Source organism: Nymphaea colorata, chromosome 2 (assembly GCF_008831285.2).
Source record: "Nymphaea colorata isolate Beijing-Zhang1983 chromosome 2, ASM883128v2, whole genome shotgun sequence".
Taxonomy (NCBI): domain Eukaryota; kingdom Viridiplantae; phylum Streptophyta; class Magnoliopsida; order Nymphaeales; family Nymphaeaceae; genus Nymphaea; species Nymphaea colorata.
The window spans coordinates 602181-741373 of NC_045139.1; the positions used below are offsets into that span (position 1 = coordinate 602181).

The following is a 139193-nucleotide window of genomic DNA, read 5'->3' on the forward strand; positions in this document are numbered from 1 at the left end:
TGCTTCAGTATCCAGCCTCTGCTGCACCTCCCTTTGAGTGTCTTGAAGAACACCCACGAGCTATCCCTGCATCTTTTCATGCCAAAATCTCAATTTTAAGAAGATTTTGTGCTTCAGTAACTTCTGCCCACATCCCTTGTGTGGTTCTTCTGCCTTTTGAGACCTTCAGGTACAAATCTGGGTTTCTCTGAAGGTGGTGACAAAACCTTGGGTTCTTGCAGGAGTTTCTTTGTGGGTGTTCTCCCAAATTTTTGCAAGAAGAGGTGCTGAGCGCCCGTAGAGGGATCTCTCTCTTCAAGCCCTTCCCTTTCCTTCCCCACTCTCACGGATCACCATACCCTGGTTCTTAATGGTTCTACTTCATGATACAGTTATTATCTGAACTCCTTCTTTCCGGGTTTATGATCAATTCAACCTTGAGGCGCAGGACCCATCTTGTTCAGTCATTTTCAGTTGTGTTCCTTTACTGGTTCTACGTTTTTTCATGAACTAATCGTCATCTCTGAACAATCGGGGTTCTGCTGCCCTCAAGTTTACTTTTTTTTTCTAGCAGTAGTAGGAAGAATAAATCGAGTCCTAAACTGTATATATACGTACCTATATATCCATAAAATCCTGCTGAATTTTCCTTCTTCATCTGAGAAAAACAAAATCCATAAAGAAAAAAAGGGAGGAGAAAGAGATATTCAGAGATTCATGGCTTCCAACAGCACCAGTCCTACGATCTCGACGACGTCTTCAAGCGGCAATTCTGAGGAAGATCTGCAGCAGAAGATGGACGAGAGGAGACAGAAGAGGATGCTTTCTAACCGCGAATCCGCAAGGAGGTCGCGTATGCGGAAGCAGAAGCATTTGGATGATCTCATGGCCCAAGTGACCCTCCTTAGGAATGAGAACAACCAGATTCTCTCCAGGATGCACGTCACCACCCAGCACTATCTGAGCCTAGAGGCAGAGAACGCCACCCTCAGAGCCCAGATCATGGAGCTCACTGCCAGGTTGCAGAGCCTCACAGAAATGCTGGGTTACATGCAGGACCTCAGTGGGTTCTGCATGGACCCAGTAGAGCAGTACCCTGATCCCCTGCTCAGACCTTGGGATGTGCCCCTCATGAACCAACCAATCACTGCATCAGCAGATATTTTTCAATACTGATACGTATGTATCATCTGATTGATGTGCATCTTGAGAATTTGGGTGTAATTTTCACCAAAACCAGGAGCAGATGGGCGTGATCATCTTCTTTTTCACTTTCTTTTTCCTTCTTTTCTCTTTTTGTTAAGAGTTCATGTTATTGTTGCTCTTTTTCTTTGTTGTCTGTGGTGTTTTCTGGCAGGTGGGTCTTTTTTTTTTTTTTTTTTTTGGCTGTGGTTAGTCTGGTCCTTGGAGCCAAATGATGAAGTTGGTGGGTGTTTTCTCTGAAGAGCTGCTCTAGTTTCTTCTTCTTCTTCTTCTTCTTCTACCATTTTGGTTGATCTCTCATGAAGAGAAGATGGAAGGGTTTGTCTTGTTTATGACATATATATGTACCTCCATGGGGTCTACCATATGCCTGTAGTTGATGTAATGGCGTTGCTTTTATAATGTAATGCAGTCTTTATTACTGTCTCTCGTGTTGAAGTTGGTGTCTTCTTTTGGTTGATTCCTTGCTCTATTATTGAATCAAAGCTGTCTACTTCGTTTTACAATTAAAAAAATGAAAAAGAAAATGGCCAGGAAAACGAGGCTGGCGCTTTCTGAAAGTGAACTTGCAGAAGACAAGAAAACAAATTGGTAAAAGTTGGTAAAATGGCGAAGAAGTTTATAAATCAAATCTTATCAACAGCAATATTTTTCTGTTTAAATCGGCCAATATTCTATCAACAACATAGCAATGCACTTCAAATTTTGATATTGACAACACCAATTTAAATAACTCCATTGTCTTCCAATATTTTTCAAAGAAAATGGAGATCAAAAGCTTACGCCATGATCACCTAATGATGGATCAGACTCATTCATTTTTTTTTCTGTATTCTTTTTTCCCTGAAAGTCGCCATGCATATCTAGAATCTGAAATGACATAAATGATTCTGCTGTCTCTGAAAATATCCAGAAAAGATAATTAGGTATCGTAGGTCCTTGATCTATCAAGAAGTGGTAAAGCTTATCCTCAAAGAGAAAAAAAAAAAACACAAAAATAATAATACCCAGCAGATATGCATGAGATAACAGTGTTCGAGAACTGTCCTCAAAATATTTTTAGGAAATTGAGAAAATGGTATTTTTATAAAAACATGCAACTGTACTGTCTTCGTGTTCATGTAAAGCTCTCTTTGGCTCTGAAATACACTAGAGAGTGTTTGGTAACAGGAACATAGTGTTCCAAAGAACCTAGCATTCTTGTTACCAAACGGAGATTAAAAAAACAAAGCTAGTGAATCAATCTATGTACCAGTAAGTAATACATTTCCCAATTTTTCACGGACCAAAGTTTTTATTTTCTTGCACCAAAAAACAATTATGAAGAAAATGATGCTTCTAGAAAAAAAAAAAAAGCCTTGCATACTAGGATAAATTCTCTTCACACGCAAAAGTTCGAAATCTCTCTCTCTCTTTCTCTCTCTCTCTCTCTATATATATATATATAAAAGAAAGAAAGTGTAGTGGACAAAGTTGATCGGTACGCTTTTGTCCCCTAGTGCCAGGTTAATGCGGATCATTAACAGGAGAGGATCAAAATGTGAGGCACAATAATTGCCAAATGTCACTATCCGGAAAACCTATTTGGCACAAATTTTTTTTCGAGAAAAAGTACATGGAAAACGAATAACAAGTGTGAAACCGAAGCAAAACTAAAATATTTTAAATATCAAGAAAAATATGAACCTCACAAAGTCAAATCACAGCGTCACGTGAAGATCGTAGCGATATTTTTAAAATTTGATTAATAAGTTCCGTTCTCGAAATCGCGATATTTCAAGAAAAAGTAGAGATATCTGTGGATCTTCTTTTCCCTGGAATTTGCACACAGCCTTGAAGGTCGAGAACATGGTACGGGGCACCAACTATTATAACAAAGAGTTTGGAAATATAAAGTGGAGTTTGTCCGAGAAATTCCCGGATTTCAAGAACGGGAAATCCAATCATTTTCGGATTTCTATGAAGCCGGCACATCAACTGGAAATATAATTCACATGATCAGATTTCTGAGATTACAAGTTGGCATTCTTTATGTACAACTATACACACACATGCTTGTCTGCAAAAGCACACACATGCACGTGCACGTGCGCGCTCTCGCACACATGCACCTGCACAGATGTACCCAGACAAAACGAAGACACAATTATAACGTTGAAGTTACGAGTTCGACTAAGAGTCTACAATCTCTCAAAAATTCAAAATCAGCGGGCCAGTAAGGTTAGAAATTAATATATAGAATCCAAACAATAATGTTCATAATTACTAATTAGAGGAAAAGTGGTTGAATTCAAGTTGCTTTCATGAAGAACATTGATTCTTTTACCACCAAATGCTTCGTACTATAAGAGTTGTTCTAAACTTAAAAAATTTAATCGCAAAAGTACATATTTCTTTAATTTCAATCAGATTCATTAATCTGTTATAAGATACACACACACACACACACACACACACACACACACACACACAAGATATTATAAAATGATGTAAAAGTCACAACTTGATTATACAACAAATTACGTATATTGTTTGAAAAGAAGAATAATAAGCTTGCACATGAAAATTTGTGAACAATATCAAGTTGATCTAATAGTTCATAATCAGTTTATGTAGTCTTTATATTTGTTCAATCCACTTACTGAATATACACTGTAATATAATATAATATGAGAGAGAGAGCCTACTGAATTTCTGAGTTGTTCAAAATAAACTTCATAAGATTTTTATTTAACAAAAATGGAGAAATATTTAAGTCGGATATTTCTTCTTCTTTTTTTCTTTTATGGGGTTTAGTGCAACAAAAAGGATCTTCTGTTCATCTGCTTTCAATCAGTTGCACAATGGATTCAACTCGACAAGAAAAAAGAAATTAAGTTTGCACTAAAAGATCCCCACAGAACTCAGTTGTTGAAAATGAAAAGCGGGAATTTAATGGCCCAAAGGTCAGCATCTGCACCGCATGACAGCAACTGAACCAAGTCACTTAAATCAGAAGAAGAAGAAAAATGAAATAAAATTTACAACTGTGTGAATTCTTACAGAAAGAGAAATGTTCTTGTTGGTCCAACCCCATGATCAAAGAAAAAGCAGAAAAAAGAAAGCGAAGGAAACCCATAATTTCACATACAGCAACACAATACAGAAACTTTTTGGGGAGACAATGCTTGTGACCTAACCCGTTGAAAGATATGTTCCCAATTAATTACTCAAGCCGTCTTCTGATATATGGTTGAATGATTCTTATTAGTTTACGTTAACTGCTTAACTTTTGGCGAAATAATAAGAAAGTGCTCAATCTTCAAAATTGTCCGACTACCCACTTGAAATAAACAAATACATGAGAATAGATATTCGACAAAAAAAATTTCGAAACTTGAGTCCTCTGTTCACAAAAAAGAAAAAAAAAAAAAGGTCTAATTCTGTGAAATATCCTTTTATCTCTTCATCTTCAGAGGAGAACCAAAATGCCCCACTTGGATTTCAATAATCATCACAATGTAGTTTCAATAATGATAACAATGGTAAGCAATTCTCATGCTGATGCAAGATCATTAAATGATTGTTCCTGCTTTTGAGTTGTTTAATTAATTATTCTTTTCTTCTTTGTTTCATTTCAACTACATAATTGACCCCATGTGTGTGTGTCTATATATATATATATATATATATATATATATATATATATATATATATATATATATAGGATGAGAAATCCTCAGACCATCTGAATCTCAATTCAATCACTACTGCCTGATGCAATGTATTGGGTGGCATACTATGAGAAACCAAACTTGGGCAGAGAGATCAATATATATATATATATATATATATATATATAAACTAAAGAAGAAAGAGACATGGACATGATGTTCCATTGGAATCCACACGAAACTTTGGGCAAACTGGTAGGCAAAGGTTGACCTTTTTTTTTTTCTTTATAAAGGTATCTGACATCGGCGGTTGTGACCATGTAGCAGCTTCAAAATATGTGTGCTTCAAAGACTCTTGCTTCTAGGGGCAAAATTAGCTCACGGCAAGTCTCCATACCCAATTATTCTAGTTCGCGCCGCTGAAATGTCGTAAGTAATGCTCCAATATTCTCCTCTGTGTGTCACAAATATTGTTCTCAAGAAAATACTCGTGAGATTTTTTTTTTTTTTAGCATTTTTTTGTGAAGTTCTTTTTCTTGAAAAAAACTTGGAAAATCTCAACTATTTTTTTAAAAAATAAAAAACCTAGAAAAAATCTAAAAATTAAAAAAAAAAATACTAAAATCTTGAAAAAAATCACAATACAATTGCTAGATCTTGAAAATACCACGATTTTTTTCTTATTTTTTCATTTTGTTTGATTTCCTTGTTCGCAAGATTTTCAAAAATTTTGTGACATCTATGACACTGTGGTGTATGTGTTGTTAAAATTATCTTTGTCCAATACCCAACGACTTCATGTGCTTAACCACAAAGTCTTTTATCACGCTCAATCAATAGAAATCATGATATCAGAATCCTGCTTGGACCACTTGATACTGAGAAAGCAATATGCCAAGATTCATTAAATTTCTATGATTTTTGTGTGGTCGGAGCACTAGAAAGGAGCATATCTTTAAGCAGAGCCGGTAAATATGATTGGCCCCAGCCTCATAATTAACATAGATCTACCTTCTCTCTAGACTATTTAAACCGCTGGTGGTCCAATCTTAGCAGTTAGCGGTCCAATCTTGTTCTGAGGGGGCCATGTGAACAAAGGAACTATCCCTTATCAACCTGCCTCACTTTTACCTATCTCTCTTTCTCTCTCTAGAGAGTTTGTTTTCTTCATTATTCAAATGCTCAAAAAGGTCCAAGTACATTTTTATGTGATATTATCATTCTTTCGGTGATGGTTTACAGACAGAAGCTCTTAACTCTTTCTTAAGTTATCAAAGAAAAGATAACTGCTTGCATGGCATCTTCGGACAGTGGTGATAAGATGACAGATTCAAAAGCAATTGCCGTATTAATGCCGAATTCTTTTACACAGGATTAATTAAATACCATTAAACAGTTTATGCTTTCTTTTACTTCTTGGTTCTCTTACATCGCCAGTTCAGTTTACAATACCATTAAACAGAGGCAGTAAATTTTTTTCTGTCGAAAAGGAATGTGGCATTAGTAAGGGGATTGTTTTCGAGAGAATCAACATATTGTATGCATTTTCAAGTAGCCTTCCCTATGGTCTTGAGCTCTTTTTGATAACTTCATTTTCATTGTCAGATGTTAGAAAGAATGATGAAACGGGAAAATGGTTAAAACCTATTGTCTAGATCAGACTTTATGAGTTGAAAAAATCAAGACTGTTCATTTTGAAACTCTCAAAGTTGATCTGACATTTGATCTTTCGTGATTAATTATTTTGCTAGGTCAATAGATGTAGACATTTTTTTTGCATCAATCATTAGTGTTAGATTTGTATATACATATATGTTGATGTTATCACCTAAACATAATATATGTTGATGTTATCACCTAAACATAAGGAGATCCTCTAACATGCCTAATTGAAATTTGTAACTCATTTTATCCATTAGGCAATGGGAGGTATAACAAACTGCCGCATGAATCTGTCCTAAAGATCAAAGCAAATTAATAAAGTACTATAACATATTGTTTGATGAATCAGTTTCAATTTTTAAAATAAATTCATGAAACAGTTTGTTACTATTTTCATTGCCAAACAGCCCGTTATGATATATTTTACCGTCTGGATATCTGAACCTAGCTGAGATATCGCACAATAAAAAAAACTAAACGTCTTTGATTTGCTAATACATAGAGTGCGAGGTTTTTCTGGAAATTCAGTCACTGAAAATCCCGGATTTATGAAAGAACAAACTTTTAAGACAATCAAACATGCCCTACTTAGAGAAGAGTGCAGGTTAAGGACTATGGTGATAAAAGGTAATCACGTGAAAAAGAATATGGAATCTGATACGCCAATGTACTACCCAAGAAAGAGAAATTAAAGTCCAAAACAAAAAAAAAAAAAAAAAAAAAAAAAGAAAAGAAAAAGTGACAAATATATAAACTGATAGGTTTGGTTGTTCTAGTGAGTCCTTATTAGACCAGCACCTAGGGACAGTGGTGCGGAAGCTTTCTCAATTTCCCTCATTTCAAGAGATGTTCTGATTGTCTGAATCCAACTACAAGTTCAAATATTGTAATCAGAGCATATGCCTTCCATTCTCTGAAAGGCCAATAAAATAAACTATTAAATGAGCATGCCTCTTGCCATTGCTGCTGCCCAGTGGAAAGAAGGTGACATCAAAGAGCCATTTTTTTAGTAAGAAAAGGTGCAGTACCAAACTCAGTGACGCATTAGATGGCAGAACTATGCATGCTATTTTAATGGCGGAGAAAAGCTAAGTTAGGTGCCCGTGCATGTTTGTCTACTTCTTTGGCCATAGGCACGCGCAGGGCAGGGAAGAGAGCCGAGCAGCTTGAGCCACAAGAAGAAGTAGTAGATTTCCGAAGAAGGTTATATCTTTAGACCTGTATGCTTTTGGACATTGGTGCATGAAGGGGTCGTTTGACAACAGTAAAAATATATTACTGTTTCATGTATCTATCCTTAATATTGGGGCAGGTTCATGAAACACTGTGTTACAGTATCTTATGAATTTGTCTTAATATTTAACAGTTACATATCTCGAAATGACCAAAAAGTCTCAATATTTAACAGTTACATAGTTGCCAATCAATCCCGAAATAACCAAAGTCTCGTGATCTATAGAAACATAACCTCTTTGTAGGGACAAAAAGAAAATGGGAAAAAATAATTTTCTAAAATGACTGAAATATCCATTTTTTCTTCATAAATAACCAAAATAACCCAAATTACCTGTTTACATTTTTAGGCCGAACATATGCATGCGTGTTCGGGTCTTTTCTTTCCAAAGGAAAGTACACTTTTAAATGTTGTTTTGAATATCCTTGATTATGTGCATGAAATGCAATAATATAACATCATCTGCATAGATCATCATATATATCAATGTATTATTGTAACACATGTAAGAAAACTACAAGAACAAGCCGAGCACATTGGTTTTTTAAGACATGATGGGTTGACAGCGGTTGTTGGGCCATATGTTTCACAGCACTGTTCTGCTATAGGAGAGGAAGATACTCGAACTACTTAGCTCAATCTGACTTCATTCCTGTTGGTACAGAAGCCCATCCACACACACTTATGGAGACAGAAAAGATTTTGACTAAGCAAACTTTGACGTGCTCCTAATCAACAACTCTGTCAGTCTTTCTCTTCATTAGATGCTAAAGTAAGCGCAGCCAACAGAGAGAGAAAAGAGTAACCATACTGTTATCTATTCTGTGTGAATTATATCTTCTAGTTTGTGTTTCTATCACACCTACCTCTTCCCTTAACATTAAGATGGTAATTGCTACAAAAAGTTCAGAAAGGTAGAAAAAGCACGATAGAAGAAGGCACAATTTACTCTCTCTCTCCCTCTCTCTCTCTCTCTCTCTCTCTCTCTCTATATATATATATATATATATATGTGTGTGTGTGTGTGTGTGTGTGTGTGTGTGTATAATATGTTGGGATTGAGTCATTTGATTTTGGGGCTTCAACAAAAGTGTAAGAGATATCAAGTGTACCCAACAGAAAAGATGTACACTCACATATCCCCTAAAGAATAATAAGCAGATTGTATCTTAAATATGCATTACAGAGACATTAAACGAATATTTGGCCTCATGATTGGGCCATTTGAGCCTTCAAAAGGCAGCAATTGTTCGAATTTGAACTCTTAACCACATTGTGTGTGTGCACGCATGTGTGTCTCTGTTATGTGTGCTTGAGTGGGGGAGAAAGAAAGATCTATCCGCCTCTTATCAGTAGCACAAGGGGACTTAAATGGTTAGCAAAGCATGAATATACTTGTGGAGAAACGCATTCCCTTTATGGGAAAGACATATTGCACTCAGCTTAAAGTGAAGATTGTTTACTAGGGATTCCAAGATGAGTACCCAACAAAGTTTCATCAATAATAAATTCTTAGTTTTATACTTTTTTATGTGGAAGCCAACAAATGTGACTATAATTGTTTAGCACCATCTGTTAGTTGTCTCCTCCAACATTATCAGTCTCTGCCTTGCCTATGATATCAACATAAACAATGAATTTGGCCTTTTTACTTTATTACTTGGAACAAGTTGCAGCTTAAGCTTTCCTCTGCTATCGGCTAGTTAAGCTTGTATTATTAAAGGAAACAAAATAAGAAAAAGGAAGCAGAGTATGTGCTCGTTTTGGCTGGCTAGCTGGATTCAGAGCCATGGCTAATTTGGAATGCGGTGGTGAAGGTTTAGTGGGTGGTCACTATCGCTAGCGTCTGCTGAAACGATCCCTTCTGTAAAAAAAAGCCACTTCTTAGGTCATGACGCCTGCAAATTGATTGCTGCTTTGTCATTCTCTGGTTGTATGATTTCATTTGAAGCCTTTCTTCTTTTTTAATGTCTATGACATAATAGCCTTATTAAATAACAAAGTTATTGTATTATAAAAGTACAAGAAAAACTGGACTAGCTATCGAGGGGAAGAGATAACCTTTTCCTTCTGTTTTCAGACTGGTAGTGGATCAATAAAAGAAGACGAGAGAAAGATGATGCCATATAAATGAGCTACCATCCCACTTTTTCTGATTTTTTTCAGTACATGAAGCTAGCCAGGTGTCTGATCATTTCCCTGGGTGGATTTATATAGCTTCTTAAAACATCCAACTACTTGGCCATTAACTAGTCAGATGTTAGGTTTGTGGTTCAATTCAAACGATCAAAGAAATATTATTACTGAACTGAACCTTCCTAATTACCTTGCATTTAGAACTCAGAATCTATTGGGATCGGACATCAGGCATTTTAAGATGCAAATCCCGAATACAAACTTGAATCTAAATATCAAACCCACTTCCCCAATATTTCTGAACTTCTTTTTCCTATAAAAAGAACTCTTTTTGCCAAGCAAAGATCCGCCCAACTGGCTAGGGAGTTAGATTTGAGTTCTTCAAGTTGAAGAAAAAGGTCAGGAGTTCAACTGACGGTAGATCTTTATTGGCATGGTGCAGAAGTGACATGCTTAATTAGGAGCATCCTGTATGTTGTGTCATGTGTGCTCATACATACTGCTAGATCAGTGCATGAACAATCAGGTACCACAGTGATCACGTGAAGGACCGAACTCCAAACATGGCACCCATGACCCACCTACTGTCGATGTATGTCATCAGAACTTCATAAATCAACAAAAGATTTTATAAATCTTCTCACAGAAAAAGGAGAACTTTGCTCTGAAATCTTTTTCTGTAATGGCAACTTGTACGAGGTGAAATTTTTCATTCAAAACAGTGACCTGAAATTTTTCACCCATCAATCAAACACTACATAAAGTAGACGTCCACCTCCAAAGAAAGGAGTGAGGAAGTGTTCTCTTTATCGGGAGAATTAGCTACTCATAAGCTTCTTTTATTTTGTAGCTTATTTCTGGCCACTGCCTTACCGCTCTGATCAACATTTTCTGTGTGTTAAGTGAAGAACAGTCCTTTTGCTTCGCGGCTCTGTGTCATGTCAGTCATAAAAGTACAGTGCCACACTCTGCTTTTCCTATTTACATGAAGATATCACGACGTGTCTCACGTCTGACCTCAAATGCCATCTTAATCATGTAGCTGTGTTCTATGGCTTCCTGTTCATCTCTCTCTCTCAATCATTCATCTGGCTAGCTTCCTTTGCTATTCTCTCTCTCGTTCTGGTTCTTTGGCTGCAGTACTCTCTTTCTCTCTCCTTCATTGTCATGTAACTGTGTGTCATTGCTTAATTCCTGTTTATCCCTCTGTCTCACCCTCACCCTCCTCCTTTGGTTGCAGTACTCTCTTTCTCTCTCCTTCATAGTCATGCAACTGTGTTCCATTGCTCAACTTCTCTCTCTCTCCCCCCTCCCCAGTGTAACTGAACATGTGAATATGGTGCTGAATGATTTACGGAAGACATTGACCAAATATAAATGCAATAATAAATGAAAACATCAGGAATTAACGAACAAATGGTGCAACCAGAGTATATACAAATAATCACACTCACCTGTACACAATGAAGAAACTGAGTAAATCAAGCAACCCAACGACAAGAAGAACAAACCCTTGGAGTGTACCTCTAAGATCCTAAAAAGTTCAGGACTCAAAATTTTGACTGCCCACCTACTAGTCGCATTACTGCCCCAGCCGCTTTGGATCTAAACAAATATCTGTTACTGAGTGCACCTCCTTGTTCTAAGCGGGCAGAAGAAGAAAAGAATTATATTTCCTTATATTGGTAATTGGCTCAAGATTATGCCATCAAAATTTCCATTCTTGAAATTAGCATTTGCGCCCTTCCTTTGAGAAGGTGTTAGCTTAACCATGGTTAACCGATCCCATAGTTAAGTTACCATCAAATTCTATTTTACGTTATTCAAAAAATTGCACACAACAATTTATCTCCCTCCTGTATGTCTTCCAAACTTAATCTCTAACATGGCAAAATCTAATCCAAAATCATTCACCATATTTTAAGTATAATTTGTCTTCCCGTCATCTGTTTTCCCATATCCCTCCGGCCTCCAGCATTATATTTCATCAAAAAGTTCATTCCCAGGTTAAAAAGGATTCAGGTAAGCTCAATGAAGAAGTTGAACTCAATTGTTCAAGAAAGTCAAGAATTCAATAGTGCAGGTGTGTCTCTTCACAGGAGTTGCCTTGAATTTTCTGACATGGGTGTTCTCATGGCAAACTCACTCATAATTCTCAAGCTAAAACCTGTCCTCATTTTAGAAAAGATACCTGCAATTCAAGTATAACTGAGATTTTGGCCTGGTTCGGATAGAATGGTGAGATAAAGGCAGGTTCAAGAAACCCACGGACCATATCAGCAGAAATAAAAAAACTTGAGGCCCTTTTTGTCATTTATAAACAAAAGTTAGGGCCTCAAATGAAAGTTATCCTTGCTTATCCCCATCACGACGGTCTGTCCTTCTCCAACCAGAGAAGGCGGGAGCTCGACCCTCGTCACCCCGCCATGGCCGCGGTCCCGCCGCCACCGGCGAACCCCACCACGGTTTCCGCGAAAACAGACCGAGCCGACCTCCTGGAAGCTGTCGAGCTCCTCCGCCGGTGCACCAGTCCGGAGGAAACGCGGCAGCTGCACGCGCGGCTCGTGAAGGCGGGGCTCTCCGACAACCGGTTCGCCCAGAACCGTCTCACCGCCTCCTGCGCTCTATCCGACGCTCGGTACGCCCTCGAGGTCTTCGCCCGCTCTGCCTCCCCCAGCCGCTTCATGCGCAACACTGTCGTTCGGGCCCTCGCCGAGTCCGAGTCTCCCGGCGACGCCGTTCGGTTCTACGGCGGTACGCACGCCCTCGGCCTCCCGGCGAACCGTTACACTTTTCCGGCGCTTCTCAAGGCATGCGCCCGCCTCCTTGGATTGGAGGAAGGCCGCCAGGCCCACTGCCACGTCGTCAAGTGGGGCCTGCAGCCTGACGTCCACGTGAGCAACACCCTCATCCACCTTTATGCTAGCTGTGGCCGGTTGACGCAAGCCCGCAAAGTGTTCGACGAAATGCCTCTGAGAACTGTGGTCTCTTGGAATGCCCTGATCTCCGGCTATGTCCAGAATGGGATGTCCTCGGAGGCGCTCTCGATGTTCCGAGAAATGCAGATTGAGGGCACTGAGCCGAATGAGGTGACCATGATCGGCGTCTTGACTGCTTGCTCGCATGCAGGTGCACTTGAGCTGGGCAAGTGGGCACATGCTTACATTCGAAGGCGTGGGCTTGGAGTGAGAATTGGTGTGGTAACTGCTCTGATAGATATGTACTCCAAATGTGGGTGCATTGAGAGGGCTGTCGAGGTTTTTGAGGGGATACCAGATAAGAATATAGTATGCTACACAGCCATGATCAATGGCCTTGCTGTCAATGGCCACGGCGAAAGCGCAGCGGCGCTGTTTGATAGGATGGTGATGGTCGGCATTAAGCCGGACGAGATCTCATTGATTAGTGTTCTTTGTGCTTGTAGCCACAGTGGTCTGGTGGAAGCTGGGCGACGGTACTTCCGCGATCTTCAGAGGAGATACAATGTGGCACCTCAGGTGGAGCACTATGGTTGTATGGTTGATCTCTTGGGAAGGTCCGGCCACCTCGAAGAGGCATATGAATTGGTAAAGAACATGCCCTTTGAGCCGAATGCGATTATATGGCGGACATTGCTTGGTGCATGCAAAGTGCACAACAATGTTAAACTGGGGGAGCTCGTGGTGAAGGAGATCATGATGTTGGAGCCTCACCACCATGGAGACTATGTTCTTCTTTCCAATATATATGCAGCAGCAGGAAGATGGGAGGACGTGTCTAAGATCAGGAGGGTGATGAAGGACAGGGGAATTGTTAAGACGCCGGGATGCAGTATGATCGAAGTTGGCAACAAAATATATTCTTTCATTGTGAAAGACAAATCGCATAGACACTCGGAGGAGATGTACAAGATGCTAGATCAAATGGCACAACGGTTAAGATCAGCAGGTCATGTACCCAATACGTCACTGGTATTGATTGATATGGATGAGGAAGAAAAGGAGAATTCGTTGAACTATCATAGTGAGAAAGTGGCGCTTGCGTTTGGGCTCATAAAGACCAGAGCTGGAACTCCGATTCGGATAGTGAAGAACCTGCGAGTTTGTGATGACTGTCACTCTGCAATGAAGCTTCTATCTGTTATTTATGAACGAGAAATTACAGTTCGGGACCGAAATAGGTTCCACCATTTCAGAGGAGGAGTTTGTTCTTGTGGAGACTATTGGTGAGGTAGTCTATGGAGGTTTTGTCTTATCTCCTTGAGAAATGGCGCAAGATTTTTCAGTGAATTTCTTCATTGATTCGCCAAACCTCTTACGTTGCCAATGCTTATTACTATCGCAGCCATTTGGAAAAGATCACTTGCTGCACGGTCAAGTTTAAAAGCTTATCCGTTATTTGATCATCTGATCTTAATGGTACTACCATCACGTGCCACTCAGAACATTGCGAACTACGTGAACCTCACTATTTCTGAAATTGCTAATATGGTTCATGAACTTGCTTGCACGTCACTCTTAGCAAATCCAAAAGTATTTGTTGACACCCAGCCAATTCTCCGTCGATAACCAGTCAGAAACATCAAATGTTAAAATTCTTGACATGCTTGGATGAAGCAAGATTTTATTAATGCTCAGACAGTTGCTCAGAATGATTCAACGTGCAACCTTGAATCAAAGGCCTTAGCATGGTTTTGGTTCCTCTGCTGGTAGGAGCCTATGAGCATAGTCTAGGAAAGGTGAAAATCACCAGCACGAACATTGTTCCACAACGTGTAAACCAAAAACAAATTGTTAAACGTCTTTACATGGTGCAAATAGAGGAATAGGTGAAATTGCTGCTGTCCATCTCCTCCCGTCTATCAGCTCCCTGCATAATTTCTTGATTCTGCTTCCTCTTTGTCACCTAGATCAATACCAAACCAGTAGGCACAATTCCAAATCATCGGTCAACTTTCTTCACATAATCAAAGGAAACTCGTATACAAGATTTTGGACGTTTTAATGCTACGAGCAGGAAAAAATTAGGACTCCCCTTTGAGGAATGGTTGTCGTCCCTCCAACTATTTCTGGTAGTAGGAACAATTTTATGCCCATTATTGACCAATAAGAGAATTATCTGAAGAGCATCAACTATTTGTATTACTGCAACATCCAAGTAAAAACAAAAAAAAAACTACAAAAGAGCAGTCTAATATAACTTTTCTTGGCCATGCACTATAACAAACGTTCTAGGAAATTACAGTAAAACATCATTGACGATGACTAACAAGGGGTACATGATGTCATAATTCTGATTTTCAACAGGGAAAAGAATTCTCTACATTCTTCATTCATCTTTCCAGGAATGATACTGACAGTCCCTGTAAGGAGGAACACGAGGCCGGTAGTCTTGCCTGAGCTAATTTCAAGGATTTAGACAACCCATCAATTTCCTTGGTTAACATGTAAATTTCTTCTGCTTGCTTCTTAGTTGCCACTTGCTCTATGATCCTGCACTAGCCATGTATAATAGTCACAACCATGTGGCGACAGATTAGCATCATAATGGTCTTAGTACATTGTCCGGTTGTGTTTCGAGCCATTGGGTGATAAAGCAGGCAACTAGAGAAAACAATGAGGATATCTTTTGTGTCATGGCAAGTAATGTAAAAGTAATCAATAGCTTCAGTGTAGGTGTTCAGGTGCTGCACGCAGCTCCACTCTTTTCAGAAGATGAAAGCAGATGTACAACAAATGTATGAATAAGGACATCAACGACTAAGCAAACACAATCACTTAACAAGCCTTTCTCTCCAGGCAAGGAGTGACCGTTTTCTGAAGCACCATGATATATGTGTGGTAGCTCTGACTAGGTCGAAAGGTGAAATCTTATGGAATTAGGCAAAGATCATGACTATGATTGCCATATCAGTTATATGGTTTGGACGAACACGTACATAGGAAGAACATGTCCAGTTTTGAAACTCTTTGGTCTCAATGATCTAATTTTGAAGGCAAAAGGCAAAACATGAACAGGATGAGCAAACTTCAGGGTACCAACCCAGGGAAATCCTTCAAGCATACATAAACATATTGATAAATAGAATTTTGAAATGCTAGAAAACTCAAGGAGAAGCTGCAAACGTCCAAGATCAACTTTGTGAGGAAATTCTTGCAAGTGAAGGAAACCCCTGAATCAAGAGTTTCTGAAAAGACATGGGAAGTAAAAAGATAGAAACGGTTGAAACAAGATATTTCCATGAGAATCCTTATTCTTAAGAAATCTGATAGACCATTCGTTAACAACCTTAGAAAAACTCAGAGGTTGATGGTGACACATAAAAGAGAATATGTCCTATACCTTAAGAATAAATATTAGCAATAACGAATGCTGTTTACTATTTGATATTTAACTTCTGATGTCTTATCTGGTGGCCTGCCTTTCTCTAAACTACAAGGTGGAATCATACCAAAATAAGGCCTGGTGAATGACTCACCTTGAATCGGATTCTCCTGAGTTAGTATAATCATAAAATAACACCTTTATCATAGGTTGCAAAACTGGCATAGATCCAGGACCTTGGGATTCATTGTCTGCATCCCACAAAGATCCTGTACAACACCAGGCTTCTGAATTTAAAAGGATAAGGTGCAGCCTTCGAGCTTTTGTGTTGACATCCCTGACCACAGTATGAAATGACAGTTCATCGGCAGCACTTTCTAGCAACTGACTTGAAAACATCCTTTGACATGTGTGTTGCCTGTTCAGAAAGAAACAACTAAGCATCAATAGATTAAGTTCCCATGCTCTATCCATTACCAGCCAAATGCCTAAAAGCAGATGTTGTAATTGGTATCCTTTTGTGCTAAGTTACAATGGAAACTCAAACGAGGTATCAATAGGTTATGGTTTGAATGGTTGTTGAATGACCTCAAAGTCCGAATCTAAGGGGCCCAAAAAAGCTCTTTATCAGTTTATCTATAATGGATCAACCAGAGAAATAATTCCCCAACCATCCAATATATGCTACAGTAATTTGCATGAAGATTCATGACAAAGAATGAGGAAACAGGTGAAAGAATAGAATCCTAGACCATGTGAAGTATGTATTAGTTATTTGACAAAAAAAAAATTACCGGAATAGATCTTCTAGCCCACCACAAATATTGCTGGTCGAAATGTGACATTTGAACAAGCGAATACCATTGTCCAATGGCACATTCTGATCCCTGTCAGTAGGATATGTTCCAACCAGAGACGAACACTGAAAACAGAGAAACTCAACCCACTCAACAGAATTTGCATCACTGGAACTTTTAACTATGAATCCACTACCAAGCGAGCCACTGTAGAATCTTCCCTTCTCATTCTGGAGCTTAATGTTGGCCCCACAACAGTACTCTGTTGTGTGTGTACTCAAACTTCTGCTGCTTAATTTGTCACATGATTTGTTCGCACAACAAGACTCTTTCGGAAAGCCACCATAGTCTGTTGATTTGCAAATCTGTTCTTCCAGATTATGGCCTGACCTGTCTCCCGAGATACCAACATAAGCATTAGTGCCTGTATGCTCAAGGAAATGAGCAACCACACTATTCTGCTCAAGACATACAATTGAATCTTGTGCCGTATGGTCCTCCAGCTGTGTGTTAGAAGAGTCATCTATTTTAGAAGGACAGACCAACCAGTCGCTAGAACCCAATCTTCTTGTTTCTGCTTCCAGATTTTTGAATTTCGCTTCATCAACAGTCAAAAGGTTGCTTACTCTAGCATCGAGCCTTTTGGGTTTAGCTTCTGAATCTTCATGGAAGTTCCCTTCGTTGATATTCAAGCACTTACACATTTTAGCAGTGTCATCAATGTCCTCTGATGATATATCACTGCATGATTTCCGCATACTAGCATCCACTCTCTTCACTACTGATTTTTCATTGTCATATGGATTGTCTTTTGTTTTACATGGCACAATCTGCTGTTTGCAATTGTCAATCTCAAAGCCTGCAGTATCTTCCATATAAATAATCACGGACGAGTTATCAACAGCACAAACATCCACTTGACATGTAGAAGCACGTTCATATGCAGTTGCCAGTTTCTCGCTTGCACCACCAAACGAGCAACAACAAGCTCCGAACCAGTTGTCAGCAGCCTCCCGCCAATTCACAGAAGGAACCTCCGTAAATGCCCTGCAAGAGCAACCACATAAATCCAGGCCAGCATGGTTGGGCACATGCATGGAAGCACGCAGCAGCAGTTAAGGAGAATTCTAAGCTACCACTTAGAGAAATATGTGATCAAAAAGAAGTTCAGCACCTGAAAGATCTCTTTGTTAGCTTCGCGGAGCAGCTCTTGCAGTAAAAGTCTACTTCTTTCATAGACGAAAGATCTTTTACATCTACATCCAGCCATTGAAGAAAGTGATAAAAATTAGTAAAATCTATTTGGAGATTTACCAAACAAAGTTCTGAGACGTCGAACTAACATACCACGCGTAAGAACGACTGTGATAATAGTGCTGAACTGAAAATACAAAAAATAACAATGTATACATCTTGAAGCTTAATCACATTTCGTTAATGACTCTTTTACATGTCAAATTCACAAGAAGTCATACCGTAAGTACTGAAGCAGGCGACAGGCAAGTTAAGATCCGCCAAACTAGACTTAGTCGGGTAACCATCAAAATATCTAAGAAATGATATCTAAGGAATATGCATGATAAACAGGACCTGGAAAGATACTAAAGAGCACATGTTCATGATGCTAACGGAAACGGTTTTGTTAAGCCCTTGAATAAAACCACCATGGGAGGCTCTATCCATTCTCAACCAAGAACAGTACATCCGCCCTAAATCCTTTTATCTGAAACCCTAAGCCCTATAGAAAGAGACGATGCTCACCATTTTCCAAACGGAAAGGCGTCGGGAAATCGCCATTCTCGCCGCCAACCTCCCCAGAGTCGGAAACCGACGCGAGGTCCGCAACCAGGGGGTGGTCGACCGGGAGGAGCAGGGTCGTCTTGACCTGGATATGGTCGTCCATGGCCACGCAATGCAGTGGTGCGTCGTGGTCGACGACAACCGGAGGGAGGGGTACCCTCACTGAGAAAGGGACGGCGCCGCCGCCGTTCTGCTGGGTCTGGGACTCCACCCATCTGAGATGGACAGTCCAGCGGCCGTGGCGCGACCAATCAAGGGCTGCGGTGAGCTGTTGACACTGGCTGGAGGGGGAGAGGAGCGAGCAAGAGAGGAAGAGCCGCAGGGCTCCGATGTGGGAGAGGGCCTCCCACGTGTAGTCCCACCGGCGAGGGCATTTCGGGGAACACATAGTTGGGAAAGAGCCCCTCCAGGAAACGGCTTCTCAAAAATCTTGCGCGCCTGATATTCTTCTAGTGAGTGTTTTTCCTCCTAAGAGCTCGTGAAGTTACGATTTTATACATACTTCATTCACCATTTTCCCCAACTAAAAGCGGGTGTTAAAACTGGGCGGAGGGAACGTCAAAGGCTGTTCGGTTTCAAATTTAAAGACAATCTGTCTCATGAATCAAACAATATGAAATTCCTCCCTTCAAAATATATCTTCTATTTCAATTTATGTTAAATGCGTGCCCCAACTTTTTGACAAGATAATTTAACTGAGACGGGCCATCCAGTGGAACTTGTCTCGAATAACTTCACCAGGGTGCAAACATACCCACAAAGGGAAAGGCTTAGACCAGCGGGATTCATCTTGGGTCCGAGGAAAAATCTTATGTCTTCTGCTCCTGAAAGTAATGCAGTTTCTCGTAAAAAGAAAAAGACTTTTTCTAAATTCAGCTCAAAGGAACTCTTATTATAGTGGATATAGCTGTTTGATTAGCAACTGCTTGTCCTTCTAGGCCTGAATTCAGATTTTGATTCTGCATCTGATTTAGAACCATATCCTTCTAATAGCGAAGAAAAGCTGATGGTTATCTGCAGCCCATTTACATCATCAAGAAAAAAAGGGCATTTCCAAATCCAATATATATTTAACTGCCATGTGTTGGACCTGAGCGTTTACATGTAATCCATGTTGAAGAAGGATGTTATAATAATTAAGTTGGTATATGCATCCATATAGGTGTGTATTTTGTGTGTTACAAAGTATTGATACAAAATCCTTTCCCTGAAACCACATCCTTCAAAAATGTTCAACAAACCTCAATCCAAGCAATACTTGAAATGCACATGACATCTCATATACAAAAATTCTCTTCTCCAACACTCTAAATGAATATCAAACCCTTTTGCTCAAAATCTCTAGATATCAGTAACATGTCATTATTTAGTCCTTGCTATTCTAATTGTTTCTTTTGAATGTCATTACATAGACAAACCTACAAATAATGAACTGTACTGAGACGTTCTTATAGATGTTTCTGTGTGTATTCCGTGGCATCTCTCTCTCTCTCTTGCTTTGTGTGTGCCTGTGCGAGCTGGGGCCTGGTAGATCGTTGCCAGATCATGCCAGGTGATGCATTTGAAGTGTTCCTTTTTCACTTGAAGAACTTGAAAGAATCTGAATTTGGTAGGGACTAGGAGCAGGTGCAGCCAAGAACACAAAACACCAAAACCATAATAGAACCATCTACCTGCAACCCCTACTTTTATGTAATCTTGTCTCTCTGTGTGTGGCTTAATTGCTTCAATGAATCATAAGTTTCAATTTTGCAATCAAGCTTCATTGATGTCAGGATGCTTTGAAAATGGTCAGAATGACACATCGGATTCAACTTGTATATTAATAAAGAAAATGTGGATCTTGTGACACATGATCAAATTAGTATAATGGTTGCTTATGTTTATGTAAATAAATAAAAGAGCATTACAAGTAATAGATTGTGTTTAGTAAAATGAAGTTCACGTTTATCATCTCTCAAAGGGGCTTAGTTGCCACATGGTTAACTATGAGTTGATTTTCATGTACGCCACAAATTGTCAAGCTGAGGCTCTAAGTATGAGACCAGAGAGCGCAGCTGCGCAGGTGGTAAAAGGAGGAGTGAAGATCCTTAAGCTCCAACATTACCACTTTGCATCCTTTGTTTTCTGTGTTACTTTGGCATACAACAGTAGGTGAGGCCCTTTATGAAATTTTTGCTTGAAAGAAAAAATCCATTTAGTGGTTCTGTTTTGAGAAGATTTTCTAGTTATCAGGGAAAGAACACATGAAATTTTAGCAGTACATCTAAAGAGCTTTGTCAGTCGTCAACTCAGACTCAGTATGATGAGAATTATGTTACAGAGTAGTCTAATAGAGAACAATGAACGGAGGGTCCAGCCAACTGCGAATTCATCAACGTCTCTGATGTGGGTTCTATGGACAATTTGCTGATGTGGGTTGTATGGGGAGAGCAAAAATTATCTTGTAAAAAAATGGACAAAAGAGATGCTAAAGCAAAAATCTGCCTCTTTCGACAGGAATAGGAAAACAATTTGGCAAAAAGATTTGTTCTTAGCTATCAACGGGGGCCCAAAGGTCTGGCGAAGCGCTCACCAAAGTGCACAGAGTCCAGCGGCAACCCGGGGCCTCTTCTTGGCCCACGTCCGTGTATCGCCAACTGGTGCTACTCTTCTTTCTTCCACAACGACGCTGACCACATTTATGCCTGCCATGTATTGGCAAATTAAAGAACACCGAAGTTGAAGACCAAAAACTCCATCTAATCGCTAATCTACATAGACCTTGCCGTTCATTCATACAGCGGCACTTCCCATCTTCTTCCTACCCATCAGAAAAAAAGTTGGTTGTTAGCTCTCTCTCTCTCTCTCTCTCTCTCTCTCTCTCTCTATATATATATATATATATATATATATATTTATATATATGTGGCATCAGATAGCTTGATCTCTCTTCCCCTCCCCCTACACACACGCGCGCACAGAGGGAAAAAATGCCCATTTTGGTTTCAGAGTGAGAAGAAGGAAAATTCAGACTTTTGCACTTGTTAGTATCTGATTATTTTTGTGCGATCAGGCCTCTAGATTTGTGATCTGGTGGACAATCGGGCGCCATGGTGAAGGAGACGGAGTACTATGACATATTGGGCGTGTCTCAGGATGCGTCCCCCGCTGACATCAAGAAAGCTTACTACATTAAGGTTTTCAATGCCCACATAGCCAAGCTCCCTTTTTCTTCTTCTTCCGCTATAGAAAGTCGCGTTCTAAACGCTGAGATATTGTGTGATTTTGGAGAATTTTCGATCTCCTAAGGTGATTACAACCATTTTTTCCGTTCAGGAATGGGAACTTATTGAACCTCTTTCTTTATTTTGTTCTAAGAACCTAAGCTACTCTTTATATGTCTTTAGTAGTAATATAGATGCTAATTGAGTCCACTGCAACTTCCTTCTTGTGCTTCATTGCTTTACTACTGGAAGTTTATCTTGTTTTCTGCTTTGTTTTCCTATTTTTCTTATCTAGTTTTTTCTTTAATTTATCTCCGATGGGTGTTTTTGTGTTAAGTTTCCAAGACACTGCCTTCTTTGATGTTACTGGCTTGATAAAACACAGAGCAGGCGTATAGAACCTTTGCCCTATAGGAAACATTAGATGGCTCGGCAAACTCAGCTGGCTTCTTTGGTAGAAGATGGTGGCTTGTTGCTTAGAATTGAGGTTTAAAAGTATTTTGTTTATCTCAAAGCTTCTCTGAAGGGTGTATCTTGAAGCTCAGACGGTTTCATAAGTTGTATTTAGAGGAATATGCAACTTATATGTCATATGCAGAACTGTTCAACTCCAAGGTTGTAACTGTGCTACTTGGTCATTCCTATTTGGATGCAGTGGTGTTTGACGTTGGATGACATTGGTACTCGAACACTTTGTATTTTCTAATTGTGAACTTCAGCATTTCGACCATCATACTTGTCTACAGGTTTCTCATTAAGACCACGTTACTATTGCTCCTTATTGGATTTCAGATTTTTACGAGACATTTGAGTCATACAGCAATATACTTCTGTGTTTATCTGCTTTTAATTGAGGGCATGTTTGAAAGGGGGGCATAATGCTCCTTTGATAGCATTCTTCCCTGTTTCCGTCATAGGTGTGATCGAAATAATGGGGTCACTGTAACAATGACGCCCTCCACCACGATCGAATGGGTGAGTAGGATAGATATATACAATCTCTCTCAGAGTATTTCTGCACCATTGAAAGGCCCTGAAGCTTCTCGAAGCCTTCAACTTGACCCTCAGGAAGCCTGTTTTGGGACCATGATGTAGCTCTTTTTTTTTTTTTCCTCAGCTCATAGAACTTCATGAGAAACTCGCTCTGAAAATGAGAAGTTTACTTCTTCTAGTTTAGCTTCCTTGATAAGATAAATTCCTTTCTCCTGTAAAACAAACTGCAATTTTGTTTTTCTGTAGCATCCTAATAAAAAAAAAATTAGCTACATAAATTCTTCATTCACATTAGTGTCCTAAACACTTTTCCATCACATTAATCCTACTAATAATCTTTTGTTCACTGAATGAGCCATTTGTGTGACCTACCGACCTTTCTTCCATTTTTATGTATTCTTGTTATGAATATTCTGTTCATTTTATATTTGATTATGCTCCAAGATTTATAACGCTTGGTACATAGTGCTGTTCTTTATGGTTTGTTATTCAGACAGATCCTGTTTCCTCTCCTTTTGGTCCATCTGTGCATCCTTCCAAAACACTAGCCACTTTCTGAGTATGAAGGCAAAGAGTATGATTCGTTATGGATCTTTCGTTCATCAAAATGAATAATTTATGATTTATCTTTTAGAGTCTTCTATGGTCCTTCTAAGCTGTTGCATTCATGTGATTCCAATGTTATTTGATATAGATGGAAGGTTTGGGTCAGCGACATACTTTATTTATCACAAATTGAAGTCCAGGAACTAAGATTTGTCCATTGACTGTGCAGGCAAGGTTGGTGCACCCTGACAAAAACCCTGGTGATCCTGAAGCAGCTCATAATTTTCAGGTAATTCAGTTATCTCAATTTAAATTTCATTTGAGAAATTTCTTTTTACATAAATGACAAAAATTCTCATGAATTATTGTTCAAAATGTGATCAATTATTAAGATAAAATGGGAAATTTGTTGTTGCAACTTTGAAGCTAGAAATAAGTTAATGAAAAAAGGTGTCTGAAAAATCAAGGCAACCTAGCAACCTAATGTAGGCTAAAGGAATCTCTGCGATGAGCATGAAGCATTAAGTAGTAAGGGGATAGTCATAGTAGTGTTCTAAGAGAACCAGACATACCCAAGCCTACTCATTTTTATGTCAAGCTCATGCTTCTTCATTATTATTTCAAAATGACTAAGCCATAAGTTCTAGTTATGCTATGGAAACTTGTGTCATTGTTCGGATGGTGTCTTATCTTAAGGCTTTCACCTACGAAGCGCATCTAATTATTGTTTGATCATGAAAAGGTACTTGGGGAAGCATATCAAGTCCTAAGTGATCCAGAAAAACGTGAATATTATGACAAGCATGGAAAGGCAGGTGTATCACAGTTAAGTATGCATTCTGAATGACCTTTTAGTGTGCCTATTATTTGTGCCTGGCGTACAATGCAATGCACTGTACAGATTTTTTTTTCACTAATTATTAGTCAATCTTCTAACTTCTAAGGCATCATGATCTCATCTGAGCAATTCACTCTGCAATATTGTGGGTTCCAGAGAATCCTTTGTAGATCCTGCTGCAGTATTTGGCATGCTTTTTGGAAGTGACTATTTTGAAGACTATGTTGGTCAATTGGCTTTAGCTTCAATTGCTTCGATGGAAGTTGAAAATGAACCACAAGCACTTGCACAGAAGAAGCAAATGGTCACTGACAAGCTGAAGGTAATAATCCCTTTCAATCTAACCCTTTCACTTTAAGAGAATGGCGTTGTTTGGTTTGATTAGTTCCAAAAGTAGTGAAACAGATTCATGATGATGCACAAATTAATAATTCCACATTTTATTAATTTTCCCTAGTTGGTCTATTTTAAAATATAGACCTAGCAAAGTTTTACCTATTCTCGGAAACAGTAATTGCTGCTATGGAAATATTTCACCAGTTAATGAAGCTTCTTTTTTCTTTTGGAGAAAAAGAGAATTTGATCTAGATTTTTTTTTTCTCCATGTAGGAAATCCAAAAGAAAAGAGAAGAAAAACTTACTCAGTTATTGAAGGATCGGCTTCAGCCATATGTCGACAATAGGAAGGAAGAGTTTGTGGAACAAGCAAAGGCAGAAGCTCGTCGTCTCTCAGAGGCTGGTAAGTTGAATGAAAGAATTCAGTTTTGCTCGTATATGTTAATGTAGTGAAAAATGTTTCATCTATCAAATAGCAAGTGATTGTACTTCTACACTTCGTTTGATTAATGAATGAAATGTGCATTGATTGGATGGTCAGTCTTTGTTGGCTGTTTCCATCTGTGATCGGTCAAGGCTCCTCACAAAGGTTGAGTCTGCTACCACGTCTCATTGTTGTGGTATTGTTAGTCTTTTTACCATCGACATTGCCAAACATTTATCAAATTTGTTTACCATGTGCAGAGTAAATGTTGCAGTGTCAGTTTCCCTTATATTAGTTCACCTTCAGTCAAGACTTGTGGAAATGATTTAGCCAACCATAAAAATGTTAGTCTATCTTCCCTTCTATTAGTTCATCTTCAGTCAAAACTTCTGGAAATGGATTCAGCCAACCATAAAAATGGCAGTCTATCTTGTTTAGGGAAACTTCATTGAGACGTTAACTGACAAACATCATAGAGCATATAATAATGGTCAGTAGTCATATGACAAGAAGCACTAGAACTTGAAAGTGACCAAAACATGCCCACTTGGGGTCAATAAACCAGAAGGGCCGCAACCAAAAGGTCCACTTTAGGAGATGTGGATATTGTCAGTTGACTGAATAATGTCTTCACAAACCTACTCTAGAAAATAAAATACTGTCTTAGAGGATAGGTGATTTAGTGAACTAGTGGATACGTAAAATATGTTTACATAAATTTTTGTCAAGCACAATTTTGTTTTTCACTAATAAGTTACAAGCTGATGGTTCTGGATAAGTCACGCTTGTTCCGAAAAAAAACTAGAAGAAGATGATCAAAGGCAGAAAACCAAGTCACAGCATGCTGACATCAGGAATTGAACGAATCTTGCTTCTGTAGATGAATAATGCACAGAGTGTATAGTATGCCAGTTGTAGGCAAAGCCATAGTAAACAGGATAACTGGGACATTTTCAATTAAAGATACATTGAATGATGAGAATTCAGATGGATGGTTACATTTATTAACTTCATCTTTCAGCAAGTTGACACTACCTTATGGTATTATATTTGAAGGAAATTGCCATTATTTACTTTTCTTGCATTGACTCGCAAGAAGAGTCATTGGTTTAACATCCTTAGCACTGCTTCATCAGCATATAAAGCACAAACATTTATAACCTCACTAGGGCCTTTTGATGAATATCCGCTACTAATTTCAAAAAAAGAAAAGAGGACTTTGGAATTCTTCTTCTCCATTAATGCTCTATCATCAATTTGATTTGCATACCTTTGTTTCAACTTTCAAGCTATCCATTGTTGTTCATTTTTTGGCTTCTTTCGTCCTTAGCTTTTGGGGAGGCTATGCTGCACACAATTGGCTATATATACACGAGGCAATCTGCAAGGCATCTGGGGAAGAACATTCTGTTTATGGGCGTCCCTTATTTGGCAGAATGGGTGAGAGACAAAGGTCATCTTGTGAAGTCTCAAGTTATTGCTGCATCAGGTGATCTCTTGTTCTCCTTCTTTGGCATAGATTTTTGTGGTAAAAGAAAATGATAACTAGTATATTCACATTTATATTTTGCATTGTCCATGTTCTCCAAAATTGTGTAGGTGCCGTGTCATTGATTCAGATACAGGAGGAGATGAAGAAGTTAGAGCAAGGTGAAAACCCAGAGGAGAATATATTGAAACAGATTGAGGAAAAGAAAGGCGCAATGCTCAGTTCTCTTTGGAAAATCAATGTTGTTGACATCGAGAGAACTCTTGCACATGTCTGTTATGCAGTAAGTAAAAAGAGATTTTCTTTTAGAAAATGATCCACCCAAGGAGGTACCTGCTATTGTCTTCATCTTAGAATCCATATACTGACATATATTGAAAATTCTTGTGGTTAAACAACTTGATGTAGATTTGTAACCCATTCATAAGGAAACTAAGTTTTCTTTGTTAAGAAGTCACTATCCCTAGGAAAAATCTGATAAAATTGGAAGGATACAGCCTAAGAGAATTGCCAAGAAATAACTTAGGGGGTCACTACGTGACTATGGTTTAGAATTCAGTAACAAATACAAAGTCAGCCTAACGAAGTTGTCCACTTAACATTGATGAGGCCATGAGGATCATGTGTAACAAACTCTGTACTTGTGGTCATATGGCAAATTTTTGCTTCGTATGGTAAAAAACGGGCCTAGGCAGGTGAGTCGCAATCTAGGCTCCTTGACTGTGGTACTCGTGCCCCAAAAGAAAATTTACAATTCTATTCCATTCTAACCTTTTTTCTTTTTGGCTTTCAAGTGAATGTGCTTTCATTTTCTTTACACTTTACTGTTGATTGCCCCTGGCAGGTTCTTCATGATACTACCGTTTCAAAAGACATTTTGAACTTGCGAGCTAAAGCATTAAAGAAGCTGGGAACAATCTTCCAGGTACCTTTCTGTTTCCTTTTTATTCCATGCTGGGCACCTTACGAAGGGCATTGTACGTGAACATGCACCTGTTGCCCAAAAGTTGGGGGTGGAGGAGGGGGAACAGATGTTCCTTCATACTGTAACTAGTAATTGTACTATGTAGCCTGCCCATTACAGCTTCCTTCGGCACATGGTGGCCATCTGGAATCTTAGGTCCACGGATAAATATTCAGATGGTATTCACTACTTGTGTCACAGTATCTTTCAAATTGACTATGTTTCTGAGAAAGCGACGTATTAACTGTGCGGATGAAAAGGAGAGGAAATTTTTTGTGTCTACTCAAATTCTTTCATTTATGAAATTTTTTATTATGACATCATCTCTGGTTAATCTGAGACTTATCTTGGAATACCTCCCTCTTTCTCTCACATGTGCCCACTGCACTTGTGCTAGATGAATAACTGTTCACATGTAATGTTTTCTATAGGGTGCAAAGGACCTCTATAGGAGGGACAATAGCCTGCGACATGAAAATGACACACAGGGCTCCGAGGGAACATCATCAAGCAAGTGATGACATCGACAAGCAAGGATCCCTGTAACTCATACGGCAGCATCCTACTCCTGTAACTACATACGGCAGCATTCCTAAAATGTACCTTTCTAGATGGAGGAGACTGCAGGAAATTTTATGGATTGAACGCTTCTGCGTGTAACTTGGTGATCCCCAGGGTGCTTGATAAATTTTCTATACTGGTTTTTGCCCAAGCTCTTGACTTCACGGAGTCATTGGTGGTCAGGTTGTGTGACTATTTTTACAGGAGATTGGCTTTTTCGAAATAAAACAACGATTTCCTTGCTTGATGAGAAAATCCCAATAAGTTATCCAATGTTAAGGTCTCAGCGACTTAAATTGCATATTACCCTCAAAGCAGGTGCACTCATACACCTGCTTGTCCAACGACATAATTGTACCACCAGCCAACAGAATCCCAATTCCAAATCACAACTGAAGACCGGAGGGCCATGTTTCTTGTTACAAAATTTGCAGCTATTGAATCAGCGGGCACCCTTGTTTACGTGAATGCACGAATAGCTTGTTTTGCGGGATAAAGCTCTTTAGCGGGATCAACTTTGAATTTTCTATTGGCTTCCGCTCAATTAACTGGAATATTTAGCAGGACTGGAAATCTCACGATGGCAGTCGCAGAGATTATAGACTTCAACAGGGGTGGTCCTCCCACTGCTTCCAGCCTAAGAAATACATCACATACCGTTAATGAAGGTGGCAAGGTCTATACATGCCAATCTTTCATAGAGAGAGAAAGACAGAGAGAGCAGCAAGGTCTATACATGCCAATCTTTCATAGAGAGAGAAAGACAGAGAGAGCAGCTTATTTAATAAAATATCTTCAAAATTGATGTGAAAAGGATTTGCTGCAATTAAAAATAGCGCCTCAATTGACATACAGCAGTAAACCTGGGAACACTTTTCAAGCAAGATTTGCAACCTTTTTCATGCATCTATACCTTTTCCTAACAAGTTACACTCTACAAAATTTTATAGATTCCTTCATGCCATATTACAAAAATAAATGAATAAATAAACCAAGACAAAAAAAAAATGTTCACTTTGCTTTGCTAATACTTGTATTTGAAGACGTGTCCCATACCTGAAATTACAAACAAAATCATTTCATTAACATGATATAATGAAGATAGTTATTTCAATTATATAGGAAAAGGTAATTGCAGCCCAGCAGTCATTCGATTAAGAGGTGCTTTCCAGTATCGTTCCCCAGTTTAAGGAACTATGTATCCTGACCGCACCCTACGAAGCTAAGCTGCATTTATTGTTAAGAGTTGTTCTTGCAAATAAGGCCCTTCCTACTCACCTTCAGTTTCCCCTTGGAACCTCCTATGGCCAGCAGAGAAGGGCTATCTTCTGAGAATGCAAGTGTGAAAACAGCCCCCTGAAAATTTCAACCAGAAAGTTGATAGCCATGTCAGATATCACATTACAACACAATAATGCGCCTAGAATCATGAAAATGGGAAGAAAAGAAAAGACCCAAATCGTAATTTTGCAACAAAAAGGCCACAAAATATATCCCAATGCAATGTCTTCTTTTGATTATCAAGCATTATATTTTAAGAGTACAAATTCCTTGCTTTTTTTTCCCTTATTTGATGGAGTATTTCAGCAAATGAATGATGTCCTTGATATTTCCTGTTAGCTCCAGTAGCTGCTACTATCTCCAATTTGCAAGAAACTACATGTCATGATTGAAGATCACGTTCAGACTTTGGCACTTACAACTTCAGATTTCCAGGATCCAACACATGATGGTTGATTGTTTGATATATTCCACAACTTCACCTAAATTCATCAACAAGAACTATTAGTAAATGGGAAAACATGTTTAGATCCTAAATTTCACAAAGCAGAAATGAGAAACACACACCGTCTTATCTGTTGATCCAGTTGCTAGTAGCTGAAACAAAAGGGAACCATGAGATACTTGTCACAGACAAAAAATTAGGAGATAAAAGATTCAAGGAGATCAAGAGGATAACATACATTAGCTATAGATGGATTATACGAGACTGCACAGACAGCTTTATCATGTGCATGTAAGGTGAAACTTGGTTTGAGACAAGAATCTGAATTAGTTGCAGCAGCTCGAATGTCGAAAGACTGAACTGTACCATCTTCTATACTAACCTGAATACAACAAAAGTGCCATTATGAAATGCTGTGGACTTTCTTTTTCCTTTTTAACTTGAACCAAAATATTACCAATGTACTTCAAATAGAACTGGACATAACGATAAACCAAGTAGTCATATGTTCAATAAGAACTGCATACAGGATGACACAAAGCAGGAGCAAGTAAATGTTCACGTATGCATAATCAACTTAGAAGAACGTTTTCATGAAACAAATGGGCTTTTTTTTCTTTTAACAGGTTCAAAATTGTTACCACAAATGAGTGAGCTGTGTGAGGATCCCAGGCAATGCTTTCAACATCAGCTGGCACAGACCATCGGACACCAGCATGTGATGGGGCCCTCATGTCCATCTGCATATAATATAAAATAACTGTGAAGATGCGCAAAAAATATAATATATTCTAAGGCAGTTACACTGATTATACTGAAATTGGACCTTTCATAGCAAGAAGACTGGCTAGAGTACATGATGGTGTTTGCATGATCTCTCTTCCTCTCTCTCTCTCTCTCTCTCTCTCCCCCTCTCTCTCTCTCATGTATTAATAACAAAACAACCAGTAATTTCTAGAAAGAGTATGTCAACAAATGAGAGTAATGAAAAACTTTGAACACAAAAGGGTAAGTTTCATCATGTGTTCTGTTGCCTCACCATGACTACAGTGCGATCAAATGAACCACTTAAAAGAACAGTTGATTGGTGACAATTCCACGCAACAGATTGCACCTATAATTTTAGCCAACCAGATAATAAAAGAATTAGCACTTCATAGTTCTGATTTAAGCAATCTCATGATACAGTTTAAATACATCACTTCACCCGAACCAATAACAGAAATTAGCACATGGAGAACTCTTGCTTAAGTTCAAGTACAAAATTCACAGTCTTTCACTCAGAATCTGTGAACCTGAAAAGTAGTTAATTTTCCACATAAGATGAGAAAAGTCGTTCATGTGGGAAAAAACCAGTAAGGATTAAGGAACATATGGGAGCACCTGTAGTCACAGATGTAGCACTGCAGGTGCATTGCGCATCGAGCATGTAAACCACACAAGCAAACATTGAAGCACATGTAGTGCCTCACCACATGGACGTACTACAGGAACAGATGCAATATGAAGGTTTATATAAAAATGCAAATTTCAAAACGCAAAAAAAATGGATGCATCTGAATATGAATTTCCAAATTGCTATGTACACATAATAAGCATAACATTATTAGAATTAAAAGCTCCAAAATCAAGTTAAATCTCAAGAATATGAGTTGTTAAACAATAAGGATCAACAAATATTAACCAAATCATGAGTCAAAACACCAAATGGACACGCTCTCATGCATATCCTGCATGTTTATTTGCCTTCTACAGTCTCACAGTAACAATGGTAGAATGCTTTATCATATGACATAGAAGTAGACATCAGAAGAAGGAAATATATGATTTGATATTTTAATAATGCAGTGAATGAAACTAAGGTGTTAAAGCCTGCCTTATCTGAGTGATGTTGTAATGTATTTGCACATTTTCCCGAGACAATGTCCCAAATCTTGATGGACTTATCAGCACTTGTACTGGCTAGAAGATTCCTAACAGTAGAAACAGACATCAATACTTGAACCGTTCCTGTGAAATTTAAAGGAGCTCATCTTGGTATCAGAAACCACCTGAATTCTTTGTTCCATGCCAAACTCAAGACTGAATCTGTATGACTATCTTCTTTGTATGTAATGGAAGCCTGAAAGAATCCATCAACAGGAATGAAACAAGATGCAAAACTAGATTCAGCAGGTCAGTAAAGGTATGATGGAATACAATACACATGCATCTAATCAACTAAGTGTGCTTCTCCAAAAGAGGAAGCTGTAAAGGAAAAAATTAAGCCAAACAAACTCCTTAAATTTAAAACTTTTTCATTGCATATGACTCACAGAAACTGTTCTTAGAAAGCAGGTGCATAGGCACATAGCCACAAAAAACACACACACAAATGTGTGTGTACACATAGCATATATATATATATATATATATATATATATATATATATATATATATATATATACCATGCAATGCAATAACTTGCAAACTTTCCAATTCAGGAAAAAACACCAATCAAAAAGTGGATAAGGATTCTAGGAGATGGTCCTAAGACTCCTAACCAATGTTGTAAAAAGCGTATCGTAAGGCGTATCGGTCGGGCTTTAAGATACGCCGTATCGTAACGTATCGTAAATTTTAAAAAAATAATAATAATAAATCAGAAAAAAATTAAAAAAAAATCAAAAAATTCATAAAAAATCAGAAAAAATTAAAAATAATAAATTCTTCATAGAAAACATGGTTTAGTCTTTTAGATAATGATAGACTTATTATTTTGCTAAATGCTATAAACTTACACGTTCACGGTTCATCATTCATACTTCATAGACATCAAAATTCATAACAATAGCATTCTTTTTCATCTTTATCTTCATGGTTTAAAAAAAACCATTTCCTCTCAATGGGAATCATCCACCCATGCACAAATCCATGGTTTAATAGATGATTTCACGGTGACAATCGATGATTTCACAATGGAAATCGATGATTTCACAATGGAAATCAATGATTTCCCTCTAAAACGGTACAATCTATAGATTAGAAATGAGGAAGGGGTGGGTTTTTATAAAAAAAACTCGAAAAAATGGGGTTCAAGTCTCCTTTTTAGAAATCAGCCCGTATCGTACGATACGGGCCGTATCGCACCGTATTGTACGATACGGGGGCCCGTATCGCACGTATCGTACGATACAGGTACGATACACCCCCATTTGCGATACAAGGGGTGTATCGTATCGTATGTTGCAAACGATACGATACGTATCGTACAATACGGCCCCGTATCGTACGATACGGCCCCGTATCGTACGATACGTACAACACTGCTCCTAACACATCAATTAAATCATTAACCTCAAAGAAGATATCTGACAGGATCGCAGGAATATTTGATGTATATAAAGAGAAGAGTTTAGTAGGAAACAAAAAACATATACAACGTAAGAGGAAATATCATAAAAGAGAGATCAATCCCAATAACAACTGTGATCAATTCCCAAACTCTTTAGCGTCTATGACTCCATGGAGACATAAACTAGCCTTTAACCATTTTTAAGAAGCTAACATACAAATTTTTCAAGTAATTGAAGCTAGATTTATAAAGGTAAAAGGTGAACAACAAATCCACAGGAAAAAAACTAAGATCCAATTATGGTGGCAAGAACCTTAGTTGTACCTCTTTTTTCTTTTTCTTTTTCTTCTTGTCCTTGCTAGACTTGTCAGACTTTGGTTGCTTTAATGTCCCTCCTAGTGTCATAAATGGCTGAACTTCATCAACCTAGAACATCACATAGAGGAAACCACATGCACATTGTTTCGGTACAGCCTATGTGTGGAAGAATATTACAGAAATAAACATTCAAACCAGTTATATATGGAAAGAGAGTTTATCATTTGAACAAAAAAAAAAAAATAAGAAGAGACATTGGTCTACTTGCCAGGTCAAGATCCCAAATTTCAATTCCTGGTTCCATTGATCCAATGGCAATAAAATTTCCTGAAATAAAAAAAGTAACATCAAAATAATCAGTCTGTTTTGACATGTAAAGACCAGAGACTATTAACCAGAAACTAACAAATATGTATGACAGGAGACAGAAGTGAAGTGCATGGAGAAGGTAACAAATAATCATGGAACAAGTTCACCAGTAACCACATACAGCAAAGTTTCTTTAATGATTTTACAATTAGTCAGACAGACTCAGCAGATGGTTGGACAGATTAATTGGATACAAAAGAAATGCCAATACTGCCTACTGCTCTTGTTGTTGCTATGATCAATATATAATGTTAGATATTACGATGAAAAAATTGTTGACCACGAAAGAAACCAAAATAAAAAATAAATTCTGTAACAGAAAAAATATATATGAATTTTACTGAAGGATCTGATGGACATGCACCAACATGATTATGAACTTTTCCTTATAAACAAACTCACAAATCCATCTGGATTATTAGTAACACTAACACACCAATGACCAGTGGACATGCCAACAATGTACAAAAGCTTGAAGAAACCCATGGCAAGCTGAAACCGACCCCTGAGTACATAAATTTCTTGTCTACACACTGAAGCAATCACTGGAACCACAATAAAACTCCAGCCAAAATACTAACCTTTGTCTCCACCTTTGAGGTTGCAATCAAGCCAGGCTGTGCAAAGGGGAAAGGATGGCAGAAATATTTCATGATGCACAAACAAATTTGGTTTGCCATCTTCTGTATCTTCCTCAAGGATATATATCTGTATACCCATAATTTCAAGCAGAGGAGACCTTAGCTCAAAGCCAATGGCATAGAGACAGCCAAAAAAATAGCCTAAGGTTGCTTTTCAGGATCTGATCACATCATATCTTGCATTTTACAAAAGAAAAAACAATACTCCCATAAAAGATGAGGTTAATCCATAAAAACAAACGTGATACATACCTTCAGAAGATTGACATCATCCTCATTACAAGCACAAACTATAACACAATCTGAAGGCAGTATTCTCCTGTCCTCTTCTTCTTCTTCATCCTCATCCTAAATATGCAATAACATATCTTACTGCAATGTGTTTAAAGATAAGAGGATATGAGTATCAACTAAAAAAGTTCACCAGAGAAATGCTTACATTTTTGTCTTGCAGATACGGATCCATGACATTGCTTGGATAATAGAGATTCCCAGACAGTGTTCCACTACTAAACAAGTCTACACCTGAAGATACATTGAATGTTCTCTAATCATAGATTTACAGATGAAACCATCACAACAGGATGGATGCAACTAGATTCATTATAGGCAGGTATTTATAGAAACATGTTTTGCTAAAGGGTACCTTCATCCTCATCGTCATAGTTATCCATGTCAAGCTCTCTTAGGCCATCAGTTATGTCTTCAAAATTTCCAGTAGAACCTTTGTAGCCAGAAGACTTTCCAAGGGCATCAGCTGCTGCTAATGCATTTGAAACCTCATCAGTGGACTTTGTTGCATCAATGTTCATCTCTTCATCTTCTCCATCTTCACTTTCCTCACTGACTTATACACAAGACCGAAACTGAACAAATTGTTAGAGTCTTGGACATTAACAAAAAGAATGAAATATAAAGAGACAGCTCATCTGCATTTTCATAGAATTGAATCCAATTTAGACATAAAAGAGAAATGATGAAGTACCAAAAGAAAAGTCCGTCAACCATTCATTTCACTTCTCATGTTCATAATTCTTGTCAAATGTAAGATAGTGTAAGTGTGTAACTAAAGCTAAACACCTTGAACCTTGGATTGATAAACTGTCAAAAGTATTAACAGCAATAAGCTAAATGAAGACATGCAAAAATAAGACAATGTACCAGCAGTATAGTTAATTTGAACTCATATCCGTAAAGAAATTTCCAGATCAATTCAAAGAGGTAATAGAACTTCTTAGCATAGGTGCAACAAAGCGAGGAATTTATTTTTCTACACTTCAATTCCAAAAGCAATTACTTTCTTGAGGGTTGCTTGAAACTTGCTTACATATGCAGAGAACTGAGAAGTGGCTAACTTGCATTATAAAAGTATAACAGATTTCCTCGACTCGCCTCTGTCTCAAATAAATGGGAGCATACAATTTTCCTCCAAGAAAGGTAACGGAGTCCAGATATGTCAGAAAATCACAGAAAAGCCAATGAAAATGAGGTATGAATAGAAACCTGATTTTGAAGTAAAATATTTGGATTGGCACTTTGATAATGACAACATGTCACGATCTCATGTAATTTTTCCAAGTCCAAAAGAACAACCTTCAGTATGCTGTGCCAATGTGTCAACTGAACCGTGTAAACCAACACTCAGCTGAGTAAGCTCTGGTGATTCCCATAGCCAACCTGAGCATGCACCGATTTCTAGAGGAGCCAATTGAATAATTTTTTCAACCAAAAAAAGCACGAATTATTTGAGTCTTGAAGCTTATATAAGTATTATGAGCTTATTAAACAGTACAAAGTTAGCTCATGTAGTGAGATGATTTAACAGCCCGTTTCTAGAAAATCAATCATGAGTATAGTCTGTAATGTTCGATTTCAATGCAGAAAGAGATTCAACTGCTATCCACTCACATCTCAATTCCACAAACCATCAAAGGCCGCAGTAACTTGCTCTGGGTTTCACATGAACATATTCAAGACAAAGAAAGCCAAACGATCAAAAGCAATAGCATTTAAGAATCAACCGATAGTGAAGCAATGTGTTCACCTGGCCGCTAAAGCACCGGACTTCAAAAGCTCTTCAATTTCTTCTTTCGTTGGCGGCTCCGCAGCGTCAGCAATCGCCTTGGCGACCCCTTTCGGCACCCAAGACAACGCTGAGATCATTTTCACGAAGCACTAGCGCTCTACAAAGAACGAAACAAACAACGACCAATCAATCGACAACCCACGAAAAAAACAAAAAATCAACTTTTACAATGAAACGCCCATAAATAAAGATATCTCCGCAGGACGCGAGCAAAACAGAGTCGACGTGAATAATGCATCAACCCGACCCAATGCATTGCCCAGACTACATTCCGACGACGAACTTTAGAAAGAACAAAGAAAACAGAAACAGAAACGCGAAATACGACAAACTAAAGGTAGGATTCGAGGCTTTACCAGGAAAACCGTTGCTTCGACCACTTAAATCAACTGGGTAAGCTGCGGCTTCCCACGTCGTGTTCCGATCATGCCACGAGTGCGACCGGTGGAAGCTGCTGTTAGGTTGAAACGCAAGAAAGAAGAGGATGCTCTGTAGAGAGGACTCGCAGAGGAAACAGAGAGAGAAGAGGAGAGGGAGGGAGAGAGAGAGAGAGAGAACTAAAACCCTAAAATCAGGAACTTTCAAGTTCACAATCTGACATCTAAAGACAGACAAAAAACCTGAAGCCGTAAAATCCTCCTCGTATAAATCAAGTCTACAGAGTCGAAGCGGATCAGGCAAAACCGATTCATTTGGTAGAAACAGTACTACGTATCAGTTTTAATTACTTTTTAACTATTTAATATTTTTATTATTTTTAACCAAATTTTCGATTTATTTATCTTGAATATTATTTTTTTAAGCAACCGATTCGGTTGAGTAGGTAAATCAATCGGTTCACCGAGTCGGTACCAATTCCGTCCCAGAACCGATTTAATTTCGCAATAGTGCACTAACATTTGTTGATTTCTGGTGGGTTTCCCAACATATGACCTCCTCTGCTAAATAAATTCCATCTTAACAACACTTGAATTTGAATTGAATTAGCATAAAACCTCACATTGTAAAAGTTGTTTATCCAAAATAATTACATGTTCTTTTGTCATGTGTTGTCAAATATAGAAATTTTTTGTTTTTTGAATTGTGAAATATCACAAACTTTTACTAAGTATACACAAATATTTATATTATATATTATTCAGTTTAGTTGATGAAAAACCAAATTTGAAGTCCCAACATGTTTACATTATTCATCTATTTATAGAAAAAATGCACTATAAGAATTTATGACCTAATATCATGAATTGAACCGGCTAGGTATTTCGGTCAGTTTAGTAATTCAGTGAATTAGTTGTAAACTGTCAAATGATATTTAATAAATATAATACGCGGCTAAATGAAAAAATGTAAAATAAATAAAAATATAATAATAAAAATGATATTTGATATGCCTGCCACTCAATAGAATCAGTTTATCACATATTTAATTTGTAGGTAACACTAATTGCAGGTAAATCTGAGGCTTGTTTAAAAAAAGAACGAATATAATAGTCATTTTAAATAGGAACATGAGCCGATTAGATTTGAATCAAATGTACATTTAATATCTGATTTGTCGAATGTTCAAATATCCAGGTTTGAATACAATAAAGACAAGTTTATACTATATACAAGTCCGATTTTCAGATATAGAATATGAATCCAATCCGATCCAATTTTTATGTTCAGATCCCATTCAAATTCAACTTTTAAATACACAACTGATCTGAACTACAATATAATACACTCAGAACCAACTTTCATGACATATGAATGTTGGATATAGAATTTTTATTTAAAACAACTCTGAACCCAATTGGGTTTTTTTTTTTAAATCAAATCTAAATCCGATCGAATGTCATGTTTTAAATTTTGCTCTGAATTATATGTTAATTTTTTTCCACATCCTGTTTTTTGGTAGCAGTTTGTTGGGTAGATATCTGATCTAAATTCAAACCTTATATATATGTGTGTGGAGTGTGTGTGTGTGCATGCGCACCTGTGGATGTGTGTGTGTTGGGGGGTTCATGCTGGCTGGCAGACAGCAACTAAAACCATATATTATCAAAAAATGTGCAACCATTAAGTTTATTCACTCACTCAATCGAGCTACGCACATCAGCAGAACAAATTATTTAACAAAGGGAATTAGTTAGCAACCATACTTTTGTGGGTATCTCATGGATTGTTGAATCGATCAACCCTCAATATATATTCAAGTTGAATAGTTTCAAGGCAGCACCAAGAAGGTTGATCATTACTCAATGATCATGGCGTCACAGAAACAATCTCAGAAGCAAAGTCTTTCACCGAAAGCATCAAAGAAGTTAATGGATTCTCATCGGGAGCTTTGCTGGCATATACAGCGCATGCTCTGCGCAGCATCATACTCTCAGCCTGGTTGTAGTCATCATGAAATTTCTTTCTTTTGGCCCATTGAGCTTTCATGTCAAACCTTAGAGAGAGAGATGCCACCAACTTGTTTCTTTACTGGGTTACAGAATTATTCTGCGCACGTTTGCTTACTGAATTGGGCAGCACCGAGACTGGCACGCCTTTGACTGACAACATCTCACACTCATGAGAGACAGAGGAAGAAGAGAGTCACAGCGTTACTCATGAAGAAGGTACAACAGAAAGAAGGGATCCAATGATCATTGGACCAACAGACAAACCTGCAGAATCAAAGGGAACACAAGTGCTGTCCAACCAAGGCTACTCCTTTCCCTGCCTTTAAAGATATGGTAGTTAGAGAGAGAGAGAGGATGGATATACTGAGAATTTGTTCCTTAAAGGATGGTAGTCAAAGAGAGAAAGAGAGAGCATATCTGACAATTTCTTGACAGAAAAGTGCAGAAGAAGAAGAAGAAGCTTCACATTAAAGAATTCCCAATCTCCCCATTTCACTTTCTGCGGTTACCATTTGTATAGAAAGACAAGCTATGATATGTGGATTCAACAAGGGTGTAAATGTAATCATCAAAAACATGCAGCTTCTGAATGTTCAAAAAAATTCAATTACAGAAGAGATGAACTAGAGATGAGCCAGTGAATCAAAGAGGAAATACCCTTTCTTCCATGAGCATCAGATCGAGTCATATTGCATATTTGAGACAAGTTTTGTTTCTTGGCCAATCTACTTCTAGGATCTACCCCTTTGTTTTCTTCTCTCTAGAACGTTGAACATGACCATGCTGATATTCCATTTCACCTACCAAAGGGGACATTCATGAAACATATGGAATTCAATTTTCTTTTGAAAAGAAACAGGGATGTGATGATGCGTGAAACAGAGCAGGGATGTGAATTCAATTTCTTCTGAAAAAAAAAATGGAGCGAGTTTCCTGGTAGTTCTGCTCAGGATTCTACATAATTGGCACCATGGATCACTCACCTACCCCATAAGAAACAGAGAGAAAGATTAACTAAATTAATCGCTAAAAGGAAAAGAGCCTTGACTAAACGCACACGCGCGCACGCACACATATATATAAAGGCTGGGAGAGATACTTGATCCTAACAGCTATAAGAACTAGTTAATGTTGGACATTTAATAAAGATAGAGAGAGCGATTATGATCAATTTTTTCAGTTGTCCCAACATTAGGTTGACTCCATAGTGCTTGGTCTTTATCATGCTTACTACTCATGTTTCTTATATGACATATTATATAAGTTATACCAACTAATTTGCTAAATGATTTTTAAGGTTTTTTTCTCAAGATGAATGCAAAATCTCCAAAGATGGGGCGTTAAAAATTCAAGAAAATTTAACGATTAAATCAATTTTTACGAGCTGAAAAAATAAATTGTATAATTTCTCATTAAATCTTTTAATCAGACAATTTTGCATAATATTTTACATTCATTCGGTTGTCATATCATTGCGTTTGACGAAAACAAATTAAAAACAATGGAAAAGGGTGGAAAGCCATTAACCAGGCCGATAGAGTGAACGGCTAAGTCTAAGTTGCTTACGTATTCAATCTATGAACCAGTACCTGTGAAATCAGGAAAAAAAAAATCATAAATGGTGCATTTACATTTTATTCAAACTTTTAGGTGGTTTAATGGAATTGTCAGCGAACGTTAAAAAGGAGTATATTTTTTTTTTTCAAAAAGAAAAACAAACGACTTTTTAGATTTTTTTTTTTTTTAAATTCGCGGGCCTGTGCACCTCGGCCTCCATTTGGGTCCACCTTTGCTGTGAAAGAAAGGAAAAAGATGTGCATATGTTTACATAAAAACTGGGAAGAAAAAAATAAAGTAAAAAGGGTTCTGTTCTTCCTGTCGAACAATAAAAGTTGTATGGACTGCCCTAACAGTAACATTCTGTCTCTCTTTTCCAAAAGAAGTGGTCACCCCAAGATTCGGACTTTCATCCCCATCTCTGTCTCTCTCTAACTTATTGTTTATGTTGTATAATGTAAAAGCTCTCCTCCCTTGCCTGGTGGGTTCGGTGCGCCTGGTTGAGTCGGTGGCTGGTGGGTTCGGTGCACCTGGTTGAGTCGGTAGTAGGTAGGCGGCCAGTCACTGTTTCAAATTTTGATAACGTTAGCCCTTGTATATATATTTAGAGTTTACGGCAAGCGACAAAGCCTCTCAAGTTTGTTCCCCCAATTAATGAAATTGAAAGAAGAAAGCTCTCTCTTTCTCTCTACCACTTACTATTCATGTTATTTAATGTAAAGGCCTGATTCAGTCAGTTCCAAATTGCAAGTGCTCTTTGCTAAATCAAGTTGCAGCTGGATTGAATTTAGGGGCATCCACATGAGTTCTGCTTGTTCTTCACTAATCAACTAAAAGTCAGGTGAAAGGAAGACATCCAACTTCCAAGCCATGTGCATTGACAGTCTGCAATAATGACTGCAAAAGAAGCAAAGCCTCTTTCTTATATGAAACCAAAGGGAGGAACATCAATGAAGTCAAACCCATTTTTTGGGACAAGAAATTAAATACAATTCAAAGGCGAGCATGCTTCTTCAGCAAATAAAACAAGTGTCATCTCAAGTGGGGAGCAGGTGGCAAGAGGACATTTGTGAATGATTTCGACTCCATGATGTTGGATTGAGTTTGAAAATCTCAATTTCCACAGTGGAGCTTTCTCATGGTGTTGTCATCAAAAAGCATGGTGGTCAAAGTTTACCTCCTGTTGATGTCTCTGGGCGTGGACACAATAAGCAAATGTTCCTTATTCTCACCGGTGGAGTCAGAAACTTTTACGAAAGGGCACCAACCAAGTGCCCGGTCTCTGGTAAGGGTGAATACGAGCCCGAGTTTAGTCAGCTCGAACTCGGCTCGACTAATGAAACCTCGAGCTCGAGAATAGCTTGATGAAAGTAGCTCAAGCTCGACTCGGCAGTTATGTGTTGAGCTCCAGCTCAACTCGATTAAGGCTCGAAAAACTCGTTTGAATAGAATTGATATTCATCGTTACGTATTGAGCTCGAGCTCGACTTGATTAAGGCTTGATAAACTCGTTTGAATAGAATTGTTATTCATCGTTACGTGTTGAGCTCGAGCTCGACTTGATTACGGTTCGACAAACTCGTAAACTCGTTTGAATATATCGACTTGAGTAAGGGTTGACAAACTTGATGAGGGCTCAAACTCGACTCGGCAGTTAGCTGTTGAGCTCGAACTCAACTCGATTATTTGATGAGCCGACTCATGAACTCAGACTCGACTCGTTAAGCAAAAGATTTGGCTCAAACTGGTTCACGAGTCGGGCTCGAGTGGCTCGGCTCGTTGTTCACCCCTAATCTCTGGCTTAGGCCACCGCATGTGACTGAACCTAGGTCGAGTTGTGTCACAATCAAGGATGCATGGGGCTCCTATACCAATGAATTAACTGCAACTAAAAGAAAAATATAAATTAAGTGTGCTTCCATCAGCCAATTGGTCATAAATATTTATTTTCTTGATCGTGCATGAATGCCAAGAGTTTGATGATTATTCTACCGATCATAAGTGGAAGAACAAAAGAGAATCAAATTAAGCCAAGAGATTTATTTCTGGCACAAAGTCTCATTCAATGCCCCATGTAGATACCTAGCAAGTTGATTAAATGTATGCACAACCAATCCAAAAAATAGTTTTGAAGCTAAACATAAATTTAACATGCAGAGTAATAGTAATCAATTAATGCAACAAAATTGGTAAAACTCTTGAGTAGGGGTGAACACGAGCCCGGGTTCAGTAAGCTCGAGCTTGGCTCGACTAATGAAACCTCGAGCTCGACTCAATTAAGACTCGAGAAACTCATTTGAATAGAATTGATATTCATAGTTACGTGTTGAGCTCGAGCTCGACTCAATTAAGACTCGAGAAACTCGTTTGAATAGAATTGATACTCATCATTATGTGTTGAGCTCGAGTTCGACTCGATTAAGGCTTGACAAACTCGTTTAAATAGAATTGATATTCATCGTTACCTGTTGAGCTCAAACTCAACTCAATTAGGGATCGACAAACTCGTAAACTCGTTTGAATATATCGACTTGATTAAGGGTCGAGATCAACTCAGTAGTTACGTGTTGAGCTCGAACTGAACTCAATTATTTGAACGAGTCGACTCATAAACTCGAGCTTGACTCATTAAGCAAATGACTCGGCTTGAAAGTTGAGCTTGAGTAGCTTAACTTGTTGTTCACCCCTATTCTTGAGATCATCTCCTCTGCCAATAACACCGCAACGAGAAGTTATCTTTAGATTTTGAATTCGCGACATCTGGTCAAGCGTAACAGTATCTGGATGGATTAACTTTCAATATCTTACTTGATATAGGTTGATGAATGTCCACTAAGACACATACAACTTTAACCACAGGATAACCCAGAATATATATAGTTGTCAAGTTGCTATTAAACAATGGCATAATGGGCAAGGGCAGATTGCGCAATGTTGGGCACTAGCTGTTCTTGATGGTGATAGTGCTTAGTTCTGTAGGTCAAAAACAGTAACAACTTCCCAATAATCAAAGTTCTATAACTAGAGCCTCGGCTAGAGATCAGCAATCCTCCTTGTGCAAGATCATAAGATCTTAGCTCATTCATCACCCTAACATCAAATACGGGCCGTCAATCTTGTAGATCGACGGCCAACAATGGTGGGTTTACCAACATCTGTTCTCAAGGCACCATTCACCATTTGATGCAATTGTTAAATAGAAAGCACCCACTTTGAGAAAGTCGCCATGTTTAAAAAACCAAAGTGGTACCTCTTTATTCCCCACTATTGTCTTATAATGGGCAGCTGGTGCCATGTCCTTGTCCTCAACATTAATTCCAAGCATTAGTCATCCATAAAAGTCATTTTGCATCAGATAAACAATGGGAACAAGTGTCCCAATGTGCTCTCATCAACCTTATATTCCTTGGTTCACTATTATGTGCACTAGCATTGCATAATATTTTAGGGAACAACAGTGCTCTTTTCATCAAAAGACTACTTATGTGCTCTTTCCCTTTGGCAACTTGTGTTGAAAGGGACACTGCAACCTGTAGAAAGGACCCAAAGGGCTAAATAATATGTGGCCTATGCCATAGACTTAATAATAATGCAAGAGTACACGACACCAACATGATTTTTAGGGAAGAGGATGACATAATGCTCTGTTTAGGATGATGAAGAAGATGCACACATTAGGTTCATTTATTCAAATTGAATTCAAAGTTTTGAGAAGGCAAGATACGAAATGATACGTGAGATATTTTGACTGAATTTGGCATTCAATTACTTAAATAGACCGTCTTCGGGCTTCTAGCTGTATATTAAATGAGTCAAATTAATGCGTGAGATATGTGAATTCCTATGTATAAAACGAGTTTGGAGTACACTTTTCTTGACAAAATCTTTAGAGATTTTCCATAGTAATTTCAAATTATTTGTAAAATTTTAAGATTGTTATTAAATATTTTAAATATTTAGTATGAATTTTTAAATAAATATTTAACAAATCGCCCAATAGTGGCTATATGAGTCCATAATGCTGGAAATGTCATTCACATTGATACTGACTACACTGATTTGCCGTGCAATTCATAAAGTTTTGGATGGTAAATGTCTATGTCAATTGATCCCAACGTGCGGAGACCGGATGGCATGTTCAGGATAATTCAACAATATTTACTTATAACTGGGAAAATAAATGAAACGGAAAAACAGTTAATTAAACAAATCACGACAAATTAATATATCTCTTAGGATCAAATATTGCTGAAAATACAACCATGGCTACAGGATCTCCAGTCACTTTAAACTTGAGATGAATTTCTCCAAAATCTAAAATCGATGGACTTTGATATCAGTAAACAGTAATCCTGCGGTTTAACTTAGTACCAATTAAATTTTTACCTTTTATCATCGAATTCGACCGTTTTTCATTGTATTTAGATTATTTAAACTCGAATTGCTCATCCCCGCTTCCAATGTCTACCATGATATTGGACAATGAATGTTCATCGTTGTTGCCAATGGTGTTTTTCCAATATAAATATATATATTTATTTATTTATTTCCGGGAGAAAAGAGAATGTTCTTCACAGTTGAATTTAGGTTCATCAACAGCCAATCCCAGACTTAAAAAATAAATAAAATAAGAAGAATGGCGTAATGCCATCCTCAGAGTTATTCCTGTTTCGTGGTCAAATGACAAGATTTATAGCTACCGTCATCATTTTTATTATTGTTATTTTTCTATGGGTAGTACCGCTAGTAATAATAATTTAGATGACGTTCATATTTAGTATATCAATATTTCTCAACGGATTTATTGGCACATAGATGAATCCCATAACTCCAGTTCTCGGCTTGAGGGTTGACAATCTCCAGGAAGTGGAGTGCAAGGAAGCTCTTGTTTGATGGTTTGGTAGATTCAGAGGGAGTGAAGCAAAAGAAAAGAAAAGAAAAAAAACTCCATCATGAATCACACACATATATATTGTTTCAACGCAAAACAAAAAAATATTTTATATTAAAGTGTGCTTCTCGAAAAGAAAAAAAATTCTGGAAAAAGTTTAATTTTGATTTATTTATCAAGAAAGAGAAGGAATCTGTTTTTCGGGATATTAATTTGTTGACATATTTGAAAAACTGATAACGTGCGAGTCTAGTCATCAAAAGCAAAGCACGCTCGGCCTTGCCTTTTAATAGAAAACGAACGCAGAGGGAAAATGGAAGCCCATCTTCGCGTTTTCAACTTCAATGAAGTCGTTATCACAAATTATTTTTAAAGGGAAGAAGGTGGTGAGCCTAACATGTAGGGAGATTTCGATCGGGGATGAGATCGGATCGAAAATTGAAGCATTTATATGAGAAAGCAACCGCGGTTTCTGTCTCTGATTTTTTAAAGGCGAGTGTTATTCTGTTGCCGCTTCGAAGTGATCGAGTAACAACCGATGACGGGATCCATGGCTCTCAGGGGAGTGATCACCTTGATTTTCTTCGTTCTCGTCTCCTCATCGTTCCTTCTTCCTTATGCAGGTGAGTTTCTGAAGCTTGTTTATTGCATTCACATATTCATTTCCAGAAAGATTCTCAACGCTAGAATACAACACAGATGACAGAATCAAGTTGGCATCATGTAAGATGCGACCAAGTTCCTGAAATTCAAAGATTTTTTGATAAGTCCTGCAGAATTTTTGAACTTTTCTGTTGGAAGCTTGATCGAAGTTTTTGAAAATTTTGTGTTTCTACGTGATGCCGGTTCCATATCTAGTTAATACCAAACGATGGCCATCCTCGTTTGCGTGCTACGAACAAAAATTCGTGGGGCTTCCGATTAATTTTACAGGAATGTGCTATTTCTGCAGATAAATTTCGTATTCGGCAATTGAGTTTAAGATGGGTCTCCATGCTTTCTGCTAATCGTAGTTCTTGATTCTGTTGCTGCATGTTTAAGTTCTTGATTTCCAACTCAAACTGTTACTGCACGTTCCTCCTGAATTTCTGCGTAGCTGTTTCCTGCCTATGTATGCTGTTACTGTTCCACCATGAGCTCCACAGAAAATATTGAAATATTTACGTTTCATCTTATATACATGAGATCTTCTGTAGCCTGAAGCTTGTTACGGTATAAAAATATAAAGATTAAAGAGTGACAATTTCCATTGTTCTCTTGCAGGTGGACGTCCAATATTCATAACTGAGCTGGCCGCAGAGATTACAGAAGTGGAGGAGGTATCTATCTCTTGAGAATATTCATAGGCACATATTCTCATCTACGTTAAAGATAGATAGATGAGGATTGTCTGCTTTCTCTTCAAAAATTAAACTGCCCGAATTGTTTCACTGCAACTTCGATCTAGAGGGAGAGAGACAGAGAGATTGAAGAAATATTTGCTGTTTGGTTGATGATTTTTCTACATATGAAATTGAATTATAACTACACAAAACTGATGAATCTCTTCGGTTTTCGCTTCAATTTTTCAAATTTACTTTGCCTTCCCATGCCAATGCTCCTGCTGAACTAACAAGAAGTACTTAAACTTGTGTCAGGAAGCATTATCTGCGGGATCCCAACATGATGGAAGCGACGGGATCCACCAAAGAATGCTGAGAGTAAAAACAAACGACTATGGCAGTTATGATCCTTCACCAACGTTTGTGAGGCCTCCCTTCAAGCTCATACCAAACTGATAATGGAGGTCGTAGCTAGACTCCGGCCATGATCATCAAAGTTGGTAGAAATATTATGCAGGTGCTTGAGCACATATATACATATATAAAGATATATATAAGCATACATATATATATCAGCTTATGTGGATAGTCGAGGGCTTATGTGGACATAGTTTGCTATTGAATAAATGTATCTTCCACCCTATGAATGTTACATAAATCCAGCGAAAGAAGCATGTACAAGGACATACATCCTGCATATACATGCATATGTTATGTTAGAGAAAGAAATAGAGAGAGAGAAAGCTGGGCAGCCGCATGCGAAGCAAGCACAAGCTCTGTTTGAAGTAGCCTGGACCTGCTTTAACGGGCATATAAAAGCAAAAGGTAGGCATGCGAAGAATCTATGTAATTTCCCACCTGTTAAAGAGCATCTTCATCCGCTTTCTGGACATCACATTCTCTCTCTCTCTCTCTCTCCACACACACACACATATATATATATATTCAAGCAGAGAAGAAAAGAGGTAACTATCTTCTAGACTTCATGAGGATTATATGGGCTGCCAAGCAGCCAATGTTAAGGTGATCAGATGGTGGAAATGAAGTTGTAAATATAAAAGTAAAACAATTTTTTTAGGAGTATGAAATACCCAAAAAATGAGGAAAGATAGACAAAGAAATAGAAAAAAAATGACTTTCCTTCAATGAAATCTCATATCTCATTAGAGAAGAATCATAAGACTCTTGAAATTAATAGTTTGACTTCTCTCTTTTTGCACTTTAATCTCTGCCATCTAATTTCTTTAAAATCAACAACCCAGATAATAATCCCTATCAATATCTGATATATATATATATATATATATAGATAGAGAGAGAGAGAGAGAGAAGAAGAAGAAGAAATTGGTTGGTACCTGACTCTTAGGTGCAAAACTTATAAAATATAATCTTGGTTGTTGATCTTTAAAAGATGAAAAGTTAAGAGAAAATTAAAGAGAGAAAAAAACGATAAGATATTTTAGTCATCTAGCATTTATTAACAAATTTTTCTCTATGATTTCCTCTTAGTCTTTTATCTTGAAAAAATCAATGGCCAAAGTCATTCTTTACGGTCATGCACCTCAAGGTCAAGTACCTACCAATTTATATGTATGTATATATATATATGAGAGAGAGAGAAGGAGGGGGAAAGGTGTGACTAATTATGATCTTTAATTAGATGATGCTTAAACCAAATTCTTGACTTGGTATTGGTGGCAAAACCTATTTTTCAAACCAAAACTGGGTTTTGTGTTTTTCTTGAATGACCTAAAGACCAGTTCTAGAAAAGTGGAAGAAGGCGAGACTTTACATCTCCCATGAGCTTCTCTCTAACAACCTAACTACGTTTTCAAATTAAATTCCAGAAAATAAGTAACAAACTTAGGTGTTCCTTACCAAGAGTATTAGGCAGTGTCTTGTGTCAGTCAAATTAATATTGGACCCCAAGATATGTCATCATCTTTTTCGAAGTACTTTAATTCCCTTCGCAAATGCACTCCATCTATTGGCCTTTTCCCCTTTCTTAGGGGGTTTAGACTGTGCCATCTCAACTACACCACTCGACTCAATGGCTTGGAGAACTGTCATTCATATGTCATACATAGAGTCATTGACATATAACTTTGCATGTTAACAAGGGAAAATAAAGTTACCCAGCTAGTGCATCATCATACGTAAGAGTTGTGAGGATTTGATTTTGCGTATACATGAATACAAATATGCAAAACATATACATAGAGAGACAAAATATTAAGTATCTGACCCTTAGGAGCAAGACTTGTAGAATCAGGTTGGCTGTCCATCTTTTAAAGATGAAAGGCTGATAGAAAATCAAGGAAAATTTTGTTAATTAACATTAGATGACTAAAATATTATTTATCCTTTTTTTTTTCCTTGATTTTATCTCAGTCTTCCATCTTAAAAAGATTGCCAACATGACTCTTTATAGGGCTTGCAGTTATATATATATCTATGTGCGTGTGTGTATGTATATATATTATTTTCACTTATATTCCTCTTTGCCTGCCTAACAGTTTTATATCTTGATCCTTGCTTCCCCTACCTCGTTTTGTTTTCTATGTTGCTTCTTGTATTTATCTTCTTCCCTTCTAATTATTTATTAAGGCTTTGACATCCCCTTAATTTTGATTAGAAAAATGAAATCCCCCTAATATTGGGAAAAGGGTTAAAGTTAATTTTATGCATTTTGATATGAAATGATTTCACATGGTGACTGAAACAAACAACATCGAGGCAATTGTTGCTTTAAATGAGGACAAGACTTCAATACCCGGGCCAAGTTTGAAGTTTTTTTTCTCTCAATTACTCCAATATTAAAGAAGGGGAAGGAATTTTTTTTTATATAATAATTAAAACAAGGTTTTGATATCGAAGTTCACAACATGTAAGATCAAAGCCAAACAAAGAGAATGTTACATGCTGCATACTGTGATTCAGAAATTTTGTCTCATCCCCAGAATTAATAAGATTGTTTATTCCTCCTTTTCATAAGGTTAGTCAATTAACGAATACAAACATGACATGATGGGGTAATATGTTCAAAGCCAACTGAAGGGTAGGTGAAGGAATAAAAGACAGTGACATGTTTGATTAAAATAGATATCATACCTAAGCTAGAAAGATAGTTAATGAGCAATTGCCAACCGGAATCAAATTCTTTTTTATAATCTACATAGATTGTATTCTGCTGCATGTCAACGGATCAGATTTGGATCAAGCGATTATGACCAAAGTACTTCAAAAAAGTCGAACCGGATTTGGATTTATGAAATCACCACATCCGATTAGATTCAGATTCAGTTTTAAATAAAATATCCAACCAGATTTGGGTTTCAATGTGAGTTCGATGTCAAATAAATAGCTTATATCCAATATCCATACTTCTAAAAGTTGAATCTTAACATATCATGGTGCAATTCAGATTTGGGTATGTACCCAAAAGTTGGATTCAAGATTCAGATGTGAAAGTAAGAGTTAGAAAAGTTTTAAAATCGGATTTAGATATAGTATAAACCTTTTTTTTTTTTTTGAATTTGTATTGGTGTCCTTTTTCTGAATCTAAATATGGTATGATAAAGTGTATATCCAATTTGAATCCAATCTTCTGATGTCTCTAGCCTAACTTATCCTATGGATTCTGGATATTTTGTTTACGATATTTTGGAGAATTGATCTCATCCTACATAGAATCCTTCTCATCCCAGATGTAAAATCCAACCTTATGCAAACATTTCTAATGCAAAGTGTTACAAGGAACAAATTTAACATTAAATCTGATTCTTTAATTTGGAAACAATAGTTCTTTGAGATTCAGGAGAAAGAAAAAGACTTCCGTTTTCACTGGAATGGTGAGAACTCTTCCTGCTCCCCTGATAATGTAGATATAGGCCTGCCTAATTCTAACTTGCGACCGGATAGTGTACATAGTGAATCTATATATTTCCAAATTTAAGCCTGCACGAACTGGAGGTTAAGTATATAAAACAAAGGTTTAAATGATATAATTCACTTACACATATATTAGAATATGAGCATATTTAAATGTGAGCACTTGTATATAATAATCTCAACTATCTTACTGATATACAATAATCTATATATTACTTTTATGAGTTATTGTGAGTTGGTAATTCCTTTTGACTAAGCATTATTCGTAACTATAGATTTTACATGATCTAAAAGTTTAACTAACACTTAAAAATTTGGCGTGTATATATATATATATATATATAGATATGTCAGATTTGGCTTTCCAAATGATACAATCAGATCTGCAACCAGTTTTCATTTCGGATTTGGGCTCCGAACTGCACAGATTAAGATCCTATTTTCTTGCCAGGAGCCAATCGAATGGGTTTGAACTTGATCCAGTAATGGGATAAATTTGATCCGGTTATTAACTTCATATGAATGTGCCATATGAAATTTGCCTTTGATTTCCTAGATATAGAAAACATTGTATGTGGAAGAATACCACGTTTGGAGATTTTATTCTACCTTCTCGTGTTTGTTATAATTGGCAGAGCATGTTTCTCTTTTCCAATGTCCAGGATTTCTTCTCATTTTCCAACTCCTAGATATTCCCCGAATCCCAATTTCAGGATATAAATTATCTAGTTCCAGTTATATAAGCTGGATCCAGATCAGAAAGGGTTGGATCTTGGACCCGTTTGTATGTCCCGGAACCGCCTTAAGCACGAAAAGAAGGCCACCGTGTTCCAGAACCCTCACTGCCTCTGTGTTTGAGAGAGAGAGAGATGAAGACGACGAGGGGAGAAGAAGTAGTGGATGGTGATCTTCCAGAAACCAAAAAGCGGAAGTTGGTTCATGAGAATGACGAAAATGGTGAAGATGTTAATGCTGTAAGCAACTCTCTTCTCCCACTTGCTTCTTACCTCGACGACGACGACGATGAAGACGACGAACAAGAAGACCGGGGAGGAAGAAGAGAGGAGGACGGAGAGGAAGAAGAGGATGAGGAAGATTTATACGAGGATGGCTCCAATCGCGGCTATCGGCTTCGGCAGATTGAGGTCCGCCGAGATTGCCCTTACCTCGATACCGTCAATCGCCAGGTTACTCGAGTCTTCACTTTCTTTCCAGTCCCTCGTTTTTTGCTTCTTCGGCTTATCCATGCATTTAGTCTACTGGAAATTTGGTAGAAAGAATACCAATTGGTTCTTTATGGTGATGGTGATTTCTTTCTTTGAAATTTAATCGATCTTCGTGCAATCTTTTGGTATGATTTACACTCAGGAGCAGTTTTATTGATCAATTTGTGGCTATGTCGGCACTACTCTACTTTGTTTACATCCCTGGTGACCACCCATAAGGTGGGGAGTTGCTGGTTTAGTGATTTGGACAGAATGATATTCATGGAATACTTGTAAATTGGAGATACACTGTATAAAAATGCTCATTTTGGGTGTTAATTCATTTGAAGTCGAATAAGAAAACGTTGTCTAATTCCCGCTCTAATTTTTTGTTTTTCAGGTGTTAGATTTTGATTTTGAGAAGTTTTGCTCAGTTTCTTTGTCGAACTTGAACGTTTACGCGTGTTTGGTTTGTGGGAAGTATTACCAAGGAAGAGGGCGGAATTCGCATGCTTATACTCATAGCCTTGAAGCAGGTCACCATGTTTATATAAATTTGAGAACAGAGAGAGTGTATTGTCTTCCAGACGGCTATGAAGTCAATGATCCGTCATTGGATGACATTCGCCATGTCCTTAACCCAAGGTAAAGCATCACTTTGACTCAAATTTGTCTTCTGTTTATATCAGTCTCCGTCTTCTTTCTTCCTACGGTCCTACCTGAGATGACGTTAGATGAATCGTCCACTTATCAATAGTTTTGCCATTCAGTCTTCTCATGATTGTAGCTTTCAAATGATTTATTAGTGAAGTAATGTAAATGGATGTGGTCACTTTGCGTTGGTTGGTGGAACGTACTATAACCCATGGATTAATAGAGATTCGGGTCATTGGGCATAATTTTGATTCTCTACAGCCTTCTTCAGAGAACATTTCTGATCTCTTTAGCACATGGAGGGTGCTGCCAGACGAGAGAGCTCGTCTCACTTTCCTCCATATTCATGCCTGCAGGATTTGTTCCAAGTCACTTTTATGAGTTCCTCCCAAACTTATATCGATGGCAAGTGCGCAAGGTTGATATGCACATGTGCACATAATGTCGATGACTTCAGCATTAACATCATAATGAGCAGAGTGCATATGTATATTTGCAAATCAGACACATGATTTGTTCATGTTTGGCAATGATCCATCAGGTGTTGTATGCATATCTGAATCATGTCAAAACTGTCCATATTTTAGGGCATTGTTGGGAGCAGGATTGAGATGGAGATAGGAATGAAATGAAAGATGGAGATAGTTGTGGTTATGTCAACAATATCATATTAAGGAAGTAGTTGAACATGGTTCCTTTGCTTTCATCTCCACTCTCATCTATGTTCACTCCCAAACTATGAACTCAAAACTCAAACGCCTGGAAAATGAATGTGGTGGATGAAAAGCTCTCTAAATTTCCTTCAAATTCTTGTCTCACCTTTCATTTCTAGCTCATATGCAAAATGTGAATTTTTTTCTGGCCTGTCTGATGGATAGAGGTTAAGCGATCACCCAATTGCATATATGCCATGGTTCCAGAATATTATCTTTAGAGCCATTTCTTTATGAAATTGAGCAATTGATTTATTGGATAAGCACATGACAATGTCCACATGTTCTCACTTAAGCTTGGAATTCCAGTTTTTTTTTTCCCCTCTGATAGACAGTGTTGAGGAGCACACCACTGGACAAGCATAACTATTGCCAAGCATTAGATTATGGATGAGTTGGATTTATATCAGTCACATCTTTCAAATATATGTACACCATGCAATCAACAAACATGATGTAGATTGTAGAATGAGCAGCCAAAGGATAAGTTCAAAATAAATAATATTGGATTATGTGATGTTGCTTTGGTCTAATTATTCGTGTTGGCACTTATTCCATTATTGAAGTTGGTCCATATTATGTAATTAAAAACATAGTCAGTTGTTAAATTGCCATCCTGATCTATTTGGCGTGATAAGTTTTCTTTTCAACATAACAAATACCACATGTTCCTACACAGCATATTGAAAAAAGGAGCTGCTCAAGAGGAAGGTGCGCTGTTTGACATCTGGAACTAATTTCTGCAACTATTTAGCCTGTAAGGATAGCTTAAAAGAAAGAGAATGTTTCCTAGGGTTGCTTTCACCGGTTGGACGTTGTTATGAATTTTGGCATTTCTTTAGGAGTTTGGAGAAAAAATGTCTTAAGTCCACTGAATTTTCCTTGCAAGTTGGATCAAGGCTGGTTTCTTATTTTGAATGTTTTTTTTAGGTTGATATATGACTTCTATGAAGCAACTCCTATTTTTTCACTTTAAGGATCTCTTTAAGTCAATTTCCAATCAGAATAAGCATATGGATCCAATTGTTAGGATTATTTTCTAATACCCCAATACTTATAATAACAAATTAGTAGTGAAAGAAATTATTCCTTTTTTTTTTATGTGGATGAGAAGACCAACTACCATCGTTTTGTCATCTGACTGGGCAAATAACTGATTGAAATCCATAGCATCTTTCACCAGGTGATTAAAACTCCATGCACTCCCTTTCAGTGGAGGGTATATCAAGGGTTTTAGTAACAGGAGGTCTGCCAAAATTATCACATTGGTATGCCTGGACACATGGACATACCCATTGTGATAAGTGTTCAGTATAATTTCCACATAAGGGGAATACAAAATCGAGTAATCGCCTGCCAATTTCAGGCTGATTGTTGGAATGCTTTCCTGGATGTGCATACTGCATTGACACAAACAAAATGAGGATAAAGTTGAAGTGTTACTGTTACTTAGCTGATGTTATTTGCCAGTACAGGTTTGCCCCTGAACAGGTTGAACAAATAGACAAAAATAAGCTGTGGTCACGAGCGCTTGATGGTTCTGATTATCTTCCTGGAATGGTGAGTTCTGTTTCCATCCGCCTTTTGCTTTAAAAATGTAAAATTTTGCAGGTTGTAGCTTTTGTCTTAAGCTTCTTATGGGGTGCTATTGTTTTCCTTACTCCAGGTGGGTCTCAACAACATAAAGGAAACTGATTTCGTTAATGTCACTATTCAGTCTCTGATGCGTGTTACACCTTTAAGGAACTTCTTTCTAATTCGTGAGAATTATGAACGTTGCAAATCACCACTTGTTCACCGTTTTGGTGAACTAACACGCAAAATCTGGCATCCCAAAAATTTTAAGGGACAGGTCTGTGGGTCATCATTCCATAGAGTACTAGCTTTTCTATATAAAACCTGAGTTTGCCTTTACTTAAATTTTGAATGTCTCCGCAGGTTAGCCCTCACGAGTTCTTGCAGGCAGTTATGAAAGCTAGTAAAAAACGATTTCGAATAGGTGTCCAGTCTGATCCAGTGGAGTTCATGTCTTGGCTACTTAATACACTGCATAAAGATCTGGGCGGCTCAAAAAAACCTAACAGTAGCATTATATATAAGTGTTTTCAGGTAAGCTGCCAGCATTTCTCAGAAATTCTTTTTCATTGAAGTACTTGTATTTATTTTTATGCTTCTTTTTTGTTCTTTCATCTGAGCCAGTCATTTGCAACAGGGGGAGCTGGAAGTTGTGAAAGAAATTCACAAAAAACTATCTTCTGAGAAAAGGGAAAACTCAGAGCAGCAAAATGATGACGCCACCATGGAGGATGAATTAGAAAATGGCCATGTTGTTGTGGAAAAGAGCAAAATGCCCTTCTTGATGCTTGGACTTGATTTGCCTCCCCCTCCTTTATTTAAGGACGTGATGGAAAAGAATATAATCCCACAGGTTTGGAAGCATATGCGTTTGATGTATTTCAATTACATAGCCTTGGAGGAAGGGAGGATCTCGTACTTGCATGCATGCATGTTTGGGAGACCGTCAAGAATTATATGGTTTGGATTTTTTATATTTAACAAGCATGTGCATTTGGGTTTTGGCAAACCTCCAAGGAATATCTGCTTGAATCATTTCATACTTTACATGATTTTGCATTTAGAAAACCCTCAAGTGGTGTCTTGTAGTTTCCTCCTGTCTGGTTAGCATGATTTGTTCTTCCAACTTTGTGGCAGGGGGAGAGTGGGAGTACGTCTGTGTGTCTCATTCTTAACATGCATGTTCATTTGGAAAACCTTTAAAAGGCACCTGGTGGATCCCTTTTCTTACTAGGATGATTAGTTCCTGAATATTCTAACTTCTTGGCCAAGAAGTTTGTTTAAGTTACACTTTGCATACACTGGATGACTTATATCACATTGCACCATAGCACTCAGCTAGTGCTTAATCTTCAGCAATATTTGAATTTTTGTTCCTCGCATACAGGAGACATTAATTAAGATCATGTGTTTTTCAGGTTCCTCTGTTTAGCATACTGAAGAAATTTGATGGAGAATCTGTTACTGAAGTAGTGCGGCCATGCATAGCAAGAATGCGGTACCGTGTCATAAAGCTGCCTCAATATCTAATTTTGCATATGCGCCGCTTCACAAACAATAATTTCTTCATTGAAAAGAATCCAACCCTTGGTTAGTGTTCCCTTCATGCATTTAATGGATGCATCACGTGTTCAACTTGGTTACAGTTGTTTTTCTCTGCTTGAAAGTTTTACGAAATTACAAAGTTGTGTTGTTGCATGACAGTTAACTTCCCTGTGAAGAACCTTGAATTGAAAGACTACATTCCCCTACCCTCTCCTAAAGACAACAAGAAGTTGCGATCAAAATATGATCTCATTGCGAACATCGTTCACGATGGCAAGCCAGGGGCAGGATTCTATAGAGTATTTGTTCAAAGAAAATCCGAAGAACTATGGTGTGAATCATTTTCTTTGGATTTGGAAAACTTTTTATTTTTTAAGCAAAAAGACAACTGTTGATTCAAATATTTTATTGTTTTCAGGTATGAAATGCAAGATCTTCATGTAGCTGAAACTCTTCCACAGATGGTGGCACTATCTGAGGCATACATGCAGATCTACGAGCAACAGCAGCCACTGGAGCAGCAGAATGGACCGCAGCATCAGTATTGAAGCTGGGATTGCAGATTTTTGTGGTGTGCTCTGACATCGATGGGCTGTTGCTCCAGAGCAATTGAATGGTCCTGAGAGAAAATCGACGGTGATGTGATTGCAAGGAAGGGATTTGTATCGGCTTATGTTGTTGCATCCTCTTTCACTACTGCTTGTCATGACGTCGGAGTCAAAATTTCTTGTGCTACTCGAGATAGGTCCTGGCTCTTGTATTTGGGGTTTCTAAATTGGAGGTGCCAGTGTAATTCAAATTTTGAACCCATTCAATGGAAATTAATGGATTATATGCTGAGCCTTTGATGTGACAGTGACCAAGTTTCTTTATAGTCAATCACGGAATTAATTCATCCACATATCTTCTAATAGAGCTGATACTTATCAGTATCGCATATCTCGGATTCTTCGCAGAATATGCGTTTACGTGTCACTATTATTGCTATTGTTTTCAGGACATTCGGCAGTACTCTCTGTTGAAAAAGAAATAAAATGGTACAGAAAGCAACATCTACCGCACATGAGGGAAACTCTCAACGAATCAGTCTCAAGACTAATCGTTACAAAGAATCAGTTTCGGGAGTAATCGGTACACAAGTAAGCATGGTAACTCAGGGGAAGTATGTGGTTTTTCAGAGTAAGCTGTCTGGGATATGGTGCCGACTTGGAATAGAGATCAGAATGTACTGGTGAACATGATGGATAAAAGTTATCTGCATTCTCATGCATGTTATTGAAATAAGTAGATACAACCCTATCTTAATTTTCTTCTCCAAACCCAAGCTTCCCTACATGTCAACTGAATATGACCTTGGACTTACTAAATTCCCGTCTCTCTTCATTTCCCTATTTCAGATTTGGCTCCTAAGTTGGTATGGATCCTAAATGCTATTTATATACATTATTCATGTTCTGTACTTTTATCATCTACATGTGCATTATAGACCTTATATGATGTTTATAGACACTATATGCTTTCTGAATTTTGAAAATCACTTCGAAGACAAGCTTTTCTCTTTGCAGACGAGCAAGCCAGATCATAAGAAGCTCATTACTGGTTTGGCTTGCAACAGTTTCACCAGTGGGTGGTCTTTTGACCTCAATGAATGAGCCTGAACATGGTCTATTTGGTTCCTTTAACAATTGCAACCACCAAGAAGGTAGGTCAAAGGTAGCTATCAGTTTTGGATGGTTCTAAAGAGGAAGATGCTTGACATTTCAGGATTTTGCACAAGGGAGAGCATGTTGGAGCCTGTTTATGATGATCTTTGGTTTACCAAATTCTTTGGAGAGTAGGGACAACACCTCCAACCCATGTAGCCCACCTTCCAACAATCTCTTACAGATGGAAATGAAAGAGGATGAGACTTATACCATTCTGATATTGAAGCAGATGTAACAACCCCACCTTCCTAAGCTCTTTAACTTTAATAATTGATTAACCACTCCTTGCAACATCATGGGGCAAAAAATGAATGGAATATAGAGGTCTAAGTTCACAGTGTCATCTAAGACAGAGACAGGGAAAAGGTAAGTTGAGTTAGGTCAAATGGACCCATGATTTGGTCTGCTTTATTTCTTTTGTCTTTAGCTTTTTCTTTCTTTCTTTGCACCTCTGCCCATTGCGGATTAGACCGGGCTTTGCCTTTTGAACCGGTGACATCCAGTTAACTTGGTTCGATCCTCTAGTCATGTAAAAGTTGATCAAAATGAAAAAAGACCAGCACCAAAATTTCAAACTTAACTCAGATGAAAGTGAAGATTGATGACATGTTCATCCAAGCAAAACTGAACCCCTTCTGAAGCTCTTGCAAGTTTCACTTCTTAAACCAATAAGAGATACGGCAAAGGAACCCCGTCCAGCCTAAGCTAAGTCACAGTGGTACGTGGGGCCGTACCGGCGTGTACCCGGTACGTTTGGATTGGTTCCGAGTCAGAACCAATCAAAACCACAAAAAAAAAACATTGTTTTGTTTTGTTTATGTTTTTTTTATGAGATTATATGTAGGAACTATGAAAGGAACATTGTTTTAATGATGTGATGATATCAATTTTGTTTTTTTTTTTAAAAATTTAAAATATATAACTATCGTCATACTCTGCTATACCAAGATTAGCGAAAAATGTTGTACCCGTACCCATTTTCCCATACGAACACTCGTACCTGTACCCATGCGACAGAACCTGAGTAACTGAAACCATTGAACCCAATAAACAAGCACCAGAGATGTAAAACTCCTAAAGCCATTCATGTTCGTTGCTGTCTTGTCATGGGAGTTTATAACTTTGTTGAGTGCCTACAAAGGGGGGCCAGGTTGCTTTAATTTTCTAATAGAAAATTTTCTAGATAGGGCGATTTGTTCCAATTGGACATGAAAGACAGAGTAATAATTTGCATCTTTTCGATAAACAGTTCACTGATAATAACATGCTGATAAGATCAGTACCAACTTTAAGAACAAAGGAAATCAATAAACCTTTTCTCTTTTCTTGTTAGTGGCATCCAAGCATTACCCACACAAGGACCACAAACTAGATTGCCCCTTTATGGCCCTTTTATCTTACTCAAGAAAAGGATCTGACTCATGCATCACAACCTTGGGAGCTAAGGCAAACTGTAAGGGAGCCACTTTTCTTCTTTCTTCCTTTTGAAATCAAAAGTGATAAACTACAAGAACTCGCTATGGCCCCAAGAGGTGTGGGGCACCGGCTCAGAGGAATCGCTAGTAGGTGGCTGGTTCTTGTTTTGAATGGCATGGGCACCACCCTTTACTCTTGCCAATGCATGCTATAACCATGTGGAGGAGGCCAGTAGCCTCTGGATTTATGTTTTCATGCGAGCAACAAGGTCTCTCGACTTGGGTACAGTATATGTATATATATATACACACTAAAAAGGTTCAATTGGCCTTCATGGGTCATAGAGCACGGAAGGCAGTGGTGGCCGCCGGGGCCGGGGCTGCAGTGACCTGGTTCAGTCGGGAGGCCATTGTACAAGACCTATATGTGTTAGAGTGTGAAATTTTTTGTAAGGGCATTTATACGATTTTGTCTTTGATGTTTGTAAACCATAGTCACAAAAAAACTTGTTTTTTTGAAACAAACATGATACATTAAATGGCCGCTTAAAACTTAAAAAAACCTTAAAATGAAAAAAATCAATGATAAAAACGTGTTTTTTTCAGTTTTTTTCTCACCTATTTTATTCTTCCCTCATTTTTAGTTTTGTAAAATTTTTAAAAATTTCCAATATTTTTCTCATTTTTTTCAAGTGCACCGTATTATACCGAGCAAAACATTGCCGTTTAAAACTTTGAAATATCATTTGTGGCTATGATATTTAAAGGGGGAGGGGTGCGGTTTCTTGTATTTTTTGATTGTTCTGTAATAGTAAAAAAATTTGTGCAGAAGAAAGGGAGCTCGAAGGTTGACCACGCTCTCGGCTAGGTTTGAGGTGAGCTTGAAATCTTGGTTGGCTCATAACATAGTGAGCACAGTCGGCAGGGAGTAAGAGATTATGTACATGACCTCATCTTGCTGTCCTTCCGATCTCATGGTTCTACTTTGTTTTAATTAATTTGGCATTGCATGTTTGATTGAAGAACAATTCAGATCCAACTGGCAATATTATATAACTTTTTGGCATATTTAAATTCAACTATTAATTAGATTCGGCTCAACGTACTCTAAACCAAATCTGAAAGCAGCTATCTCCACTCCATTTAGATCATGTGTGGGAGAATTTCTCATCTTTCACATCACAATTTCTTATAATTGGACTCTTGGTGTTGAGTGTATGCTGCTGCTTGTTCACATTTATAGGAAACTTTAGCTCACTTCTATACGCAAGGACAGAAATCTCTCCTTTAGATAAGGAAGAAGTATATATATATATATATATATATATATATATATATATATATTATATATATATGAGAAAGCCAAACCAGTCGTACCCATTTTCCTTAAAACCTAATGTTCAATCCATTATAACTACACATAAAAATGTCGTTTTCTCAATGTGAAGTAATTTTTTTAAGTTGACATGGACCATGGTATCAATTTTTTTTTTTTATTATAAAACTTACCTTACATGATTAAAAAATATATAATTTTGATCTCGAAAGGGGTTGGCCAACAATAGAATGGGGACCAAGGTTGCCAGTCTTTATTTTGAAATCTTAACTTTGTATTTCAAAAAAGTATATGCAAATTGAAACATAACACGAAAATCATTTGGTTGCATTGAAGACAAACCTGGTACCTCAAAGGCACGAGGGAAAGAGTAAAGGTTCAGCTCTCAATCGAATGATAGAATTAAATACTCTCACTTGAACATATATATCTATATATAATTTTGTAATGTTTTTGACATGAAGATCACACTTATATAATTTTGAAACAAACATATCTTTAAGGCGCGCAAGCAAAAAAGGTTTTGACAATTTTTTAATGTCATATAATATGTTATCTTCAAGTTAAGAAAGCATCATTTTTATGTGTACTTGTAACGTTTTGATTAATGATCACAATCTTGTAATATATTTCATGAAAAGTAAACAGTATATATATATATGCTTTGACCATTTTACAAACTCTTTTGCTGGGAATAATAAGAAAACTGAGGGGTATATAATATGGTAAAATTAAATTATAGAAAAAGAGAGAGAAAGAGACATGCAAGGCCACATGCTTTGACTTATTGGTACGATCGACTCACGCTTGACTCGATATCAAATCCAAATAAAGTAGATTTGGGCATGGATCTGTCACAAATTTGACATTTATTTGAATGAATTAAGCTTAGTTTAGTTCCAAACGACAGTTCTATGAAGAAATTAAAACGAAAGCGCTTCGAACACATTGCATATAATAAAGCAAAAAAGAAAGAAGTCAACAAAAGAATGTATCAGGACACGATTTTCCTATGTACTAAGTCAAAATAATTCGGCCCAATTATGACATGGTTCCGTGAATTCCACCATGTTTAATATCCTCTTTTCTCCCCAACTTCTCTCATTTTTTATATTTCTCACAAAATGAAACTTGGTATCAATATATTCAACTTGAAGATATATATATATATATATAATCAATGGGGGCCTCTTGGGCTTTGCCCCATTCAAAAAAATATTTAAAAAAATTTACATATAAATTTTAAAAAACTTGTCTTATATAAAAAATTTGAAAAATCATACGTCAATCAAAATTTAAAAACTTTAATTCTTCAAGAAAATTTTATAGATCTGCTGCCGTATGTATAGTCAAGTAGATCGGATTTTATAACGGGTCATACTGAACACAATATGGATCTGGATATATTTATGTAATTACTTTATGTACAATCTAGTCGAGTATAACAACAAAATTTTGATCCGGTTCGATTCAAACCCAAAAAATCTCTCTTTCTTGGATTCAGTTAAAAAAAAAACAAACCCACTCCAATTATTAATTGGAGCGGATACGGCATATGTTTTTTTTAGATATCGAATTTTTTATGAACAATCGAATCCGATTCCATGTAGAAGAATTAAGATCGGTCTCATATCTCTAATATTCTTATCCGTGTATAATTCCAAATCGAGTCACACAATATCTCAATAGCCGTACAATTAAATAGGGTTAGAAAGATGCATTTATTGCGCCCGCGCGACCAAATCGCCTTGGAGTTCTTATCCTTTATAGCAAATAAAGACAATATACATTCGACTCTTCATGTAAACTTCAGACATGTAATTAATATAGATAAATTCAATTTTCTTAATTACTGGAAGGCAAACTTAATATTAAATTTATGTGGAAAAAAAATTATCCTGTTCAAACAAAAGAAAAAGAAAAGAAAAATCTCATGCTACCAAACCGTGGATTTGAGATCCACGGTCGTAATCAAACACGACCTAAAAAAAGGCGAAAAAGAGACAGGAAAATGAAAAAAAGACAAGGAAAATGGTGTGAACATGTCACGTGATATGTCAAGGCAACCTTACCTCTAATAGTGATTATGCCAAAAATTTCAATTCCTTACTTTGGAATTTTGAATTTATATTCTTCTAAATATTATTTAATTTTCAAAGTTCTTTTTGGGCAACTTGGTCAAAGACTGAACTTTACACAAGTCAAAGCAAAATATATATATATACATATATATATATATATATTAACAAGCACTGTTTCCAATGTGCGCAGATCATCAGATTTTGAAAACTTTTACATAACTAGCAGGAAAATAAATTAAAGGAAATGTTAAAGGCATCGTTGTCAAAATCGGTCGGTGAATTGAATGAGCAAGGCTACCAGTTTACTAAATCAACTAATTGACTCATTCATGCGAGACGGTACTGAATTTGACAAGAAATAATTTTAAACATAAGTGATTACTATAATTAATTAATTATAAAATTCATTAAAATATTAACTAAATAGGAAAACAGTGAGGGATAACACTTTTAGTGGCGGTTTTAATTCTTCCTCTTATTTATTCTTGACAAAGACTGCATGTGAAGTACATTATGACACCAACAACACCTTCTAACATATATTCATCATATTATTAAATGAATTATTATTTCTCGTTTAATTTTTTTGCGTTAACAAAAAAAAAAATAAATTTTCTACACAAAAGCAAATGATCTGCTGTTTAATTCACTTAAAAAGAATAAATAAAAATTCCAAAAAATGAAGAAAAAGCTTTATTTTCCGACGTGGCAGGATGCCAGGGACTCCGAGACCGTGACACGGACGACCCGATCCACCCCGTCAACACGGACGGCGGATGTACGGCCGTGAGAATCGAGCGGACCAGAACGGCCCTATAAATACCTTCCAACCCTCCTCTTCCCTCTCCCGCTTCCAATCTCTCTCTCTCCTTGTCTTCAATTCTCGCTTATTTTATTTTTTATTTTAAAAAGGAGGAAAATAATAGAGAAGGAAGGAGAGGTGTTTTCTCTTTGGCAACTCGTCGGCCGTCGCTTGTTCCTTTCTCCCCCACCCCCTCACTTCCTCAAACCCTAAGAGAGAGAAATAAGAGAGAGGTAAGAGTCAATATTCCTTCACGATCTGTAGTTTTTATTTTTATTTTTCTTCTCTTGGGTCTTCATCGTTACATTTGTTATTTTATTGAGCGGATTTTTCGCTGCAGTCGTTGCGCGGTGAGACGCGGTCTCTCGCTGAGGGTTGGGAGCGATGTTTATAGGTAACCTTTTCGTCGTTGAGAACTGGATGGTTTTTTTTTTGTTTTCCTTTTTTCTGTTTGGGTGTTTTTTTTTTTTTGTTTGTTGGATTGAAATCTGAGATGGAAAGGGTGGGGTTCGGCTTCGGCGGGTCGATCAGGTTGGGTCTTTTTGTTCTCCAGTAGAATTATTGATCTTCTCCTGGAGCCACGATCTCTCCAGATAGGCCGAGGCAGTTTTTGGGCGATTTTTTTTTGACGATCTTCTCGGAAAATGTTAGGGCTTCAATAATCGACGGGGAGTTTCGCATGGAACGTGGTAGGTGTTATTTCCGTGGCCTTTTTGGATTTAGGACCAGAAATTTGGGGTTTTGATCTAAACAAAAAATAGACGCAGGTTTCAGCAGGAAAAGAAATTTCCGGTTTATTGGCGTGCGCGGAGGCCTTATATCTTGCCCTTTGTCGTTGACAATGCCTTCTGGGTGGCCCGTCTCCATGATGCCATGGGGGCTGGCACTGCCGGTCCTAAGTTTGGGGTCTTAGATCATAAGTGGGTAAGCGTCCACTGGAGATGTCCTCCTTTCGTGGTTTTTTGGTCACGATGATCGATTTTCTGTTTGTTAAGTGTCATAAACTGTGACCTTGGTTTTAAAAAACACTATTCTGTACAGGAAGGAAAAGAATTTGGGGCTTGGTAGACTTGTCTCTTTCCTTCTAAGATTATAAATGCCTTTCGATCTGTTAAAATTGTGCTTTTTCTCTGCAGGAGGTCGGTGGTGTTTGTATGAGCACTAAAATTGGGGATTTTCATGTTTGGTATTGAGGATAACACTTGTTGAGGTGCATCTTCGAACTTGGAATTTTCTATTTGTGTAAAGTATGTACGCAAGTGGCCGCTGGGTTACCTTCAATTTCCTCCCTTGTATGTTTTTTCTTTTATTCCTTTCTCCTTTTGTTATATTTTATGTTTTGTATCCACTATTCTTTCTTTCCATTAAGTTTATTATTTTCTTCCTTTCTCCTTTTGTTCGATTTCCGATTATAACATGTTACTGATTTGTGAATTTTTTAGAGTAAAAGAGCAAGTGAAATTAGCCTTTAGGAAGGTCTGGACGTGGTCCCTGTGTTATAATGGTGCTGATTTGTAGATCAGCATAATAGAATTTAAGTTTTCGCTGTTGGTGTTTTGTATTTGATGTTACCGTGTGCTGGTCCCCTAAATTGAAAGGCAACCTGCAATTGTTTCTAAGTTGGTCATAACGTGTAGAGTTCACCACCAGCAAAATCATATTTGTTTTTTGGGAGGTGGTTGAGATTTTTGTATGCTTTTATTTTGTTTCTATATCATGGCCCAGTTTCCTGCGCTGCTTCTGAATTGTTTTTTGGCCTTATTTTCAGTGGAGATGCTTGTGGAAGAGTTCCATTCATGACCGCATACTAAGTAGCTGTCAATTTTACGAAAGTTGGCTAGTGCTGGACGAGGCTGCATTAGTTGTTGGAGATGGTGGTTCTGTAGAGGGAATGGCCTTCTGGTACTACTCGTCCTGAGGATTTTCCTTGTTAGGGAAGTCTTGGTTTTCCTATGATCAGAGCACACTATTTTGTAATTAGCAAACATGGGTTCAGTTTGTTGCATTGCTGCAAGAGATAAAACCAGTCCACATGGTAGAAATACTGGATCCTCTGTTTGCCATGGATACTCACATAGGAATGCCATATATTCACCCTCTTGGAGCTTCCGATGGGATGGTAGATCACATGTGGAGAATAGCCTGGATAGTTCTGTACATCACCATCGAGATTTCTCCTTAAGCAATAGCAGGAATACTGGTGGTGAAAGTAAGGGTGGCTTTGCTGGAGACACGCTGTCCAATGGTGGAAGCCCAATGGAAAGTTTTCAAACACCTACCTGGCCTAAATCTCCAGTTTTTTCTGATGCTGTAGAGGAATTTGTTCCATGTGGTTTAGGTAAGGATCAGAATGTTTACTTGTGTTATTTCACCCTTGTGGCATTTATGGAATAATCTCATGACACCTTTGATACTATTGTTCACCTTTAGTGTTCTGGTCTCACTGTTGAGCTATGCTGCTTTGTGCAAGTGGATGCGGTTTTTTTAGAGTTTAGACTGTCGGCTTGCCAATTTCATGCAGTGCTCTTTACATGTTCTACTTAATTTTTACTTTTCTGCACCTCTTTCTATGTTTGTCTTTGTGCCATTCATTTTGTGTTCAGGTACTTTAAATTTGAAAATCTCGTAAATTACTCCTATAACGATTCAGCTGTTTGTTTTGCTTGATGTACTGTCAATCTACAATTCTATCATTGTATTGTGGAAATTTTGTGAAACTACTTGTTTATTGGGCATAACATCCATGGTGCCCTCTCGTGGTGCAACGACTTCCTTTGGTAGCACATTCCATAGCATGATGCCCTTCCTCTAAGGAGGAGGAGCAATGTTTCCATCAACTTTTAAAAATCGTCTCTAGTTTTATGGCTGCTTGAACATCTTGGAATGTTATATCTCGATCTGCTGTGTAACTGCCTGTTAAAATGATGGCAATTTTAAACTTGCAATAGTTCATGAAAAATTAAGAACGAGTGAGGATTCAACTTTGAAGTGGATGTCATGTTATGCCTTCTCACTAGTGACTAGATTTGTCCCTCAAATTTTCCTGGTCGTGGCTGCTACTTCAGCTGTTTGATTTGGTAGCCTGTCTGTTCAACCCTATTTCCTGGATGCGGTAGTCTGGTGTGCTTGCCGTCTGTTTGGTGTCCTTGGATGATGAGTTTCCTATCTCGTCTGGTGTTATCTCTATAAGTTATGGTGCCGTCCTTTGAATATTTTGCTCCGAAGTTGCTGCGAAGCCTGGATTCTGTGGTTGTGCACTGAACATTTTGTCTGATACTGTGTTGTGTTTAACAGATTTGCGTTCAAGTCCATCTACATCAAATAAGACCACCAATGAGGTGAGCTCAAAACTGTCGGAGGATGAATTTGCTTATTCTTCTATCTAGTTGGTTTGTTGGTTTAAGCTTTCTGAAAGGAATTCCAAACGTATGTCATTGTACATTACAGGTGAAGGAATGTGCAAAGTCATCAACAGTTGATGACACGTTAGAGTTGAATGTTGTACCTTCATTAACAGCTAAGAACGACCCCTCGTCATCTCATGGCCCAGCTTTTGCTTTGACGCCTTCAAGAAAAACACGGCGGTCACCTGGCCACCCACTCTCTAGGCAAATATCAGACAGTCGGATTATGGCTTTCAAGTCATTTGAGAGCTCTGCTTCAGAAGGAAGACAATCATTCGTTTTGTCTGTTTGTAGCAACGAGCCGACATTGGGATCACAGGGAGGCTCTTCCGATGGATGGTCGATGCGCACATTCTCTGAGCTTGTTGCTTCTTCTCAAAAAGAAAGGTGGTCTTTTGATAGCGAGAACTTGAGTTCTAATCATGGAAAGATAACAAGATCCAACAGCATGCAGTTCTCTTCTGCTTCCGTGGAAACACAAACATGCGGACTCTGCTTGAAGAACTTGGTTGATAGAGCTCCTTGGGTACTAAATGGGTATGAGATCTCCACAGTCGCTGTTCTGGTCTGTGGACATGTATACCATGCCGAGTGTCTGGAAAGCACAACACAAGAGCCTGATAGGTATGACCCTCGGTGTCCTATCTGCACATCAAGCGAGAAGTCGCACTTTAAGATGTCACCAGGAATAGCATTGAGGGTTGGATTAGATTTAAGGGGAAGAAACAAGCTCTCAAGAATTGCCGTTGCAGATAGTGATATTGAACGGGGCGCCTTCTCTGGGCCTATCAAAGTCTCGAGGCGCGATGGTAAGGGCCCAAAGATGGCTGCAAGCTCCAGCACAAAGGGTTCGTTTGCAAAGCCATTTTTGAAAAGGCATTTTTCTATCGGCTCTAGACCATCTCGGTCCCTATCGGTGAATGATTCTGCACGGAGGAAGGGTTTCTGGGCAAGGTATTTCAAGGAATAATCTTCTCCCATCAACAACAGATTGCTGAAAAAGCTCTCTTTTACACATTGCTGTAGTTCATATATAAATATGTTGGAAAAATATCTTTCTGCGTTGATAATAAATGCAGTGATATACACCTCCAATGTCTGTCAACTCTAGAAATCTAATAGTTGAAAGCTCATTTGTTCTGAAAAAGTTGGGCTCTTGGCACCCTTGCTTGGATATTCAAGCTTATGGGAATCTGCCTTCCTGTATATTCATTCCTTAACTAGACTGTACGCCTTCTTCTACGAGATTGCATACCTCGAGTCCATGTTTGGCAATGTTTTGTAACCAACAATCATATGGTAATGCAATTCTTTTGGCAATGGTTTGTGACCGACAATCATACAGTAATATATGGTAATGCAATTTTTATGCAACAGTTGTCTGCTATTGAAATGAGATCGGCAAACTTCAGCAATTATTGGCTGTGGATTTCGCGGGTATCTGGTGCCCTCGTTTACTGTAGACTGCAGTGTCTGTAGATGTCCTTTCGGGGTTTGGCGCACTAGCAGCCTTGTTTTTACAGGAAAATCTTCTAAGAAAAACGGCTTCTCGAGTGTAAAAGAACTAAAAGGCATCTGCACAACGGTTTGCAGATATGGAAACTCTTGGAAAATGTTTTCCTGCGGCAATATGTAGGCCTCGTAGAAAGATTGGATTGTTCAGATGATAAAAAAAAAGGCGGGAAATGGAAAAGCATCTTTCGACCATTTATTAACTCTACTTTTTACCGGAAAATACATAAAAGTTTGCACTTAGCTCTACAGGCTAACTGGCTGTTGGTCTTCTCCCAGCCCCATGCCGGTCTTGTGTGGCCGCTGGTCCCTGTGAAAAGATCCGCAATCAGGCTGGTGTTGGCTTGTCGCTTGCGAGCGTGAATTGAACGGGAAGGGCCAGCAAACAACAGTTTTTGGTGAAACTATGTTTACTATACCCGAAAGGGCCCTCTTTTTACTGCTAAAACCGGGTTTATTACTGACCTTCTCTTGTCCCATAGTTTTTGTGTCATCTTTATGGGGAATTATAAATGGTTGGCGTCTAATAAGAGCTCCATGTACCTAGCTAAAAGTTTAATTGAAGTTTAAAATGCAGTGGACTCCTTAGTTTAGTATCGGTTTGTGTAAGGTCTCAGAAAAGATTGTACATTTTCTATCCTTGGTAATGTTATGTCCTGGCTTTGATCACTCTCAATTTCAATTTCTTGTTCCTAAGAACCATTTACTCCTTTTATTGGGTTAGAATCATTCCGAGTGGGTGGAAGGTTAACAATTCATCGTTTGGAAAAGAGGCCCGAAAGTCCCTCAATTTCTGTTGCCTTCGGAGCCTTGGGTTGCATTGGGATTTAGGTGAACAGTCGGCCTTCAAGTCGATGAAGCACACTCTTACTTCGCAACTTAACCAAGTAACACCCACGAGAATCAAATCAACATGTACTTGTCCCGACCAATGGTATGCCCTTTGTATAAGCGGAATTGGGCTCCTAGCTAAGATTTATTTAGGTAGTTCCCAACTTTAGGCCGAAAGTTGAGCAACAAATGGCTAGTGCTTCGAGTAAATAAAGTAAGAAGGCATTCGACCTGACAAAACTAAAGGTTCCAACTTCTGACCTCTTTGGCCTTCAGATATAAGGAGAACTTCACTTGTTCATTGGGGGATGTTTTGATTGCTTGGATAACTTTTTGGATTCAGTCAGGTTCCACTGAAGACAAAGAAAAGCTGTACTCAGGTTTTTCTTTTGATCTACTCAGTAGAAGCATGCCTTGATACTTGTGGTTTAACAAAACAATGTCCTTATTTCAAATATGACGTCCACAAGTGAAGTCGCGTGCAACTACTTTTTTATTTTATCAGAAGTCTGATTTTAACCTACTGATCTCAGACAAAAATTATACAAAAATATGCCCAACTTTTGATCGTATAACAATAACTAGACAGGAAAGTAAGTGGTTAATAAACAAAAAGAAACAACTTAATACCACCAACGATTGAGCTCGTGTTATAAGAAGAAAGAAAAAAGACATTGACATCAGACCCGAAGCGCCGTTTCAATGGGTTATCGAGATACTGAAGATCTGTTCAGACTTCAGATCAGATCCAATGACACCCACCGCGCTAGAAAGAATCCAGGCGAATGACCCACCCTCTGAAAGCCACCTATTTCATGCGACGTCATCGTCTTCGTCCACCTAAAGACAGACGTGGCAGCTACCCAAAAGAGGGATGCCCATTACGTGTTTGTCCATGTCCATGCACCTGTCCTCCTCCTGACACGTCCGGAACGGTCTACGCCGTCCGGCCCTCCTCCGGCCTCTATTTAACCGGCGACCGAGCTCGAGATTTTCCTCACGCTTCCTGCTCGATTTCAAGTGGTTATCGTGGTCTGTTTCGTGTTTTTGGTCGTCCGATTTCTTCGCCGAACTTCTTCGTGTTCGCGTGTCTTGGAGCGATGGAGCCTGGCCGTGATGAATATGGCCACCCTCTGAAGGGCACCACGCAAGAAGGGTACACTGGTACCGCCGGATACCCAGCTACCACGCCTGGTACTGCTGGGTACGGTACGACCCCTGGAGCTTACGGCGTTGGTGCCGGCTCCGGCACCGGGGCGGCTGCCGGTCAAGGGCAGGTGCTGCACCAGGGTGAGAGGCAAGGTGGTGGCCATGGCGTGCTGCACCGCTCAGGCAGCTCGAGTTCCAGCTCTGTATGTTCATCTGCCTTTCTCTACACATTCTTTACCTGCTCTTTGCCTTTTGAGAGGGAGACAGCAGGTTACATTCTAGCACCATCTTTTGTTCGATGCGTCTGAATTATGTGATTTTTCTTTTTCCATGTGGATTCGGAGAAAAGTCTTCCGAGGACGACGGGCAAGGAGGGAGGAGGAAGAAGGGGCTGAAGGAGAAGATCAAGGAGAAGCTGCCTGGTACTCACAAGGAAGGACACACCGAATATGATGCCAGTGGGCAGCCGATCCACGCAGGGGAGAAGAAGGGCGTCATGGAGAAGATCAAGGAGAAGCTGCCTGGACAACACCACTAAATTTCCCTCCCACCGAAGGGCAGGGCCTCTGTTATGATCAATATAAATATCATAAGGTTAGGAGCATTGTAGACATAAATAACAATGGAAGCAAGTGTTATCTCTGTGAATGTTGGATGGTGTTGTAAGTTGACTCGCGTGTTTGTGATTAATAACATGGCAATTCTCGTGCTGTCCCATAAGTTTGGCCTTGTACTGAATCTGATTGAACCTGATATCTGGGGGCTTCAGAGAGAGAGAGAGAGAGAGAGAGAGATGGCAAATAACAAAATATATTTACAAAAGTGCAAAAAAACCAACGAGACAAAAATACACTAAGGGGGAGCTGGCAGACCCCTTTTTTTTTCTTTTTTCTTTTTCTTGCCTACCATTTACATAAATAAACAAACATGAAGTAGATAACGGCTCCATAGCACAACCGACCCTACAATATAACAAGGTTAACGCAAATGAAATGGACGAAAAACCAAATAGATAGACCACTATTTTACAGACCATTCTACAACATATACAAATCAGCTAGACACGTAATACACCCTCAAAATGTCCCTCTCCCTTTGTCGGCACTGAGTTCTCGTTGGTATAGGCAAGTGCAATACCCAGTCATGAAGCCCTTCCTACCGGTATCGAGTATGGAATCTATGGAATATAACAACAGAAGGTAACCAGCATCTCTTCTTCCTAAAACCCTTAAGTCATATCAGTTGCAGAAGCTCCATGGCACCCGCATGGTAAGAACACGGTAATCCGTCTGGAAGAGAAAACCGACCTACTAGTCCCTAGCAAACTGGAAAATGGAGCCCTCCTATCTTTTCATAGCCAACTGAATGGCCACCCCAGTGTCGAGTTAATCAAGCAACGACGTTAGGTTCAACTAAAGCTCGAGCCTCGAAACTTTAGCTGCTATAGATTGAGACTTGAAGTCCCTTTGATGGAACGGCATATGTTGCGAAGAAGCAACAGCACTAGCGGCAGAGAAGTGCCGACGACGCAGAAGGCGGGCAGCAGCCAGCTCAGACCAGTCGAGACGTATCGCCGCAGATGGAACATAAAGCTGCAGGCTCCGCCACGGGCTTGATCGCAATCTACGGCGGCAGTGTCGGCAGCATGTTCTCTGTTGCGTGACAGCGAAGGCGATAACCACGTCCGGATGGAACCAGAGAAAAACCATGATCCAGCAGTTTTTGAGCTTTCTGGTGTGGCAGATAGGGGTTTGGCAGTGGTTGAGACAGACCCTGGATTGGCCTCTGAGTGGGGTATCCTCCCGCCATCTTTCATCATATGCGAGTGTGGGGTGGTGACTGCCTTTTTCGGTCTCAATTTGCATCCACTCACTGGTAATTTAGATGGTACGCGAAGTTCTTCAGTTTGAATAGGTGATTTCTTACTGAGAAGAAGTTGCTCCCCAAGTTTGTAATTTGAATCATCATGCTCACTGAGGACAGCGGCCGTTCGATCTTCATAAGTGCAGGTTTTCACTGCTCCAGTTGCAGCTGATTCCATCTTGTGGACCTGCAGTCTGATCCTTGGGCCTGGAGATATGAATTCCTCCGGAAGCTCGCGATGGCGTCGCCGGATTTGAACCCCAGTTTCATTGTTCGCCGGCTCTTCAGGGACGCCCAAGTCGGATAGTGAAACACCATCGAATACCGATTGGTAACGATCCAGAAGCGTTCCTGTGGCAGCCAAGTACAGTTCTGCGATCATCTCTTCCTCATCGGTAACAGTTTCTGGAAATTCGGCAGCGACCTGATCTGGCCTTCCAAGTTCGCTATAGATGCTAGATTCTGCTTCTTGGTATTCAGATCTGACAGGAAACTCCTGGTCGGCCGCAGCAACGAAGTCCTTTGGATTTGGAGTCTGAGAATTGTCCTGCCAAAGAGCAATTTGTTATTAGAAGGGCTTGGACACACTTCGAATCCAGTAGAAGCCTAATTTGTAGAGGAAAATAATCTAGTGCAACGGTCACAAGAAGAGCATACCCCGAATTCAGTTTCACTAGATTGAAATTCCAACATCGGAGGTTCGATGGGGTCCAACTGCTCGTCAATCATTTGGCTTACAGGATCAGGATAATCGACGAGAAAATCCAACCACCCCTCATCAATTGCAGGCATCCCATCTCCCTCTGTTCTAGCAGGCCCTTCTTTCAGTTCGGCTGCGTCCAAAGACCAAGATGGGCATACCCAGTGTTGGGTTTCATGAGTTTGTACTACGCTCGTAGCCGGTACAGTGAAAGGACCACTTTTCAAGCACTCCTCGAGCATTCCTTCTCCATGAGAAGCCACAGGCGTAATCTCTCCTATCGTTCCAGCAGACTCTTCCTCCAATTTGGGTTTGAACAGAGAACTACTTTCTGTTCCCTTTGGGGATGGACCAGTAAGTTCAGTCTCTGCTGCAGCATCGTCTTGCAAATCAAAGCCATTTTTCTTACAGATGCGGCACAAAACATAAGATTCCTGCTTCATAGAAGAGTCCAATCATAAGTATAAAAGGTTTACAAACGACAGCGCCAGGAAAAAAAGTTCCTAACTCAGCGGAAAGAAAAGCACCCACATGCACTCCAGCGGCTAGAGCGTTACATTCCTTTTCGTCAAGATGGTACTCGTGCATGACCCAGTCAGTACGTTTCCCAGTCGGAGCGCGTCCTTCGTGGAATACAAGAGTCTTCTTGGTCCCTACAACACGCTTAGCAGAGCGGATGTTCCTGTCCTTGCCAGTAGCCTTCCAGTAACCCTTTTCAGTTGCCCTGTTCTTCCGAGCACCATTTGGATACTTTCTGTCCCTGGGGCTGAAGAAATGCCACTTGCTGTCTCTCGTTGGAACAGGGGTTTTTCCTGAAAGTGACACCTCTTGTTAACGAATTGATGCTCATGATACAGAGCAACTCGGAATTCTCTTTCTTCTAAAGGGAGAACAAAAACAGACGCCACAAAATCATACTGATGAATGCGCATTCATCAGTATGAAAACTTTGAACATAAAAGAATAAGAGGAGCAAAATGCCTAAACAGATTATGTACCTGGCAAATCCCAAGGTTCCCATTTGTATAGGTCTATCACTGGTATGACTTCGAATAGTTCCTGATTCTTGCCGTGAATTTTTCCCTTCAGATAATGAAGAACCAGTTCTTCATCAGTTGGATGAAAGCCAAAACCAGGGGGCAGCAAATGAATGTCTATCATGGCCATGGCTGCAGGCCCTTTAAAGATCAGATCTGAAATGATATGCAAGCAGCTCTTCTGTCAATTAAGATTTCTGGAAACTGGAAAACTGCCAAATTAGTGAAGTATGATAATATAATGTTTTTGTTCAGGGATGTACACTCAAAGTGTGCATGATATAGATGAGATATAAGTACAAATATAAACTAAGAACATTGAGCGAAATCTACAATTCTGAAAAGGCCAGGATGTTAATGAACATCAAGAGAAAAATATATCAGTCACACACAATACCTTCAGAAAAACAACCACGGAAGCTATGAAGTTACAAACGAATACGGCAGCTGTAAAACATCAAACAAAGCTCTGGTGCCAAGTTTCTCCTTACATACGATACCTGCAGCCAAAATGGAAATAACACGTAAATAAGGTAGGCACGAAGCATCAAGCAAAGCTTACTAAAAATGACAAAACAAGTTTGGTTATTCATATTCCAATGATATACTTTACTTTTGATGGATGATAATTCTAGTCCAACTGACTTCAAGAAAACATCAAACTTAAGATAAAATAAAGCACAGAAACTTGGATCACAAACAATAAAGCGTATAATACTACCAAAACAGCAGAACAAATCCATTGCAACTAACAAATTATCGAGGAACCATGCGAATACGTTCCTTGCTTAAGACGCAATACGTAAGGTACAATAACAACAAGACCAAAAAGATCGGTAATGAGCAGCCTAAGCAATTTTAGACTATAGGTGCAGCTTTTACGAGAAATGCATTCAATGTTTCCCCAGAAGAGAAAAATCCTAGCAATACCACTCCACGACTCACCAAAGCAACAGCAATTCCCACAACGTTTCCAACACAAACCACCACAAAAATTAGCCCTCGAATTTCCAAAACACAGGGCTCCAGAAAGCCCCAGAACTCAGCAGACCCCCAAAAATAATACCATCGAGCAAAAATTCTAGCTCCTCACCAGATCCAAAAAAGGCCATCCATTTGTGAAGTCAACTATCCTCCAATATCCCGATCAAGCCAAGGGCCGAAAATGCCAAAACCCCAACAAATTCCTCGAAACACTAATCTGGAACCGAAAGATCCACCATTTTTTCAAGAAATTAAACTTCAGCAGCTTCCATAAAGTTCAGCAGAACCCCTAAAATAAAAAGTCAATCCCAACACAAACTTCAATCCGCGTCCAGATCACAAAGAAAACTAACCAAGCACAAAAATCAACCATTTCCCCTGGCGCTGATCAAATCCAAAAGCCAAAACCCCCGGCAAAATCTCAAATCCAACAACATGAACAACCAAACTCACTCTCCAAGCCTCCTGATCGAGATGAAAAAGCAATACAGAAACCAAAGAGGGCATGAAACTAACCAGAGACCGAGGCGATCCTCTTCTGAATCCTAAACCTTTGCGAGCATCGGAGGAAGACGAGAGAAGGAACGCAAGATGGAGGAGTAGATAAAAGAGGGTCGGATCAAATATCCGCGTGAGATGGAACGGACGAAAGAGCGCCCTCTCTTTCTTCTTCCGGGAAGCTTCAAAGAAGGCGCACGGCTCCCTCCAATGGCGCGATGACTTAAGGAGCGAGGTAAGCTCCAAATTACCTTAATGCCCCACAAAAAATCTTTCAAACCGCCGATCCTACTTTTAATAAATTGTTATTTGCATCCACATTTTCTCATAATTTCAAACGAAAGCGTTCTTTTAATGAAAACCACATTCTTCACAAAACCTGTTAAACATTAATTTTATGTGTGAATTTTTGTTGACTTGAAAAATATAACGTATTAGCTGCAAACTCGTTTCAATATTACTATATATCACTTAATATCCTTTCTTAGATTACTTTCCTCGTTCTTGAAGCAACAGAAATTCACTTCAACGTCTTATCTGACGGTTTTTCTGAATAGTGTGGCTTTTATAAATAACTTATTAAAATGGCGTTCTTTTGAATTATAAACAAACGTTAGGCTCGTAAAAAGGCAAATTGATTTTAACGTTTCAATTGAAAAACTTTCGACACAGCAGAAAAGGTCCACCTAAATTTTTTTTTTTTTCATGATTAAGGAGAAAGTGTTAATATTTACATCAGCCCATCACGGTTTCACTTAAAAAGTGAAGAGGCTCAAGGACACATGACAAGCTTTGCTTGAATTAGGAATGTGATTGATTTGGATTCGGGCCAGGTTTGGATTTTATTGGACTCAAGTCGTTTGACTATCAAATTGTATATAACCAAATCCAAATTCGAACTCGGATGCAGACTATTTCTTCTAAAACCAAACTCGAATCCGACCAACATAAGGTTCGACATTTATATTTAATCGGATCCGATTTGAATCAAACATCGGCCTCGCCCAAGCAGCTTAAATTCATTTATTCAACAAGAAGCAGATTTAAATTCACGTTACTTCTTAACTGCCGGAGATTTGGTATTCGCCGGAATATCCCATGTCCTAAAGTTGCATTTGATAGCTAGCTGCCTTAAAGGGAAGATTTGAGTAACTTAAATTTTATATATATATATATATATATATATATATATATATATATATATATATATATATATATATATATATATAGAGAGAGAGAGAGAGAGAGAGAGAGAGAGAGAGGGTCTGACCTTAAATCCGCGGATTCACGATGAAAGAAACACAACCCAAGTAGTATATAAGACCTTGTTAAAAGTCCACAAAAATGTACCCCATACAATGCATACTAAAAAACTATTGCAACTTTTTCTAAAACCCGGCCCACACTGATTTTTTTATCTACTGTTTGCTTCTAGAAGGTGACACCAAGAGAGAGAGAGAGAGAGATTTATTCAAAGGTTTACCATTTGAACATAACAAGAGTTTCCAAGTTTCTAGAATTTCTTATAAGATCCTCACTGCTTTTGCTTTCAGCAGGCAAAAATCTAGAATTTCTGAAACTGAAATTTAATTGTAAAATCATGCTTCTCAAGTTAAATTACATTAAACAAACTCATAAGTCTGCGGCAGAAAATCGTTAACACCGATTAAGTCGGACTTTAGATTTTAATGTCCGATTTAACGAGAAGGTCGAAAAATTGGAGATTTGAAAACCATAGGTTTTAAGATCACAATTACGTCTCAAATCTATAAATCTCAAATTAAAAGGGAGAAAACAGTTTGACTTGAAATTAAGGATTTCAAGATGCAAGATTTCCAATTTCTGCATCTTTTGAAAATAAAATCTCAGATCGTTGTTAGAAATCTGAAATCTAAACTCTTAGTTTTAAATCACCTCGCATCTAAAACATAATATAATCAAACACTTATATATATATATATTTATTTATTTGAGTCAATGTGAAGTGTGAACGCGCGGACCGAATGGAGCCCTGAAAAGTGACCGATCTAGCTGGCATCGAGTGGGTCGGATGTTAATTGTACAAACGTGGGTCCGTCGCTTTGTCCATTTCTTAAACATGCCCAGACTAAAGAAAACCCGGAAAACAAATATCCAAGTTGATACCTGTCACTAGATTTTAGTGAAGATTTGAGGTATCTCTCTCTCTCTCTTTATATATATATATATATATATATATATATATATATATATATATATATATATATATATATATATATATTCTCTCTCTCTCTCTCTCTCTCTCTATATATATATATATATATATATATATAGAGAGAGAGAGAGAGAGAGAGAGAATATATATATATATATATATATATATATATATATATAAGTATGAGTTAATTAATCAAAAGCATATGAAAGGCTTCGAGTGGCTGCCTTTATTCTTTCTCTATTCTTTAAATATTTTTATTCTTATCTTGTACAAAGCCGTTATTTGTCTATTGCCAGCAGGAAAAATCGACCACTACAATGGAACGAGTGACATAAGATGGAATGACATCAGATGTCCAGGTGACGCGTCTATCCAGTTTTTCGCCATCCATCTAGGAGATGGACGGTGGATATTGAACAATTGCTGCATTCATCTTGAGCCCTAAATGGCGGACAGCCCAAAAGCCACAAGTTGGTAAGAAGATTCAAATATTTATATAGTGCGCTCTCTTATATAAATATTTATTCAAATGTTTATATAGCCACAAAATCACATGCAACAGTCATACTTTTAAATAAATAAATATATATATATATATATATGGGCGCTTAAAGATTTGTAATTAAATAACGACACTTAAAGAAGAATTTCGAGTAAAAATGTATCAATTAAGTGTACATAAAGAATGCTGAAGAATCCACAGAGATGGACCCTATTATGACGCATGCCCACCGACCATTCTGTCTCGAATCTTCCTTTTGCCACTAGAAGAAGAGATTTTAAAAGAAAGGGAGAGAACTATTGTGTTCAAAGGCCTAGCATTTGATTATAATCTTAAATAAGAGTCTCATGTTCCTAATTTTCGTATATGTCCCCCGCTTTTTCTTGTAACACTCAGAAATTTCTGCTTGATTATAATTTAAGGAAAATTATGTTTTCCAAATGTAAAAGTGTTTTACTTGTTACAGTAAAATAAGAGACATCGTTGTTATTTTCTTTGTCATTGGTAACACTTTAAATGATCTCAAGAGACAATGGTAGAAAATCCTCTAAGGACATTTGATTGGCTTCTAGAAGCATCTGTCAAATAAAGTAAGCGTTTTCTCTTATTTATCTTAGGGCCCTTTTCATGGGTAGAATATTTCCTGTAGCATTGGAAATAAAATTCAAAATTTTAAAAACTTTTCTTGCCCATCAAACTCAAACTCAGGATGAAAAAAGTAACTGTTAGGCTCTCAAAGCAGTGCTTAATTCAACGTTTTTCTTTTTTCATTTTTCATTCCTCTTAAATTGAGAAATTTGTTTCTTATAAACCCAAGTCCAGCAAGCAAACACAAAGGGGTTTTGGAAATCTGGATTTTGTTTTCATTTCTTCAATTCATGAAATAAGTTTCTAAAAACTTTTTTCTAATTTCATATTTCCAATGCATCAAACGACCACTTAGTGGCTTAAATGTAACGTATGATTTAACAACCCGCCAACCATGACTTTAGTAAACTGGAGATTTAAAAACCTCAGATTTAAGAGTTCCAATATGCTTCAAATCCATAGATCCCGAGTTAGAAGGTAGATGGTTTTGACTTGAAAACGATGGACTTCAAGATGTAAGATTTGCAATTCCCTTGTGCAGATATAAAATTTTATATCCTTGTTAGAAATTAAGGATTTAGAATATTAGGACTTAAGATCCTAAAACTTAAATCACCTCTAAGCTAATTAATCCAGTTTTTTAACTATTGTCACTAAAACCGAAGATTATATGAAAAACTCAAACATCACCAACTGAGATTATATTCAAAAATGGTCCCTCATATATATATATATATGATGACTCCATAAAATATTGATATCAAGGGATAAGAAACCTGATCTGTGACCCAACAGCTAAGAGGTTTCCGTCTTTATCAAAATTTTGAAACTATAATTAAGCCGCTTTTATAAAAAATTATTAACTTCGCCCCCTTAAGAATGATTGTGATTAGAAACAACAGTTGTCACACACATATATATCTTATTGACCCGACTTCATTTTTCATGTAATGATATGCATAACCAATGAAGACACTTTAAGATGAAGCACGCAAAAATCATATGAGCGTTTAGATGATAGCATAAAAGAGAAAAGCCTGGTTTGGATGATATGAAAACGGGGTTTGGTCAAAACCCAGGTTCCACATAACCTGGTTTTCAAACGGGGAATAAATTATAAATAACTTTGTCTATTCACCAAGCATGTGTTTTGAGTATGTCACCCAAGTATAAAAGTCATGTTTTAATATCTCATTAAAAAAAATGGTTCATACAAATCCAAATTTTAATAAAACTCACGCCCCCTTCTTAAGACATTTTTTTGCATTGATTTGGGTAAGGGTTGGTAGGTGGTCAGTTACAGTCAACCTCTCTCTCTTGTATCGGCAAAGTGGAACTAGTGCCCTGGTTAACATGTAGCTCTTGGCCCTATGAACAAAAAAGGAGAGTCATGGGCGGAGATACATGGGGTTTTCATGGAGCGATTGCTTCAAAAAGCTCATTTAAAAATCAGTGGCGTAGCCACATGGTGGCTGGTGTGGACAGTTGCCCACACCAGCGTCATAAAATTAGTTTAATATATATGTTAATGTTTTGATATATCTGATTATTATACATGTAAGTACCTCAAAGAAATTAAAAGTATTGAATGAGTGCTCCCAGAAAAAATTTCTAGCTTCGCTAATGCCTAAAACCTTAAACTAATAGTTAGATTTGGGTGAATCTCTAGATATGAGGCAGTCCCGCAAGACTTAGATCACTGTTTCATGGATTTGAATAGAATAGAGTTAGGTGTTAACTACATATTTAGTGCTAACTTGCCCTAAAAAGGTATGAACATAAAAAAAAGGAAAAAAAAGGATACTAGTCAGGGGCGGAGCCAAAAGGGACCTGCATGGGCCCTTGCCCCAACTCAATTTTTTGTTTTTTAAATTTACATATAAATTTAAAAAAATTTACTTATTTTATATAAAAATTTTAAAAAATAATATTTTGATTCGTTATGAACATTGAATTGCACCCCATCATAAAAAATTTCACTACTAGCGCTTTGCCTGTGGCGGTGGTGGCATAACCGCTTGTACTGGTTGCACTTTTATTCAATCTTTCTTTTTAGATACTTTATTGATATCTGATCGAAGCTGTTATTTGTCATATGGAGACATATAACATCAATCAAGATGACGTGCCTCTCTGAATTTGCACTGTCCGTCGACGAGATGAACGGTGGATATTGAAAACACGCTTTGTGACCCTTTCTTGGAGGAGGACAATGAAAAGCCACAAGTTTGTTAGAATATTCCTACACTTGATGGTGCGCTTGGCTTGCTTGCGCCCCACACAATTCTTAGGTGCAATCATACTTTAACAAACTTAAAGTTAGCTATATATATATATAGGTATTAAAATAAACTTGCTGCACATGGCTAAATGATTTAAATCCGTTGATAAAAGTCATTTTTTGTACAAGCATTAACGATAATGGTCTACGATATGTTGACAAACATAACTAAACAATTAGGATCTGTTGCTAAAAGATATTAGCTGTAGAAGCAGTAGCGATGGTCTATGATATTTTAATTATTTTGTCATCTAACAATATTAGACTACTAACTTATTTCATATATAATTGTATGACAACAAATATGCAATCCAAGAAGCAATTGATGGCACAAATTTAGCATCTTTGTTTACTATACAGGCCGCTCTACCTCACACAAAACCTGGTTTTCAAAGGGGGAATGAATAACATGATCTCGTAGGTTTTTCTTAAGATGTCATTAAAGAATTTGGTTATGATAAAACCAAACTTTCATAAAAGTGGGTTTGAAGCCGTTACCCAAATGCCTGGGCCGCCTTCATACAATTTTTTAAACCGGCTTGGGTAGTGGCTGGTAGGTGGCCAGTGGTTGATTCATGCGGTTTAGTAATATGCCGATTTGGCCACTATTAGTAGATAAAATGATTTCTTTCACTTCAATAGCCCAAATAATTTGATTAGGACTCAATACACAAGGATTTGGGGTCATTTCTTCAATTTGCTCTCATACTTCTTCTAAGTTCATATACCTCTAGTATTCAAAGCTTGTCTCGATTTGGTACCACTCTCCCTAGGGGTGGGCATAGGGCCGGGCCGGCCCGTTGGGCCCGAAACCCGGGCCCGGCCCGATGGGGGGAAGGGGAAAGAAGGAGAGAGGAAGAAGGGGGGGGGGGGGGAGAACGGGGAAGAAGGAGAGGCGGAGGATGAGGGACTGGATGAGGAGCATGGGGGACCACTCCTAACCGCAACTCATCCGCTTATTCTTCAACATCAATCGGTTCGGACCTCCACTTAGTTTCACCCAAGCTTCATCCTACTCATGGATAGAACACCCAGGTTAATGAAAATCTGTCATCCCATTTAATCTGATTGGGATGCTTGAAAGTTCAAAATTTTGGGTATGGGTGTATTCAATACCTCCAAATGAAAAAGAATTAATCCACGGTCGATTCCCTTCGTGGAACTAGCCATTAGATGTCTTTTAGAATTCTAAATTCTTTAGTGACAAAGTAATAACTATGCAAAGGGTAAAAGAATGAGACCTATTGTGCGACATAAAATGCATTACAATCGTAGGAAGGAGAAGGAGTTTGTTTCTCATACGGGCGGTGGCCAAAGCGGCTTGCACTGGTTGCATTTCCTATTCATCTACCTTTGTCCAGATCTTGATCGAATCTGTTGCTTGTCCAATCTCTAACAGGAAAAGTCGGTCAGAAAAGCAACGAAACAAGTGACGCGACATGTAGCAGCAAGATGACGGCCTCTCTGATTTCACACCATTGGTCTACGAGATGAACGGTGGATATTGAAAAGACGCTCCGAGGACAATAAAAAAGCCACAAGTTTGTTAGAATATTCCAACACTTTAGGGTGCACTTGCTTGACTCCCACACAATTGTTGGGTGCGACCCTACTTTCAAATCATTCCAGTTACTTTTATATATATATATATATATATATATTAAAATAAAGGTGGTTCCAGATATTGTTAGATGACTAAGTAACTAAAATCTCTTGTTAAAAGTCATTAGTTGTAGAAGCAATGAAGATGCTCTATCATATCTTGATGGCTTATATAGAAAACCTTTAATAATGATTTATGGTACTTTAGTAACAGATTATATATATATATAGTAAAAAAATGGCTAATAGGAAGATAATTGTGGTTCGGAATGCAGCCTTTCTGTATCTGTGCTTGGGCCGGCAGAGTCTCTTGACATACGTTTGGTTTCTTCATGTCACGAACTAAAAGAAAAAAAGAAGAAGCAGACTTTAGGGTTTGATGTAAATAACGATGATAATAAATAGAAACAGTGAACACGCGTACACATATATACAGTGAGCGAGAAAAAAAATACAAAGACAAAAAAAAAAAAAAGGTTCACTAGGCGCTCTTAAATTTACTTTTCCATCTCAACCTTTTCTCATCATTCTTTCACCTACTTTTTTTTTTCCTTTCCTCTCTTTTCTTTTCTCCTTCTCTGCAACCAACTTTTTCCATTTTCAAAGTTGGTGCACACATCAAAGCGGAGATGGAGACAGTTTCAAAGCAAAAGTGGCTTTTACTTATTTCATGTAACTGGAAGACAACAAATATGCAATCCAAAAAAGCAATTGATGGCACAAATTTAGCGCTACCAAGTTGGCTAAGAATCTCGCACTTAACATCTCTGTTTACTACGGTCTTCTCTCTCTCTCTCATTGATTCGGGCTACGCCTGGCTTGGGCCTTCAAAATGAAGCTGTGATGTAGATCGTTGGTCTTAATAGCAAATCCAACATCTTGTACTGGATCAGATCAGACCTTTGATCTTAACTTTTTGTTTTGAATCGAAAATCCAACGTCCCATACATGAGTCCGATTTAAATGTTAGGTCCATCTCTCAAACCCAACACTTTAAATTGGAGCAGATTAGACCTCTAATCCATTTCTTATATCCAAATTCTTTATGAATCTCTGAAATCATTTTAATATTATTGCTTTGCCTGAAACCCTTTATGAATCTTTGATATCATTTCAAAATTATTGCTTTTTCTATATAAATAGTTGAAACCGTTATCTAATTTTTTAAAATTTTGCAAATTGAATTCAAAATCTTTGGATTTTCTTTGAATGTTCTCAATTTCTTGTATGATCTTAAAATTTATTGGATTTGATTTGTTACATTTCCTAAATCTTTGTTAAATTCTCAAGTTTCTAAAAACTTTTCAACTTTGAAATTTGTAAATTCCACTAGATTGTATGAAGTTTCAAAATGATTTTAAAGTTGTTCTGAGCTCAGGTTTCGTAAGTTCAAATTCAAATTACCAATCCATCATCTAAGACTAGATAAGGTTAGACTTTTGATGTAGATCATTGGTCATAATCACAATTCCAACATCTTATACCGGATCAGGTCAGACCTTTGAACCTAACTTTTTTTTTCAATTCACAAATCCAACATCTTAGATGGGAAGACATTAAAAATGTGAGTTTTTCTAATTTCATGTAAATGTTTTTCAAAACCTTTATGAGTCTTTGAAATCATTTCAAAATTATTTCTTTGCCTATAAATCTTTGTAAACATTGTCTAACTTTTCAAAAATTTTGCTATTCGAATTCTAAATCTTTTGATTTACTCAGTTTCTTGTATGATCTTCAATTTTTTTTGTTTCAATTTTTTGTTAAATTCTCAAGTTTCTAAATGCACTTTTCAATTTTAAAGTTTCTAAATTCTACTGATGACATTGAAAATGAGAGTTTTTTCTAATGTCTTGTAAATGCTTTTCAAACCCTTTATAAATCTTAAAATTCATTGGATTTGATTTCTTAAGTATGCTAAATCTTCGTTAAATTCTCTAGTTTCTAAAATTACTTTTCAACTTTGAAATTTTTAAATTCCACTAGATTGTATGAAGTTTTAAAACGATTTTAAAGATATTCCAAACTGATGTTTCATATGTTCAAATTCAAATCCACATTCACAGTACCAATCCAACATCTAAGACTCGATAAGGTTAGACCTATGATGTTGATTGTTGGTCATAATCACAAATCCAACATCTTATAGTGGATCAGATCAGACCTTTGATCCTGACTTTTGGTCCAAATCACAAATCCAACATCTCATACATGATCAGATGAGACCTCTGATCCAGATGTTAGGTCTATATCTCAAATCCAACACTTTAAATTGGATCAGATTAGATCTCTGATCCATTTCATGTTTCCAAATTCGAAATCTAACATCCTAGACCGGATTAGATCAGTCTTTTGTTCTAAATCTTTGGACTGAATCCCAAATTCAGTGTCGTAGACTAGATCAGATCAAACCTCTGAATTGATTGCACCACCTAAGTAGAGCGAAAAGGAGGAAGAAAACGCTCCGAAGAGGGGAGCGCTTCGCTTCCGGATTCCTGGGGATTGAAGTAACTCTCTCACAGAAAGGGATCTTCATTTCCCAAGGAAAGTATACACTTGATTTGCTGGAGGTGGGAGTGAAACCAACCCATGGAATTTCATCATCATTGAAGTGCAGATGACATATATTTCTTAGATCTAAATATGAAATCTAACATCGTAGATGGGAAGACATTAAATTTAAAAAGAGAGTTTTTCTACTTTCTTTTAAGTGCTTTTCAAATCCTTTATGAATCTTTGAAATCATTTCGAAATTATTGCATTGCCCGTATAAATGTTTGTAACCATTATCTAAGTTTTCCAAAATTTTTCAAATTGAATTCAAAATCTTTTCATTTCCTCAATTTCTTGTATGATCTTTAATTTTTTTTTGTTTGTTTTGATTTCTTACTTTCTTATCCGATCACATCAGACCTATGATCCTGTTGTTAGGTCCAATTGTCAAATTGAACTCTCTAGATTGGACCAGATCAGACCTCTGATCCATATCATAGATCTAAATCCAGAACCCAACATTCTAGCCTGGATCAGATCGGACTTCTAATCTAGATCTTTGGACCAAATCCCAAATTTGATTTTGTAGGATGGTTCAGACCTAAACTGTGATTTATTTCTTAGACCCAAATTCCAAATCGAACATCATAGACTGGATGACATAAAAATGTGTGGTTTTCTAATTTCTTGTGAATTCATCTCAAATCCCTTATAAATCTTTGAAACAATTTCAAGAATGTTACTTTGCCTATATAAATCTTTGAAACCATTAAATTCTTTTGATTTTCTTCAAATTTTTTCAATTTGTTGTTATATTTTTCAGATTTGATTTTTTAGTTTTCCTAAATCTTTGTTAAATTCTCAAATTTCTAAAAGTACTTTTCAACTTTCAAGTTTCTATATTCCACTGGACTGTATGAATTTCCAAAACGATTTTAGACATGTTCTAAACTGGGGGTTCATGTTTTCAAATTTGAATCCTCATTCAAAGTACCAATCCAACACCCGAGACTGGATAAACATTGCAAAGTTCATGTCGTTCATGCCCAAATGTAGAAGACATCAGCAACAAGAAAAGCCGAAAAAGGGTTTTCACATGCTGTCCAGCTTAGTCTTAAAGTTGCTTCCACGATAACCATGAGACTACGCTGATCAATATAGAAAAGGTCCGAGAATAGGGAAAAGTGGGTGGAAGAGGGAACTCATGGATATCTTGTAACCATTGCTAAGTGTTGGGTTCATGCATTGTCAAGTTTGAAAAAAAAAAGGCAGCTCTAACAACTAACCTTTAAACTTGAAGACATTTATGGATTTGTTTTTATATTGACCATGTTTACTTTCAACGTCTTCATCAACAAATGATAGCCTTTACATACTATATCACATGGATATAAATGTGGACACAGATCATAATGTGGATAAGATTGGTATGATAAAGTAGTTTTCAAATTTTAAGCACGAAGCATAAAGTTGTAAGCTATACATTTTTGGGATGTTACAGTGGGAAGCTGTCATGGTTTGAGCCTTTGAGGGGTTCAATCACTCTCCTAACTCATAAATGACACATTCATTCCGTGTCCAAGAGACTCAAGTTTGATTATCATTATGATCTGTTGATGAAAAACATCTTGTTTATAGTTCCTTGGTATGTTAATCCTTTTAAGTCTTTGATCTTCTAATATCCTTGCTACTCAGTAGAGGGACAACTTCTAAAAAGCAACTGTTGACCATTTGACTTGTGATGAACCATTCCACGTTATGTCAAGGCATATGGATAACATCTTTCATCCATATGAGCGCATTGAGACATACTGACATACTATACTATTTAGGTGTTTTCAATGCTTCATTTCACCAAGATGCATAACCTAAAGCAAAAATGGCAACCTACAAAAGCATCTATTTAGTGCCACTTATAACTTGTATGCCTACTAATAGACCAACTGCTGATAAAGTTGTGATTTAGATATTGAATTGAAAAATAAATAGAACTATAAAAGCTGAAATAGAAATTTTACTTTGTTGCATAAAAAGTCAACTTAAAGAGAAAAGGAAGGAAACACTGAAAGAGAGAAAGCAGAAAAGCTACTATAAAAGCATATTGCAAGTACATGGCACATCATTATGAGCGTTTGTTTACATGAAATTACATAAGAACGTGTATTAAAGTTAGAAACTAGAAAGCTGATGTAGATTAAATGTATCACTTGTGTCAAGAACCTAGACTATGAGAGATTTCTCTATCAAGTGAATCAACTAGCTCACTCCCAGTCAATTAAAATAAACCTCTTATGGTGTGCATTGTCCCTCCAGGAATGCCAGTCATACATAAGCATTTCAAGAATGCGGGTTAGGGCTGGAATCTGTCATTGTCCCTTAAATCACACATGAATATGAATTTGCATTAACTTGGTTAATTTTGTCTAAGCACTTTAGGACCAACATTAATTTAGCTAGTTTCAACCTATGAAAAGGTCGGTGTAGACACTGTCAACTTCTGCCTCCTTTGCTTTCAGAGACACACACACCTATGTTCTGTTTGGTGAAAACTTTATGTTGCATTCTTGTACCATAGTTGCTTCTAAATTCAAGCGCAACTTTGAAAAGGAAAAGTGTGAGGCACATATCTGACAACGCAAGCAGTTTGATTGTTCGTAGTTGTTTTTTTAATCACATTGAGGGAAAACGAAGTTGGAAAGATGCATTACAATTTACCATTGATCAGTGTTAGTGCCATGAATTGTTCAGAATTCATTTCCTCTAAATTAACTCCTGAATACTGTTGTTTGCAGTAAAGTCCTGCCTTTGATTTTAGGAAGATATATCGTAGGGGTAGTCTATAAGTTGACTTTGTTAACCAATAGGTAACTTTATGTTCAATGCTGGATCTCGTATGGCAAAAGAGATTTAGATCATAATCTTGGACTTTATGTGCTTCAGGTAGTGAAACCCAAACTTGAATCCTGGGATCCAATAAATGTGCAATCCAATTTTGCATAGAAATTGAATGTTAGACGTAGATTTGGCTTCAATGTCAACTTTGGATTTTAATTTTATTCTTATCCTAGGATTCCTTGTTAGCTGTGAACAAGGTTTTAAAGGACCTGCAGCCTTTATTCCAGATAGTGAAACAATGTCAAAAATTTCTAAGACGTAATTGGGAGTGTGTCTTATGTCATACGTACATATAAGCTAATATGTGTACGGATTTTCTTGTCTCATGAGTTTTTCAAACATCTTTTGGAGTGACCATTCTTACCAATCCACCTGGTCATTTGCATCGATTGATTGATGATGATTTGATTGGTGTAGGTTGACCTCGTGCTGTAGTTAGTTAATGCAGTTCTAAACCGCTTCTTTGTACCAAAAAAAAAAATCTGTTTAATTGGGATAAGAAGGTTTGGCTATGCCTCCCATCTGATGGGACTTGAGAGGATACTATTTAAGTATAGTAAAACTGTTACTGGAAAATTAAAGATTTCTACTGTATATATTTTTTTATATAACTATAATTTCTTTCAACAGAGGTACAAATTCTTTTATTAGACTGCATTTTCGCTGCCTGCTATTTAGAGTGAACTTTTTCTTTGTTATGTTTTATCGCATATGCAGTATGTTCTAATGAATTATGTTATTAACAATTTCTAATGAATTATGTTCTTGATTATTCTTTTCTGTTCTTTTTTGTTTTTCTTCTTTTTCCTTTTCAGTCTTCTTTTTTTTTCCTTTTTTTTTTACTCGTCTTCTTTTTCTTTTTTTCTCTTGTTTTTTTTTTCCCCTTTTTCTGCTTCTTCCCAATTGCATGTTCAATAGACATAGAGGCTGCCAGGCTTGGTATTAAAATACCACATCCATTTTTGAGGGTGTCGTCCAAAACCCCCCATGCATTTTTAGCACAAAAATTGCATTTTGCAAATTATATTTGTTAATACTTTAGCATGATTTTGAAAATTTAACTTTATTTAGGATTAAAGGAGGCCTACAAGCATACAAATTAATAATAAAAAATAAATACCGAAAATCTTACCTTTTTTTTTTTGTTATAGATATTTACCAACACAATGGATACGCCGAAAACATTTCTTATTTATATATTTGGTAGATGATTATTCCCTTTTGCGTGCAAATTGTTCAACAGCGTTTGGGTTGGAAACCGGGTCAAGTAATATCTGATAAGTTGGATATAGTATTGGTTAGATCCAACCCGAAACAGCCGTCAGGTTGAATCGACCCCAAGCACCGGAGCGGAGCGAACGCCATTCTCCACCGCGCTTCTCCCGCGACTTTCCCCTTTCTTTCTTCCCTCCTGTTCTCGCTGACTCACTCACTCTCTCTGGTGGCGATGCTCGCGGTAGCGCAGAATGTCGCCCTAGATTTGGATTCCTCTCGATTTCCGCATTATATACCTCCATCTCCCTTGAGTAGGAGGTGCAGAGTGGCGATTTCTATCGGAAGTCGCCCGGCTCGGTCGTTACGCGTTCTGCCAGGGAGGTTTGATCATCGGAGACGGTCGCGATCAAATATGATGGAATCCGGTCCTTTTCGTGAAGACCTTGATGACTTCGTTAATGTTGGGAATGCGCTCGCAGACGCGGCCGGTGAGGTCATTCGTGGCTACTTCCGCAAGAAGGTTGAGATTTTGGACAAGGATGACATGAGTAGGACTCTTCTTGGAATCTGTTGAATTTAGCGCTATTTCTTTTTTAACATATCACTATTCGAATTGATTTTTAAGGATTTATTTTGAAGAAAAACAGTGACTTTGTGGCTGTCGCAAAGTAGTATATTGCACGAAGAAGAGCACCGTATGACTCGAAGATGATTCCATACGGTGCACACGCGAAGGAAAATACTGTTTTGAATTAATGTACTCTTTTACTATGTAAGAAAAATCTTACTGCAAAAGTCTGAACTCCATAATTTAAGCAATGTAAGAGCAGATGTGCCTTATACTTTCAAAAAGTAACCACCTACAGGAAAATTGTTAGAATGCATGGCTTTAGATAGTCTAGCATAAAACACCCATGACTTATGCTGGTGTTTTTAAACACAATTCCTGTCATTCCATAGGTACAAGGCTGCTGAATTCCCAATTCCTCATAACAAAATAGTTAGTAACTTAGGGAACATATTAAAATGGTATATCAACTGTCAACTGGGAGAGTCGGTGATTATGAAAGTATTTGTCTTTTACTTTTAGCACATTCAGTGCATATTTTTAAGACAGGGCATCATAATGGAATTTGGCATGAGAATATAATGGTGGAATATAATTATTTTGTATACCGCGTACAATGCATTTATATTTTCATCCTGTATGTTTGGCTCAAACGTATTGATGGTAGCTAAGGTCATTGAATCTTCAGTAAACTAAAAGCATAGACAAATGCTTAATTCTTCTTTGTTGCTAACATTATGCAACCATTATGAAGTTATCGATGCTAGCACAATCGTGTGAATGAATTTTGTCATTCCAATGACTTATCTTGCTCTTTGAGATACTTGTAGGCCCTGTGACAATTGCTGATCGTACTGCTGAAGAAGCTATGGTCTCAATTATTTCAAAGAACTTCCCTTCTCACGCAATGTATGCTGCTTAATCCCTCATTTTTATCTTGTGGGTGTATGGGCCTCTCTCTATCTCTCTCTTTCACACACACACACACACACAAACATTTCTATGTCCATCAAATGTAAGTGTATATAGGAAAATTGCAATCAGCTGGCTTCCAGATATTGCTGGACTAAATATTTGAAATCCATCAGTAAAAGTGCCATGAAACTGCCACTAGAGCATAACAAACCGATGCTACATCATTAAACGTTGCTAATGTTCCGTGGCTAAAGATTTTTAGCAATGAGTTTTGAAAATTTAACTCTGGCAGCTATTTGATTTCAATTCACGCACACACACACACACACACACACACACACACACATGTATAAAATACATGAAAGATGTCATACTCTTTTATTTGTTTGTGAAATTTTCCATTTTCTTGGCCTATAACTTGACATTTATATGAGTGGAATATCATGCAGATATGGAGAAGAAAATGGATGGAGATGCAAGGAGAAAAGTGCTGATTATGTTTGGGTTCTGGACCCAATTGATGGAACAAAAAGTTTCATTACAGGTCTTTCCTGTGAGCTAGCATATGCAATATTAATCATGAGAAGACTTACTGTGGTTTCAGCTCCCTAATGTGAAATTTTAGTTATTCAATTGATCTGATGGTGTTGTGTCTTTATGTGTAACTCATTGAGTATTGCTATTGCGTAATTTCAGCTTCACGGTGTTCTTCAGTTAGTGTTCACATGACCATAAATCTCTCCATTCCAAATGGCATTGGTATACATGCTTTCTTAACAAACCATCCAAATTTCCAAAAACAATTAACTATGTCACCATGTTTTTTTAGTGTAAAATTATTTAACACGTGATTGTGTTTTCATGATAATCTTCTTGACCTGGTGATTATTGTTGTCTTGATTGGTTCTCCCTTCTTTTATGCTTTATATACTCCAATTATAAGACAGATGATATAGATGATTATTCAAGATAAAAACAATTATGTCTGTCCAGTTATGGGATTGAGCTGCTCTTTCCTTTATGTGTCCTTCAATATAAACTTGTAAATAAATGTTTTTATTTGCATAATTTTCTAGTGATCTTCAAAATTCAAACTTAGGCTGTAACTTGTAGGAAGGATGCTGTTCCACGAGGAAGAATCGTGAAAGTTTCACATGTCTAAAACTTTTAATTCATGCTTGGGACATGTCATATACTTGTTTTGATGGTTTATTCTGTTGTCAGACATTTTTTTGTTCTGAAGCACAATACCGGTGGCATTTTCTGGCTTAGTTTGACTAGAGAAATGATTTTGCATAGGTTTCATTATTTTTAAACATTTCCACTTTCTTCTTTTTCGCTGTTGACATTTTTTGAAATTGTACTGCAGGGAAGCCTTTGTTTGGCACTCTCATTGCTCTACTGTACCAAGGAAAACCGGTAGGATGTGTGTTTGCAGCTATATGATCTTAACCTTGTAAATATTACAACTGATATTTTGGCATTATCCTGTTTCGAGTTAGAACTAGGAATAGTCTGCTACTAATAACTTTTTGAAATATGTATAAGCTTATGATAGTTGTTGGCTTCATTGGTCATGTTTGATTCCTCAACGTCCCAATGTCTATTCAAATATCGTCCTTTCATAATCAATTAGAGCATGATGGAAGGGCATCTTAGTTAACAAAACATTCATATCCTGTTTCTATTTCCTGTGGAAGATGAAGTCCACAGGATAGGTTATTCATGTACGAACTTTTTTATTATGAGAAAAATGGACTTTCTTCCTCAGCGTAACATGCACCCAACGTGAACTGTTGTAGTTGTAGCATGCTATCATCTAGTGACCTTGCATTTAGGAGACAACCTGGATTACAGATTTTTCATTGACTTGTGTTATCGTCCTTGGAGCTGGAACGTTATGGATATCCATATGTGGAGTTGCTTCTCCCAGATTTTGTCATGGTAAACATAAATCATGGTTCATCTTAGATTCTCTATGTGCAGTAATATTTATTACCACATTGAACTTCCTGGGGAGCAGAACTTCCTGGGGAGCCCTCCAGAGTATAGGGTCTAAACTCATGAGACCGTTTTTTGTTGATTCATTGAGGCAGGATTTGTAACACGAAAATCTGTTACTGTTCCATGCACATACTGCATTCAATTCATCAAAATGTCCAAAACACTTCTAGGAGCAATGTTGTTTCTCATGAAATGTTCGGTTACCATTTAGACCATCTTCTGATAGTGTATTTTGTCTGTTCATATTTGAGCATTGCAAGGACTTTTTCACTTGGTAACCATATGTTAGATAAACCAATCTATACTTATCTGTGCACATTTTTTATGGTTTTAATTACATATTCTTTGCTGTTTGGAAAATTCCTTGCTTCTGATATCCAAAAATGATTTTTTCCCATACTTTGCCTATCTAAAATCTATGTCAGTTAGTTGCTTAGTTGTTTAGCAATAATATAAACATGGTGTTTTTTGCTGCCAATTATGAAAAGATTTCATTTTATGCTCTGAAACTCCTGAACTTGTTAAAACTGTTTCAGATTCTTGGCATCATTGATCAGCCTGTTTTAAGAGAACGATGGGTTGGTGTATGGGGAAGGAGGACTGTGCTGAATGGCATGGAAACTTCAACCCGTTCTTGTAGTAAACTATCTGAAGCCTACTTGTATGAATTTGTTGTCCTTTCTTTTATCTTGATGCTACCTATTCATGTCCGTTTGTGTACCAAAACTTGGAAGGAAGTCAATAGTGGATGCTAGAAAAGCATTTTAGCAGTTTGCAATTTTTTGACACCATACTTAACCTATTAATACTTGTTTCCTAATGTAGTTCTAAAGTATCATTAACAAAAATTTTCCAGGTACACTACAAGTCCCCATTTGTTTAGTGGAGGTGCTGAAGCAGCATTTGCTCGAGTAAGGGATAAGGTAGGTAAATAACTGTAACTGTTCTGATTTTCAGCAATGTATATAAATTTTTTTCTCTAAAATTGATTTTTTCGTGGAAAATATGGGAAAATTGTTCGTTTTAAAGACTAGACATGTAAAGAAAAATTAGATTTGGACCAGAAAGAACAGGTTTTTGTGGCCTTTCTCCTGTGAAAAGTGTGAAGAAAAATTTGGCATTCTAAATACACAACCCACTAAAAATTGCAATATTTAAAATACTAACAATAATTGTTGCTATTATCTATCCCCTCCCCCCGGCTTGTATTTAGAGGTGCACCTCTTATGTCTCTCTCACATCCCTGATCACAAGGATTGCTTGATGTCTGTATAATACTCAATCCAAGAAATGAGCCACGAGGTCTATTGTATACCCTAGCGAAAGGGTGGGTTCTGCAGGGGACTCTGAATTTAATATGGAAGTGGACCACATGAAGTGAGTTTTGTTCCTGAAATAGCTCAAGTTGGTCAGCAATTAAATACAACAAGCACTAATAGAGTTCTAGATCTTCAGACCTGCTGTAGGACTGCTTTGTTTACCAATTTAACAAATGAAACATCAGGGCTTTCAGAAAATCCTGTCCCTCCCGAACGACCCATTTTGTACAGAAATCCAGCAGGCAGTTGGTAACTAGTCACCTTGCTAGAGTAGAGGCTTTTGCCATTCATTTGGGTTGGATGGGTGGGCTATAATAGACTCAAGTAAGATGACTACAAGGGCAAATTAACCAGATGGAATAGGTGGATGAGCGGAGGAATTTAATACCATGTCCTCCTCCATTTTTCTTGTCATAGCAACTATAGTTGTTTAATCGCTTGTGTGTACTCTAATAATCCTAGTTGACTTTTACTGCTTAGCCATGAGGTTCCTGGGGGAACTCGCTGCCTACCTTATAGGAAGCTCTTCTGTGAATGATGGTGAACTGCGAAATATTACATATGAATCTGTGCGTGAATACATTTTGGGACCTCTCTCTCTCTCTCTCTCTCTTTTTCTCTCTCTCCCCCTCTCTTTCTCTCTCTCTTTTCTTTTTTCTTTTTGATCTGGGTTGTGGTTATATTTTTCACATAATAAATTAAATAGATAATGTGTTTTTTATAGTAGCACTTCTTCCAGTTGAACTAGATAGTGTGCTTTAATGTTGTTTGTGCAATTTAATGTGAATCAGCAGCTCCAATGCTTAAATCACCTGTGCTGCTGTGCATCTTCATTTCAGGTGAAGGTGCCATTGTATGGGTGTGACTGCTATGCTTATGCCCTTTTAGCAACAGGATTTGTGGATCTTGTTGTTGAATCTGGTCTTAAGGTACTGTCTGCCCTCCAATTTTCTCAAAATGATTTAAACGTACTAATCATGCTATGTTCTTCACTTTGTCTTGCAACATTTTTTTTTTAATTGGCCTTGCAATACTTGTGTTGTTCAGTGTGCATCTAGAAAAACAACTGGTGATTTTTTTTTTTGGGGGTGCAAATTGGAAAACAATCCAAATTTTTTAGCTGGAAAAAAGTAATTATGACATTAAGCCAATGGCGCTTCCGTTTGCTGATCAAAACCTTTTGAGGTTCCCTGAGGGGTTGGCATAGTAAGAATAGGCTGCACCTGTCATACTGGAAATCGTGGTTGTCTCATATGGCACGGCACCATTTATTTGTCAAGCTGAGCCCAGTATAGTCCCTGTTGGTGAGGGCCCTATTCTTTACCATCCTGCATGTTAAAGTGCAATCTACTTCTTGCTGGTTTCAAGGTTTCTGCATGGTGCCGAAAGGCAAAAGGAATGGGCATCCTAAGGCATCTAGGCGGATGAAAGTCAGAAAAACTTCCTTACAACAGGTTGGAGGAACTTCAAGTGCAAGTTCCATTAGTCCACTACTACAACACAACACTGTAAATTCTGAATATGCAAGTGATAAAGGAAGGAATAGGTTGAAAACTTAGAAATTTAAATTGCCACATATTTAGCCAGATAAAACAAGGAAACCTATTCTGCAACTTAGGTATTCTAAAAAGGAAAAGAGCTGAAGAGTTTGTTTCATGTAGGCACAATTTACTGTTCCCCTTTTTAAGAATAAGCTTATGTACATAAATGGTATAGTTTGTTGGTTACTGGATGTTCAGCATATTGTGCTTTGACATTTTGTTTTGTAGAAATAACCTGCTTGGCTGCTTCATGTAGCATAATTTACTGTTCCCATTTATCTAATGGAATAAGCTGATGTACATAAATTATATAGTTCGCTAGTTACTGGATGTTCAGCATGTTGTGCTTGGCGTTTTGTTTTGTAGAACTAACCTGCTAAATTGATCCACAAATGTCAAAACAATGCACCAATTTAGAGGATGAAATACACTGCAAAGAAAGAGGCACATCAATAAGGCAACGGAAGTCATGAAATCTGTCGTTTTGGCCTTCATGTTTATAGAGAGGCAGGTTCCCAAATAGATTTGGTCAGTACAATGTCTTTAAAAAAATGTCTTCATCTTCTCTAATTTATTTCAATGATGTCATTTTTGTTTCCATAGTAAAAGGTGGGAACAGCATCAGATGCACCATCATGCATGCTGTTTAGCTGCAGAAGATCAATGAGCTGCATGGCAGTTCTTGCATTCAACTTCACTTGGCATGACCTTGTCTGACTAAAATGATTTGGTTCAACTACAGACATGGGATACCTGATTATTTGGACATTTGCTTCAGCTATACATACAGGATTTAGGATTGTTTGTCAATGGAATGCCCTTGTGGATCGTCTGATTGTGCTCACCTTGATGTTTGGTTACTTGCAGCCTTACGACTTTTTAGCTCTAATACCAGTCATTGAAGGAGCTGGAGGGACAATTACTGATTGGAAAGGGGAGAATCTTTTGTGGGAGGCTTCACCAAATTCACAAGCGACAAGTATAGTATTTGCTCTTTTCACCTTTGTTTTCCTTTTTCCTCGGGATTCTATACTCTATGTTCTAGTTTCGTTGCTGACAAATTAGTCCATCCAATTCTGGATATTTCCCTGAGTGCTATCACCATTTTAAAAGAGTTCTTGTGCCTTGATGGGATCTATGATCCCTGCCAGCTAAGCTGGCTTAAAAGGCCTCCAAATTGAAGGAGTTGGCTTAAATCCTCCAAATTGGAGGTATTGAATTAAATACTGGGCTTGCCGCAATGCTGAAGCTCAGGACAGACTTTCGTAGACAAGCAACTGCTGTTAGGGGTTTTACGCTAAGACGCAACTAGACCAAGGAATGGTAAATATGCATTCCATCGAGTATGGAGTGGCTTTGAAAATATCCAATGGTCCCCAGCATCATTAAAGAAAGGACAACTGCGAAAGTTAGGGCTGGAAGCTGCTTTGAGTAAATGCCCTTCCTGTATTTAATCGTTCACAGTGCAGAACAAATTTTCACAGATGTGCTTTCAGATAACCCTGTTTTGCTACACCATGAACCTACGAACAATTTTGGTTGTTTGCTAAGGTGTGATGCTGTTGCTGCATCATTTTTTATAACATCAAACTTCAGCTATTCGAAGCATTCTGGTGTACATGTTAGTACGTGATTGAAAGTTTCTTGCTTAGTACTGAAGTTCTTGCCTGTATTGTAACATTGTTTTCTGCTCCAAACGCAAGATTTCGTCATTAACTTTCCTCTAAAATCTCAAGATTGTTACTATGCAAGTAGAGTTCCTCCTTTTATTGCATCAAAACTGAATTTCTTTCTCCGTTTTGTGTTACAAATTCAGGTTACAACGTTGTGGCAGCAGGCGATTCTGTGGTTCACAGGCAAGCAGTAGAGTCATTGCTGTGGGAGTAGCAAAGAATTGTGACTTCCAGACTCTTGAAAACAGCAGCATTTAAACTACTTGTACGCGTCAACCTCCCAGCGGTTGTAGCGCATGCTTGGAATAAATACACGACTTTGCGTCTAGGCTAGTTGCAGCAACCATGTCCAACTTGACACTATAATCTTCTTCCGGTTAGTAATACGTCCCTTTCATGCTTTATTGTCGTGCATTTATAGCGTTTAACGACCACCCAAAATGGGGCAGGGAGGTGACAGATGATTGTCAATTGAAGGCAGGTTCTGCTACGGGTTGTAGCTCATATTTGGTCATGCAAATGTGTACCTGCCCAAATGTAGGGCTCGGCCCACTAATTCAAACGTGGCCAGCATCTCTGTCTCGGATTCAGTTCTGTATTTGATTTCGGTCAACATGGGCCACTTGGAGTCGGAGTCTAAACCAAGTTGTCAGCAAGAAGAACTAGGTATACCCGCTTCCAGCCGTATTGGCTACTCGCCGATGGTTCTGGGTCTTTGGATATCCGACTTGCCCTTGCCCAGCCGGTCTAGGTCATAGGCCTTCTATCAGTTGGGCTCGCTTCAGACCCAGTTGCGGTGGCTAATTACGATGACATCTACCTGCCTTTCAAAAGTGTGTTTTGTGCAGGTGCAGGTCTAAGGTGGGTTAGTGAGTTTTGAATGTGGACTAGCCACCGGTTTACAGAAGGTCCAAAGACGATATAGGTTTTTATCTTCGGCCAAACTTGTTAGTGTTACAGGCACTTGAACTCTGCCTTAAGTGTTCTTCATTGGTGAGTGGATTGCCTGCCGTCTATGACCAGGGAAGGAGCCCAAAGCACCTCCCCCTCTTCCCCACAATTCCCTATACCTCCAGGGTCTTGGGTTAAGTCAAGGTTAATAGTAACAGTGCACCTTTCAATTTAGTTATGGTATAATGCTTGCATGAATCAAGTTAAAAGACATGCCTTTTCATATGCCCCTAGTCCAAGCGGCTAAGTTATGACCTTTGAAGCCCCTATTTTAAGTTTTCAATTAATATTTTAAAACAAAATGTTTGGCGAGTTTTCTTCAACAGATTATGCAAGTATCTTCAAAGAAGAGCAATAAATTAATTAGTCAAATAGCTTGCAATTCGTTTTCCTAATAATATATCCCTTCACAGTAAGACGCCATTACGTTTTTCATTTCTTTTAATTTTTTTTTTCTTCATGAGCTTGACACTTGCGTGATTTGAAGGGTCGCTGTTTGCGTGCAAGCAGGGCCATTGCGAGACCAATAAAGATGATTCGCCTTAAAAGGTGCAAATATTAGAAATAGACATGTTAGTCACAGTAAGGCAGGAAAGGATGTGCTGATTGACATATTTATAAGGATACGATGGGAGAAGAGGAGGGAGGTACTTTAAAGAGGTCGAGTTCTTCCTTCTTTTCCTTGTCGCGGGGTAAAAATCCTATGAAGTTGAGAAAGTCAAGACTAGGAAATGCTATTGAGTCTGGCGTTCAAAAGTCTGTAAGGATCTAGCAAGAAAATATCTTGATGGAGAAGAAAATGCTTTATAAGATCTTGGCAGGTAGAAAAATGAGAGTTGAGAGAACGAAAAACGCATTTATTTCCTTACAATTCGCTTCGCGTCTGAGACGTTAACTTTTGCTTCATGTAACTCAAAAGTGTGCAAATTTCTTCCCATTTTTGTCTTCGAAGACGAGCATACCAGTAATTAGCGTTGCTAACATAAAGATGCTTTAACGCGATTATTCGATCGCGCGGAAGGGCTTAATGGGATGGGATCATGACTGTAGAGTCTATCCCAAGGCAACATTTCCATGGGGTAATCAATTTTGGGGAAATCCAAACCGTTTTATTCCTAATCAATCACGAGGTATCTTTCAGAACTAAAAAAGCTCTCTTGATGTCTGCCTGTATAAACTTGGTCACACTGGAGTCACATGGATCATTTATTCATTAAATGACAGAACTTTTTTTTTTTTTTTTCATCTTTTTCATTAAAACGTGAAAACTGTGTCCTTCTGTCCCTTTTTCGAAGAAAGTTTAAATTCGCTACCTCAATTCGAGTGCACTGGATCATTTATGATAAAGGACTCAAATTTGAGGCGAAAGTCGAAAGAAAAAAATAAATAAATAAATACCGTTGAGGGCGTTTATTATATCCCGAACTCTAATTGTGGAGGAGTGGGAATGGGATCACCTAACTCGTCTAACAAATTAGAAAAAAAAAGTACATCGACATTACTGTGCCATAAAAGTCGGGCGTTTCCAATCAGAAAAGCCACAATTAAATGTGGATTTTCTGCGGGGCCAAAGGCCAGGTTTTGCTGGCACTATAAAGGCTGGGCGTAGCTTTTAGGTGAAGAAGAGATTAACAATCCACCACTTAAAAATGACGCCGAAAAACCCCACACCCATTCTCCCTGGAATATATTACCTAAATATTGCAACATGATCTCCTTCTTTATATATATATATATTCTAATTGGCCTATACCCATAATGCATATTCAAATAACTAGATTCGGGACTGTTCACCTTGAAGGGCTGCCATGTGAATATCACCTGGTGATGAGTTTGAAACCAGAAAGAAATTTTCCTTGTAAAGGTGCCATTTAAAATTTTGACAACTAAATGCCTGCTGTTCATACCGGTGCTTGAGCAGGCGTCATATATAATATATATCAAACCTGCTTTTCCTGTACTAAACACGGTCAAGTTTCATCTTGGTTGAAATGCGGAGAATGATAGGACTCTAGCTTCTTGCTCATGTTCTATCTGTTCTTTATTGTTCTTGCTTGGCATTTTAACAATTTTCCGAGTCAGCGGAGTCAATGCTTTATAATCTTCTCCTCCTAGCAATGGAGCTTTGATCGTGCAAAGACAGTGATCTTGAATGGAAATTACAATGGCTAATTTGGAGGATCGCTTTCCTGAAATCGATTGCATGCCTAAGGGCTTGACGGGAAACAGTGCTACAAACTAGACACCGTCGGAATTTACAAATCCAAATGCGAATATAACCTTCGCAAATTAAACAAAATGTCTGGAGAGCATAACAATTTCCTCCATGGTCCAGGTCTATGAATCATTATGGGCGGACGCGGTGCTTTAAATCCAACAGATCTACTTATCTATCAACTATTAGCAATTTAGCATCTCTGGAAGAATCTTCCTTTGAAGGTTGCACACTCAACATTATGTTTTTTCTGTGTAGTTCATTTTGGATCACTTTTTGCCGTTGATTTCATAAAAGCTCCCCATTTTCCAAATTCCATGATATGGGGGCCTCTTATTTTCTTGAACAGAAAATTTCCCTTATCATAAATTTTAACTCTAGGTTGAAACTGTGTTATATTATGTCAAATTATAGAAGCACCCCTGCCTTTCATCTGAAAAAAAAAAAAAAACAAATTTCAAATTCGAACGCCAAAATGAGAGATATGGAGGAACATAATTTTGATGGTAGTCATTCACTGCAGAACTGTCAGATCCTCTTTTCAGGATAAGTCGTAAAATGTTCCAACTAGGTGAGATGTTCTTTCCTTCTTCCCTTGATTTGATGAATCAACTATGAACTAGTTGAAAGCTTAATTTATGTAGTTTAACTACCGGTAGCCCATTCAAAAACATTATTTGCAGAAAGATTACCCTCTCCTGCTGATATCAGAAGTATATTTGATAAAAAGATGCAAAGTCAGCACAAGTTGGCAAATGGAAACAGCTACCTGTTTGACCTGTAATCGTGTCCTCCCAAGAAAGACGAACTGATGGGCTTTCCAAAGGGCAAAATGCAGAGATTGGTGGCCTACTTTGGCGAGCAATTACTTGAGCAGCTGACCTCCCGTTTTGCTTTGTTCAACTCCCTCCTGTCACATTCATTGCTTCTGCAGCACTTACTTTTTATATATTTGCGAACATTTATTGTTCTCAGTGCGCTAACTTAGGATGCAAATGGTTGAGATTCAGGACAACAAACAACTTTGGAAGTTGCGTTCGAACAAATAAAAGATTTACAGAACCTTCCCACCCATGTGCAAGCTTGCTAATTTCTCGATTATTGGCAAATCTAGTTGTTCGGTTTTACATTGATGCATAATTACTGTAAATTTTTCCATCAACTGGCAATACCATTTTGCGCTTTTTAAGCTTCCGTCGTCTATGCGCTTCCGCCGAGATAACCATTTAGCACGGAATCGTTACGTAGAAGATTTTTCTATTGTCTTTCTTTTCCTTTAGGTGGGTATCATTCTAAGAAAGATCACGTTCCGTCGTCTATTGAAGTTTTGGAGAGACAAGATTATTGAGTGAAAGAGCATCCAGTCTTTTATTCCGAGAAACTTGGTTAGGTGGTCTTCCTTAGGCCACATGTGCTGATTTCCATAGTTCAACAAGGTGCTGGGTTTATCTTTTTTGATCTTATTTAAATATCTCTGACATTAGAAGTGTTTTAGTGATTCACAGAGTGAAGGAAAGATTTTGACTCTCTTTAGCAGGTCTTTCTCGTTCCTTCGAGTTCTTTGACAGAATCAGAACTTGAAGCCAGATGGATGAGTATATTGTTAAATGGGTTCCTGTTGGAGTTGTTCTGTGGAGTCTAGCCTTTGCCTTAGTGCGGAATTCCTTTCAGTCAAGGTCGTTTGATTTCTGCAACAGAATTGTTTCAGTCTGTCATGCTTGCCTGGCAGTTACCTTAGCTTCTCTAACTGTGCAAGAATGGAGCTGTCCTGTCTGCCCATTGGCCTCACCATCTACTCCTTTACAGGTGAATGAGTTCTCCTACTTCAATTGGACTTTGAAATAATGCACAATCATGAAGCTTCGCATGATTCTTGCAGCAAAATTTCTTCATCCATCATGTCTATGTTTCTTCATTCTTGTGGACCTTCTGAGATACTGATATTTGTTTCTTCTGTTTCCCAGAAGCAGACTTTGGCTGTAACGGTTGCTTATCTAATCTATGATCTGATCTGTTGCATGTTCGATGACCATATCAGCCTCGATAATTCGATTCATCATTTGGTTAGCATCGTTGGTCTTGGTGCAGGCCTCGTATATGGAATTGTAAGTTCTGTCACTTGAAATTTTGAAGGAAAAGAAGGGACATAATCCATCACTTTATGCATTTTCTCGCATACTTTCCGTTCGTTTTTAATTAAGCGATGCAAAGAACATAATTGAACAGAAGTATGTATGACGTTACTAGTATATAGTTTGATTGGTATTGGAGATTTCAGAAAAGGAGAAATAATGGCCTGATTTCACATTCACAACTTTAGTTTCGTGTTTTCCTCATCGCAATCAAATACCAATTCCCCTTTGTATGTAGTCTTTTGTCAAAAAGAACTTGCCTTTGGTACGATTTCTTTTTTAAAAGTTTGTTCAACTTTTTCAAAATGATCTGTAGAGAGAAAATATGGCGATTTGCGTGGGTTTCAACTTCTCGGTTTTGATGCTTTTTGGTGGTACTTGCTTCCCCATTTTCATTCTACGGCTCCATAATTCTACTTAATGACCGCTGAAATTTTTGAGCCGCTGGCCTGCAGTTATTGATTGCCATGGTTATGTTACTATGTGCAGTGTGGATCAGAGATGGTTGCAGCACTGTGGCTCACAGAAATATCAAGCCCTTTCCTACATCTGAGAGAGCTTCTCAAAGAAATTGGTTACAAAGACACTAACCTTAACTTTGCTGCCGATGTAAGTTCCAAAACTTGAGCGCAACCTGCTGAGAAATAGCATGCTTTCTGTATGTAGTTCCAGAACTGTTCAGTGATATAATCACCACAACAGTAGATCGTTTAACACAGAAAATTTATCGCTGCTTGTTCGGATAATCAACTATATGATTTTTGCCTGCTTGTTTCTCCAGAGCAGAATAGTCTAGTCATGTGAGCTTAATTCTTTTCCAAGTCCTTTTCCTGTGTTGCATAGTCATTGGTGAATGGAAACAATGGTTTCAATTTCGAAATCATTTTGTTTTTTCAGTTTGAGGATTGTCATATCCCGATTGCAGTATTCCTGTGCTTGAACACTTTTAGGTAGGTGCATGGATGCGTACTCAGGAAAGAGCACCATAGGCCATGTTTGCAGACTAATATCTCAAGGCATGAAACTATTTCCTCTCGACACCACCATGCATTGACAACATTCAATTTCTTTGCAGCTCTCATTTGCTGTGATCTTCACCACCGCTAGGATGGTTGGTGGCCCATATCTTACATATGTGACGTTGAATGCAGACAATCCTTTTCTTATAAAGGTACAATTACATTTTCTTTCTTTTCCGCAAGTGATTATTTTGAAATGCAACGCTTTATCCTAAAAAACAGAAGTAATTGAACTCTGAGCCTTGAAACTGAAAGCTTAAGAACAACTAGAGAATTTGATCCTTTGAGTTCAGGCTATGATCATTTGAGCTGCTGCAAGAAACTGTAACTAATTCCAAATCAAATCCTGGTGAATGGTTTTAGTTGGAAATTAAAGCAATGTTACTTTCCAGTCCCCTCGTGAGAAACCATCTTTAAACTCTGAGCATGGATCACAGCTTTTGATTGTTTAACTCTCTTAAGCTTTATTGTTTGTATCAAGTTTCATACACCCCAATCATACAGAATTGAGCCTTACGTTCTAAGATCTTATTGCCCTTCGAATAAATCCAATCTTTATGGTTTTCAGGCAATGGCTGTCGGTTTGCAATTGGTGAGTGCCTTTTGGTTCTACAAGATAGCCAGGATGGTCAGATACAAAGTAGCTAAAAGGAGGAAACCTATCAAGGCTGCTTAAATCAAGCACGGGGAACCAAATATTCAGTCAGTAGTTTTACTAGATAGACTATATAAATGTATGAATTTTTTTTTAGCAAGTCAGGGGAAGGAAACAGATACTCCTGCTGCCTTATGATCAATCGTCAGCTTCTCTGTGCTCCTGTAATGCAATGCAAATGTTTCAACCTGTTTGGTCTTACATAGGAGATGGGCCTCTCTCTCTCTCTACTTGTAACTTGTGAGAGGCTCCTATTTGTTGTGGCAAAATGAACTGAATGGACGATCGATTGAGCCTTGACAAAGTCACTTTGTTGACCAGATTCAGTATTTCAAATCTTGACGCGATCCAATGAAACTCCACCTTTTATGGTCTCTCTTTGGCTTTTCTTGTGCGTTTGAAAGAGTAGTCACCGTGGAAGAAGCATGTCCACTCGTTCACCTGAAAGGCCTGATCAGCAGAACAGGAGAGATGGAGAATCCTTTGGACGCATGCAAAGGCCAAGGCAGGCGTCTTGGTTGTTGCCATTTGTGCAATGGTTCAGGTTCAGTCAGGGAATTATAGAAAACAGCAACTGGTCGCCTAGTGAACTTTTCCTAATGATGATTCTGCGATTCGGGCAATCATTTTACCTTCCTGAAAAGCATGTTGAAAAGTCTATTGGAGTTAAAAACTTGACCGAGAAAGTTGGTCTCAAAGCAATTTTCTGCTTCAAATTTTGCACCAATTTAGGGCTCTAATGGCCACACGTTAACTTCCAGTTAGGTCGAGGTCTAACTATCATTCCAAATGTATAAAAAGGATGCTGTGGATCACCAATCTCCAATTTCAAATCGATATTGAACTTGATCTCAGAAATCTCAATCCCCACTGCAGAAAAAGACAATGGCAAGGCTAGTTGGTTCTTGGTTGGTGGGTGTTTCTTTGTCGGTGATGTTGGTGGTTGCCACAGGATGGGGCCCCTCTGTGGATGATGTCAAGGAGCAGCTGCAGCAGGCTGGTGAGGCTGCCAAGCAGACATCTGAACAATGGGCACAATGGGCTTCAGAAAAGTTCTCAAGGTAGGGGGAACATAGTCCAATATACAATTGGATCCAAACCCCTGAAGCATCTGGTAGATCCAATTGGATAGAGTTTTTTACTCTTTTTTTTTTTTTTTTTATCAATAACTTGGATGAATAAATTTGGATCTATAGCTGGACAAGGTCCGAACTTGACATGATTTCTGATCCAGCTACCGAACAGGTCCTGCCTTAGTGTATATCACAACCCAAATTATTTAACTTAACAAGTGAATAGCGTATAACGCGTTTTAACAGTTTTCTCCTTCAAGTTTTTCATCAGTTTATTATCTTACAAAATAAATCATTTATGAATCAGCAGGGGACTCAGTGAAGTTGAAGGTGCCAATGTGCAGGATGCCTCACAGTATATGAAAGACGCTGCATCAGGTAAGCAGACACCAAAAATTGAGGAAGTTGAGCAGTCAGGTTCTGAATTCATTCATTCATTCAAGTTGACCCTGAACAACAGCTAGCTTCACTGAAGATCGATAAAATTTTGCTAGTACTTAATCTTGCTACTAGATCAAAGTGACGATAGATTGCTATCATTTAGCAATTCAATTTGATTAATCTGATAAAGAGGATATATTTTCGTCCGACCCTTTTAAGAAAAAACAGAGAAGATTCAGTTAGAATTGAGAATGGCACTCTTACTTTGGTGGTGGACATATTTTTATCTCTAACCTTTAAGAGGTTGTTTGATTAGTGGAACAGAAACCTGTCGCAGAACATGGTGTTCCGTTCCACCAATTTCATGGGAGATCATCCAGAAGAACACAGTAAAAGTGTTTTCCAAACAAGGGTATTCCCTGCGTCCTTTGTTTGACAAGGGCTGTGCACTCTGTAAATACAGTTTCTATGAACAATCATGCTTTATCCTTCATGAGGACAAGCACCATGAAAAGGCTCAGTTGCAGAATTACAGTTTTGAGACTCGATTCGCGATCTTCACCTTGACCATCTTTCTTACTTGATATGAATGTTGTTTCTGATTCAGGGCTGAAGGATAAAGCAAGCGAAGCTGCGACGGGAGCGAAAGAGAAAGCAAGCCAAGCTGCGACGGGAGCGAAAGAGAAAGCAAGCCAAGCTGCGACGGAAGCGAAAGAGAAAGCAAGCCAAGCTGCGACGGGAGCGAAAGAGAAAGCAAGCGAAGCTGCGACGGGAGCGAAAGAGAAAGCCAGCTCTGCCTACGAATCGGCCAAGGAGAAGGTTGGCGAGGTCTATAACGCAAAAAAACCCAAAGAGCTATAAGCTGGCACACCAATATCAAGGAGACTCATCAACCACCACCTTCTTCCCTCTTTCTAACAGAAGACAAGATGGAAGTCTTTGAATTCCCTTTTTGTTTAATCTGGAGAATAATTGTTAGCATGTTATTTTTCTGGTTTAAAAATTTTGTTTGCCTTTGACCTATTATATGTTGCTCACTTATTGTAAACAAGCTTTGGGTTGTGATCTTTAGAGGATATTTATTCGACATTGCAAACGCAGCCTGTGTAACTTTTATGGCAAAATGGAATCCTATCTTATGTAGCAAAATTTCCCTTCACGTTCTCCTATGCTCATCATCTCCCATTGAAAAAAAAAAACGTTTCCCTCTAAATGAAACAATCAAGGCCTGTCCCTGAAGAACAGGCTCAAATAAGGAATCACCATGGACACATGTCCCATCAATAAGCGCCCCTTCATCTCAAGGGTTATATTGCTTGATAATAAATTTAGTTAATTAAGCATTTGATTAGATGAATTAATTCATTGATTAATTTCTTTAGTTCTATTACATAATTAACTCTCCAGTACTTAAAGACACTTGAGGTTAGGGGTGAACATGAGACGAGTCGAGCCTAAGTTCAGTAAGCTCAAGCTCGACTTGGCTCGAGCTCGAGAATAGCTGGACAGAAACAACCAGAGATCGACTCGATAGTTACGTGTTGAGCTCGAACTCGACTTGATTAAAGCTCGACAAACTAGTTTGAACAGAATTAACATTCATCATTACATGTTGAGTTCGAGCTCAACAAACGCATCAAACTCAATTAAGGCTCGAGCTCGACTCAACAGTTATGTGTTAGCTTGAACTCAACTCGATTATTTGAACAAGTCAACTCATGAACTTGAGCTCGACTCGTTAAGCAAATGACTCGGCTCGAACTCGTTCATGAGCCGAGCTTTAACGAGTCGAGCTCGAGTCGTTGTTCACCCCTACTTGAGGTGACTGTTAGGGGTGATAGTTAAGAAGTCAATGAATTGAACCCGGCTCAAATATTTGATTGAACTGTTTTAAATAAGTCTGATATGAATGAAATCAGATGAGAGTTGGACTTAAGAAATAACATTCATTGAATTCAAATTCAAATTCAGTTTTAACTAAATATCTGATTGGATGACAAACATGAACGCAGCCATTATTTGGATCACCCAAGCTAACTTACCCTTTTCAACATTTAATTTTGTCACTGGCATTCCGGGCGGGATGCAGGTCACCGTTCATTGAGGCATTTAAAAGTCGGAAAGAAGGTCTCCGTCGCACTCATTTGCATTCAATTGCAGTACGGTCTAAAGCCAAATACCTCGACATATAAACATCTTCCTTTCGCGTAGTTGGTCAGGTGGTTGTAGTTCGATTCTGTGGGCAGTAGACTTGTGGGGGCAAGTTGACTCTCTTTTTCTCTCTCTCTAAGAACAATATGGCGGCAAGGTTTCTCTTATGCATCATTTTGTTGTTTCTTCTAGGTAAGTGAAGCCCTTCATGCATGGAGATTTGATCTCAGGCATCAAACCAACAATCTTGCTTTTTTGTTCGACTGAATTTACAGGAAGTTGTATAGAAAGTATTTCTCCCCACCACCAACGACCTGCAGAGAGGCTCTTTGTGTTTGGTGATTCATATGCAGACACAGGGAACATAGCTAGGGGGCTGGCCAACTGTTGGAAGCCTCCCTATGGCTCGACCTTCCCCGGGAAACCGGCCGGCAGGTTTTCCGATGGCCGAGTTATCACCGACTTCATTGGTATCTCTCACTTCCACTCTCTTCCCTCATTCAATGCCGAAACTGAATGTTAGAGACCCCACACCAAACAAACGAAGCATCCGATTTCAATTGCCTGACATGTTAGATAAGCTTGTGAAGATCTCCTCTTTCCATTTGTTACTTAATTCTAATTGATATTCATTATAGAAAGTTGACAATGTTCATGCAGCTACCTTCTTAGGCGTTCCATCTCCGGTTCCTTACAGATTGAGACGAGTCGCGGGGCACCGAGGGAGTTACGGCATAAATTTTGCTTACAGTGGGACTGGCGTGTTCGATACATCTGCTCCATTGCCGAACGTGACGACGCAGATCGACTACTTGGAGCAGATGATCAAAGAAGGCTGGTACGAGAAGCGGCAGGTCCGATCATCCATGGCTTTCCTCGCGCTCGCCGGCATCGATTATTTGGAGTTCCTCCTGTACAAGAATGGCACCCTCGAGGTACATGCATGACTGGGACCTAGTCCAAGCGTTTGTTTGCAAGGGCCAGGTGCTCAACTCGGTATTGTTTTGATTCATCAAAAACATATAATTCAAAAGACAAATTAACCACTTCAATAAAGATTCAATCGAACACCTTAAAAATTTAATCTTGTATTAAAGATTGTGAAAGATCTTTTTATTATAAGATTAGATTGTTATCTTGGTTCTTAGTCTTTTCCAACTTGAACCAAAATGTTTTTAAGAGGAATGAATTGTAACATCCAAAAAATTTAGTCTCATATTAAAAATTATAATAGATTTTCAAGAGTTTATAAAAAGAGTTACTGAATAAATTGTTGTCTTAGTTGCTAGTCTTTTTAAGGTTGAAACTGAAACTGTTAAGGAGTGAATTGAGATCCGTTGAACCAGGACCCAAGCTTGAGGCAAGTTGGGAGCCATCGAACCAAAAGCCCAAGCCCAAAAGTGGGTCAGGTTGTTACATTCGACATGCAAAGAAAGAAAAAAAAATGCATGATAATGATAATGTTAGAATTTGTACAAATTTTTCTTATTTTCTTTTGTTTGTTCGAATTAAAAAGGGGTTGAGAAGGTATGTACATTCGGTGGTGAACCAGACTGCCCTGGATCTACGACGTCTGGGGGAAATTGGAGTAGGAAGGATAGGTGTGCTAGGGCTGGGTCCGATCGGCTGCATTCCCCTCTCGACTCGGACCTTAGCGCGTTCTTCCTGCATCGATCTGCTCAACCAAGACGCTGTTTATCACAATACCCTGCTGCACCAAGCCGTTGATGAAATCAATGACCATTTCCGCCACCGATCACTGGTGGCCGTGCTCGACGTCTATGACACCCTCTTGTCTATGGTAGACGGCCGGAACAAACTTGGTAAGTTAGTTATATTTATCCAAGGGCACCGAATGATGTCTATGTAAATAATAAGAAATCACCCCCTCAACTTTTTGAGAGTTCATAAATTGGCGTTCAACTTCTTAAAGAAATTTTCAAGGAGATGTCTGCTCTTTAGGGTTGTACATGAGTGAGATTGAGCTTCATCAAACTCGACTCATATATCTCGATGGAGCTGTACAAGGTTGGTTCCAGCTCACTTGATAGATCGAGTCTTGGCTCGAGTTTGGCACGTTTAAGCTTGTTTACTTAGTCTCTATCTAACTTGATCTCTTTTTTTTTTTTAAAGTTTAGAATATATATATATATATATATATATATATATGTCATAATCACAAATAACTTCTCATACTTTTAAATGCGAAGTTTTTTTCGAGTATAATATGTTGAGTTTGAAAAAGTAGAAAAAAATACCGTAAATTTTTAAAAGTTTTAAAAAGCTAAAAATGATAAAAAAAAAATAAAAAATATGAGAAACTAATAACACAAACATCACAAGATAAATAGATCTGCAACAAACAAAAAATAAAAAATGAAAAAAAAACTTTTTGGCATTAAAAAACCTGAAAAAAATAAAAAAAGTGAAAAAAAGTAAAAAAAAAAACACGTTAAAAACGTTTTTTAAAACAAACATGTTTTTAAAAAGTTTTAAAGGGCCATTTAATTGTTTCTTTTTTTTAAATGTGTTTTCTGTCACTATGATATATATATATATATATATATAACCTAGATTAAACGCACTTGTATGCATCTGCTTTGATGATCCTTGTTCAGGACCAAGGTTCGAGAATCCACTCAGCCAGTGCTGCGTGGGAACCACGCCGGGAAGCGATTGCGGCGACACCGATCACAGTGGGAAACCGATGTACAGTGTATGTGAGGATCCAGGAAGACGGCTTTTCTGGGACCATGGCCATCCAACTCAGGTTGCATGGTCCACCATTTTCCAAGCTTTCAGCCCTACTCTTCATCAACTATTCTCACAGTAACTGCGCCCTTAGTGAAGAATTCTGAATCGGATGGATTGGCTGCGGTTGGCTGATTCAAGCATGATCTATCGCAGTAGGTTTCTGGACAAAGCAGATTTAATGGGCTTCATTAGTCTGACTGTCTGAGCTGAATATTCATTAGATTTTCGGTTTTTCCAAGCTTTACCTATGTTTCACTTAGAATATAGCCTTTGGATTACATCTTTTTAGTCTTATTTTTATTTGGAAATCAGGTTATGAACGATGGAGATAATACATACTTGAATCAATGTTGGAGCCAGAGATCTTTTACTGAGTGTCCCTCATATATATTCGCATCTACTTTTGGATATTTCAAAAAATCTTAGGTTTGAGGGCCACCAAAATGTGATGAACTAAATTATGTGGGTCTGTGTGGGCAATGGCCCACACCTGGCTCTGCCAGTGACTTAAATGGTCATTTAACCTAGGCATATTAATCCCCAGCACCTATTTCTTTAATCCAGAAAAAAAAATGCTAATTTGAATCTCAGATGTTATAATCTTCTTGTGAATACTAAGGATGAACAGGTGATTTTATTTTTTGTCGTCATTCCATTGAGACACACAGTCTGCTCCTCCAACGACCAGTCAGGAACTAATTCTTACAAATACCATCTTTCAATAATCCTACCAATTCACTTTAACTTACAGATGTCGAACTGGACCAAACTTAAGTGAACAACAATGCTATTTGAGACGTCTTCCTGAATTTTCTTTAACTATGTATAAATTTCACACAATCACTTGTGTTACACGCAAGATTTCAAGTTTTCCATAATATTTATGTTGCAGATTGGTTGTAATCCAACTATTCGCAAGCCAACATCTCATATAAAGTTACAGAGCTTAGCAGTACCTTAAGTCTGTAATAACAGCCACAGCAGGAATAGGAAAGATGCCAAAGCACTCTCTGTTCAGCAGTTATTTCGGCTCCCTAAAGAAAAGCAGCCGACCAAGTAGGCTATAATAGAAGGCTTCATCTTCATCAGTTGATGAAGCTGCATCTTCTCCTCGCCTCCCCTTGATTCCCAATCTTCACTTCAATCTCCCCCATCTTGATCATGGCAGCAACAAACCCCTCTTCCCAGGCAGAGGGTTGATCTGCAGAGGCCATCACTTGCTCCATGGTGAAGTCATCGGTGAGAGGAGTGGGAGCATCAGATGTGAAGATCCCCTTATGCTGTACAACACCCACATAGTATTTGTCATCCAAGACTGTTGGGAGTGAAGGTGTCCATAAAGATGATGTTGTCAACTCTGCTGTTTTTTGGGATTTCCCCCTCAAAACTGCTTCCCAAAGAGAGAAGAGCAGTGAACGACATATATGAGAACTGAGATATTAGATATATATGTTACAACATTGAATGGCCCACATGTAATTCCCTGACTTAACCTGAACCATTGCACAAATGGCAACAACCAAGACGCCTGCCTTGACCTTTACATGCGTCCAAAGACTTCTCCGTCTGTCCTGTCCTGCTGATCAAGTTTACAGGTGAACGAGTGGACGTGCTTCTTCCACGGTGACTACTCTTTCAAACACACAAGAAGCCAAAGAGAGACCACAGTCCATAAACAGTGGGGTTCATTGGATCGCCTTAAGGTTTGAAATACTGAATCTGGTCAACAAAGTGACTTTGTCAAGGCTTAATCGATCGTTCTTCCAGTTCATTTTGCTACAACAAATAGATGCCTCTCACAAGTTACATATATATATATATATACATATATATATATATATACATATATATATATATATATATATAGAGAGAGAGAGAGAGAGAGATTGAGAGAAAGAAGAGAGAGACCCATCTCCGATGTAAGACTAAACAGGTTGAAACATCTGCATTGTATTCAGGAGAACAGAGATGTATTGTATTTTAGGAGAACAGAGAAGCTGACGATTGATCATAAGAGCAGCAGGAGTATCTGTTTCCTTCCCTTGAATTGATAAAAGCAAATTCATACATTTCCATAGTCTATCTAGTAAAACTACTAACTGAATATTTGGTTCCCTGTGCTTGAGTTAAGCGGCCTTGATAGGTTTCCTCCTTTTAGCTACTTTGTATCTGACCGTCCTGGTTATCTTGTAGAACCAAAAGGCACTCTCCAATTGCAAACCGACGGCCATTGCCTGAAAACCAAATAAAGATTTCATTTATTCGAAGGGCAATAAAATCTTAGAACGTAAGGCTCGATTCTGTATGATTGCGGTGTATGAAACTTGATACGAACAACAAATATATGCCTCTTTGTTTTAAAATTTTTTAAGCATGGGCTTTAGTTTTACTAGTAAACATGAGAGGGCCTACCCTTACCATTTCCCTTTAAAAAATGAGTTATGATTAAAACGTTAAAGTGGTGGCCCTTTCTTTTCATATGCTTGTGAAAAAAAAAAGTTGTTTTCATTTAAGAGGACAATGTTGAGAATTATGAACTTTCATATGGTCCAATGTATCATCATTTTGGCTTGAGTTTCCTGTTCAATTTTGTCCATTGCCACCAAAATTCATTAGTTAGGCACATGCTTAAGCTGTCTAAACTTTAAAAAAGCATTTGTTAGGACCATGGATCACGGGTCCACAAGGGAGCCATCTTAAATTCATGGTCCTAGCAAACTCAAACACGATTATATGCCCCATACTGTACAAGCCAAAAATGAAAATCAAAATCGAAAAAAGTAAAAAGACTATAAAGGACATTTCTTTTTAAAAATTACCAAAATACTCCTGTACGGATCTCCAAGCAGAAAAGAAGAAAAAGAAGAAGAAGAATGGGAGAGAATCTAACTTAATTAAAATCCATGAATTTTAAGATACAAATATTATAAATTTGTCATGTAATTAATTGGAGAGGTGATCCCATTGTCGGCACGTAGATGCTAAAAGTTCCCGTCTTCTTGCCTTTAGGGTTCAGAGCTGTATTGGTGTTTAGGAAGCATTCCTTCACCGATGAATTGACCAAATACCAAATATGCTACGCTTCTTGAGACAAATTTATGGTGTAAAAACTCATGCACTTTCCACCAAAGTATTCCAAATCCTTGTTAAATTCAAGGATTTAAAGTCTTTGTATTTAAGTATGAGGTAATCGAATGCCTTTTAGAAAGCTGAATAGAGTATATATTGGTGGCATCTTACTTGTTACCCAGTTGTAATGTTGCCACAATAAGTAAGATTCATAACAGAATGTTTATTGCATTTGGCACAAACTCACTACAACTTATTTTATCTCTTACCTCGACGAAAGCGCGCGAAACTGTAAGAAGAACACAAGAGCAGTTACATAATTTTGATGCCCGATCATTAATTTCAAGGGGGCACCATATGATCTAACAGAGGTTACAGAAGCTCCTTCAAAAAGCTGTTCAGTTAATTTACACGAGAACACAGCCTCCTGACTTCTCCCTGCTTCCCGGTCTTCACCTGCACCTCCCCCATCTTGATCATGGCGGCACCAAACTTAGTTGCCCAGTAATGGCGGTCGCCGGCGTAGGCTGCGACAAGCTTCTGGGTGTCGGACTTGGTGAGCAGCGTGGCGTCGGAAGGGAAGAGGCCCTTGCGATGGAGAAGGCCCACGTAGTACTTGTTGTCCAGGATGAGGGGCGTGTAGGCGTCCATGGGGAGCTGGGACACCGTCTTCCCTGACTTGGGGCACATCTTCCTCAGCTTGGCAGCATATGCGTCGTCAAGGTGAAGGGGTGATTTCGGCGGGTAGTTGCTGAACTGCCTTCCAGCGAGAGAGGGGCAGTGCGCGGCCCCAATCGTGTGGGCACCTGATCAGAAATTACACAACAGTTGAACCATAGCCAAACAATGTTTTGGAATTTTAAACTATCACGGTTTTATAGAAAATAATACAACGAGCGTGAAAAAAATAAGAAAAATATGATAATTTTTAAAATTAAAAAAATAGAAATAAAGAAAAAATAAAATAATAAAGAAACTAGTAACACAACATCAAAGATAAGTAGATTTGTAACAAGTAAAAAAAAAAAAAAAAACAGTTTGACATTAAAAAAATGAAAAAGCCACAAAAAAAGCTTTAAAAATGTATTAAAAACGTGTTTTTTTCGTTTTTAACGTTACGGTTTTCTAAGTTTTAAACAAAAATTTAATTTATCGCATTTTTTCACATTTTTGTCCCCAAAAAACATGTTTTTTTGTGACTATGGTAAATACTATAAGCCAAAATGCCCAATGAGAAAAAGGAAAAAGAAACTCCTCCTCCTTATAAGGACTAAGTTGGAAAAGCAAAAGAAAGTTAATTTTTCAACTGCTATCAAGTTAATTTTTCAACTGCTATCTTTAAACAAAAGAGAAAATACTCTTAAACAAATGGAAAAAAAAAAACCTCCTCTGTTAAAGTGAACACAATCAAACGGTTAGCATCTTTCTTAATAGAGATTCATACCATATATGGTTAAGGCTACTCGCTTACGCAGATCTTACCTAACTTTTTACATTTCGAAGTACTGAACTCAGACCCTGTATCTTACGCGGATGAGGGGTTGAATGAAAATTTTGCTGTTCATTTTTAAGCAATAAAATGAAATACTCTTCCTGCTCACCCAAAAATAATACACTAAAAAATTAAAGTAAGGCATGTTAGGAGGTGTAATGTTGCTTAATTTCATAAAAAAGCCACCTTAAGCTGAGAGACTTAGTCGCTTGCCTACCGACGCATGTCTAATCCAATTACTAACCGACATCTGTTTGTTTGATTATATGTTTGTCTTTTTCAAGACAAGAAACCTTAGATCAAGGCCAGATCATCACTTTTTCTGAAGGCAAACCTGGAAACTATGTCTTACAAGGACAACACTATAGAAAAGCTCATAATAGGATGAAAATTTTCATCCGAATCGACAACATTTGTACATCTCTCCTTTAATTAGCACTTGTTTTCTTCACTGTGACTCAAACAAAGACATTTGGAGTGAGGACTCAAAAGGGTAGATGCACCGACACGATTGTGGCACATGATTATTTTGATATTCTTGGTAAGATTCGTACCAAGTAAAAGATACAAGTGAGCTTGTGCGGGCAATTGACCACATATAAAAAAAATTATAGCTTATGTACATGTACTTAGATATCTCATAATCAGTTGTTTGTATACATATTAGTGCACCTAGTCATTAATATAAGCATTTTTTAGCATCTTCAACTAAAAGTTTCTGCATTCCCCAGTCATCTTGGTGACCTTTGAAGTCGTGGGAAAGGTGTGAATATTGTCATTAAGGCGTCGTTTGATGCACACAGATTTTACTGTGTGTCGGGAGAAACTTACGGCTTTTCATGTGAAAATCAAACACATAAAAAATTACTCTACTAAATTCAACGAATCAGAGTAATTTTACCCTCGAAAAAAGTCGAACTATGAGAGAGAGATCTGACTTTTAATCATGTATTTTTTTCTATGATAATTTTACCGCTCAAAATTTCACTCTGCCAATGGGACATATTTCAGTATGCATCAAAAGGTTGGGTTTTTTTTTTCTAACTTTTTTTATCTTACTAATTATTTTAATTTAGTTTTCATTTATGTACATATAAAAATATAAAAAAAAAATAGGTTGCTGTGTTTCGGCCGATAGGGCATACCTATCGATGAGTATTTACCTATACCTATATCTATATGGATATGGTTAGGCAACGCCATACCGATCGACTGACTGATTGAGGCCGTATGCTTTGTCCTTTTAGCGAAGAAAACAGAAGCTATGGGCATTTTATAAAGCGAGGGCTACTTTTTCGAACAACCAAATGGAGTTATATGCATCAAAAGTATCAAAATACCCTTAAATAGATTGATATGAATAATTTACTAAAGTTGGTCCATTTTTCTCTATTCACTTACCTTTACTAGTTTTACTTGAACTTTGGGACTATTATTTTTCAAAATTGTACTTTATACTTGCTTTATATGCATGACTCGTTGGGCTTATGAGCAATTATTGAGTTTTTTTTGTTCAAATTACCTGAAAGAGTTACCATGTCGTCTGCAGAGAGACCCTTGGAAGCAAAGCTGTTGATGAGGGAGGTGACGTTGAAGGTTGAAGGTGGCAGGTTCTGAACGGCCTCACTAGCCTTTGAGATGCTTCCATCTTTTCTTCCTCCCTTCACTTTGTACCGGTAACCTAATCCAGCCTGCATATACAAAAAATGCATCAAGATACATCATACATATATATAGCTAATAGCTAGAGGTGTTCATCGAGCCAAGTTGGGTAGCAAGGTTGAAGTGGGCTCGAGTCTCAAACGACCTGGCTCGAACACAGCTTCTAACTCAGGCCAAGCTCAGCTCAACTCGTTTTGGAAGAGCATGAACAACACACAGTACACCAAGAATGACTCGAGAAGAAGAGAGGATTACCTGGAAGGTGCTGTCCCTTGCAGCATAAGCAACAATATCTGCACAAGAGACGACTCCAGGGCACGCTTTCTCCAGCGCTGCCTTGAGCTTGTCGATGATCTCGAATCCTTCGAGGGTACCATTTGGCATCGCATCTTTCTCAGCTTGATTGTTCTTGGTCGAGTTCAGAAGAACAGATGCATCGCATCCCTGTAAATCATCACGCATGCTCTCACTAAGTTAATGTCACACACAATTAACGAAGAAAGAACATGGATTAATGGCAGGTATTTGGATCAACGCGGCCCTTGACATATCTGTTTTGTTTGCAAAATTTGGTTTTACTTAGTTAAGTTTTACAGGTTTATGTTCATATATGGAGAAAATCAAATTCAGCGTGACCATTTATGAACAAATCTTACCCTAAAACTCAGTTAGTTTGCCTCATATTGAATATTGAAGAGATGCATGTCTCTAGTTCCATTCCTATAGGAGCTACTGTTTAACAAAGAACAATTTTGATGTCGGCAAGAAAGTGAGTAGCCATCGACATCAAGACTTGAGAGAATTGAGCAAGAAACACGCCAGGTCCAGGTGGGAGACAAAACAGTCCAACAGGAGCAAATGGTAGGCACATTTTGGGAGCATCTGCCTGCTCTAAATCCGATTATTGTCCGGGATCATATGACATTTCTTCAAAATAATTCACAGTTTGAAGAAAAGCGATGTTAAAGTAGCTACTTTTTGCTATATAATTGGCTCAAAAAGTTAAAAATGCACTGTTGCCACAATACCGACGTAGCTCAAGACTCCATAAACAAGGTAAATTGAAAAATTGTGCATGTGTAATCACTTGTTTAAGTAAAAAAAGTTTTTAAAATAAATGAAAAGCGATTATGAAAAGAAGTTAAAAGTTTGAAATATACAATTCACTGCGCTTCAACTTGCACCTCATTAACTACGATTCTCACTAAAAATATTATTTTTTAGGTGCTAAACGACCAAAATACCTTGGCTGGCAAAAAAGTGGAAGAGGGTAAAAAACAATTCATGCAAAAACTTAAAAGAATTGTCAAAAAATATGTATATTTTGAGAGAGGTAAAAGTAGCGACATTTTTATTTTTAACTTTGGAGACTCGGCTTGGCACATTCAGTGACGGAAACCGGCGCATTTCCGGCGACGTGCCGGCAAAGATATTCACAAAACAAATCATACACAGATCATGGCGGGAAGACGTACCCTCACGAAGCAGTCGTGGAAGTGCAGCCTCAGCAATTTGGCCGGCAAACTCGCGTCTTGCTTGATGAAACCCGCGAGCAAATGAGCTATGATGGCCTCCGCTTTTGGGCACGACTTCTGATAGTAGTCCTCCTGTAAACCACCATGGCAGTTCTTCGCCCACAGACTGTCATCCTCCTGAGTGGCTGCGATGGAAGACACCAGTCCAAGGAAGATAACACAGAGAACAGAAAGATTCTTCATCCTTGAAGCTTAATCAAGAAGAAGAAGAAGGAAGAAGGTGGTGCGTTTTTCCCAGGACGCAAAGCCCATTTTTATAGGCATCCTGTGGCTTGTGGCGGGCACAGAAGCAGAGGCCACATGCGAAGGCGTTGCTACCGTAGTTGGCTCTGCTGGCACTTTGGAATATAGAGAACTGAGCTGTAATGTGGACCCTTTCCTTCACATTCCTGTCTTCCATTAATCTTCAGCACGCAATTTTATAATAAAGATGATGAGATAATGTCGATGATGAAGAGCAAGACGATGGAAGATGAGGATAACGTGCTTGGAAAATATTTAATTTCAATGTTTGTAATGAACCTAATTAACCTCTCATGCGCTGACCTCTTCTGGGCATAACACAGTGAGTTTGTTTTATTGCAGATCTCAAAACTACAGTGATTGAAAATCCTTCAGATTTTAAATTCAAGGATTTAAGATCGGATCCCTTCTCATTCGATCTTAAATTCATGTTTTTTAACAGGTAGCATGGATTTTAAATCCATCCCCAATTTAAACCAACTGAAGATCTTTCAAGTCGTCTAAATATACTAGCAGTGGCATTCCTCCTGGTTCATTTGATGTGTTAATAAAGATTTTACAAAGGATTCAATGTGAAAAAATAACAATTTGTATGAAATTATTTATTATGGCAAAAGAAAATTAATGAATGTGTATAGGTCAAGGCTAGATTGATAAAGACAAGCTTAATCATGGAGTAGAACTTGTAGACATGATATATATTTAATTGTTATATTAGTCATGTGAAATTTTTTAATATATCAATTCAAGTGTCCGTATTTTGAAAAGTAAAAGGCATGGCCCAGTAATTAATTACACTTTTTAGGCCGCATTCTCGAAAATCAACCAAGTTTTTCCCTTGCAAGAAGAAAATCTGGTGACTTTAGTTGCATTAAATGCTAATCTCTTATTAAGTATTGACTCATAGAACACGGTGTATTGGAAACCATATGGGAGAATATTAATATTAATTTATGTTTCGTTATATTAATAAATAAGTATCACTGCATTTATATGAATATCTAATTTCCATGCAAACAGACATTTTGACAAGCCGATAACAACAGGTAAATTTTTTATCCAAACATATTTCCCTGCTTTTATTTTCCTAAAAAGTACCCCTACAACATAATCTTTTTAAAATCAAGCTGACGTATTACCCAAAGGTTATAAAGTAGCTAGGTAAACGCCGAGTGGAACTACTCGAGCTCATTCGTTAAAACTCGGCTCGTGAATGAGTTCAAGCCGAGTCATTTGCTTAATGAGTCGAATTTAAATTCATGAGTTGATTCGTTCAAACAATCAAGTTGAGTTCGAACTCAACATGTAAAAGTTGAGTTCGAACTCAACATGTAACTACTGAGTCGAGCTCGAACCTTAATCGAGTTTGTCGAGCTTTAATCGAGTCAGTTTGAGCTCAACACGTAATGATAAATATCAATTATATTGAAATGAGTTTGTCGAGCCATAATCAAGTTGAGCTCTAGTTCAACACATAACGATGAATATTAATTCTATTCAAATGTGTTTGTCGAGCCTTAATCGAGTTGAACTTACGCTCGAGCCGAGTTGAGCTCGAGGTTTTATTAGATGAGCCGAGCTCGAGCTGACTGAACTCGGGCTTGACTCGACAATCTCCAAAACTTTAAAACCCAGACTAGTCTGGTAGACAGAGTAGGCGCACCAGGATATGGAGCCCCGTGCAGACATATGCGTGACCATAACTTTTTTTTAAAATGTAGCTACGTTTGTTTTATGAAGTTATCATATAACGGTTTCAATTAAACATCTGTTCCTCTGAGAAATAATTATTAATTAAAATCACAAGAATATAATTTAAAATTCAGCTAACAAATTTTTTTCTCAAAGTTGGCACATGTTCATTCAAAACTCTTATTGAATAGTTTTTTATTAGTTTTTTATATTATAATAAGGCTGTTCAAAAGCTGGTCCTTTCACAGGCAAGTTGCCCATAAACTATTCCTTCATTTCCAAGATTCATTGTTTTAAAAAACCAATTCAAGATTTCTATTTGATGGTTTCAACTCCAATGTCTTCTTTTGCGTTCCCGAGAAGAAAGCAAACTCGAATTTCTAAAAGTACAAATATTTTTAACAAATTGTGTGCTTGGGGCCAATGGACGTCGCTTGAGATGTGGCTTAAATACTTCTTGCATTATAATTTCTTGATTGTTTGTTTCGTTATAAACTTATTCTAAAGCCTCCATGTGCCCAAAATATGCCTCATTGGTCGATCTACTTCTTCTTCCCAACCTCTCTTTCCAAAATATGTACAACATATAACAAAACTTAGATGCACTCTACGCATTTGCGGGAAATGCAAATTTTAATGATGCAATTTGCAAAACTAGGGTTTCATTCCCTACCATGCACCATCACTAAAATAATATTTTTTTCATTTTTCCATGTAAACTCTATTTTATTGAATAAACTTGTAAAGTTCATTACAAAGAAAAAAAACAGGTAAGATTCTCTCTCTCTCTCTCTCTCTCTCTCTATATATATATATATATATATATATATATATCCACCATTTGTCGGTCGGCATTGACCGATAAATAAGGGGCCATATCAAGGCCAATCATGCCGAGACACTTCCGATTATATATCAAAATATTGGTTTATTTATTGGATGTCCTTCTGTATCAAATATATATATATATATATAATCACTGGCTGGTGTTCTCAAATAGTGAAGCATGGGTATTGTAATTTTTATTATTATCAATGGCTTCTGTTCTAAAACAGTCAAGCATGGGTTAGGTGAGTTTGAGGAGTCAAAAGGATCTAATTGTTGGGAGGCAACACATGAAGATGAAATGCGAGACATGTAGTATAGCCTGTGCCAAACTACTAAATTTGCTTTATTTATATATAGAAACCTTTTTTTTTTTTTACATATGTGTGCTTTTTAAGTTTGAAATTTAAATTTAAAGTACGCAAATTTCTTCTTCTGGACGCTGAAAAGTCCTGCTCACCGAAAATATATATAAAAACTAGGGCTTTGTTTAAAAACTATGCTCCACTGACTGAAAAACATATATATATATGTATGATTTCTCTTGCTTTATCATGAGTTCTCCAATTTCTTCTTCTACAAGGGTCCTGAGGGATACAGGCACAAATTCAGGGTCAATCTCCAATAGGTGGTTGGTTTCTAGTTCGAGTCAAGGTGTTTCCAATTGAGTTACAGATAAAGATCCAACGATGCACTCATCGATATGCAATATTGCAGGCGCATTTTCCAGGCATTGACGCAGCTTTGGACCCTAAAGTTTGGAGAAAAAGAAAGCTTTTTAAACTTGCAATTTTTGAAGCACTTCCGTTGGTCGTCTAACCAAAATCCAATCCAAATCTTGAGTCCAGATTTGGATTAAGCTTTAATCCAGATTTAAAAATAACTTAACGAACCCACGCAAATGCCTGGTGGTTGGACTGCAAAAGGAATCATATGCTTCGAGCCGGGGAAAGGCAGCACTTGACCACGTGAGGACTTTTCCTTCGAACGGAAGTACTTTTTATCGGAAAATTTTTTCCTATTACTAGGTTGGATCGGTTCTGACAGGAATGCAGATCTGCTCCAATCTCATTTTGGTTCGGGTTTCGATGCGAAGAACGTGCAACCCTGTAAAAGAAACAAGCAGAGATTCTACTTCTAGTATCAGCACCAATAGGGTCAGATCCAAATCCTGATCCAGCTAGTTCTCATGAAAGTCCGACCTGCTGAAGCCCGTGTTTGATGGCAACAATCAGCTGTCAAGCGGTTCCCCGGTCTTTTCTCCTAAAAATAAAACTTTTTTACCCACTTCGATGGTCAAGCCCACCAAGTTAGACTTGTGCAATACTTATCCCATTCATTTTTAAATCATAAAAAAATCAAAATAAGTATTAATCATGTGTTGCCTCTATACGGGCCTAGTGATGTGACATATATATATATAGAGAGAGAGAGAGAGAGAGAGAGAGAGAGAGAGAGAGAGTACACAACCTATTAAACTATTTTTTAACTTTTCTCAACGAATACAAAATTCGAACGCTGCCAAAAGTTGTGACTTTTATAAAACAAAAAATTGCCCATCAATTATAGTATATTGTATGTAATTTCAGGTGAGAGAAATTTACAACTTACTTTTCCAAAAAAAAAAAAAAAGAAGAAGAATTGAAGTCCTTATCATCTTTATGCCGTATTAGTTGTTTTATGGTAATAAAGAGCATAGTACATATGCAGCTCCATAAGACTAAGACAACTTATATGCTATTTATTTTATTTTATTTTAACAATGCAGAGTCGGCCGATTTTTTTAAATTATTTTAAGAGATTTTATATTTATTTATGGGAGATAATAGAAGGAAGAAGTTGTAACCTTCCCCAGATGATAAGTTCCTGTGACTAGAGATCCGCCCCCAGCCAAGAAAAGGTCGGGAGTTATGCCTGTCCGACAATTTGTCTCTTTGCCTCATCGGGTTGGATTTTGTCGGGAAATAATAGTCCCATGATTGACAATATCGGATTTCAAATCGCCCCATCACAACATCAGATGCATATCCATCGGCTCCGATCCCGTTGATCGCTCTAATTTTTTTCATTTTCGTTTAAAAATTAATCAGTAAAATATCAAATAGAATGCAATTCTTGCCAGATTAGATGCTACAAAATATTGCAAATTCTAATTTACTATTTTACGTGCAATCAAATTAGGGATTTGGGCTTGTTGGATTTGTTTTATTCATATTATATTTAAGTTTATATATATATATATATATGACAATTTGAATTAGTAAATTAATTTGTAAAATGCTTATTAGTATACGTATTGGTCTGTAAGGGCTTGTATGGACGGACATGGGAAGGTTCGGCCCCGGGCCGGCTGATATTTTAAAGGCGGCCATATCGATCGGCCCCATGTCCGAACCACGTCTCCGTCTCAATAAAAATAAGTATTATGTCCTCAATCATCAAAATTGACCGCACCTCTTTAAGAAACCAAACATTTTTTTTTTTTTTTCCTTTTCGAATTTTAGATGCAGATATTGCCAAAACTACTGTGGATAGGACCATGCTATCAGAATCTGGAGCTCCACAATATAAAAGTTACATTCAATTGATATTTTCTAGGTTGTAGAATCTTATCTCCCCATCTAATTAATGAGGCGATCTAATTGAATTCCCAAGTTTCAAACAGTAGATCCATATCCAATTTCATATCCAATTTATCATTTGTTCACATACTTGAACCGAATTTGGATTATATTATATCAAATCGGACTTGTAAATTCACCGCCAATCTGAATGCGACTTTTAAATGTACAAAATGGATCCAAACTGCATTGTTAAAGCCCATCTTTCAAAATATATGGACATTAGATATATGGTATTTATTTAAACTTAAATTTGATTTTGAATATGCATTTGATCATGGTCAGTTATTTATTTAAATCAAAATCTGAATTCCGTTAGATGTCATTTTTTAAACCTGAATCCCACGCATCTGATTTTTTAAACCCCCTTAGCCAATTTAATAAGTCCAAGTTGATGGAGCCATTTAATATATATCTTTGTTCACGTTATTGACCTATAAGTGGGGTTTGGTTTCTATATATATATATCAAAACTGTGCTTGGGTAGGGCCATGACAGATTAGGAGATATATATAATTAAACTTTCATGTAGATCTAGGAATTTGTGGGAGTGCCATTATAGGTATATAAACAATTGCATATTCAGAAATTTTTGGATGAAGGGTACTATTTGAAATTTTTTTGTACTTTAAAGCATAGTCATAAATAACGTTTCGAAATTTTAAACGGTATAATACAATGAGCTTGAAAAATACGGAAATATACTGTAAATTTTTTAAAATTTTAAAAAACTAAAATTACAAAAAATAAAATAAATGAGAAACTAATAATACAAACATGAAAAGATAAGTACGTTTGCGGCAAATAAAAAAAAAACTGTTTAACATTAAAAAAACTGAAAAAATGAAAAAACACGAAAAAAATGCGCTAAAAAAACATGTTTTTTTAATTTTTTTTAAAAAACACTGTATTTTAAGTTTTAAACAACCAGTTAATTTATCACATTTTTTTGGGTTTTTTTTTAAAAAAAACGCGTTTTCTGTGACTATACCATTATATAAATAAACAAATAGTTGAAGACATTTATATGAAAATAAAGGAGATTTGGCACTGAACTGCCTATACCACCCCACATGTGGCCCTATTACTGTGTATAAAAAGCAAGATATATTAATAATGTTAGGACAGAATATTATTAGGACAGAATATAGTGACTAATGTACAAACTACAGATGCTATAATTCTTCGAGAAAGTTTAATTAGTATCCCACTATTTGGGTACACGCAGCCATAATTTCATGGAGTGCAATAATCGAATTAGCACCAAATTGGCCGCTTTGTTGTAGTGAACTAACCAATGAATCATTAACTTTGGTTTGCTCAACCTGTTTCTTCCGTTGAATAATTATAAGAATGTGCCATTTTTATTCGATAGATTCCAGTTCTACAATGCCAATAATTGATCGACACAGCCACACACACACATTTTTATATATCCGAGCATTCAGCACCATTGCTATCAGCAACATCTGATCTCAGCTTGAAAAAGAAATTACAAGCAGCAAGAGAACAACAATATGCCTCCTAATTGACGACGTCACACCTCTTTCTTATCTCTCCCTCTTCCCCATATTTCACCTGCACTTCTCCCAGCTTGATCATGGCCTTTGCGAACTTCTTCTTCCAGGTTGCGGGTTTCGCTGCGTAAAGACGAACCAGACGCCTGGTTTTCTTGCTGGTGAGAAGCGCTGCATCGGCGGTGAAGAGCCCCTTGTGCTGCAGAAGACCCACGTAGTACTTGTTGTCCAAGACGTCGGGTGTGATGCTGTCCTGGGAGACAGTTGGGTCGGAACTCACTGCGCAGGCCTTTCTGAGCTTTGCTGCAAGAGCAGGGTTCAGTGTGGGGTCTGGTTTCCCTGTGTGGTTGAAATTCTTCTCGTATCTTCCCCCAATAACTGAGCAGTGGGCGTCGCCAAAGGAGTGCGCACCTGCAAATGTTAGAACAAATTATAATTCCCTTGGAAATATTGTATATTTCTTTACAATCATGTTCTCTACTGTATGAGAACAATATGGATCACTAGGAGTTACATGATCAATCTAATTATATAATGACTCACAAGCTATATCAAGTAGAAGAAGAAGACATTTTTTTTTTTAATTTTAAATGCACAATAACTCGAATTTTTTTGAAAAAAAATTAATTTTTAGCCTACCATTTTTCTATAATGATGAAAGATACCACTTTTATAATTTTTTTGATCAAGATGACCTGCTGTTTATGAGAACCTGTCAAACAATGGGTCGTCTCTTTGTCACATTCTTCATTACCCATAGGAGGCATGTTATAAAAAGAATGGGAAAGGTAAGAATGTAAGTTAGTGGAAAATGCTATATATTGCAGTTTCTCAAGTTATCATAAGCTTATTTTAAGCCTTTATTTGACAGCCTTCATAAAAGTTTAGCCCTCCTATTAAGTAAATCATAAAATTGGTCCTTCTAATTTTTAAAATATATTAGTAAAAAGATAAGCCCCAAAAATTAAGGACAATTCCCTACTTATTTTTATCTTTGGAGAGAGAAAGAGAGAGGGAGAGAGAGAGAGAGGTCATCCATAGTAAAATGCATACCAAGGAGGGTAACTGCATCCTTAAGCCTGAGGTTCTTGGCTCTAAAGAACCGAGCAATAGCTTTCAGGTCGACGGAAGACCGTGGAAGATTTGATTCGGTTTCATTAGCACAAGAGACTCTGCCGTCCTTCCTTCCTCCACGAACTTTGTACCGTGGGAAGTTACCAGCCTGGGCGATAACAAAAGGTAAGATTGAAAAGAGAAAGTTAATGAACTTTTTCACCGTGCTTTGAATCTCTTCAACTTTACATGCATGGCTTGTCTACAGAATGTACAGTTGCATTAATTAATTGATTTCTAGAGCTTTATAGTTGCATGGCATCTGTAATTCTGTAGTACACCTTATGGACGGCTTCCCTGGTTGCATATGCGAGGAGGTCGGCACATGAGACTGTGTTCGGGCACGCGGCCTCCAAGGCTGCCTTCATCTTCTCTATTTTACCAAATCCCCCGAGACTAGGTTTGTTTATAGACGCGTCTTTCTCTGCTTTACTTGTCGATGTTGAATTCAAGAGAATAGATCCATCACAGCCCTACAACATTTCAATTGAAAACATCAAAAACCACTCCAAACTTCTGCATATATGTGGGCCAAACGTACTGTTTTTGTTAGGCCCAAAAACCTAAGTCTTCGAAATGTTAAACTTATTGATACTTATTTACTAAAGGGTAGTTTAAGAACAGTGGTTAACAGCTTAAAGCACAGAGAAACAAGACATAATCTTAATATATGTATGTATGTATTTAAGTAATATGTATAACTCAAAATTGAAAGAGGTTTAGACTTTACACTATGAGAACAGTAACTATAGTTTGCAATATTTAGACAGAAAAGGCAGAAGAGTTGCATACCCTGATGAAGCAGTCATGGAAGTGCATTCTGACCAAGTGGGGAGCTATATCAGAGTCTATTTTTATGAATTCATCCATCATTTTCCTAATGATTTCCTCGGCCTGCGGGCACGTCTTGTGGTAATAGCGATGCCTGAGGCCATCGTTGTGACCAGGATGGGGTGTGGCAAAGCCTGGAGATACGAAGCTCAGGAACGAAATCAGAAGTACAGCAACGAAAAGAAGCTTCATTTTCTCTGCAATGTTGAAACTTGCAATAGCAGAGAATTCTAAGGATGCTTGGATCAGTGGGAGATGGGACGTAGCAGGCTTTCGCTACGCCTGTTTATATGCTGCTCCCCAGCTCAAGATCGTGCAATTAATTAATAAGGAAGAATTCGGAAACCAACTTTGACGTTCTGTATGCAATTTTATATGCACAGAACATGATTGCTTATTCTCTCTCTCTCTCTCTCTCTCTCTCTCTTCTTCGTTGTGCTACCTAAACAGTAAGATAACGACTTCACCAGCAATGTTAGCACCAAACTAAATCAACTGTCTCTCTCTGGCTTCCCCTTTTGTTCTTCTACCTAAACACTTAAAGTTTCAAGTTTATATATATATATATATATATATAAAAACTTGAAACTATTAGTGCTTAGATAGACAGAAATTGCGGTCGCTCTCATTGTTTTTGAACTTTTATATATATATATACTCTCATTGTTGTTGAAGTTATATTTATATATATATAACTTTAACAACTAACTTCAACAACAACTTCAACAACAATGAGAGTATATATATATAACTTCAACAACAATGAGAGCGACGGTAATTTCTGTCTCTCTAAGCACTAATAGTTTAAAATTTACATATATATACATATATATATATATAACTTATATCAATGTATAATAAGACAATCACCCACGTCATCCTACACTTGCTTTCACCACTGACATTCATGGAACATTGGCTTGTTGTTTTTTATAGAACCCAAAACAATCATGTTACCGAACACCCATTTAGAAGCCGTTTGGTTGGGACGTTTATAAACTTTGCATGAATTATCTACCACAAATTTTATGATCCAATCACTGGATAATAACAATATATTATGAACATATTTATAAAACTCGGCAACATAGTATTCAGGAATCTGCTTCAAATTTCAAGATAAAACCAGTGGAAAGTAACAATCTACCATGAATGTTAAGCTAATTAGAAACACGACTTGAACCACAGGAGTCCAAAGTCGTCTACACGACACGATTTCCGGTACTGATCATTGCGAGGAAGTGGATTAATGCAATAATGTTTTAAAGTATATCATATGATATGTTCGATCCACGACACTGAAGAAGCCTGAGGCCACGTTGATCACGAGAACAGCTAGCCTCCTGTAAGAACAGGATACAAAATTACCATCAGTGCACACGATTCCAGACGAGGAATCCCTGAGTTGGCGTTCGTTCCACGGGGACCGGTGAAGTGCACCTGCTCCGTCGTACATTTTTAATTGTATCACAATTTGGACTGTTATAATTAAACTGCTTTAATTTGCATATGAGAAGTTTGGCATTTTCTTTAGGAGCACAGCTAGATATGATATTCTTCTTGACTCATTGAGTTTTTTTTGCTTACATTGGGTTCTAAAAAAAAAAAAAAGCAAACACAACTCTTTTAGCTAGAACCCATTCAATATGCTCGGACCCGACTACACCGCACACAGCCCTTAGTGCACAACATGTGTTCCCTTGATCTACTTTTATTGGAACTGTAGTCCATTTTTAAAGGTATGTGTCATGCACATGGATCTATGCACAATTCAAAAGTGCACAAGCCTGCCCATATTTGGATCCTGTGCAGTGCTTTGTTTTTTCTTTTTTCAAAAAAAAAAAACTTTTGAGTTTTCCATTTTTGTCCTTATAAAATGTGTTTCACAATTTTTTTCCCAAGGGTACTATAGTCATTCTGACATTAGAATGCTATATATATACCTCCTTGATCTCAAATTGTGCCTGCCACCAATGGAAATCTAACTTGGATTGTCCATAGTCAGTGGTGCCTGTCTGTTCGACCCGGGCAAAACATCATGTTGCCCCTAAATCACAACAAAATTGAAAAACAACTTTGTATTTCCCATTTTATCCTTTGCCTCATGGCAGAAGCACATGGACAATTGCCCACACAGTTTTATGTAAGTTGACTATTTATTTATTTTTTATGTTGACAGAGACTTCTAAACCTAGTTTATTTTTTAAATTCCTCGTACACGCAGTGACTGACTTTCATAATATATGAACAAAAAAATTTGTTGGGACGTAATCAGAAATTTAAAAAGAAAGCTGTTCTAGTTCTCAAACTTGGAAAAAAAAAAAGAATATTGCATTTCGGATGTGCATAAGCAAGAACCTTTGAAGTAGGTTTTTAGTTTGATTCTCATAGGCACTATGTCGTTGTGTCTTACGTGGTTGGACTTAGGTTGAAGAGTGTATCATTGTCATTGCTTACTCCGATATAACTCTGAACCTCAAAAGCAAGGGAAGGAAGGACCTTCGAGCTTCTTTTTGAGGCCGTAAACTGTTTTAACTTAGAAAATCTAATCTCTCAATGGCTGAAGATGGTTCTAGTAATTGAAGTACTAATTAGTAATCAATATCTAATACTTGGTAATGTTTCTCAGTAACTAAAACAAGAATGATTACCTAAATAAAAAAAGAATGCATTGCGGGCCACTAGCTTATATGGTTAAGTCAATGAATTATTTCAAGTTGCTTAAAACGCAACAATTATGAACTAACCAAAAAAATAATAATAAACAAGGACTCCATTTCTTCACCCATTCACAAGTCAATTTTACAAACTTTTTTTATGTGTGGTGGGCAAACCAATTAAAGGAAACCAATAGGCCATGAAAATAAATAAAAAGAAAACAAATTTGATTGTAGGGCTAACGATTGTACTTGGTCAACGTAGTTTAAAGAATTGGGGTTGGTGAAAAAAAGTAGGTCTCATCATGGCGGCAAAAGCTTTATTTGAGAAAATTTTGGCTTTTTTTTTCTCTGTTATATTTTCATTTTGACTAAGAAATGAGTGAAATTTCAGATCTTGGTATATATATCCCCGTATTATGATCATTACTAAAACGTATAAATCAGTTGTGATTTGGCGAAAAACTTCATTCCACAAAATAAATGAATATTATGAAAAACATAACTAAAATGAAAAAAATATTAAAATATTTAAAAATTAATTAAAACCTGACACATGGTACTCTTGAATCAGCCATCCAATTAAATCCGTTTGCCACTTGCCACTGATTTGATTTGCCGAATTAGATCGATTTAATTTAACAACACTTTTATTTTTTTATCTTGTACACCAAACACAGTTAAATTTACCCTACAAAAAACTACCATGTGCGCATCAAACACAGTTAATTTTATCATGCAAAAAACCTCAAATCGAAAGAGGGTTAAATTTCATCATATATTTCTTTCCAGTTACCGTGGTAAATTTACCACATTAAATTTTTCATTGCAATCAAACAAGGCCTTAAAAAAGTATTTAGTTGTTTACTTCTAAAAAACACCTTTAGTCACGTTGGTACGTGTGATCGGCTCAAGCGCTTGTGTTAGCAGGTAGGTACAGTGACATGAGTATGTGTGGTTGTATTTTAAAACATAAAAACTTATATTCTAAAACTTAAGTCTTTCTTTAGTTTTGATTTTTCCTTTCATTTTTATTTTCCTTTCATCAAGATTCTATATTTTTATTTTATTTTGCTTTAATTTTTGAGAATTTTATAGATTATTATATATATGTGAGTAAGACATTGTAAATGGATGGTTGACAGAAAAACAATGTAAATGGATGGTTGACAGAAAAACAAAGAAAACAATGTAAATTAATGTTAAAACATAAAAATACCCATCACTTTTTTCTAATTATTTTTCTTTTCTTTTGACCGTTTTGACCATCCATCCTGTTGAATTGGCAGGTCTCTGCTATTATCTCATGCATGGAAATCTCCCAAGAAAAGAGATTTATGAAATTTGAAATGTACCTATATTGTGTAGCATTTTATTATTGTATTCTTCTGTCAAATTTTCTTGTCCCTTCTATTGTTTGGTCTGGACGCTTTGCCTCACATATGCATATGCAGACCTTAAGAACAATCTCGTCTGCTAGTCAATAGATCTGCTGGACACTTTAGACGAAAACCTAGCTAGAAACTGAAAAAGAAGAAGAAAAGAAAAAAAAAAGGCAACAAAATACAGTTTAGAATGGATTAAATAACCAAAAATCTGCTACCCAAGTACCATATACACATTTTTCAAAGTAATATTTATATATCTAACCCTTTGATTATACATGTAAATACAGTTAAGAGACTTTCTTGAGAGCATAAAATGATAGCTAATTAAACTAGTATTTTTACACTTAGGACCTATACATATAACAATATGGCCTCTTCCACTCAGGTTGGGGCTTCTAGTTTTGTGAATTTCAATTAGTCCCCAGTAGATTCAGTTTCAATCCTAAAGAGGTAGGAAAATGACAACCAAACGCTTGAACCATTCCCTTGTAAATCTTTGAAGTTTTCTCACAATCTTTAAGATAAACTAAAACTTTCATAATGGGGTGTTACAATAAGTGCTTAGACTTATATAAAGAGTCCATGTCTATGAGAACTAAACCAGTAAGTAACAGTCACTAGCCCGACCAACTTCACCAAACCCATTGGGTCGGAGCAAAGGGTGGGCGCCAGGCCGGGGCACTGGCAGGGGCAGGCACAAGTCCAGGCCAAAAAAACCCGGCCCGGGCTTGGTGGGCTGGCTCGAGTCGGCCTGAGCCCGGCTCGATCTAGCCCGTTTAAATTATAAAAAATGTTTTCTTTGATTTAATAACATATATTTGTTACTAAAAAATATATTTGATATAAAAAATATTTTATAATTTAAAAAATATTTTATAATTTAAAAAATATTTTTTAATATAACCAGGTTTGGCTGGGTCGGGCCCGAGTTTTGAGCCCAACGGGCTGACCCGGACCCCGTTTAGCCGGGGCCACTGTTCAACCACATTCATGTAGTACGAAGAATTTCTAGTTAGAGAACTCTCCCCCACCTTTAATAAATTTTTATTATTGCGGTAGGCAATGGCGCAGCCACATTGTGACTGGTGTGGGCTGTTGCTCACATTAGTTTCTTAAAAGTTTTTTATTTTTAAATAGAAATCTTAAATATTTATTAAAAGTGCCCCACCAGATTAGAGTGTGTTTAAATAAGTGCCCTCCAACCATTTTTCCTGGCTCAGCCACTGGCGATAGGTAAGATCATGTGAGACGAGACTGAAAAATGGACGACACCAGGCCTACTCCAAGACTTGTCTAAGCTTGCGGACAAGAAACTCGAGCACCTCATTTAATAAACGAATCAACCCGAAGTTAGGTAAAGTCAGTTCACAAGTTTGAAACCAAGTGCTCAGCCTAACTAGAATGGAGTTTGAAACCAAGTGCTCAGCGTAGCTAGAATCGAGCTGTCTTCAACTCTGCCTAGCTAAGCTTTAGTTGGAGAACCCAAGCTAGACATAGCACGAGCCAAGCCTTGAGCCAGGCCATCTATGAGGAGGGGTAGGGGTAAGCGTTGTTCTGACCTAGGTCGGGCTGGGTCAAGGCCATGAAAACAGTTGCACTCCAGCCCGAGCCCTTGAAGAAATTGGGCCAGGTTCAACCTTGCCCGGGCCCGATGCGCACCCCTTTCTATGACTTGCGCCAAGTTTGAGCACGCCCAACTTGGCCCGTGAATAGCAGCTAGTTGAATGTGCCTTCTAATTGCAACCTTCAAACTTGGTGGTAGTTGAATGTGCCTTCTAATTGCAACCTTCAAGCTTGGTAGTTATTTTTTCAAACAATCTTGTCTGCTTCATTTGACAGAAGAATAAAGACTAAGGTGCCATTAAGTTTTATGCATGCTTCCACTACTTCATTTGTGTCCTTTCTGCCCAAGGGCACCCTCTCCTAAACCAAAATGTTAAGTTCAATGCCAGTTGAAATCTCACCATTGCTCCTCTAAACAAGCGGCTTGCCCTGCCAAGGATTAAGTCAGCCATGGCTGCCATCCCAAGCTTTCATGTCTTATCTTGTATTAGTCTTCAGCCCCATGTAAAAAGAATGCGCTATATTTTCACCATTGTCATGTCAGTCACTCGATACACTTCTAAGAGTATAAGTGGCCTCAGTTTGATCATATAGATGATGCATTTCGCTAGGCGTCATGGTCCGAAGAACGAGAAGCTACAGTCATCTAACTGCAAATTAAGCTACACTTTTCAACAATTTCAAAGCGATTCAACTTTATTAAGTAAGACTATTACAAGGGAACGAATGAATGACAGCGAGATGAAACCACTGCAGCCAACAAGCACAGAGGTATAGTACAAAAGCATGAAACCATGTGAACACCTTTCTTTGATGCAGAATCGGGAGCCACCTTTGCTCCTCCTGCTATGAGAAAGCATAAAAAGAAAACCTAACGTAATTCCTCTGCAACTCATTCCTAGTTGCAAAAGACAGCTTCAGAGTACACCTCCCGTCAATTGACCAAGGCACAGTTCTTTCTTACTTCTCCATCATCCCCTGTTTTCACCTGAATCTCTCCCATTTTGATAATTGCGGCAACAAATTTCTTTCTCCAGATGGCGGGATTGTAAGCATAGAGATGGACTTCTGCACTGGTGGCCTCATCTGTGAGAAGTGTTGCGTCAGATGTGAAGAGACCCAAATGCTTCAGAACACCAACGTAATACTTGTTGTCCAAGACATCTGGCGTGATGGGGTCCAAAGAGACGGTGGGATCTGTCCCCTGACTTGCAGGGCATTGCTTCCGTAGCTTTGCTGCATATTTGGGGTCTAAAGTGGGATCAGGCTTGCCGGTGTTCTTGAAGTTCCTCTCCCTCCCACCAATGGCAGAACAGTGTGAGTCTCCAATAGAATGCGCACCTGTAGGTGGATGAAAAAATGCAGAAGGAAGGATCAGTACAAGTCATCAGTCGGAGTTGGAAATCACACTAGTTCACAGATTCAAGTCCTTGTTTGCCCAAGTGAAGGATATATATATATATATATATATATATATATATATATATATATATATTCATGCCATAAAAAAAAATAGTTTGAACTCACACTAGTCAACAAATTCAGGTCCTTCTCCTGATAGCCGACTGAAGGAAATCTCACTGGTTCGCAGATTCAATTCATTATATTAATACGCAAAGAAATTTTTAAGATTATATATATGTGGACACAAACACACACACAATGCAGCAGTAATCAGTATGTCATGAAACAGAGTTTGAACACCACCAGTTTACAAACCCAAGTGCTTATATTGATACCCAACTGAAGGAAATTATGAGACATATACATACATACATATATATATATATATATATATATATATATATATATATATATATATATATATATATATATATATATCATCAGACAAAGTTTGAAATTGCACTAGCTTGTAATCTTAAGTTCTATGTTCGCTACCCAAGTGAAGGAAAAGAGGGAGAGAGTCTACCGAGCAAAGTAACAGCGTCGTCAAGGGTGAGTCCTTTGACTCCAAAGAAGCGGGCGATGCCGCTGACATCCAAGGTAGGTGGCGGGATAAAAGTGATGGTTTCACTGGCCAGCGAGACTCTGCCATCCTTTCTTCCTCCTCGGACCTCATACCTTGGAAAGTCTGAACCAGCCTGACCCAATGAAAAAGAAAACCAGTTTTATTTTTTTGTCTCTCACAGATGAAGAGCATATCACATTATTGACAGCATGAATTTATTCTTCCACATGAGTGCTTCATCGCGTTTTCATAAGATATTTGGCTAAATGTTTTACCTTGTGGATAGCTTCCCTTGTTGCAAAAGTAATGATATCTGCACAAGAGACAGTTCTTGGGCACTCAACCTCTAAGGCTTCCTTGAGCTTATCTATCACATCAAAGCCTCCAAGACTTGGGTTGTTTATGGGGGAGTCTTTCTCGGCCACATTGTGTTTGGTTGAGTTGAGGAGAATGGAAGCATCACATCCCTGCAACATTCAGAACAACAAATTAACAGCGTGGCCCTTCACACATATATATATATATATATATATATATATATATATATATATATATATATATATATATATATATATATAAGAGAGAGAGAGACTTCAAATTGAAAGCATATAGTAACTGCAGAGGAGAAAAATGTGCAATACCCTCACAAAGCAATCATGAAAGTGCATCCTGACCAAATTGGGGACTATATCAAAGTTTTGCTTGATGAGTTTATCCATCGTTGTGGCAATGATTTGCTCAGCCTGCGGGCATGACTTGTGGTAATAGTCATACTGCAGGCCACAGTCAGTGGAGGCAAAGCCTGCAACCATCAACCCCAAGAAGGCAACGAGGGCAATCGCAAGTCCCTTCATTTTCCTCTTCAAGGACTTCCGACTGCAGAAAGCAGAGCTGAGGATGATAACAACATGCTTCCGGGATGCCCATTTATAGGATACACCAACTCTGCTATAATTTTTTTTAAAAAAAAAAAAGAAAGAAGGAATGAAGATGTCTTGGAAACGATCAAGTGTATTCTATTTTAATGGTAGCTGACATTATACATGAGAAACACAATCTCTCTCTCTTTCTCTCTCTTCACCCCTTGGACCTGATCCACTCCCAGCATGACGTCCGGATCACTTAAAGCTGGAATAAAATGTATTTTATGAAAATTTTCTTTCTGCACCTACCATTTTGCTGCAAACTTGTTGGTGCGTTCAAATTTCTAGATTTTCTGATATGATCCAACCGTAGCTGATAACTCATAACAAACAAACGCCAAAGACTATAAACTGACAAAGAAAACCATGTGGTTTCTTCGCCACGCCGTTTGGTCTTTTGCTCATTTACTATGTTTTTATTCATAATTAGGAGTATTTTTCTTCTAGATGCCTATTTGAGAGTTACAGGTCAAAGTTGGGCGACTATTATGGAATTCAGAAACGTGAAGCCTGCTTCTCGAGTTAGGAATTAAAAGGTGGACTCAAATGAAATTTTTCCTGTTTATTATGAAATGTTTGCTTTACCATATCAAGCCGTGATGGAGTGTCGGCTCTACGAGAGCAGTAAAAATCATTATTCAACACTCCAATGAATGAAGTGCTACTATAAGTAATTGGTTGTTCATTTCATTTTCGACGGTAGGTATTATGTGATGTTCTTCTAACTTCTAAACCTTCTCAGGTTTGACATTATACGAGTCGATACCTCATTGACTTTCAAACTAACAATTCAAACAAAGAGGTAGGTAACATGTTGCTTGGTCAGAATATATAAAAACGAATAAAAACATAAAAATACACGAAAGAAAACGGCTTCTGCGGCGGAAAAAAGTAAAAAGAGAAGAAAAAAAGAAAGAAGGCAGCAGGCCGCAGTTCAGGTATACCTAAAATATTTTATCAACAGAATTAGTAAGTGTTTTTTAGTTTTTGATTGCATCAACATTCAACTTGGTCTTTAGATCAGAACGATTATTACTAATAGACCCATTCTGCAGCCTCTCAATGCCCTTGCTTAAGTCAGAAACCTGAACACTGCTGTGGTAGTTTCACGTGTATCTGCATCTTCAAAAGTTATGAGCCCTGAGCTCTTGCCCTCATCTCCTGTCTTCACCTTATCAAGTTCCATTTTTAAATAACGATAATGTTGTAACTTTGTTTTTCAAAGAATATTAATATAATTACTTCCGAAGGAAGATAGATGCTCAATTTCTGTATGGTGATCAGGGGACTTGCATTTCCCTTTCATACTGATCTTAGTCTCCTGAATAGCCTACCAAAATATTTCTTTGGTCAAGCTCGAAATCTTGATCCTTCCACCTAATGATGGATGCAGATCTATCATCTGCCAATTCACATTGCTAAAATTCCTAAATACCTGCCATCTGATGATCTCTTCTAACATTGTTAATCAACTGTTCTGTCCCCAACATCAAGACTTCCAGTGATCATGTTATTAATGATCATCATGAAGTCATAAATTCCACCACTACACTGTTAGTGGTCTGCTTACAACCTTATTTCCTCAAGTGAGAAGCTGAGTCAGATGATGGCAGAGTTAGATAATAAAATGGTCCTGAACCAACCAACTTGGCTGCACAAGAGATGGACTTTACTGAATCCTTGTGCTCTTCTCTTTATTCCATGTTGGAATTAAATTAAGAAAAAGGTTCGGCGGCACTGTTGTCAGTCCAATAATATCCAAGAAACTCCAATTATGAAAGAACAGCGACAAATTTTTTGTGATCTGTACTCCATTCTTTTGCTCAGATTTGCCTTAATCAAGTTGACACTAATGATGAAGGCATAATAAAGATACTAGGAGGACACCAATATGATGGTCTATAATGTCACAGTGTTAAGCTGTTGTCAAGAAGTTGGGTCTGTGTCACCATCATAAAGTTTGTAAAGACAAATGAAGCAAGTCCAGACAGCAAGTTGAATTCTTTGAAAAATGGATGGTATGACCACATGGCTAGTGTGTGTGTGTGTGTGCGTGCGTGTGTGTGTGTGTGTGTGTGTGTGTATAAAGGGTCTATGCCATAATCATAAAGGATGTGGACACATAAAGCAAGCACAGCCGGCAAGTTGAATTATTTGGGAAAGGGATTATGAGGGCATGTATATATATATATGGAAAAACTAAACGATTATTCTACATGTAGTAGACATCAGGAGAAACCTAAGGAGCATATATCCCAAATCACGAGTTCTCAAGCATTAATTAGATATCTTTGGCTTATTAAACATCAGCAACATGTTTGGAGAACAAAAGCTGTTATTTCTTGTGTTCTGTTTCATATCTATAAACTATAATTTCAATGGCTTTCATGATCACTCGTCACAAGCAGTTTTCTGGAACAAAAAGTCCAACAAAACAACATGAAAATTGTGACGATAGTGGCCATGATCATGAAAATAGCACCTATAGGCTGAGAGATCAAAATTGCGAGTTTTCAGCATGCGATTCCTCAATTCGTGAGCTCGAAGCAAGCTTCACTTGGCTTGGTGCATATACGTGTGAAAATTTAACGACGAAACCATTTTAACCGCTTAACTGTGTGATCTTGTAAGACCTGATAGGAATTGACTCACATTGAATACTGATCTTTATGCCACTTTGAACACATAAAGACTTAAAGATGGAACCCAGGACAGACTTAGTGTTAAACTTGAACACGAAACACAACTATCTTAATTTGATTTGACGTGCGATCTAGAGTTGAGTAGTAAGAGGTTGTTTAATGCACGTAACAGTGGCCGCCGGTGTCCAGTGGACGCACGGCACGGGACAGGACAGTAATGGCCATTTTGCTAAATTGGTGGAACAGCGGAACCGAACGGGGCATCCTGTTGACGTGACATGCTCCCCACTTCCATTTTGTAGATGAAAACTGATCAGGATAAGTACATGGCAAATAAACACAATAATTGAGTTTAAGATCTGCCCACGATGGGCTAGATCTAGATCCATTCTCTAAATGGAAGGAATGGTAATATGCTCCCCACTTTCATTTTGAAGATGAAAACTGATCAGGTCAAGATCTGATAAGTACATGGCAAGTAAACACAATAATTGAGTTTCAGATCTGCCCACGATGGGCTAGATCTAGATCCATTCTCTAAATGGAAGGAATGGTAATATGTATGGTGAAAGACACGTGTCTGTTTGTAAGAAAGTGCTTTTGATATATAATGGTAGAAATTGGATTGCGCTTTTCGTATAGCATATCGATTTGTAGCACTATTTCCTGTC

The 139193-nt window shown here is 37.8% G+C and overlaps 17 protein-coding genes across 33 annotated transcripts in view; 11 read left to right on the top strand and 6 right to left on the bottom strand.

The window, feature by feature from the left end:
• Positions 1–1608, top strand: part of LOC116249059 (bZIP transcription factor 44-like) — a 1725-nt gene extending 117 nt beyond the window's left edge. Inside the window, exon 1 of the mRNA XM_031622174.2 lies at positions 1–1608. This exon is cut by the window's left edge and continues 117 nt beyond it. Within this exon, the coding sequence (XP_031478034.1) occupies positions 697–1155 (459 nt within the window). The 5' untranslated portion in view covers positions 1–696 and the 3' untranslated portion in view covers positions 1156–1608.
• Positions 1609–12253: 10645 nt separating this feature from the next.
• On the top strand, positions 12254–14251 carry LOC116248045 (pentatricopeptide repeat-containing protein At4g21065-like). Its single transcript, XM_031620616.2, has one exon. It carries the CDS (start codon positions 12294–12296, stop codon positions 14073–14075), a length of 1782 nt encoding a protein of 593 aa, XP_031476476.1. The 5' UTR covers positions 12254–12293; the 3' UTR covers positions 14076–14251.
• A 786-nt stretch (positions 14252–15037) lies between these two features.
• On the bottom strand, positions 15038–19222 carry LOC116248044 (uncharacterized). Its single transcript, XM_031620615.2, has 5 exons — positions 18729–19222; positions 18142–18223; positions 16965–18014; positions 16325–16588; positions 15038–15338 (listed from the first exon to the last, which is right to left on the bottom strand). The coding sequence occupies exons 1-5, from the start codon at positions 19153–19155 to the stop codon at positions 15179–15181; spliced, it is 1983 nt and encodes a 660-aa protein (XP_031476475.1). The 5' UTR covers positions 19156–19222; the 3' UTR covers positions 15038–15178.
• Positions 19223–21316: 2094 nt separating this feature from the next.
• LOC116248683 (chaperone protein dnaJ 10) lies at positions 21317–28371 on the top strand. Of its 4 annotated transcripts, none has more exons than XM_031621613.2 (10): positions 21317–21595; positions 21823–21946; positions 23742–23801; positions 24255–24337; positions 24507–24672; positions 24960–25089; positions 26441–26599; positions 26710–26882; positions 27444–27524; positions 27995–28371. In XM_031621613.2, exons 2-10 carry the CDS (start codon positions 21860–21862, stop codon positions 28079–28081), a joined length of 1026 nt encoding a protein of 341 aa, XP_031477473.1. In that variant the 5' UTR covers positions 21317–21595; positions 21823–21859; the 3' UTR covers positions 28082–28371. The 4 variants fall into 4 exon arrangements, with proteins under 4 accessions (XP_031477473.1, XP_031477470.1, XP_031477471.1 ...); XM_031621610.2 differs by having other exon boundaries at positions 21317–21592; XM_031621611.2 differs by having other exon boundaries at positions 21317–21588.
• Positions 28372–28901: 530 nt separating this feature from the next.
• Positions 28902–37194, bottom strand: LOC116246877 (uncharacterized WD repeat-containing protein C17D11.16). Its single transcript, XM_031618783.2, has 17 exons — positions 36955–37194; positions 36557–36695; positions 35159–35355; positions 34952–35037; positions 34765–34860; positions 34453–34579; positions 33771–33829; positions 33509–33610; positions 31902–31972; positions 31727–31823; positions 30890–30964; positions 30492–30590; positions 30089–30232; positions 29973–30002; positions 29825–29887; positions 29403–29480; positions 28902–29180 (listed from the first exon to the last, which is right to left on the bottom strand). Exons 2-17 carry the CDS (start codon positions 36673–36675, stop codon positions 29136–29138), a joined length of 1488 nt encoding a protein of 495 aa, XP_031474643.1. The 5' UTR covers positions 36676–36695; positions 36955–37194; the 3' UTR covers positions 28902–29135.
• An 8538-nt stretch (positions 37195–45732) lies between these two features.
• On the top strand, positions 45733–47650 carry LOC116248397 (protein CASPARIAN STRIP INTEGRITY FACTOR 1-like). The gene is made up of 3 exons (XM_031621167.2): positions 45733–46059; positions 46700–46755; positions 47074–47650. The coding sequence occupies exons 1-3, from the start codon at positions 45975–45977 to the stop codon at positions 47212–47214; spliced, it is 282 nt and encodes a 93-aa protein (XP_031477027.1). The 5' UTR covers positions 45733–45974; the 3' UTR covers positions 47215–47650.
• Positions 47651–51474: 3824 nt separating this feature from the next.
• LOC116248601 (uncharacterized) lies at positions 51475–57181 on the top strand. The gene is made up of 9 exons (XM_031621483.2): positions 51475–51836; positions 52255–52499; positions 54697–54781; positions 54888–55073; positions 55160–55330; positions 55434–55649; positions 56215–56386; positions 56501–56672; positions 56760–57181. Exons 1-9 carry the CDS (start codon positions 51519–51521, stop codon positions 56887–56889), a joined length of 1695 nt encoding a protein of 564 aa, XP_031477343.1. The 5' UTR covers positions 51475–51518; the 3' UTR covers positions 56890–57181.
• Positions 57182–63731: 6550 nt separating this feature from the next.
• On the top strand, positions 63732–68422 carry LOC116248010 (uncharacterized). 11 transcript variants are annotated; one of them, XM_031620547.1, is made up of 8 exons: positions 63732–63914; positions 64022–64075; positions 64213–64370; positions 64443–64605; positions 64818–64973; positions 65450–66019; positions 66976–67019; positions 67129–68422. In XM_031620547.1, exons 6-8 carry the CDS (start codon positions 65668–65670, stop codon positions 68053–68055), a joined length of 1323 nt encoding a protein of 440 aa, XP_031476407.1. In that variant the 5' UTR covers positions 63732–63914; positions 64022–64075; positions 64213–64370; positions 64443–64605; positions 64818–64973; positions 65450–65667; the 3' UTR covers positions 68056–68422. The 11 variants fall into 11 exon arrangements, with proteins under 11 accessions (XP_031476407.1, XP_031476408.1, XP_031476405.1 ...); XM_031620548.1 differs by having other exon boundaries at positions 64449–64605; XM_031620545.1 differs by having other exon boundaries at positions 64213–64605.
• A 1545-nt stretch (positions 68423–69967) lies between these two features.
• Positions 69968–71317, top strand: LOC116247919 (water stress-inducible protein Rab21-like). The gene is made up of 2 exons (XM_031620372.2): positions 69968–70780; positions 70927–71317. The coding sequence occupies exons 1-2, from the start codon at positions 70214–70216 to the stop codon at positions 71113–71115; spliced, it is 756 nt and encodes a 251-aa protein (XP_031476232.1). The 5' UTR covers positions 69968–70213; the 3' UTR covers positions 71116–71317.
• Positions 71318–71371: 54 nt separating this feature from the next.
• Positions 71372–75852, bottom strand: LOC116247918 (NAC domain-containing protein 3-like). Of its 2 annotated transcripts, XM_031620371.2 has the most exons (7): positions 75678–75852; positions 75271–75450; positions 74575–74677; positions 74139–74333; positions 73672–73952; positions 73098–73574; positions 71372–72987 (listed from the first exon to the last, which is right to left on the bottom strand). In XM_031620371.2, exons 4-7 carry the CDS (start codon positions 74305–74307, stop codon positions 72019–72021), a joined length of 1896 nt encoding a protein of 631 aa, XP_031476231.1. In that variant the 5' UTR covers positions 74308–74333; positions 74575–74677; positions 75271–75450; positions 75678–75852; the 3' UTR covers positions 71372–72018. The 2 variants fall into 2 exon arrangements, with proteins under 2 accessions (XP_031476231.1, XP_031476230.1); XM_031620370.2 differs by lacking the exon at positions 75271–75450.
• A 13709-nt stretch (positions 75853–89561) lies between these two features.
• Positions 89562–97851, top strand: LOC116246642 (bifunctional phosphatase IMPL2, chloroplastic). Its single transcript, XM_031618439.2, has 9 exons — positions 89562–89977; positions 90828–90906; positions 91362–91456; positions 92282–92331; positions 93453–93577; positions 93773–93839; positions 95075–95164; positions 96644–96755; positions 97593–97851. The coding sequence occupies exons 1-9, from the start codon at positions 89662–89664 to the stop codon at positions 97661–97663; spliced, it is 1005 nt and encodes a 334-aa protein (XP_031474299.1). The 5' UTR covers positions 89562–89661; the 3' UTR covers positions 97664–97851.
• Positions 97852–101600: 3749 nt separating this feature from the next.
• On the top strand, positions 101601–104610 carry LOC116248681 (uncharacterized). Its single transcript, XM_031621607.2, has 6 exons — positions 101601–102051; positions 102153–102421; positions 102580–102720; positions 103237–103356; positions 103823–103918; positions 104335–104610. The coding sequence occupies exons 2-6, from the start codon at positions 102203–102205 to the stop codon at positions 104440–104442; spliced, it is 684 nt and encodes a 227-aa protein (XP_031477467.1). The 5' UTR covers positions 101601–102051; positions 102153–102202; the 3' UTR covers positions 104443–104610.
• A 192-nt stretch (positions 104611–104802) lies between these two features.
• Positions 104803–106962, top strand: LOC116248682 (late embryogenesis abundant protein D-29-like). Of its 2 annotated transcripts, none has more exons than XM_031621608.2 (3): positions 104803–105482; positions 105802–105872; positions 106483–106962. In XM_031621608.2, the coding sequence occupies exons 1-3, from the start codon at positions 105307–105309 to the stop codon at positions 106734–106736; spliced, it is 501 nt and encodes a 166-aa protein (XP_031477468.1). In that variant the 5' UTR covers positions 104803–105306; the 3' UTR covers positions 106737–106962. The 2 variants fall into 2 exon arrangements, with proteins under 2 accessions (XP_031477468.1, XP_031477469.1); XM_031621609.2 differs by having other exon boundaries at positions 105805–105872.
• A 1122-nt stretch (positions 106963–108084) lies between these two features.
• On the top strand, positions 108085–111166 carry LOC116247231 (GDSL esterase/lipase At5g03610-like). 2 transcript variants are annotated; one of them, XM_031619267.2, is made up of 5 exons: positions 108085–108218; positions 108302–108496; positions 108687–108961; positions 109543–109849; positions 110645–111166. In XM_031619267.2, the coding sequence occupies exons 1-5, from the start codon at positions 108173–108175 to the stop codon at positions 110857–110859; spliced, it is 1038 nt and encodes a 345-aa protein (XP_031475127.1). In that variant the 5' UTR covers positions 108085–108172; the 3' UTR covers positions 110860–111166. The 2 variants fall into 2 exon arrangements, with proteins under 2 accessions (XP_031475127.1, XP_031475128.1); XM_031619268.2 differs by lacking the exon at positions 109543–109849.
• Positions 111167–114052: 2886 nt separating this feature from the next.
• LOC116248991 (peroxidase 5-like) lies at positions 114053–118873 on the bottom strand. The gene is made up of 4 exons (XM_031622066.2): positions 118479–118873; positions 117259–117447; positions 116864–117032; positions 114053–114655 (listed from the first exon to the last, which is right to left on the bottom strand). The coding sequence occupies exons 1-4, from the start codon at positions 118719–118721 to the stop codon at positions 114252–114254; spliced, it is 1005 nt and encodes a 334-aa protein (XP_031477926.1). The 5' UTR covers positions 118722–118873; the 3' UTR covers positions 114053–114251.
• A 6412-nt stretch (positions 118874–125285) lies between these two features.
• On the bottom strand, positions 125286–127627 carry LOC116248844 (peroxidase 5-like). The gene is made up of 4 exons (XM_031621848.1): positions 127342–127627; positions 126831–127022; positions 126490–126658; positions 125286–125847 (listed from the first exon to the last, which is right to left on the bottom strand). Exons 1-4 carry the CDS (start codon positions 127570–127572, stop codon positions 125444–125446), a joined length of 996 nt encoding a protein of 331 aa, XP_031477708.1. The 5' UTR covers positions 127573–127627; the 3' UTR covers positions 125286–125443.
• Positions 127628–133690: 6063 nt separating this feature from the next.
• LOC116248665 (peroxidase 5-like) lies at positions 133691–135841 on the bottom strand. Its single transcript, XM_031621587.2, has 4 exons — positions 135599–135841; positions 135233–135424; positions 134919–135090; positions 133691–134329 (listed from the first exon to the last, which is right to left on the bottom strand). The coding sequence occupies exons 1-4, from the start codon at positions 135809–135811 to the stop codon at positions 133923–133925; spliced, it is 984 nt and encodes a 327-aa protein (XP_031477447.1). The 5' UTR covers positions 135812–135841; the 3' UTR covers positions 133691–133922.
• Positions 135842–139193: the final 3352 nt, after the last annotated feature.

Excerpts from the sequence above, each read along its gene's own strand:
- LOC116248045 (XM_031620616.2), top strand. The coding sequence starts at position 12,294 with ATGGCCGCGGTCCCGCCGCCACCGGCGAACCCCACCACGGTTTCCGCG.
- LOC116248044 (XM_031620615.2), bottom strand. The coding sequence starts at position 19,155 with ATGTGTTCCCCGAAATGCCCTCGCCGGTGGGACTACACGTGGGAGGCC. Across the intron at positions 18,224-18,728 it reads GCCTTTCCGTTTGGAAAATG|ATGTAAAAGATCTTTCGTCT; the intron begins GTGAGCATCGTC and ends GGCTGGATGTAG. Across the intron at positions 16,589-16,964 it reads GGGCTAGAAGATCTATTCCG|GCAACACACATGTCAAAGGA; the intron begins GTAATTTTTTTT and ends CTTTCTGAACAG.
- LOC116248683 (XM_031621613.2), top strand. The coding sequence starts at position 21,860 with ATGGTGAAGGAGACGGAGTACTATGACATATTGGGCGTGTCTCAGGAT. Across the intron at positions 23,802-24,254 it reads AAGCAGCTCATAATTTTCAG|GTACTTGGGGAAGCATATCA; the intron begins GTAATTCAGTTA and ends GATCATGAAAAG. Across the intron at positions 24,338-24,506 it reads GGAAAGGCAGGTGTATCACA|AGAATCCTTTGTAGATCCTG; the intron begins GTTAAGTATGCA and ends TGTGGGTTCCAG.
- LOC116246877 (XM_031618783.2), bottom strand. The coding sequence starts at position 36,675 with ATGATCTCAGCGTTGTCTTGGGTGCCGAAAGGGGTCGCCAAGGCGATT. Across the intron at positions 35,038-35,158 it reads CTATGACGATGAGGATGAAG|GTGTAGACTTGTTTAGTAGT; the intron begins GTACCCTTTAGC and ends ATGTATCTTCAG. Across the intron at positions 29,181-29,402 it reads GTTCCAAGGGGAAACTGAAG|GTATGGGACACGTCTTCAAA; the intron begins GTGAGTAGGAAG and ends TTGTAATTTCAG.
- LOC116248397 (XM_031621167.2), top strand. The coding sequence starts at position 45,975 with ATGACGGGATCCATGGCTCTCAGGGGAGTGATCACCTTGATTTTCTTC. Across the intron at positions 46,060-46,699 it reads GTTCCTTCTTCCTTATGCAG|GTGGACGTCCAATATTCATA; the intron begins GTGAGTTTCTGA and ends GTTCTCTTGCAG. Across the intron at positions 46,756-47,073 it reads AGATTACAGAAGTGGAGGAG|GAAGCATTATCTGCGGGATC; the intron begins GTATCTATCTCT and ends AACTTGTGTCAG.
- LOC116248601 (XM_031621483.2), top strand. The coding sequence starts at position 51,519 with ATGAAGACGACGAGGGGAGAAGAAGTAGTGGATGGTGATCTTCCAGAA. Across the intron at positions 51,837-52,254 it reads TCGATACCGTCAATCGCCAG|GTGTTAGATTTTGATTTTGA; the intron begins GTTACTCGAGTC and ends TTTGTTTTTCAG. Across the intron at positions 55,331-55,433 it reads TTATATATAAGTGTTTTCAG|GGGGAGCTGGAAGTTGTGAA; the intron begins GTAAGCTGCCAG and ends CATTTGCAACAG.
- LOC116248010 (XM_031620545.1), top strand. The coding sequence starts at position 65,668 with ATGGGTTCAGTTTGTTGCATTGCTGCAAGAGATAAAACCAGTCCACAT. Across the intron at positions 66,020-66,975 it reads ATTTGTTCCATGTGGTTTAG|ATTTGCGTTCAAGTCCATCT; the intron begins GTAAGGATCAGA and ends TGTGTTTAACAG. Across the intron at positions 67,020-67,128 it reads CAAATAAGACCACCAATGAG|GTGAAGGAATGTGCAAAGTC; the intron begins GTGAGCTCAAAA and ends TGTACATTACAG.
- LOC116247919 (XM_031620372.2), top strand. The coding sequence starts at position 70,214 with ATGACCCACCCTCTGAAAGCCACCTATTTCATGCGACGTCATCGTCTT. Across the intron at positions 70,781-70,926 it reads GCAGCTCGAGTTCCAGCTCT|TCTTCCGAGGACGACGGGCA; the intron begins GTATGTTCATCT and ends TTCGGAGAAAAG.
- LOC116247918 (XM_031620370.2), bottom strand. The coding sequence starts at position 74,307 with ATGGCCATGATAGACATTCATTTGCTGCCCCCTGGTTTTGGCTTTCAT. Across the intron at positions 73,953-74,138 it reads GGAACCTTGGGATTTGCCAG|GAAAAACCCCTGTTCCAACG; the intron begins GTACATAATCTG and ends TGTCACTTTCAG. Across the intron at positions 72,988-73,097 it reads CTAGTGAAACTGAATTCGGG|GACAATTCTCAGACTCCAAA; the intron begins GTATGCTCTTCT and ends GCTCTTTGGCAG.
- LOC116246642 (XM_031618439.2), top strand. The coding sequence starts at position 89,662 with ATGCTCGCGGTAGCGCAGAATGTCGCCCTAGATTTGGATTCCTCTCGA. Across the intron at positions 89,978-90,827 it reads TTTGGACAAGGATGACATGA|GCCCTGTGACAATTGCTGAT; the intron begins GTAGGACTCTTC and ends AGATACTTGTAG. Across the intron at positions 92,332-93,452 it reads TACTGTACCAAGGAAAACCG|ATTCTTGGCATCATTGATCA; the intron begins GTAGGATGTGTG and ends AAACTGTTTCAG.
- LOC116248681 (XM_031621607.2), top strand. The coding sequence starts at position 102,203 with ATGGATGAGTATATTGTTAAATGGGTTCCTGTTGGAGTTGTTCTGTGG. Across the intron at positions 102,422-102,579 it reads CACCATCTACTCCTTTACAG|AAGCAGACTTTGGCTGTAAC; the intron begins GTGAATGAGTTC and ends TCTGTTTCCCAG. Across the intron at positions 102,721-103,236 it reads CAGGCCTCGTATATGGAATT|TGTGGATCAGAGATGGTTGC; the intron begins GTAAGTTCTGTC and ends TACTATGTGCAG.
- LOC116248682 (XM_031621608.2), top strand. The coding sequence starts at position 105,307 with ATGGCAAGGCTAGTTGGTTCTTGGTTGGTGGGTGTTTCTTTGTCGGTG. Across the intron at positions 105,483-105,801 it reads GCTTCAGAAAAGTTCTCAAG|CAGGGGACTCAGTGAAGTTG; the intron begins GTAGGGGGAACA and ends TTTATGAATCAG. Across the intron at positions 105,873-106,482 it reads TATGAAAGACGCTGCATCAG|GGCTGAAGGATAAAGCAAGC; the intron begins GTAAGCAGACAC and ends TTTCTGATTCAG.
- LOC116247231 (XM_031619267.2), top strand. The coding sequence starts at position 108,173 with ATGGCGGCAAGGTTTCTCTTATGCATCATTTTGTTGTTTCTTCTAG. Across the intron at positions 108,219-108,301 it reads CATTTTGTTGTTTCTTCTAG|GAAGTTGTATAGAAAGTATT; the intron begins GTAAGTGAAGCC and ends CTGAATTTACAG. Across the intron at positions 108,962-109,542 it reads ACAAGAATGGCACCCTCGAG|GGGTTGAGAAGGTATGTACA; the intron begins GTACATGCATGA and ends CGAATTAAAAAG.
- LOC116248991 (XM_031622066.2), bottom strand. The coding sequence starts at position 118,721 with ATGAAGAATCTTTCTGTTCTCTGTGTTATCTTCCTTGGACTGGTGTCT. Across the intron at positions 117,448-118,478 it reads TCCACGACTGCTTCGTGAGG|GGATGCGATGCATCTGTTCT; the intron begins GTACGTCTTCCC and ends GATGATTTACAG. Across the intron at positions 117,033-117,258 it reads CAAGGGACAGCACCTTCCAG|GCTGGATTAGGTTACCGGTA; the intron begins GTAATCCTCTCT and ends TTGTATATGCAG.
- LOC116248844 (XM_031621848.1), bottom strand. The coding sequence starts at position 127,572 with ATGAAGCTTCTTTTCGTTGCTGTACTTCTGATTTCGTTCCTGAGCTTC. Across the intron at positions 127,023-127,341 it reads TCCATGACTGCTTCATCAGG|GGCTGTGATGGATCTATTCT; the intron begins GTATGCAACTCT and ends GAAATGTTGTAG. Across the intron at positions 125,848-126,489 it reads GGATGCAGTTACCCTCCTTG|GTGCGCACTCCTTTGGCGAC; the intron begins GTATGCATTTTA and ends TAACATTTGCAG.
- LOC116248665 (XM_031621587.2), bottom strand. The coding sequence starts at position 135,811 with ATGAAGGGACTTGCGATTGCCCTCGTTGCCTTCTTGGGGTTGATGGTT. Across the intron at positions 135,425-135,598 it reads TTCATGATTGCTTTGTGAGG|GGATGTGATGCTTCCATTCT; the intron begins GTATTGCACATT and ends TGAATGTTGCAG. Across the intron at positions 134,330-134,918 it reads CGACGCTGTTACTTTGCTCG|GTGCGCATTCTATTGGAGAC; the intron begins GTAGACTCTCTC and ends ATCCACCTACAG.